General features: G+C 41.6%; 5 protein-coding genes, 1 long non-coding RNA gene, 2 other non-coding genes and 1 pseudogene across 11 annotated transcripts; 4 read left to right on the top strand and 5 right to left on the bottom strand.

Annotated features, from left to right (window-relative positions):
* Positions 1-39,637: 39,637 nt before the first annotated feature.
* On the bottom strand, positions 39,638-49,279 carry LOC131422357 (uncharacterized). The gene is made up of 4 exons (XR_009224074.1): positions 48,657-49,279; positions 40,287-40,402; positions 39,956-40,193; positions 39,638-39,821 (listed from the first exon to the last, which is right to left on the bottom strand). It is a non-coding gene; the product is annotated as an uncharacterized LOC131422357 (long non-coding RNA).
* A 213-nt stretch (positions 49,280-49,492) lies between these two features.
* On the top strand, positions 49,493-60,944 carry CCT6A (chaperonin containing TCP1 subunit 6A). The gene is made up of 14 exons (XM_058569506.1): positions 49,493-49,695; positions 50,141-50,204; positions 52,282-52,416; positions 53,283-53,456; positions 54,262-54,365; positions 54,946-55,056; positions 55,328-55,487; positions 55,574-55,656; positions 56,602-56,698; positions 57,014-57,161; positions 57,591-57,724; positions 58,268-58,370; positions 59,594-59,666; positions 59,926-60,944. Exons 1-14 carry the CDS (start codon positions 49,559-49,561, stop codon positions 59,996-59,998), a joined length of 1,596 nt encoding a protein of 531 aa, XP_058425489.1. The 5' UTR covers positions 49,493-49,558; the 3' UTR covers positions 59,999-60,944.
* Positions 53,010-53,143, top strand: LOC131422999 (small nucleolar RNA SNORA22). The gene has a single exon (XR_009224174.1). It is a non-coding gene; the product is annotated as a small nucleolar RNA SNORA22 (small nucleolar RNA).
* Positions 57,211-57,350, top strand: LOC131422998 (small nucleolar RNA SNORA15). The gene has a single exon (XR_009224173.1). It is a non-coding gene; the product is annotated as a small nucleolar RNA SNORA15 (small nucleolar RNA).
* Positions 60,945-61,263: 319 nt separating the features above from the next.
* On the top strand, positions 61,264-73,220 carry SUMF2 (sulfatase modifying factor 2). 3 transcript variants are annotated; one of them, XM_058569507.1, is made up of 9 exons: positions 61,264-61,364; positions 63,790-63,946; positions 66,383-66,497; positions 66,912-66,956; positions 67,302-67,452; positions 68,342-68,397; positions 70,331-70,415; positions 70,601-70,745; positions 72,247-73,213. In XM_058569507.1, the coding sequence occupies exons 1-9, from the start codon at positions 61,301-61,303 to the stop codon at positions 72,329-72,331; spliced, it is 903 nt and encodes a 300-aa protein (XP_058425490.1). In that variant the 5' UTR covers positions 61,264-61,300; the 3' UTR covers positions 72,332-73,213. The 3 variants fall into 3 exon arrangements, with proteins under 3 accessions (XP_058425490.1, XP_058425491.1, XP_058425492.1); XM_058569508.1 differs by lacking the exon at positions 70,331-70,415 and having other exon boundaries at positions 72,247-73,220; XM_058569509.1 differs by lacking the exons at positions 67,302-67,452; positions 68,342-68,397 and having other exon boundaries at positions 72,247-73,214.
* Positions 73,221-73,497: 277 nt separating this feature from the next.
* Positions 73,498-80,443, bottom strand: PHKG1 (phosphorylase kinase catalytic subunit gamma 1). The gene is made up of 9 exons (XM_058569520.1): positions 79,586-80,443; positions 78,866-79,044; positions 78,375-78,429; positions 75,508-75,573; positions 75,167-75,330; positions 74,670-74,760; positions 74,382-74,535; positions 74,080-74,205; positions 73,498-73,752 (listed from the first exon to the last, which is right to left on the bottom strand). The coding sequence occupies exons 1-9, from the start codon at positions 79,666-79,668 to the stop codon at positions 73,507-73,509; spliced, it is 1,164 nt and encodes a 387-aa protein (XP_058425503.1). The 5' UTR covers positions 79,669-80,443; the 3' UTR covers positions 73,498-73,506.
* Positions 80,444-84,493: 4,050 nt separating this feature from the next.
* On the bottom strand, positions 84,494-89,411 carry CHCHD2 (coiled-coil-helix-coiled-coil-helix domain containing 2). 2 transcript variants are annotated; one of them, XM_058569517.1, is made up of 4 exons: positions 89,281-89,411; positions 87,349-87,598; positions 85,651-85,807; positions 84,494-84,811 (listed from the first exon to the last, which is right to left on the bottom strand). In XM_058569517.1, exons 1-4 carry the CDS (start codon positions 89,328-89,330, stop codon positions 84,801-84,803), a joined length of 468 nt encoding a protein of 155 aa, XP_058425500.1. In that variant the 5' UTR covers positions 89,331-89,411; the 3' UTR covers positions 84,494-84,800. The 2 variants fall into 2 exon arrangements, with proteins under 2 accessions (XP_058425500.1, XP_058425501.1); XM_058569518.1 differs by lacking the exon at positions 89,281-89,411 and adding an exon at positions 88,983-89,067.
* A 3,753-nt stretch (positions 89,412-93,164) lies between these two features.
* NUPR2 (nuclear protein 2, transcriptional regulator) lies at positions 93,165-94,794 on the bottom strand. Its single transcript, XM_058569519.1, has 2 exons — positions 94,492-94,794; positions 93,165-94,157 (listed from the first exon to the last, which is right to left on the bottom strand). Exon 1 carries the CDS (start codon positions 94,792-94,794, stop codon positions 94,498-94,500), a length of 297 nt encoding a protein of 98 aa, XP_058425502.1. The 3' UTR covers positions 93,165-94,157; positions 94,492-94,497.
* Positions 94,795-106,442: 11,648 nt separating this feature from the next.
* Positions 106,443-141,634, bottom strand: LOC131422919 (calmodulin-like; annotated as a pseudogene).
* Positions 141,635-143,503: the final 1,869 nt, after the last annotated feature.

Below are 143,503 nucleotides of genomic sequence, written 5' to 3'. Positions count from 1 at the left end.
CGCCAGTTTGTAGAGGAGAAGCAAACAGCTCTCGACCTTCGGAAACGCTCCCCGCCTCCACCACCACTTAGGATAAGGGTACGTGAGAGCAGCGAGGTATCTCCGCACTGATTTTGCAATTAACGAAAGCCACTTAGGGGCCTTTTTTGAAATCCATGTTTGACATTATGCTCCTGTAGGAATGTAGATCCCAAGAGAACTTCAGGAAATACTTATATTCGCAGCTAGAAGTGCAAAAAACCATAAGTGACAAAATGAGTCTTTGCACCTTTTCGTTCTCTTTATTTCTTTTGTCATCTTGTTTTTTTCTAGGTGCCACTTGCCCAGCTACTTTGATGTTGACTACAATAAATAAGGGATGATTGTCCCCAAACATTTACCTTTGGGCGCAGCCGGCTGGAGCTGGGCAATGAGGTCCCACTCTGAAACACAGCCTGAAACCTCAGAGGCTGACAGTCCGCTTTGCAGGCTCCCTCCAAGCTGGTCACTCAGGCCGAGGGGATGCAGTTGCTGGAGGAGGACACTTGGTCACAGTGTCCCTACCCTTTGCTACAGAACTCCTCAAAAAACACAATTGTATCCAGGAACAAGAGTCCTGATGCTGTTTGGTCAGATGTGTGTTTGAAGTTCAACAGTCTCAGATTCCATTAATAAGAAAATGATTGCAGGTTTAGGGCACACCCGGTTTAATTTCTCCCGGTTCTGCCGGAGGTGGTTCTGATGAAGGATGGAGAGGAAGAATTTTGATGTTGTGAAATATGAAGTAAAAGATTATACAATTAATGAGGAAGGGCAAAATAAGGGGGTCAAAAATAATCTAGTCAAGAACCTATTTATATTTTGTAGTAATTTAGAAATAAGTATAATAAAGGCAACAAGATGTTAAACACCAAATATTTGTATATAAGTATAAACAGTAATTGAGAATTTATTTCAAGGGGAAAAGAAACTCAATATAATTAAAAAAAAAAAAAACAGAAAAAGAAGAGCAAAATAAATCCAAGGCATGCAGAAGGAAGAAAATAATGAATATTAGAGAAGAAATCAATGAAATTGAAAACAAAAAAATAGAGAAAATACATAAAACCAAAAGCTGGTTCTTTGAAAAGATCAATCAAACTGATAAACAATAATTACAATAATTATAAAGAAGAAGAGAGAAGACACAAATTTCCAATGTAGGAATAAGAGGAGATATCACTGTAGATCTCACAGACATTAAAAGGATAGTAAGGAAATACTCGGAACATACTATGCACATAAATTCAACCGAAATGGACCAATTCCTTTGAAAATCACAAACTACTAAACACACCCAATAGGAAAAATAGATAACATAGATAGTCCTATATTAATTAAAGAAATTTAATCTGCAGGGTTTTTTTTTTTTGAAAAGAACCTTTTGGGAAAAAATTTCTAGGCCAAGATGGTTTCACTGAAGAATTCTACCAAACGTTTAAGGAAGAATTACAATCTATTTTACATACTCTCCTAGAAAACAGAAAAGGAGGAAACACTTCCCAACTCATTTTATGAGGTCAGTATTACCCTGATACCAAAACTAGCCAAAGATATTATAAGAAAAGAAAACTATACATCAGTATCTCAGGAACTTAAGCACAAAAATCCTCAACAAAATATTAGCAAGTCACATACATCAATGTATAAGAAGAATTATACACCATGACCAAGTGGGATTTATTCCAGGTATGCAAGAAGGTTCAACACTAGAAAATCAATCAATGTAATCCACTATATTAACAGTCTAAAGAAGGAAAACCACATGATCTTATCAATCGGTGCAGAAAGAACATTTGACAAAATTCAACATCCATTCATGATAAAAGCTCTCAGCAAACTAGACATAGAAGGAAACTTCCTCATTCTGATAAAAGACATCTACATAAAACCTATAGATAGCATCATACTTAATGAAGAAAGTCTGGATGCTTTCTCCCTAAGATTGGGAATCGAGAAAGGATGTCCACTCTCACTGTTCCCAATCAACATTATTTTGGAAATCCTAGGCAGTGCAATAAGGCAAGAAAAAGAATAAAACTGTCCTTTTGGGCCGGCCTTGTGGCTTGGCAGTTAAGTGCGCGCGCTCCGCTGCTGGCGGCCCGGGTTCAGATCCTGGGCGCGCACCGACGCACCGCTTCTCTGGCCATGCTGAGGCCACGTCCCACATACAGCAACTAGAAGGATGTGCAGCTATGACATACAATTATCTACTGGGGCTTTGGGAGGAAAATAAATAAATAAAATCTTTAAAAAAAAAAAAACTGTCCTTTTTTTCAGATAACATAATTATCTACAGGGAAAATCCCAGGGGATCCGGGGGGAAAAAAACTCCTACAACTAATAAGTAAGTTTAGTAAGGTCACAGGATACATGGTCAACATACAAAAGTCAATCATATTTTTATATACACATGGTCCCTGACTTACAATGGTTCAACTTACAATTTTTTGACTTTACAATGGTGCAAAAGCAATACACATTCAGTAGAAATCATACTTTGAATTTTGAATTTTGACCTTTTCCCAGGCTAGCAATACATGGTATGATACTCTCTCTTGATGCTGAGCAGTGGCAGCAAGCTGCAGTTCCCAGCCAGCCACGTGATCACAGGGCTAAACAACCAATACATTTACAACCATTCTGTACCCATACAACCATTCTGTTTTTCACTTTTGGTACAGTATTCAATAAATTACATGAGATATTCAACACTTTATTATAAAATAGGCTTTTGTGTTAGAGGATTTTGCTCAACTGTAGGCTAATGTAAGTGTTCTGAGCACGTTTAAGGTATAGCCTACTGTGCACCTGGCCTATTGCTCCTAGGCTACAAACCCGTATAGCATGTTACTGTACTGAATACTGTAGGCAATTGTAACACAATGGTAAGAAGCTGTGTATCTGAACATAGCTAAACATAGAAAAGGTACAGTAAAAATATTGTATAAAAGATAAAAAATGATACACCTGTATAGGGCACGTACCATGAACGGAGCTTGCAAGACTGGAAGTTGCTCTGGGTGAGTCAGTGAGTGAGTGGTGCATGAATATGAAGGCCTAGGACATTACTGTCCACTACTGTAGACTCTGTAAATACTGTACACTTAGACTACACTAAATTTTTAAAAAAATATTTGTCTTCAATAAATTATTCTTAGCCTACTGTAACTTTTTTACTTTATCAACTTTAATTTTTAAATTTTTTGACTCATAATAACACTTAGCTTAAAATACACATTGTAAAGCTGTACAAAAATATTTTCTTTCTTTATATCCTTATTCTCTAAGATTTTCTCCTATTTTTAAAATTTTTAATTTTTTTTTACTTTTTAAACTTTTTTGTTAAAAACGGAGACAAACACACACATTAGCCTAGGCCTACACAGGGTGAGGTCATCAATATCACTGTCTTCCACCTCCACATCTTGTCCCACTGGAAGGTCTTCAGGAGCAATAACAGGCATGGACCTGTCATCTCCTACAATAACGATCCCTTCATCTGGAATACCTCCTGAAGGACCTGCCTGAAGCTCTTCCTAAGGAAGAGTCATTCTTTTCAGAAATATGTCCATGGTGGTTTGCTTGGTTTGTTTCTTTTTTTCATCATAGATTTCCTTGTAAGCAGATAATGCACTATGGACGTTCTTCTCTATTAATGAAAACCTTTCAGTGTTGGGCTCCATGTTTTCTAATTTGTTTAGGAGCTTGTTGAGGTCTTCAAAAGCTTATGCTAAACCCGTCACTGTGGATTTTCTTAGGGGTTCTTCTTTTTCTTCTCCTGCAGTTTCCTTTTCTCTTCCTCTTCTTCAGCTATGTGTTCCTGTTCCAGTTCCAACAACTCCACTTTAGTCAATTCCTCAAGAACCACCTCTAGGAGCTCCTCAATGTCATCCTCATCCACACCCAGGTTACAGTTTGCCATCTCAACCACAGCCTAGTTGATTTTTGCAACCTCCTCATCTTTGGCAAGTCCTTTGAAGTCATGGATGAACCTCTTGAGTGTCCTCTTCCAGATGCCATTCATTCACTCCTTGGTGACTTCACCCCAAGCAAGGTTCTTGATGCACTCATAGATGTTGTAATCCTTCCAGAATTGCATCACTGACTTCCTCAGTTGCAGCAATGGCCTGGGCAAAGGTCCTCCTCAGGCAGTAGGCCTTAAAAGCTGCTATAACTCCCTGTTCCATTGGTTGAATCAAAGAGATGGTGTTTGGAGGGAGAAATACAGCTTTGATATTGGAATAAAGATCACCAGTAAAAGGAGGATGTCCAGGAGCATTATCAATAATGAGCAACATCTTGAAAGACATGTTATTCTTCAAACAGTACTTCTCCATTTTGCTGGCACAGCAACTCAGGAGGGCATTTTAGAGGAGGAGTTGGGTCATCTGTGACTTCTTATTGGTCCTGTAGTACACTGGCAGTGTGTGCTTATTGATATACTTGAAAGCCCTGGGTTCTCACTGTGCCAGATCACAAAGGGTTTCATTTTGCAGCCTGCAACAGTGCCCCCAAGCAAGACTGTCATCCTGTCCTTAAAAGTCTTGAAACCTGGCATTGACTTGGCCTCCTTATGGATAAAAGTCCTTTCAGGCATCCATTTCCAGAATAGGGAATTTTCATCCATATTGAATATTTAGTCTGGAGAGTAATTTTCCTCCACAATCAGCTTATCTAGAGTTTCCAAAAATTCTTCAGCTACCTTCACATCAGCACTCACAGACTCACCACTCACTTTTGCATTATGTAATGAATAATGATTCTTGAATCAGTTAAACCACCCAGAGCTAGCAATGAATTGAACATCACAGTCGGGTTCAGCCTTTTCTTTCAACATCACAAACTTTTTACTTTGGCTGTTATTGTCATGGTGCTGAGAGGGATATGCTCCTGTGTCTGGTCTTCAATCCAAGTCATTAGAAGTTTCTCCCATGTCTAATATAGGCCCTTCTTGAATTTTTGTTAGTCTCATTGTCTTCAATAAATCAAATCCTTTAACAACTTCTGTCACTTTGTTCCTGCTCTTCAGGATCATAGCTATGGTGGGCTGGGACATGCCTGACTGGGGAGTGATAACCATCACTGATTTTCCACCTTTGTAGTCGTTAATCACTTTTAACTTTGTTTCCAGGTCAATCATTTAACATGGCCTCTTACTGGCAACATTAGCAGTGGATTTTGTACACTTAGGGGCCATGATGAACAAAACAACATGAGATTAAATCAAGCGCAAGAGAAAATGATGCAATCAAGAGATGCATCAGGATGTATGCAGCTGCAGCCAGCATAACACAGCATACTGTAAAATTTTTACAGTACATTTTTTTATAAACAGAAAGAGTACACCCTAAAATAATAATAAAAAGTATAGTAGAGTAAATACACAAACCGGTAACATAGCTGTGTATTATCACCAAGTATTATGTACTGTATATAATTGTATGTGCTATACTATTATATGACCAGCAGCACAGTCGGTTTGTTTACAGCAGCATCACCACAAACACCTGAGTAATGCTAGACCTTACAACAGCTACAATGTCACTACAAGATAGGAATTTTTCAGCTCCATTATAATTTTATGGGACCACCATCGTATATGCGGTCTGTCGTTGACTGAAATGTCATTACAAGGTGCGTGATTGTAAATAAAGAGACATACCATATTCATAAATGGGAATACTCAACATACTAAAGATGTCAAGCCTCTCCAAATTGATCTATAGATTTCTTGCAATCCCAATAAAATTCCCAGCATATTTTTATAGATATTGACAAGCTGATTCTAAAATTTAAATAAATGGGCAAAAAACCTAGTTAGCTATAAAAAATTTGAAAAAGAAGAATCAAGTTGGAGGAACCACAGTACCTGATTTTAAGACTTACTGTAAAGCTACAGTAATCAAGACAGTATTAGAAAAGGATAGACGTATACATCAGTGGAACAGAATCGAATCCAGAAACAGACCCAAATAAATATCACCAATTGATTTTTTACAAAGATGTTAAGGCAGTGCAATGGAAAAAGGATGTCTTTTTTAACAAATGGTATTGGAACAATTGGAATTTCATATAAAAAAAGCAAATGAACCTCAACGACCTACACTTCACACTTTCTAAAAAATTAACTGAGAATGGATCATAAATCTAAATAAAAACACTGAACTATAAAACTTTTAGAAAAAAAAAAATGTAGGAGAAAATCTTCATGACCTAGGGTTAGGCAAACAGTTCTTAGACATGACATTGAAAGTACAATCTAGAAAAGAAAAAAAATGACGATGGACTTCATCAATATTAAAAGCTTATGCTCTCAGTTGTTTAATGGTTATAGAGTTTCAGATTTATAAGCTGAAAAATTCTGGATATCTGTTACCCATAACGATGTGAATATACTTAGTACTACTGAACTGTATACTTAAAACTGGTTAAGATGGTAAACTTTATGTTATGTGCTTTTTGCCACAATAAAAAACTTATGCTCTGCAGGAGATACTGTTAAGAAAGTGAAAATAAAAGCTACATACTGGGTTAAAATATTTTAAAATCATATATCCAAAATGTGTAAAGAACTCTCAAAACTCAACAAGTAAAAAAATGAAGAAAAGATTTGAAAAGACTATTCACCAAAGAGAATATAGAGAAGACAAATAAGAACGTGAACAAATGTTCAACATCATTATTTTTTAGTGAAACACAAATTTAAAGCATGATGAGGTATAACTACACACCTATCAGATTGGCTAAAATAAAAAATTCTGATAATACCAAGTACAAGCAAAGATATGAAACAACTGGAACTGTCACATATTACTGCTCACAACACAAAATGGCACAGGCACTCTGGAAAACAGTTTGGCAATTTCTTATAAATTTAAATATACACTTACCATGTGACCAAACAATCTCATTGCAGGTTGTTACAGAGAAATGAAAACTTATATTCACACAAAAATTTATATACAAATATTTATAGCAGCTCTAGTTATACTCACCCCAAACTGGAAATATCTCAAATGTCCTTCAACAGGTGAATGGATAAACTGTATTATATATTTTTTTTAATTTTATTTATTTATTTATTTTTCCCCCAAAGCCCCAGTAGATAGTTGTATGTCATAGCTGCACATCCTTCTAGTTGCCATATGTGGGACACAGCCTCAGCATGGCCGGAGAAGCGGTGCATCACTGCACGCCCGGGATCCGAACCCGGGCCGCCAGCAGTGGAATGCGTGCACTTAACCGCTAAGCCACAGGGCCAGCCCTAAACTGTATTATATTGACACAATGGAATACTACTCAGCCAAGAAAAAAGGAACAAGCTATTGATATAGATGACAACTTGGCTCAATCTCAAGGCATTATGTTGAGTGAAAGAAGCCAGTCTCAAAAGGTTACGTATGATATGATTCCATTTTTAAGACATTGTTGAAAATACAAAACTATAGTAGCAAAGGACAGGGGTGAAGGGTAAGAGGAGGATGTGACTAAAAAGGGATAGCAGGAGGGAGTTTCTTGTGGTGATAGAAAAATTATCTTGATTATGGTGGTAGTTACACAAGTCTATATGTGTAATAAAATTCAGAGAACTGTGGAACAAGAAGTAGTCAATTTTACTCTATGTTAAATTATTTTTAATAAAACGACAATGAATTTCTAAAAAGTAAAGCAAAAAGGCAGAGATGAAAAGAAAAGACAAGAGATTTAGATGACAAAAATAAAATAATAGGAGTTCCAAAATAGAGGGCAAGAAAAAATCTACTAAATAATTTAAGAAAATTTCTGAGAACACAAGGAGATGTGTTTCTAGATTGATATGGGTCACCGAGAGCCCAATAAAATCAGTGAAAATATGCCCACACCGAGGCACAACACTGTAAAATTTCAGAATACTGAGAACAATAAAGATCCTACAAGCTGTCAGAGAGAGAGAGAGAAAGGAAAAATAGGTCATATATACCAAGGATTAGAAATTGAACGGTTTCTTATTTCTCAAAAGCAACACCAGCAGCTAAAAGACAGTAGAGTAATGCCTTTAAAATTCTGAAAGACGAGGCCTGCCTGGTGGCATAGCGGTGGTTCGTGTGCTCCACTTTGGCGGCCCCGGGTTCACAGGTTCGGATCCCAGGCACGGATCTATGCACTGCTCATCAAGCCATGCTGTGGCAGCATCCCATATACAAAAAATGGAGGAAGATGGGCATGGATGTTAGCTCAGGACCAATCTCCCTCACCAAAAAAAAAAAAAAAAAATCCTGAAAGAAAATTATTTTTAACCTAGAATTCTATGCACATCCAAGTTATCAACCAAGTGTCATGGTAAAATAAAGACATTTTCAGAAATTCGTGGTTTCAAAAAATGTGTCTCCCGTACTTACTTTTCTTGGGAGGCGGTCTACAAATGAGGGAGTAAAACAAAAAAGAAGGCATGAAATAATGTAAATAGGAGGTCCAACGCAGAAGAGAGGCTAAGGGAATCCTCAGTATGATGACGAAGGGAAATCCCATGATGACAGCCATGCCACAGGGACAAAGGACAACCAATCCAGACTGGAACAGAGGGTTTGGTAGCAACTTCTTCAGGAAAATGAAATCGATGTATCTGTCTTGATATATTTATACAATGGGCAAGGAGTCTGCCATTGAATTAATATTCACAAACAAACAAACAAAATCCAGAAAAAACAGTAAGTTATATAGAAAGAGAAAAGTAATCATAGATTGTTCTATGAGCCAGTGTGAATAGTATTTTCACAGTCATAATAATATAAACATTGAATATTGATTTAACCAAAATTATGATACAACCTCACTGCATTTGGAGGATGGAGGATAGGAAGTATGCTCAAATATAGTGCAAATGAGGGGAGAAAGAAAACCCACTAAAGCTTTATCTTCCACAGTAAAATAGATAATACCTAAAACTGAAAAATCAAGAAGTAGCAATACAAATAGAGATCCATATAGATGTCTGGAGGGAAATACCAAAATAATTAGCTAAAAGGGGTAAAAGTAGTTACCTCTGTAGCGAGGGAAATATAAGAGAAGAGGAAAAATCATTTACATTTGTATTAACAGTTCTTGCATAATTGTCTCTAAACTGTAGGTACAAATAATGTTGATAAAATTAAAACAGAGAAGATGGCATTCCTACTTATCCGCTGTCAGGAAAACAATGTACTTTTCTACTCTGAAATGTATTTTTTTTAATAAATGTCAAAACTTGGTCCCATTTGTTTTCTAATTAGGATGAGATTTATCTCCACCCCCTCTGCCCCAGCCCTAATCTAGGCTCTCTTTATTGGTTTTACTGGTCTCTCTGCCTCTAGTCCTGACTCGCTTGAACCCATCCTCCACAGTACTGGTAGAATGAACTTTCTACAAACAACTCTAGTCAAACCACTTGTAGGCTTAAATGTTTCTGTGGCTCTTGAAGGAACAAATTCAGATACTTTAGGATGGCATGCAAGGCCCTTTATGATGTGGCCTCTTAGCTGCCTATCCTTACCTCTTGCCACTTCTCTGAGTTGCTTCATCATTCCCAGAAATATCTAAGTGCTTCTGTGTTCCTGAGTCCATCATTTGTTTTCATGCTTTTGAGCCTAAGCATATGCTACTGTTCCTTTTGTTTCACTTTGACATGGCTTTCTTCTTCAAAATTCAAGCAAGATAATAATAACCTCCAACAAATGACATGAACAGGCAAGCCACAGAAGAAATGGGAATAGTCAACATGTACATGAAAAAAAGTCCACTTGGCATTAGTAAAAAGAATGCAAATTTAAACAAAATGGCATACTAATACCTACATAAGAAATGTAAATGAGGGGCCAGCCTGGTGGCACAGTGGTTAAGTTCATGCACTCCAATTTGGCAGCCCAGAGTTCCCAGGTTTGGATCCCAGGCATGGACCTACACACCACTCATCAAGCCGTACTGTGATGGCATCCCACATACAAAGTAGGGGAAGATTGGCACAGATGTTAGCTCAGGGACCATCTTCCTCAAGCAAAAAGAGGAATATTGGCAACAGATGTTAGCTCAGGGCCAATCTTCCCCACCAAAGAAAGGAAGGAAGGAAGGAAGGAAGAAATGTAATGAGAAATGTTGGGATAGAGTGGGGGCTAAATGGGCAGGAGTAAATTGGTACAATCTTTCTGGATAGAAATTTTAAAAATCATCAAGTCTCTAATATGTGTACATCTTTTGATCCAATTCTATTTCTAGGAATTTATTCTAAGGAAATTTTTTAAAAAGACTTATCTACAAGAATTTTTATCATAGCACTATTTATAATAACAGAAATTTGAAGACAAACTAAAGGTCCAAAAGATTTAGATTAAACAAATCGTATATTTCATTGAATATGAAATATTCAATGAAATATTATGCTTTCATTAATAATGCTGGAATAGAAATACACTGACTGATAACGATGTTCATGATATTTATTAAGTGAAAAAGTAAGTTATATAAGGACATAGTCAATAACACCATCAATCAACTGGATATAATTGACATCTATAGACTACTCCACTCAACAGCAAAATACACATTTTTCTTAAGCTCACATGGAAATTCACCAAGTAGACCACATTCTGCACCATAAAACACAGCTTAACGAATTTAAAACAATAGAAATCATACAATGTCTGCTCTCAAACCACAATGGAATTAAACTAGAAATCAATAACAGAAAGATAACTGGAAAATCCCAAAATACTTGGCAACTAAACAACATACTCCTAAACAACACATAGGTCAAAGAACTCTCAAGGTAAATTTTAAAATATTTTGAACTACATGAAAATGAAAACATAACTTATCAAAATATGTGGGATGCAGGGAAAGCAGTGCTTAGAGGGAAATTTACAGCATTAAATGCATATATTAAAAAAGAAGAAAGATTGAAAATCAATAATCTAAGTTTCCACCTTAGGAAACCAGAAAAAGAGGAGAAGATGAAATCCAAGGTAAGCAGAAGAAAAGAAAGAATAAAAAATTGGAGCAGAAATCAGTGATATTAAAAACAGAAAATCAATAGAGAAAATAAACAAAATGAAAAGCAGGTTCTTTGAAAAGATCAGTAAAATCATTAAGCCTCTAGCCAGGCTACCTAAAAAAAGAGAGAGGACACAAATTACAAATATAAGAAATGAAAGAGGGGACATCATTACTACAGATAGCGTGGATACTAAAAGAATAATATAGGAATATTATGAACAACTTTATACACACAATTTGATAACCTAGATGAAGTTGACAAATTCCTAGAAAAACACAATCTGCCAAAACTCACACAAGAAGAAATAGACAATCTGAATAGGCCTATATCTATTAAAGAAATTAAGTAAATAATTAATAACCTTCCAAAACAGAAAGCACCAGGCCCAGATGGGATGACTGGTGAATTCTACCAAACATTTAAGGAAGAAATTATACCAAGTCTCTACAATCTCTTTCAGAGGATAGAAAAAGAGGAACTACTTCCTAATTCATTACAACAGGCCAGCATTACCCTAATATCAAAACCAGACAAAGATGTTACAAAAAAACTATAGAGCAATATTTCTCATGAACATAGATGTAAAAATCCTCAATAAAATATTAGCAAATCTAATCTAACAATGTATAAAAAGAATTATACACCACAACCAAGTAGGATTTATCCAAGGTATGTAAGGCTAGTTCAACATTTGAAAATCAATTAACGTAATCATCACATCAACAGGTTAAAAAATAAAAATCACATGATCACACCAATGGATGCAGAAAAAGCATTTGATAAATTGTCCAACATTTGGACAAAAAGCATTTGTCCAACACTCATTCATGATAAAAACTCTCAGTAAACTAGGAATAGAAGAGAACTTCCTCAATTTCATAAAGAATATCTACAAAAAAACTACAGCCAACATCTCACTTGATGGTGTGAGAAAATAGAAGCTTTCCCACTAAGATTAGGAACAAGGTAAGGATGTTCCATCTCACCACTCCTTTTCAACATTGTACTAGAAGTCCAAGCTAATGCAGTGAGACAAGAAAAGGAAATAACAGATATACTGATTGGAAAGGAAGAAATAAAATTGTATTTGTTTACAGATGACATGTTCATCTAAGTAGAAAATCTGACAAAAATTGACCCAAAAAACCTCCTGGAACTAAGAAGCAATTATAGCAAGGTTGCAGGATACAAGCTTAATACAAAAGCCATCACTTTCTTATACATTAGCAATGAACAAGTAGAATTTGAAATTAAAAATGCAATACTAGCCTCCCCAAAAATGAAGTACTTAGGTATAAACCTAACAAAATATCTGTAAGATCTATATGAGGAAAACTACAAAACTCTGATGACTGAAATCAAAGAAGTACTAAATAAACAGAGAGGTATTCCATGTTCATGGGTAGGAAGACTTAATATTGTCAAGATGTCAGTCCTTCCCAATTTGATCCATAGATTCAGTGCAATCTCAATCAAAATCCCACCAAGTTATTTTTTGGGTATAGACAAACTGATTCTAAAGTTTATATGGAAAGGCAAAAGACCCAGAATAGCCAATACAATATTGAAAGAGAAGAAAAAAAGTTGTAGGACTGACACTACCCAACTTTAAGACTTACTATAAAACTACAGTCATCAAGACAGTATGGTATTGGTAAAAGAACAGACAAATAGATTAATGGAACAGAATAGAGAGCCCAGAAATACACTCACATAAATATAGTCAACTGATCCTTGACAAATGACGAAAGGCAATACAGTGAACAAAGATAGTCTTTTCAACAAATTGTGCTGGAACAACAATAACACTTCTAGAAGACGACATAAAAGAAAACCTAGATGACCTTGAGTACAGCAATGACTTTTTAGATACAACGCCAAGGCAGAATTCATGAAAGAAATAATTGATGAGCTGGACTTCATTAATTTTAAAAACTTCTGCTCTGAAAAAGACAATGTCAAGGGAATGAGCAGACAAGCCACAGACTAGGAGAAAATATTTGCAAAAGACATATCAGACAAAGGACTGTTATCCAAAATATACAAAGGACTCGTAAAAGTCTACAATAAGAAAACAAACAAGCCAATTAAAAAGTGGACCAAAGGTCTTAAGAGATATCTCACCAAAGAAGGTATGCAGATGGCAAAGAAGTATATGAAAAGACGCTCCACATCATATGTCATCAGGGAAATGCAAATTAAAACAGTGAGATGCCACTACAAACCTATTCAAATGGCCAAAATCCAAGAACACTAACAACACCAAAGGCTAGAGAGGATATGGAGCAACAGGAAGTCTCATTAATTGTTGGTAGAAATGCAAAATTGTACAGCTACCTTGGAAGAGATTTTGGAAGTTCCTTACAAAATGAAACATGTTCTTACCATACAATCTAGCAATTGCACTCTCTGGTATTTACCTAATATGAATTGAAAATTTATGTCCACACAAAAACCTGCACATGGATGTTTAGAGCAGCTTTGTTTATAGTTGCCAAAATTTAAAAGCAACCAAGATGTCCTTCAGTAGGTGAATGGATAAATAAACTGTGTGTGGTACATCCAGACAATGGAATGTTACTCAATGCTAAAAAGAAGTAAGCTATCAAGCCTGAAAAGACATAGAGGAACCTTAAATGCGTATTAATAAGTGAAAGAAGCCAATCTGAAAAGGTTATGTACTGTATGATTCCAACTATGTGACATTCTGGAAAAGGCAAAACTATGGAGACAATAGAATGATCAGTTGTTCCTTGGGGTTGTGGGGGGTGGATTGGGGTAGGAGGATGAATTGAATAGGCAGAGCACAGAGAACTTTTAGGGCAGTGAAAACACTCTGTATGATACTATAATGATGGCTACATGTCATTACACATTTGTCCAAACCCAAAGAATGTATAACACCAATAGTGAATTCTAATGTAAACTACGGACTTCAGTGATTAAGATGTGTAGGTTCATCAATTTTAACAAATGTACCATTCTGGTTGGAGATATTGATAATGGGTGTGGCTGTGCATCTGTGGTGGCAAAAGGTATATGAAAACTATGTGTACCTTCCTCTCAATTTTGCTATGAACCTATAGCTGCTCTAAAAATATAGTCTTTAAATATTAAAAAAACAAGTTATAGTAAAATGCATATAATTTCATTTTGTAAAAAGAAAAATATATATACAGATATATGCAAAAATATCTATAAAGATACAGTAAAATATTAAGAATGGTTAAAAATTTTCTCTTTACTGTTATGTATATTAAATGGAGGTTTGTTTTCTTTTTTCTTTATGCTTGTCTATATTTTTTGCTTTTTGTATTTTCAGCAAGCATGTATTGCTTGTATAACAAAATCAAGTTTAGAGTTTTTAAAGATAAAATATAAACTATGTACATGAATCTCTATAGATATATAAAGTAGATATATATTTAACTGAAAGAACAATGGCAGACTGGAAAAATACATTTGCAACATATATAACCAAGGATTATTACTGATGTCCAAGTCCATCCAGGAAAATTAAAACCATCCTGAGTATTTACAGTAAAGGTAAGTTAATACAGAGAAATGGTTACACATTTAATGGAAAAATTGAGAAGCCTAACAGGGTATGGTGAAGGAGCTCAGAGATTAACAATGGCAAGAAGACATTGCCAACTCTGGGGCGCTGATATTACCAGGCACAAGATCATCTGGTAGGAGCTGGAACCACAGTGACCTCCCCAATTGGAGCAGGAACCACAGAGGAGATATATTCATTGCCACTTGAAGCATGGGGAAGAAATACCCTGGTTTCTCATTTCTTCTCTTCAGGGCTTTCTCTGGGCCATCTAGCTAGAAGCCAGCTAACACAGGAACCTTAGGAAAAATGTGTTTTTCCTAGGTGTTAGATCCCTGTCATACAGAGCAGAGCAGAGCAAGAGCAAGGAATAGATATGAAAAAAGCAGGCCAAGAAGCAGCAGAGATTATTAAAACTCTTTTACAAATAAGTGACTACAAATAAGTAAGAAAAACTAATTCCAGTAGAAAAATGGGCAAAGAACATGAATATGCAATTCACTAAAGGCCAATAAACAAACAAATTATCTTAATTAACCTAGTAAAGAAATTCAAGGAAAAATTAGAAACAAATTTTTTTACAGATGGGCAAAGATGAAAAAAGTTGATAAGGATGGGGGATAATGGGCACTTACTGATGGTGTGAATGTAAATCCACACACCTTTCCTACTTCTAGGTTTTATCCCAAAGAGCTCAGTCAATGTACAAATATTACTCTTCTAAGATATTTGTTAGACAATAAGTTAAACAATTTATGGTATATACATATGTTGTACAATGGTATACAGCATAGCCATTAAAAAGGATGGTATATATGTATATTTATTAACAAAGAAGAACTTTTGGACATATTATTCAATTAAAAATGCAGAAAACAAAACAGTGTATACAGAATGAGCTTATTCATATAAATCTGTGTGTAACTGAGAGATGTTTGGAAGATTTACCAAAATGTTGAGTGGTTGCCTCTCAATGATTTTCACTCTTCCTTGTACTCTTTTGTATTACTTGAATTTTCTACATGATTATGTACTATCTTTGTCATTAGGGAAAATACTAAGCTATCTTTATAATGCAGAAAATGGGAAAATTTACATTACGAAGCAATATAATTATGATAAAAGTATTGCAGCAATGTATGCCTAAATCTTCCCCCCTCCTCCTCCTAGAAATTACACAAAACAATAGGGAGATACAGGGAAAAAAACTCTGAAAATCCCGTTTTAGCAATACTAGGAGACAAAAAGCAACTGGAGACTCCAAGACCTGAGTAAGAGCTACCAAGAGCAGCTGAAATTGGGCAGAGGTTACATGGGAAACAGCACTTGGAGTGTTTAAGGCAACCAGCTGCAGCAGCTCCCGGAAAACAACAGCAAAAATAGACTCCCTGAGGATGAGAAGTTCATGCCAAAGTGAAAAAATTTGTTGATCGAAACAGAGCAGAAGTAGAAATAAGATGAACAGAGGTTGGGTTGAAGCTACAGGGAGCATAGTAGAAAGAAGAGGCACAGAATGTCCAAAAGAATGTCTGGGAAACTCAGATATGGTAAATCTCAGAAAGTAGATGACGAGTTCATCTGAAATTCAGGGGCTATGTTCCCTTTACGTGATGAGCAGTGACGATGCTAGTGAGCACAGGTCTGCAAGCAAAAGCCCCACTGGGCCAGTTTAGAACAGAGAAGGAAAGAAGGCAGGGCTACACAAAAACTGGAAAGAAGAGCTCATTGAATGAGGCAGTCTGATTGTGGCAGCTGAAAACCTTTGTATTGTGAAGCCTGGAAAACTACCTTGGTCCCTCTTGCCCTTCTTTCACGGATCCTTGCAAATGGTTGGTCCAGGAAAACTCAACTCATTTAAAAATGGATTAAAAAAAGAAAGAAGAAGAAAGTGACAAACACCTTTGTTACCAATTGAGTTGTGTACCCCAAAATTCATACGTTGAAGTTCTAACCCCTAGTACCTCAGAATGTGACTGTAGTTGGAGATAGGGTCTTTAAAGAGATGATTAAGTTAAAATGAGGTCTTCTGATTGGGTTCTAATCCAATCTGAGTGGGGTCCTAATAAAAATAGAAAATTTGGATGCATGGAGAGACACCATAAATGTGAGTGTGCACGGAACAAAGACCATTTGAAGACACTGAGAAGGCAACCATCTGCAAGCCAAGGAGAGAGGCATCAGAAGAAAACAAACTTGCTGACACCTTGATCTTGGACTTCTAGCCTGCAGAACCATGAGAAAATAAATTTCGACTGTTGAAGCCACCCAGTCTGTGGTATTTTGTTATGCAAACTAACACAATTTTTCATACAAAATTACTATAAAAAAGGTAGAAAAGAGCAGCAAATCTTACCCATAGATTAAAAATACACACCAGAAAACTGCTGGCCACAGAAAGATGAAAACTGTAATTGATTATACATTCTGCCTTGATATTTAAAAACACAGTGATTGTCTGCATCAAGGATAAACAAAAATACAAATGTAGGAATTCAGGTAAGAGATGACAAAATAAGAGGAAAAGATAAGACAAAACACAAAATCCAGGAAAGAAGTAGAAGGAAAAAAAATCAGGAAAAGAGATGGTTACTAAATGAAATGAAACTAAAAAAATGATGAAACTAAAAAAATGAAGTAAATGATGAAACTAAATGAAACTGAAAAAACAAAATAAAAATAGATACTATGAAAAACACATTAACCAATATAGAGGATAAAAATGAGAAAAGCAAACAATATAAAATAAGGAAAGAGAATTAAAGACAAAATGATAGCTATAGAAGACAGGCAAAGGAGATCCAACATATATACAATTGAAATTCCCAAAGAAGGTAACCAAAACATTAGAGCAAAATAAGTATTTAAAGGTATATAAATAAAAGCTACTGGATTTAAAAATAAAGAAAGAATCATTTGGGCTGCCAGGAAAATAGATCAATTAACTTTTTCAGGGGAAAAACATAGGCTGACCTCACACTTCTCCACAGATGAATTTAATGTCAGAAGACAATGGAGCAATAGCTACAATAGTGTATCTCAAAGTGACATCCTTCAAACAGCATCAGCATTACCTGGGAACTTGTTAGAAAGACCAATTCTTGAGCCCCACCCTAGACTATTGAATCAGAAACTTTAGGTATGAGGCCCAGTCACCTGTGTGTTAACAAGCCCTCCAGATGATTCTGATACAGGGTAAAGTTGTAGAAGCCAAGCCATTATTTACATAAAGGCTATAAACAATAGTTTTGAACATACAAGAACTCCAGGAATATTTTTCCTATAGGAATATTATACTAATAAGGAAACTTCTACCAACCAATGGATGACAAAGGAAACCTCAGCAAAGTAACAAGCAGGAGCATTAAGTATATATAACTACAAAACTAAGCCTAAATAAACTTAGGCATTGGGGAGAAAAAAACAGAATTTAAACGTTATATACCATGACAATACGGAAATGATACTATAGAAAAATTAAGAGGGGAAAGATTATGGAAGAAATGAAGTAGGATAAGTTTCTGCTGGTTGCTTTATCTACAGTAGCTGAGAGTTAAAGGTATTATTTAAAACAAATTTAACAGTGTAAAGGTAATATTAAGGAAAATAATATTGTTAATGAAAATCAGAAGATAAAAATGAATAGACACAGTCTAAAAAATTTGAGGATTAAATAAAAGCATATTTATCAATATCACTACTAGAACAAAAATACAAAGTTTCCTAAATATCAGGAAAACTATAAATATACAGGCATGTGCACACACACAAACCAAAGCAAGCAGACAATACGGTAAAAGACAGAACACAAAACATGTCAGAATTGAGACTAAGTATTTCTGTCATCTTAATAAATGTAAATGGGCTTGATTCACCTTAAAATAAAAACATTGTCAGATTGGATCAAAAAGTAAAACCAACCTCTATACTGCATTATTGAGACTCAACTAAAAGTGATTCCAAAGGTTGAAAATAGGATGAGTAAAGATGTGCTAATCAAGGGTGAATAAAATAAAGCAGGAGTAATGATTTTTAATAGCAGGTGAAATGGAATAAAGGCCATAAAACCTTTAAATGAGAAAACATTGCTTAAGGTTAAGAATTCACAATGAAGATAAAACATGAATGTCAGCAATAATCATAAAGCAGAAATTACAAAAGATATAAGGAGAAATAAACTTCTTTTTGCTGTGAAAGAGGTATTTTTAACTAGGACTCAAAATTTCCTAAAAACATTGATAAATTTGACCACGTATAAATAAAAACTTTCCACAAACCAAAAAAAAGAAACTCGTAAACTTAAAAGACAAATCATGAAGTGAGAAAAAACATTGGCAGAACTAATTTCCCCAGTATAAAAAGAGCTCCCAGAAAAAAGAACAAGACCAACAATCCATAGAAAAATGAGTGAAGGATACGTACAGCTGATTCTCAGAAAAGAAAAACAAACGGCTTTATTTTTTTTTTTAACTTTATTTATTTATTTTTCCCCCCAAAGCCCCAGTAGATAGTTGTATGTCACAGCTGCACTGCACATCCCTCCACCTGCTGCATGTGGGACCCGGCCCCAGCATGGCCGGAGAAGCGGTGCGCGCCCGGGATCCGAACCCGGGCCGCCAGCAGCGGAGCACGCGCACCCAACCGCTAAGCCACAGGGCCGGCCCCAAATGGCTTTAAAATGTAGGAAAAGAAGCCCAACTTCACTCAAGAGAAATCCAAATTGAAACTATACTGAGTGATTTCTCACTGTCGTAGAAAGAAGTTACAAATAAGGAAAGGAGAAGACTAGAACGAACCCTATGGTATGGGATGGGAATTGAAATTATCAGCATAAACAGATGGTGTTTTGTATACATACAGATAGATATAGATGTGTGTGGATGTGTGTGTTCATACAAATATTCCCTAGCTCTCTCTGCTGAGAGGGTCTAGAGGCAATGATACTCTAGTGGTAATGAGCATATCCAGCATCCAGATATTACTTTTCAAATACCATTAGTCAATAAGAGGGCTCTTTGGAGAAATGAGTGGTTCCAGCACTGGGGCAGAGAAAGCACAAGATGAGTTTGGAATATTTGTACTGTGCTGCCAAAAAGTAAAGAAGTGCTCAGAAAATGATGGGGAAATGTCAAAAAACACAGGAGCCAATTTCAAGGGCTCCTAATTTGAGAAACAAAATAAAGACTATAATTGATTATAATCCATAGAGGAAGAATCCTTGAATCCATACTGATATAAATAAATGAACAAATTGATTAATTTATTCATTAGTGTGGGAGAAGAGAAAGATCTTCCTTAGAGCAGAATTCCAATTAATAAATGTATAAAGAATGATGAAAATAGAAAATAGCCATTTGGCAAACTCTCAGGTCTGGGATTTGATTTTACTTTACTTAAAAGCTAATAAATTAGCCTGATACTGTTTCATGGATGGTGGCTGAAGACACAGATTCTTGGGTCAGAGACAAAGGACTTTATTACTTACAGCACAGCAAACAGCATGAGCATCATTTTATTTCTATTATTTCCCTTGTTCCCAAGTTCCATGGGCACAACACAATATTGCCCAGATGGATGCCTCACACAGAGTGGGTTGGGATTACAGCTGAGGAACAGTGAACTCAGGAAATCTATTGCTCTCATAGCAAACAGTAGGCAAGTCTGCTCTTTGTCCAGGGGGAAACATTAACTAGTCTCTGAAGATTACAAGCTGCATAAACAAGCCTGAGAAAAGATCCAAGTAAAGAACAGTCAGGGCCTTGCATTCTTGGCACACGGAGCAAGATGTGTAGGAGCACAAGAGACCCATGGAGGACTGTCTCTCTCAACACAAATATCATAGTAATAATTGTTTCAGACAAAAATCATTGATGGATGATTTATCCAAGGATGGCTAAAATTAGTGGGCAATTAGGGTGGATATTATCAAAAAGACAAAAAACAACAAGAGTTGGCAAGGATGTGGAGAAAAGGGAACACTTGTACACTGTTGGAGGGAATATAAACTGGTACAGCCATTGTGCAAAACAATATGGAGATTCCTCAAAAAATTAAAAATTTAACTATCATACGATCCAGAAATCCCACTTCTGGGTGTATATCTGCTATGATCTGAATGTGTGTGTCCCCCCAAAATTCACATGTTGGAATCTTAATGCCCAATGTGATGGTGTTAGAATGTGGGACCTTTGGGAGATGACTAGGTCATGAGGGTGGAGCCCTCATGGATTAGGATTAGTTCTCTTATAAAAGAGATTCCACAGAGCTTCCTAGCTCTTTCCACCATATGATGACATGGAGAAAAGGCATCAGCAATGAACCAGAAAGAGGACCCTCAACCGACCATGCTGGCACCTTGATCTTGGACTTCCCAGCCTCCAGAACAGGAACAAGGTAAATATGCCCACTTTCATCACTTCTGTTCAACATAGTACTGGAAATTCTAGACAGAACAATTAGGCAGGAAAAGAAATAAAAGACATCCAAATTAGAAAGAAAGAAGTAAAATCATCTCTGTTTGCGGATGATATGATCTTATATGTAGAAAACCCTAAAGACTCCACAAAAAAAAAGCTGTTAGAACTAATAAATGAATTCAGCAAAGTAGCAGGATACAAAGTCAACATACAAAAATCAGTTGCATTTCTATACACTAACAATAAACAATCTGAAAAGAAATTCCAAAAACGATTCCATTTACAATAGCATCAAAAAGAACAAAACACCTAGGAATTAACTAAGGAGGTAAAAGATTTGTACAATGAAAACTTCAAAACATTGCTGAAAGAAATTAAAGAGGATATAAACAAATGGAAACACATCCCATGTTCATGGTTTGGAAGACAATGTTGTTAAACTGTCAATACTACCCAAAGCAATCTACAGATTCAATGCAATCCCTATCAAGATCCCAATGATGTTTTTGGCAGAAACAGAAAAACTCATCCTAAAATTCATATGGAACCTCAAGGGACCCTGAATATCTAAAACAACCATGAAAAAGAATAGCAAAACTGGAGGACTCACGCTTCCTGATTTCAAAACTTGCTACAAAACTACAGTAATCAAAACAGTATGGCGCTGGCATAAAACAGACATATAGACCAATGGAATAGAATAGAAAGCCCAGAAATAAACCCTCACATATATGATCAAATGACTTTTGACAAGGGTGCCAAGAACATTCAATGGGGAAAGGACAGTCTTTTCAACAAATAGTGCTGGGAAAACTGATATCCACATGCAAAAGAATGAAGTTGGACCCTTACCCACCACCACATACAAAAATTAACTCAAAATGGACCAAGGACATAAAACAATAAAACTAGAATAAAATGTAGGACAAAGGTTTCACAACATTGGATCTGGCAAGGATTTCTTGGATATGACACCAAAGGCACAGGTAACAAAAGGAAAAATAGACAAATTGGACTTCATAAAAATTTTAAAATGTTGTGCATCAAAAGACAGTACCCACAGAGTAAAAAGGCAACCCACAGAATGGGATAAAACATTTGCAAATCATATATCTGATAAGAGATTAATATCTAGAATATATAGAGAACTCCTAAAACTCAACAAAAAATTGAACAACCCAATTCAAAAACAGGCAACGAATAGAGTAGAATTTTTTTTTTTTTTTTTTGGTGAGGAAGAGTAGCCCTGAGCTGACATCTGTTGCCAATCCTCCTCTTTTTGCTGAGGAAGATTGGCCCTGGGCTAACATCCATGCCCATCGTCCTCTACTTTATATGTGGGACACCTTCCACAGCATGGCTTGATAAGCAGTGCATTGGTCCATGCCTGAGATCCAAACCTGTGAACTCTAGGCTGCCGAAGTGGAGCATGTGAACTTAACCACTACGCCACCAGGCAGGCCCCTTGAATAGATATTTCTTAAAAATATATATACAAATGGCCAACAGGCATATGAAAAGATGCTCAACACCGCTAATCATTAGGAGAATGCAAATCAAAACTAGAATACGATACTGTCTTATATCCATTAGGATGGTTACTATCAAAAAAACAGAAAATGACAAGTGTTGGTGAGGATGTAGAGAAATTGGAACACTTGTGCCCTGTTGGTGGGAATGTAAAATGGTACAGTCACTGTTGAAAACAGTATGGTAGTTCCTCAAAAAATTAAAATTGGAATTACTGTATGATCCAGTGAGAGAGAGAGAGAGAGAGAGAGAGAGATGTATTTTAAGGAATTGGCTCATGTGATTGCGGAGGCTTGGTAAGTTCAAAATCTGCAGGGTAGGCTGGCAGACTGGAGACCTAGGAAAGAATTGCAGTTTGAGCAGTCTGCTGCCAGAACTCCTTCTTGCTAGGGGGAGGTCAGTCTTTATTATGTTATTTGATAAAGGAATGAGAGAGAGAAGAAAACAAAGATATTTTCTTAATACACACATATACATATTCATAACAAAATAAGAAAGAAATACTCATGACAAATACAGTTCTCATTTCTGTAACTGGTCATGTGGTTGCAGATCAGCAAGCACCTCAGCTGATCACTGTTCTTTACCTGTTGGGGTGACCCAGATCTTCATTCCTGAAGGGTCCTGGGCCATTAGTAATCCTGCCTGAATTGGGTTGTTGTCATTTTCCGTTGACTTTAATCACAGGGAATGGTAATACTAAGAGACACACTATAGGATCCCCTATATTCCAGACATATCTCTGTTGTAAAGTAGTAGTAGTCCAGTTTCCCCTTGGTAGTCAGCATCAGTCACCCCAGCCAGCATAGCAAATCCTTTCTTTGCCCTGTTGATTCAGAGGCATGAGAACCCCAAAGTGGCAAGTGGCAGTCTTAATTTCAGTTCAGTAGAATTATTATTGTGTCTCCTAATAGGAGCATTTCTCCTTTTGGAATTAAGACCTATAGGCGAGCAGAGCATAAAGTTGTGAGGACAGTTAGCAAAAATTTTACTAGTGGGTCATTAGAGATGCCAATTCTATTTCCACCCCCTGATTCCTGGACCTGTGAGTCCTGGCTATGGGAGAAACAGCACCATATATTGGACGCTGATTCAGAGCATATAAGGCTCCTGGAGAACCTTGCTCCAGCCCTGCAAGGTATTGCCAACTAGCTGGCACTGTAACTGAGTCTTTGAAAGGCCATTCCACCATTCTATCAAGCCAGCTGCTTCAAGATGGTGGGGAACATGGTAAGGCCAGTGAATTCCATGAGCATAGGCCCGTTGCTGCACTTCATTTGCTATGAAGTGAGTTCCTCGACCAGAAGCAATGCTGTGTGGAATATCATGATAGTGAACAAGGCATTTTGTAAGTCCACGGATGATAGTTTTGGCAGAAGTATTGTGTCCAGGAAAGGCAAATCCATATCCAAAGTGTCTATTCCAATAACAACAAAATATTGCCCCTTCCATGACAGAAGTGGTCCAGTGTAATCAACCTGCCACCAGGTAGCTGGCTGATCACTCTGTGGAATAGTGCCATATCATGAACTCATTGTTGGTCTATGAGCTGGCAAACTGGGCATTCAGCAGTGGCTGTAGCCAGGTCAGCCTTGATGAATGGAAGTCCATGTTGCTGATCCCATGCATAACCTCCAACCCAGTCATCATGGCCACTTTGTTCATGAACTCTTTGGGCAATGACAGGAGCAGCCAGGGAAAGAGGCTGACTGGTATCCACAAAACAGGCTATCCTAGCCACTTGTTAAAACCCTCCTCTGCTGAAGTCACCCTTTGGTGGGCATTCACAAGAGACACAAATATCTTCATGTTTTCACCCATTCAGAGAAGTAGATCCACATATCTCTTTCCCAGATTTGTTACCAATTTTCTAGTCATGTTTATTCCAAGTTCCTGACCATCCAGCCAAACCACTGGCCACAGTCCATGAACTGGTATATAAAAACTTGTTGGGCCATTTCTCCTTCCAAGCAAAATGAATAACCAGATGCACTGCTTGAAGTTCTGCCCACTGGGAGGATTTCTCTTTACCATTGTCCTTCAGGGATGTCCCAGAAAGGGGCTATAGTACTGCAGATGTGCACTCTTGGGTCGTGCTTGAATATCTTGCAGAACCATCTGTAAATCAGGCCCAAGTTTTCTCTTCCTCTGTCAACTGATCACAGGGAACTTCCTATGAGGCCATAGGAGCAAGCTGGAAGAGAGAAGGTAGAATAGCAGGAGTTGGGACCATGGATATTTGGGCTACTTCTTCATGTAACTTACTTCTGCCTCCACAGCCTGCTGAGACTTTAGTCTAGTTATAGTTCCAGAAGCAAAAAGGGGTGGTGGGGGTGGGTCCTGAAGAGAATCAGCAGTGTCTTGCAAGGCAACCAACTCAGGAGAGGGTATTAGTTTTGTAGGGCAATGCAGGATAAATCTCAGACAGGGGTAGAGAGGCTGCTTCTACTGGCAAAGAAGATTCAACAGAATTTAGGGGCTCAATGTCCCCAACTTCATCAGGGTATTCTCACATGTCCCTTTCCAAATTTCAGGATCCCATTCCTTACTCATCAATGCCCTCACTTTTCAATTTGCATTGTAATTCAACCACTCACAGGATGAGATTCTGGGTTTGGTTTTCAACAATCTCAGCTCTGTGGCTACAGAAGTAAAAATCTCTTTCAGCATAGACATAGAATCTTTCAGGTCATTTATACAGCACCTGAGCTGGGAGTTTGAATTCCTGATCTCATCCTTTTCTTTCCCTGCTTTGTCCAGTGACATTAGGAGCAAGCAGCCAATCTCATTATATTCATTAGTTTGACAAAAATGTTCAAGATGTCATATACATGGTTACCCAGATCTTTGCCTCTAATAAGTGTATGATTAGGACTATCCAGTGGTGATATTTTGCATATTTCTATTTTCATATCATGTCATAGACTATATCGTTACTACTACCTTCTTTACCACTGGAAACAGAATCATTAGTGCCTTTAAATCTAATACATTAGAGAATCAATTCCAGAAACCCCAGAACCAATTCATAAAATTCATCCTTAAGATTCTGCTCCTTTACAACTACTCCTAGCATCAAAATCTGTATCAATCAGGATTCTCCAAAGAAACAGAACCAACAGGATGGGATATATCTATACATCTATATTTATATCTACATAGCTGTCTAGATCTAGATACATATAGATATACAGACTCACAGGGTATGTACTGTTAAAGTGAGGGCATTGAGAGCATTAGCTAATGTTAAAGTGAAAGGGAGAGAGAAAGAGAGAGATTGATTGATTTTAAGGAATTGGCTTATGTGATTGTGGAGGCTTGGTAAATCCAAAGTCTGCAGGGTAGGCTGGCAGTCTGGAGACCCCAGGAAGAGTTGCAGTTTGAGCCCAAAGGCAGTCTGCTGGCAGAACTCCTTCTTGCTGAGGGGAGGTCAGTCTTTATTCTATTAAGGCCTTCAACTGATTGGATGAGGTCCATCCTTATATGTAGGATAATCTGCTTTACTCAAAGTCCACTAATTTAAATGTTAATCTCACCAAAAAACACCTTCACAGAAATGTCCAGAACAACATTTGACCAAATATCTGGCCGCCACGGCCCAGCCAAGTTAACACATAAAATTAACCATCACAAATGGTTGTCTCTGAGTAGTGAGATTATGAATTTAAAATTTATTTTTGCTACTTTTTCTATGATGATTGTGTGTTATTTTTGCAATAATAAAATCAAATATATATATATGTACTTTTTTTTTTTTTGGCGAGGAAGATTGGCCCTGAGCTAACATCTGTGCCAATCTTCCTCTATTTTGTATGTGGGACACCGCCACAGCATGGCTTAATGAGTGGTGTGTAAGTCCGCACCCAGGATCTGAACCCACAAACTGCAGGCCACCAAAATGGAGTGCATAAAATTAACCACTATGCCACCAGGCCAGCCTCTTCAAATATATATTTTTAATAGTTAAAAAAAAGATTTGTTTTATGAAGTCTTCCTGGTAGCATGGCACTGAGAATATACCATTATAGCTCTTTAGTACAGTGTGTATGTTACATGTGTTATTGTATGTTTGCCTCTTTAACAGACTAGGAAGTCTTTGAAGGAAAGGACTTTCTCTTTTCCTGTGTATATGTTTACCCTAAGCACAGTACTCTGCCATTAAATAGACACTCAAAGAATGAATGGCCAACAACAGGAAAAATATTATTCAAAATGAATACTATTACTCCACCTCCCCATTCCAAACCTGCCCCATTTCTGGAATTTCCTTGACCTCTTTCCTTGACCTAGGCTATAAATGGTACATAAATGGTAACCACGTAACACACGCTTCAAAATTCTGTCAATTTTATGTCCGAAATGCCTCTAGCCCCCGGGCTTTTGCTGTCTCCATTTCGATTGCTTTACCTTGAATATCCCACTTATTAAAACATGTGTTTTACTAAAAAAATAGTACATGCTTAAACTATTTTTGAAAGCATCCTAAAATTAAAAAAAAAAAACAGATTTTTTTTAAAACTAGACAATTCCATCATCCATTTGGGAAAAAATCAAACATGTAGAATAGCCAGAAAATTTCTGAAAAAAAGACTGATGAAGAGGATCTAGCCCTACCAAATTTTGAAACACATTGTAAAACCACAGTAAGTAAAAACAATATGGTGTTGATACTTGAATAGATAGACAGAGCTATGGAGCAGAATATAGTCCAAAGTACATCCAGATACATCTGAGAATGTAGTATATGTTACTAATTGCATTACACATTAATGGTGGAAAAAGTGAATTATTCTGGAAAAATACAAAACTGAATTCTGTGTAAGTTTTTCCCAAATACCAATAACCAATTTTCCAGTTCTCAGACACCAATTCTCTGATTGTCCAACACCAGCTAGGTGTCTAATAACTTAACTCAATTCTCACACTATCTGGAGTTAGCACAGACCCCACAGTTAAGGGCTCAGTCCCACAAGACTGCCTCCACTTCAGACACCAGTTGCAAGTCCCAGGTCCCCGGGCTACCTGAACTTCTGTCCAATTTGGCTACAAATTTGGGAGTTCCTACAATCCCCTCCTCAGGTTTGAAATTTTTTGAGACTGACTCAGAACTCAGGAAATCACTTTACTTAGGTTGGGTGGTTTATTATAAAGGATACCACTCAGGAACAGCCAAATGGAAGAGATGCACAGAACAGGGTACTGGAGGAGTGATGCAGAGCTTCCACGCCCTCTGGATGCACCACCCTACCAGGACATCAATGTGTTCACCCACTCTGGTTGTTTGAGCATTTTTATAACCCATCTCTAGGTCCCCTCCACTCCCCAGAGGTTGGGGCTGTGGGGCTGAGGGTTTCCACCTCTAATCACGTGTTTGGTCTTTCTGGTGACCAGCCTCCATCCTGAGGCTATCTAGGGTCCCCACCTTGACTCACCTCATTAACACAGACTCAGGTGTACTCCAAAGAGGATTGTTACGGATAACAAAAGACACTCCTATCACTCGGAAAACCAACAGTTTGAGGAGTTCTGTACCAGGAACCAGGGACAAAGATTAAATATATACTTTTATTATATCACAGATTCTTGTCTCATTCCTTACCAAAATAAATTCCAAATGAATCAAAGATTAAAATAAAAAACAAAACCTTAAAAATACAAAAGAAAATATGGGAGGAACTGTTAAATGCTTTCTAAGGGTGTAAGGCCTGTTTTATACGATATAGCACAAAATTCAAAAGCCCATTTATAAAAAGGATACATCGGGGTCAGCCCTGCGGCGCAAGCGGTTAAGTGTGCGCTCTCCGCTGCGGTGGCCCAGGGTTGGCCGGTTTGAATCCCTGGCTCACACGGATGCACTGCTTGTTAAACCATGCTGTGGCGGCATCCCATATAAAGTAGAGGAAGGTGGGCACGGATGTTAGCCCAGGGCCAGTCTTCCTCAGCAAAAAAAAAAGAGGAGGATTGGCATTGGATGTTAGCTCAGGGTTGGTCCTCCTCACAAAAAAAAAAAAAAAAAACAGATACATCTGACTACATGAAAAAAATGTTTTAATGTTTAATTGAAAAAAAGTCATAAATACAAGATACAAACAATACTGGGGCAAGTTAATTGCAACACAGAAAACATAAAGAGTTCCTACAAATCCATAAGAAACCGAATAGGAAAACAGACAAAACACAAGAATAAACAGTTCACAGAAAAAGAACCATAAATGGCTCTTACATATAAGATATATACGCTCAACTTCACTGTCAATAAACAAAACTTTAAGATATCATTTTTCACCTACAAAATTGGCAAGGACAGACATGAAATGTTAAACACCTTAAGGTATACACTTCTCGTCCTTTAGCGATACATATATATATTTAGGGGATTTAATAAAAATAAGAAACTGTACATACTTTATATATTTTATAGTTTCATGTATATACTTCTGCTTCCCCTGTACATAAATCTAAGGAGGTTTGCAAAAATGAAAAGATTCTGAATTTTTTTGTATAGTTAATGTTAATATTTTGATGTATATCCTCTGTCCTTTTTTGTAGAGATGCATGAGGAGAGGTTACAAAAATGAGAATATATTATACATGCCATTTAAAACATATTTCTCCCCTCTTATCAAGAACACCTATTTATGTCATTAAATACACTTTCATCATCTTCCGCATGGACTTTTCAACACCCTTCATTCTGTCTGATTTTCCCATCCTTAGTCTTCTCCATTAGTTCATCCTCCATTCCGTCTCCTGGGTTATCTTCATCACTAGTTCTTTAGCTTCTCACTGCAGGTAGGCTTAGACCCAGACTTCTTAACTAGCAAACCAGGCCATAACAGTCAGGACAAACTACTTCTCTAGATCTGCCTCTTGCAAACTTCTTCCTTCCATCCTATATATCCACCTTTCACCAGGCATGCCAGTCCCTTCCACTGTCACTCTCTGTCTGGGATCACTCTCCTAATTCCTCTTCTGCTGCAAAGTATCTACGTACCTCTCTAAATCCCATTCAGAACTCACCTCCTCCAAGAAGCCTTCCCTGATGCCAGACAGAGTTAACACATTTGTGCTCAGAGTACTTCATTCATCTCTTAAATATAACATCCTATACTTTACTGCCATTTAGCTGTTTACAAGTTTATCTCCCTACTTAGGCTATGTGCTTCTTGAGGATTAAGGGTCATATTTATTTCTATACTCGCTGGATGGAGATTGGGATGGGGATGAGAATGAGGACAGGAGAGAAGAGGTCCTCAGAGAGTGTTTCAGGCTGAAGAAAAGCAGGCACAATGTTCCAAGAACTGAAAAGTTCAGAATGACCAGAACATAAAGTGAGAGGGGAAGAGAGAAGAGTTTTAAGCCTGGAGAGGTAGGCACAAGATGTAGTTGACTCTGGAAGCATATTAATGTGTTTAGATTTCAGTCTAAGGTCTTGGGGATAACTGAGGGACTATAAGCAGAGCTGTAGCTTATAGATTTACTTTTGATAGATTGTTCCAATAGTAACATGGGGAATAAAGGCAAAGCAACTACTTAGGGCACTATGGTAGTTATCCAAGTAAGAAATGATCATGTCCTAACCCTGAGTGGTATAAATGGGGATGGAGAAAAGTGGCTAGAGAAGTGTCAATGAATAATAACCAAGAAGCAAAAAGTTTATTTGGGGTCTCAAAAATTGCAATTTAGGGAGCATAGTTTCAAGTAGAAACGCAAGTAGTGTCCCACTAGGGCATAAAAGTCAGAGGCTTTTAAAGGCAAAGAAGAAAAGTTGGATTACAAAGAATTTTAAATAGAGTTGGAGGTAGAGATCTAGTCTTGGCTAAACATTGATTGACTATTGGTTCTATCTTCAGAAAGTCCACAATCCTCAGTCTTTGTGATCAGGATGTCCATACTCCTGCTGACTTCTCAAACAATTGCTTGTAAAATAATTGCCATTTTGGCCCAGTTCAAAGGTTTGGCCCAGTCAAGGGCCAAGGTTCAAGACAACAAAGCAGTTTCTCTGGAAAGGCAGCTTCAACTTCATTTTAAAATGGCTCAACTTAGTGTGGGGGACATTGGTGGAGTGTGTGGAGCCTCTGCCATGGGGCAACTGGGTCTGCTTCAGGGGATCAGGGTGTGCACAAGAGGCAGGACTGTATTGATGGTGTGTGTGGCCCTGTGTGCAGTGAGGCTTGTCGGCTGCAGAAGACTTGTGCTTCTCAAACAGCCACGTAGGAGATTGGCCCCACCTTCCAAAGCCTGAAACAATTGGGTGCTTCCATGCCTGCACCCAGCCCCACCTAGCTGCAATCCTGAGAGAGCTGACAAGAGCCTTATAGGCCAGAGGCCTACAGCAATTGTAAGCCCCTGAGCCTGACAACCAGCCACACTGCGGGACCTACTAACTTAACAGAAAAACTGCAACAGGAATGTGCTATTAGACCTTGCAGCCAACTGTGTTGGGGCTCCCCACACCCCATAAACAGACTGAAGCTTCCATAACAGCCACACACAGCTGAGCATTACAACCAGCTGGCCAGGGGGACAGCTCAGCCTCCCTGGGCATCTATAGCAAGAGCACCCTGCCACAACAGAAGGACACACAAAGCCCACCTGGGGGTCACTCCTGTAACATTTGGAACTGGTGACGAGAGGGAAGCACACTGCTGGGCCTCATAAGGCACCTCTTGCATAAGGTCACCTCTCCATGATCAGGAGACGTAGTTGACGTACCTAATACATAGATATGAGCACAGAAAAAGAGGCAAAATGAGGAGGCAAAGGAGTATGTTCCAAGAAGGAAATAGGACAAATCTCCAGAAAAAGAACTAAATGAAACAGACATGAGCAATCTACCTGACAAAGTGTTCAAACGAAGAGTCATAAGGGTGCTCACTTATCTTGGGAGAAGAATGGATGAACTGGGTGAGAACGTCAACAAAGAAATGGAAAATTAAAAAAAAAAAGAGCCAATCAGAGATGAAGAATACAATACTGGAAATGAAAAATTCACTAGAGGGACTCAAAAGCAGAGTAGATGATACAGAAGGATGGATCAGCGAGCTGGATGAAAGACTAGAGGAAATCACCCAAGATGAACAGATAAAAGAAAAAAGAATTAAAAAGAGTGAGAACAGTCTAAGGGACCTCTGGGACAACATCAAGTGCACTAACATCCGTGTTATAGGTGTCCCAAAAGGAGAAGAGAGAGACAAAGGGGCAGAGAAGCTATTTGAAGAAATAATAGCTGAAAACTTTCCTAACCTAAGGAAGGAAACAGACATTCAGGTACAGGAAGCACAGAGAGCACCAAGCAAGATGAACCCAAAGAGGCCCACACCAAGACACATCATAATTAAAATGTCCAGAATTAAAGATAAAGAGAGAATCCTAGAAGCAACAAGAGAAAGGCAACAAGTTACATACAAAGGAAACCACATAAGGCTATCAGCTGACTTCTCAGCAGAAGCCTTACAGGCTAGAAGAGACTAGCATGATATATTTAAAGTGCTAAAAGGAGAAAGCCTACAGCCAAGAATACTCTACCCAGCAAGGTTATCATTCAGAATGGAAGGAGAGGTAAAGAGTTGCCCAGACAAGCAAAAATTAAAGGAGTTAATCACCAAGAAAACAGTCCTACAAGAAATGTTAAAGGGACTTATTTAAGGGGAAAAGAGAAGACCACAAATGGGAAAAAATTATCTATTTCCATGATAAGAGGGTAATGGATACAAACACACAAAAAGGAGGTTAGATATGATAACAAAAACATAAAATGTGGGAGGAGGGGAGTAAAAGAGTAGAGCTTTTAGAAAGAGGTCAAACTAAAGAGACCATCAAGTTAATATAGATTGCTATATACATAGGTTATTATATATGAACCTCACGGTAATCACAAACCAGAAACCTATAATAAATACACAAAAAACAAAGAGAAAGGAACCCAAACATAATACTAAAGAAAGCCATCAAAGCACAAGGGAAGAGAGCAACACAAGAAGAAAGGAACAGAGAAGAACGACTAAAACACCCAGAAATAAAGTAACAAAATGGCAATAAGTACGTATTTATCAATAGCTACTTTAAATGTCAATGGAATAAATGTTCCAATCAAAAGGCGTAGGATGGGGACCAGCCCGGTGGTGTAGTGGTTAAGTGAGTACGCTCCACTGCGGTGGCCCAGGGTTCAGATCTCGGGCATGCACCAACACACCACTTGTGGAGTGGTGGAAGATGGGCACAGATGTTAGCCCAGGGCCAGTCTTCCTCAGCAACAAGAGGAGGATTGGCAACAGATGTTAGCTCAGGGCTAATCTTCCTCACACACACACACACACATAAAAGGCATAGGGTGGCTGACTGGATAAAAAAACAAGACCCATATATATGCCTCATACAAGAGACACACTTTAGACCTAAAGACACTCACAAACTGAAAGTGAAGGGATGGAAAAAGATATTCCATGCAAATGGCAATGAAAAGAAAGCTGGGGTAGCAATACTTATGTAAGACAAAATGGACTTTAAAACAAAAACTGTAACAAGAGACAAAGAAGGGCACTACATAATGATCAAGGGAACAAACCAACAAGAGGATATAACATTTGTAAATATTTATGCACTCAACATAGGAGCACCCTAAATATATAGAGCAATTATTAACAGACATAAAAGGAGAAATAGGCAGCAACACAATAATAGTAGGGGACTTTAACACTCCACTTACACCAATGGATAGATCATCCAAACAGAAGATCAATAAGGAAACACTGGCCTTAAATGACACACTAAACCAGATGGGCTTAGTAGATATATACAGAACATTCCATCCAAAAACCAAAAAATACACATTCTTTTCAAATGCACATGGAGTATTCTCCAGGATTGATCACATTTTTGGCCACGAAACAAGTCTCAATAAGTTTAAGAAGACTGAAATAATACCAAGCATCTTTTCTGACCACAACAGTATGAAACTAGAAATCAATTATACGGGGGCCGGCCCCGTGGCTTAGCGATTAAGTGCACACGCTCCGCCACTGGCGGCCCGGGTTCAGATCCCTGGCGTGCACCAACGCACAGCTTCTCCGGCCATGCTGAGGCCACGTCCCACATACAGCAACTAGAAGGATGTGCAACTATGACATACAACTATCTACTGGGGCTTTGGGGAAAAAAAAGAGGAGGATTGGCAATAGATGTTAGCTTAGAGCCGGTCTTCCTCAGCAAAAAGAGGAGGATTAGCATGGATGTTAGCTCAGGGCTGATCTTCCTCACAAGAAAAAAAAGAAAAAGAAATCAATTATAGGAAGAAAATCAGAAAAGTCACAACCATGTGGAGATTAAACAAAATGCTACTGAACAATGACTGGGTCAATGAAGAAATCAAAGGAGAAATTAAAAAATACCTGGAGACAAATGACAATGAAAATACAACATGCCAGAATTTATGGGATACAGCAAAAGTGGTTCTAAGAGGGAAGTTTATAGCAATACAGGCCTACCTCAACAAACAAGAAAAATATCAAATAAGTTATCTTAAACTACACCTAACAGAATTAGAAAAAGAAAAACAAGCAAAGCCCCAAGTCAGCAGAGAGGGAAATAATAAAAATTAGAGCAGAAATAAATGAATGAGAGACTAAAAAAACAGTAGAAAAAATCAAGGCCTGGTTCTTTGAAAAGATAAACAAAATTGACAAACCTTTAGTTAGACTCACCAAGAAAAAAAGAGAGAAGGCTCAAATAAATAAAACCAGAAGTGAAAGAGGAGAAATTAAAACAGACACCTCAGAAATACAAAAAAATTACAGGAGAGTACTATCAAACGCTATACTGCAATAAATTGGATAATCTAGAAGAAATGGATAAATTCTTAGAATCATACAACCTTCCAAAACTGAATCAAGAAGAAATATAGAATTTGAATAAACTAATCACCAGTAAGGAGATCGAAACAGTAATCAAAAACCTCACAAAAAATAAAATTCCAAGACAAGATGGCTTTCCTGGTGAATTCTACCAAACATTCAAAGAAGACTTAATACCTATCCTTCTCAAACTCTTCCCAAAAATTGAAGAGGAGGGGAAGTTTCCTAACTCATTCTATGAAGCCAACATTACCCTGATACCAAAACTGGACAAGGAAAACACAAAAAAAGAAAATTACAGGCCAATATCACTGATGAACATCGATGCAAAAATCCTCAACAAAATACTAGTAAATAGAATACAACAATACATTAAAATGATCATACAACATGATCAAGTGAGATTTATTCCAGGGATGCAGGAATGGTTCAACATCTGCAAATCAATCAACGTGATACACCAGATTAACAAACTGAAGAAGGAAAATCACATGATCATCTCAATGGATGCAGAGAAAGTATTTGACAAGATAGAGCATCCATTTATGATAGAAACTCTGAATAACATGGGTATAGAAGGAAAGTACCTCAGCATAACAACGGCCATATATGACAAACCCACAGCTAATATCATTCTCAATGGTGAAAAACTGAAAGCTATTCCTCTAAGAACAGGAACCATACAACCAACCAGTGGTGAACCAACCACTTTCACCACTCCTATTTAACATAGTATTGGAAGTCATAGAACAATCAGACAAGAAAAAGAAATAAAAGGGATCCAAATTGGAAAGGAAGAAGTGAAACTGTCACTTTTTACAGATGACATCATTTTATATATAGAAAACCCTAACGAATCCACCAAAAAACTTTTAGAAATAATAAATGGATACGGTAAAGTTGCAGGATACACAATCAATATACAAAAATCAGTTGTGTTTCGATACACTATCAACAAAGTAGCAGAAAGAGAAATTGAGAATACAATCCCATTTACAATCGCAACAGAAAGCATAAAATACCTAGGAACAAACTTAACCAAAGAGGTGAAAGATCTGTGCACTGAAAGCTATAAAACATTATTGAAAGAAATTGAAGAAGGCACAAAGAATTGGAAAGATATTCTGTGCTGTTGGATTGGAAGAATTAACATGGTTAAAATGTCCATACTTCCTAAAGCAATCCATAGATTCAATGCAATGCCAATCAAAGTGCCAACAACACTTTTCACAAAAATAGAACGAAGAATCCTAAAATTTATATGGAACAACAAAAGAGCCCAAATAGCCAAAGCAATCCTGAGAAAAAAGAACAAAGCTGGAGGTATCACACTCCGTGGTTTCAAAATACACTATAAAGCTATAGTAACCAAAACAGCATGGTACTGGCACAAAAAGAGACACACAGATCAATGGAACAGAATTGAGAGCCCAGAATAAACTCACACATGTATGAACAGCTTATTTTCAACAAGGGAGCCAAGAACAGACAATGGAAAAAGGAAAGTCTCTTCAACAAATGGTGTTGGGAAAACTTGACAGCCACATGTAAAAAAATGAAAATAGACCATTATCTTACACCATACACAAAAATTAACTCAAAATGGATTAAAGACTTGAATGAAAGACCTGAAACTTTGAAACTTCTAGAAGAAAACATAGGCAGTACGCTCTTCAACATCGGTCTTAGCAACATATTTTCAAGTACCATGTCTGACCAGGCAAGGGAAACAATAGAAAAAATAAACAAATGGGACTACATCGAACTAAAAACTTCTGCACAGCAAAGGAAACCATCAACAAAATGAAAAGACAATCTAACAATTGGGAGAAGATATTTGCAAATCATATATCTGATAACAGGTTAATATCCAAAATATATAAAGAACTCATACATCTCAACAACAAAAAAACTAAACCCAGTTAAAAAATGGGCAAAAGACCTGAACAGACATTTCTCCAAAGAAGATATACAGATGGCCAACAGGCACATGACAAGATGTTCAACATCATTAACTATCAGGGAAATGCAAATCAAAACTACAATGAGATATCACCTCATGGCCATCAGAATGGTTATAATTAACAAGACAGGAAACAACAAGTTTTGGAGAGGATGTGGAGAGAAAGGAACCCCCATACACTGCTGGTGGGAGTGCAAACTGGTGCAGCCGCTATGGAAAACAGTATGGAGATTCCTCAAAAAAATAAGAATAGAACTACCATATGATCCAGCTATTCCACTGCTGGGTATTTATCCAAAGAACTTGAAAACACCGATGCGTAAAGATACATGCACCCCTATGTTCATTGCAGCATTATTCACAATAGCCAAGACTTGGAAGCAACCTAGATGTCCATCAAGGGACAAATGGATAAAGAAGACGTGGTATCTATACACAACGGAATACTATTCAGCCATAAGAAACAATGAAATCCAACCATTTGTGACAACATGGATGGACCCTGAGGGTATTATGCTAAGCGAAATAAGTCAGAGGGAGAAAGTCAAATACTGTATGATCTCACTCATAAGTAGAGGATAAAAACAACAACAAACAATCACATAGAAACAGAGATTGGATTGGTGGTTACCACTGGGGAAGGGGGGAGGGAGAAGGGCAAAAGAGATGATTATGCACATGTGTGTGGTGATGGACTGTAATTAGTCTTTGGGTGGTGAACATGATGTAATCTACACAGAAATCGAAATATAATAATGTACACCTGAATTTATATAATGTTATAAACCAATGTTACTGCAATAAAAAAATAAAACAAAATAAAATGTGGCTCCACTACAGTCAATTTTGACATTTCCCCATTTTGATCAAGATCTTTCTTTGGAAGCATCACTGATCAACCATTTGAAAGCATTGCTGATCAACTATCAAGGCATCGTTGATCCCTCATCACCAGGAAGGCTCATTCCCAGTATGTCATGTCCTGGGTACAAGGGAAGGAGGTTTCCTTAGGAGCCTTAGACCACATTTTGAGCAACAAGGTGCCAGAGCAGAGAAAAGCCTTACAGTCAAGTTCCTTTAAGAGCAAACATTGTTTGAAGTTTCTCAGGTGAAGGCTCATAAGCCTTAGCAATCATTTCAAAACACCGAGTGACCATTATCTGAGTGGCTTTTGTTTTCGGTGGGGCAGATTAGCCCTGAGCTAACATCCGTTGCCAATCCTCCTCTTTTTGCTGAGGAAGATTGGCCCCAGGTTAACATCCGTGCCCATCTTCCTCTACTTTATATGTGGGATGCCTGCCACAGCATGGCTTGATAAGCGGTGTGTAGGTCTGCACCCAGGATCTGACCCTGCCAACCCCAGGCTGCTGAAGCGAAGCATGTGAACCTAACCACTATGCCACTGGGCTGGCCCCTCAAGTGGTGTTTTTATAACATCAAGCTATGCAGAAGAGACCAAGTTTTATGGCAGTGAGAATTCCTATAATAATAAACAAAGGCTAAGTCCAAATTGGAGAATAGATTTGAACCCAGAGGCAATTCCTGAGGGTAGCCAGCTAAAAACGTCAAAGAACTATGGGGTGTCAGTGGACACGACATTTAACCATTTAGCGTGTGCTCAGATTTTGTCTAGTTCAGTTTTTACTTCACCAGAGGTATATACAACAAGAGGTGTTTATTACAGGACAAACCTCACCTTGTTCAGCTAGGAGATAATCAAGAGCAATTCTATATCTAATATAATTCATGCAAGGAAATCCAAAGATTTACCTTTGACAGCTATTGCTTTAGTGGCAGATTTAGCAATATTCCCCAGAGTTTTAGATGAATTTTTTTTCCTTTTTTTTTGGTGAGAAAGATTGGCCCTGAGCTAACATCTGTTGCAGTCCTCCTCTTTTTGTTTGAGAAAGATTGACCCTGAGCTAACATCTGTGCCAATCCTCCTCTACCTTGTCACCACAGCATGGCTTGACAAGTGGTGTGTAGGTCCGTGCCTGGGATCCAAGCCAACGAAACCCAGGCCAACAAAGTGGAGTGTGTAAACTTAATCACTACGCCACTAGGCCAGCCCCTAGACCAATTTCTGGTCACATATTCATTCAAGGCAGTGCTTACCCAAGGAAAAAGTATTTTCCCAAAACTAGTAGCTTCACTGGGGTTGATACCACCAGGCATTAAACACCCTTGACTATGTGTGCAATTATTTTCACATTTTAGTCTGTGAAATAGATTCAAAGGTGATGCCCAATGCCGAGTTTCTGATTGAGCATATAACTAAACAAGTGTAACCAGTAACTCAATTGCATAATGACCTTTAGTTTGATAGTGATTTAAACAGTGTGTTCACCACGGGTCTCTCTGCCAAGTACAAATGAAAATATACTCTAAGGGGGACACAAATGATGGAGTCATTACAATGAAATCGAGTAAACCAAGGATTTGATTGGTTAGGCAAGGAGTTCTAAACACTTAGCAGAAGGAATTAGTGGTGGGATGGCAGAGAGATTGGTAATTAAATATACTAAAAGATCTCTAGATTCATGTACAGAACGAGGCTTCTGATGACAAACCCAACAGTCAGCAAGATTTCCCCATTTTAGATTGGGAGATACAGATAAGAGTATTGTCTTTCCAATAAAGAGAGGGAGATAATAAGGTAAGGAGCAATGGTGAGTAAAAGGTGTGCAGACACAGTCCAGCCATCTGGGGAAAGCTGTCTGCCTCAGAAGTTGGGTGCTTCTCTTCCTAGCCAATTTGATTTGGGAGCCTCTAGCATTTGTACAGGACCAGATGTCAGGTGGACACTTCTTCAGCTGTGAGATGTATCTCCAAGGTTAAATGCCTTACAGTTTTACAGCAGTGTCAGGGGTTAGGAGCACTTGGTAAAGTTTATGACATTTCATCAGAGAATAACACCCATAAGCAGCCATTTCTGACAGACTACACTGTCCCTAGAAATTGTTCAGACTTTATAGTAAAATGAAACTAAAAGAAAAATGGGAAATTGAGCTTCTAAAAGCTTACCAGTTCCCGAATGGGCAGCCTCCCCTCGAAGCTCCAGCTGGCTTCATGCTGAAACTTGCAAGTGCTTAACAAAACAGGGACAGCTGTAAACGGCTGGCAAGATAACCCAGGATAATTTAAAATCACAGCGGCCACTGTGGGGGTCCTTTTTAAGAGCCAGTAGTAGAGAAATTTTTAAAGTCAAGCTCGCCACCATCCTGCACAATTGCTCAAGACTAAATGTTACGGAAGCTGTAAATATTTACAAAGACCAGCAAAAACATCTTATCAAGCTTGTTTTTTGTCCTGGGGGTTGGCTTAATAATCATCAGGTCGGGTTCCCAAAATATGGTCAAACAAAATGTGGTTGCATCTCATTTTTCAGTCAGAGATGGTTGGACAGAAGTGTGGGTTGCACTCCAATGAAGGCTACAGGTCCCACCAAACTGCTGCCAGCCACAGGACAATTACACCGGCCCTTAGAAGGAACGTTCTGATTAGACAAGGTTATTTAAGAAGTGCACTTAAAAGCAAAAACTTCAAAATTCAAAAATAACTTTATTGAAGATGTTGTTGCAAAAAGCTAATAGAAAATTAAGTTAGAAAATGTACCTAAAGGGCCTGGCCCCATGGCCAAGTGATTAAAAAGTTCCACGCGTTCCACTTCAGCAGCCCAGGTTCGCGGGTTTGGATCCCAGGCATAGACCTTCTCTACTCGCCAGCCATGCTGTGGAGGTGTCCCACATATAAAGTAGAGGAAGATGGGCACAGATGTTAGCTCAGGGCTAATCTTCCTCAAGCGAAAAAAAGAGGAAGACTGGCAACGGATGTTAGCTCAGGGTGAATCTTCCTAAGGAACATAGATAGATAGATAGATAAATAAATAAATAAATAAATAAGTAAATAAAAAAATAAATAAATAAATAAATTTAAAAAAAGGTACCTAAAAGGGGCTGGCCCAGTGGCATAATGGTTAAGTTCACGCACTCCGCTTCGGCATCCTGGGGTTTGTGGGTTCGGATCCTGGGCACAGACCTACACATCGCTCATCAATCCATGCTGTGGTGGCAACCCACATACAGAAAATAGAGAAAGACTGACACACATATTAGCTCAGGGACAATCTTCTTCACCAAAAAAATAAAATAAAATAAATGTACCTAAAAGAAAAATATATTAGGTCATGGCTTTACAGATACCCCCATAATCTACTCCCAGAGTTAATGAAACTCTGAGAGATCTTCTGGGAAACTGCTATGTTAAAGATTAGCAGAATTGTTCAATACTGCCAGGTAGTTACTGTTTGTCCTGGCTGAAACCTGATGAGATATTTGAAAGGATTTAGCAACTTATGATCAGAAATTCAGCCAAACTGGAAGCTGATATTCAGAGTTTGATAAGAACTTTTAGGCCTTCTTCCCTAAGTTAAAATAAAACTAAATACCCAGAGAGAAAGAAGAAAATTAGGGTGACATAGTTGGAAGGTAGATTGATCTATAATGTCATTTAAGTTACAACCCAAAATTCTGAGAAATTAAGAGCAACTGTCCTCAACTTAAAAACCTTTACAAAACTGGAAAGCAGCTCCAGAGGCAGTTCAGATACTGCCCATTTCTTTTATCTCAAAAACGATTATCATCTTGCCTCTCTGGGAACTGTTATCTAGCCCATCACCAATTCCTAAGACTGAAGGAAGAAAGGCAAGAGAAATGGCCATAAGCGCACCCTCTCCCAAAATCTAGCATTTTGAGTGTACTCTCCACAAATATTAGTAGAAAAAGCTTAAAACTAAATCTGGATTCAATTATTCTTTCATAACTAGTGAGCCTTATATTGCTATACCTGATTCATGGTAGTCATTTTTTTTTTTGGGGGGGTGAGGAAAATCATCCCTGAGCTAATATCCATTGCCATTCTTCCTCTTTTAGTGGAGGAAGATTAGCCCTTAGCTAATGTCCATGCCCATCTTCCTCTATTTTGTATATGGGATGCTGCCACAGCATGGCTTGATGAGTGGTGCGTAAGTCCATGCCCGAGATCCAAACCCACGAACCCTGGGCTACTGAAGCAGAGCACATGAACTTAACCACTGCACCACTGGCCCAGCCCCTCATGACAGTAATTTTAAAACAATAGCTGTGGAGTTGTTGTGTATGTGTGTCTACATGTATGTCATATGTGTGATATTTTACCTCCGGATGGTATAATTTCTAAAGAGCTCTATTTAATTGGCTTAAAGTAAGCACTTATATAAATGTAATGGAAACTAACCCAAATGTCTTTCAAGCTAACATGATATAAAATAATCTTTGGTGAATAAAAGCTTATTTAAGATTGTTGGTTTGATTAAAATGAAAATGTTTTCAGAGTTATCGGCACGGAAACAAGTAAATGAAATAGATGTAAAAAAGATAAAAGCATTGGATAAAATTTTTAACAATAATTATGTGTTATGGTGTATGTACTTAAAATAATTTCGAAACTTTTTGGTAACTTAAAGCCTTAAAGTTTTGTTAATTGAGTTAAATGATAAACTTTATTGAGTATCTAGGTCATTTCCACATAAGATATAATATTAAATATTAATTACTGAACATAGATTTCTCTACCTCTGGCTTCATATTACAGAGAAATTGGAAAAATACTTGGGTTTTATTGATAAACATGTTTTGTGCCATGCTGAGAAATTTTCTATGAGAAAGCACGTTTCTAGACAGCATTTGTGGATCTGCCAAACCACAGGATGCCAAAAAAAAAAAAAAAAAAAAAAACAAGGAAAGTAAGATATATGTTTTTAGTAAAGAAGATTTAAAGAATGAAGATATTTTTGTTTGTTTTGTTAAGAAAGATAAATTTGTCCTAAAGTACTATGAAGGAAAGAAGGCATAGGATAAACTCTGAATGTAAAAAGAAAGTTATAGAAGGCTTGTGGAAAAGGAACCCTGAAGAAAGAATTTTGTGCATGATCAAGTTGGCTAAGATTAAAATGAATTTAATTAAGCGAATGAGTTTTGATATCAAAAGTAAGCTGGTACAAAAAATTAGAATTTGGTTTTCTCTTTCTTAAAAGGATAATTTTCCTGGACTTTTTGTCTGCTCTTGATAAAGAGTTTACAAAGGTTTTCATTACTTTTGAGTGAGTCCCACTCTGGTTAAATGGATAACTAAGCATTGTTTCACAACAACCATTGTTTCACAGTGACAAGATCAGCAAACACTTGATCTTGTTTGACCAAGTGTTTTAAAACCTTTTGATATTTTTGACAAGCTTCCCCAAAATTCACATCCTAAATGAAGTCTTTCTTTTAACTTGAAAATTTCTCTGAGAATTTTCAGAAGGCCCCTGGGACTTCTCAGAAATTTGTTCTCTCTTCCTATAAAGAGGGGGATACTAAAGTAATTAGGCTTGTTTTGTATGCTACACTGCATGGAAACATTGTCCAGTAAATGACGATAAACCTTAGGTTATATTTTCATAGGTAAATATTATTCACTATCTTAACCCTGCTACGTTACTTCCAGCACCACAGGAGGAAAACGACCCTGACCACATTCTATTATCTAATTTGGTTTACAGAGGGGTCTTACTTAAACAATAAGCAAGGACTTTATCAAGCTGTACGTGCCATCCAGCCTCAAGAATACCTGGTACTTTCTATTAATTCTGCTAATCCAGCAAAAGATTTCCTTCTACAGGCTCAAGAAATTGCCATGGAAGAAGAGAAACAAAGGTGGCATCAAAAGGGGGAATTTTTGACACCACCATGCAGATATAGTTTGGGCCTTAAAAAAAAAATAGTGCCCATTGGAGCACAATTGCCACTGCTCCAGCATGTATACCAATTAACCCATTGGGCACCTGAAAAAGATTATTTTATGGGGGAAACAATACTTTTGGAAACTCTCCCACAGTGGGCCATAAAGCCTATATTTGTTGTGCTATATGCCCAAAATATAATCTAGGAAAACCATTTAATGGGACACAAGGCCACTTTCACCTTCCTAAGGGACCCTTTGAGGTATGGCAATTGGACTTTGTTCAAATGCGACCATCTCAAGGATATAAATATATCTTGTAATGATCTGTATCTCACATTGGGTTGAGGCCTTTCCTTACAGAAGAGCAACAGCTTTAGGTAAATTATTATTGGAAAGGATAATTCCTGTTTGAGGAATTCCTACCAAGTTACACAGTGACTGGAGAACTCATTTCACTGGACAAATAGTTAAATCTATTTGGCCATATTTTAACTAATGGCACAATCAAAGCTCAATTGGCAAAGCGTTCAGAAGCATTTAATCTCTCACCACCAAAATCCCTCGTGCTAGTGCTCCTCAATCTTAGATCTATACCCTTTGGTAAACATCAGCTGACCCCTTTCGAGATATTAGCTGGATAGCCTATGCAATTAGACAAAGGAATGTATGGACCAACTTTGCTTAAAGGCGATATCTTACATTATTGTCAAGGTCTAATTGAGACACTTAAAGATACGAGAGGTTGGTAGCTGATTCTTTTCACAGTGAGCTCCCAGGAGATGAAGACCTTAAGGATCACGGACTTCAATCTGGAGATTTTGTCCATTGGAAAAGACTAGATAAAAGACTCTTTGCCACCTTATTGGAAAGGACCATACCAGGTACTTTTAACCAATTCATATGCTGCCGAATCCCAAGTCATAGACTCAATCAAAAAAGCCTTCTCCACCTGAGTGGGTTTCAGTTCCTATTTCTGATACCTGACTTCAACTGACCAATGAAAATATCTCCAAACCAGGAGAAGAAGATGGCATCTGTTGTAGACAGCTGTCCCAAAACTCTGGACTAGGCCTATATTCCCAACCTTATATCTCCTCATTTAAACCTTTGTAATGCTTAAGCCATATACCCATTTTATAATTGTTCCATTTAAGGTTTTCAGAATACTACCATACTTAAAGAAAGTGATTGATTTAGAACAGACTGGTCTCGAAGGCCAGGCATTTATCAGGTGGCTCCCAATGGAACTCAGTGGTTATGTTGAACAAACCTCTGGCATAGCCTCTGCCCAGATGGCTAAAACACTGCACCCTCAGCTTCCCTTTGATGCAGGCAAGGATTCACCCTGAGCTAACATCTGTTGCCAATGTTCCTCTCTTTAAGGCCAGATGGGCTCGTTCAGTGTTCCACTGGCATGGCCATCTAGCGGCTATATTTGTTCCTTCCTTGGGGTAAAAGATGTTATATCACATATGGAAGCTCTGACTAAATTTACTCAACAAACCATTAGCAATAGTCAAGCAGGAACAGACTTATTAAATACTAAAATGTCTTTAATGAGAAAGGCTGTCCTTCAAAATAAAATGGCCTTAGACATTTCAACTGCATCCCAAGGTGGTACATGTACAATCATTCAAACTGAATGCTGTGTTTTTTATACCTGATGAATCTTCCAATGGGTCATCTCTGCTAAAGCACATGAAGAAAAAAATAGGTGAATGCCTTAAGCGATTCTACATCCAGTCTTGCTTTGTTTGGTTGGTCCTCTTCAGGTATTGGTTCCCTTTTTTGATCCAGATTGCAATTCCTATTTCTATTACTCATTGGAATTCTTGTATTAGTCATAATACTCTAATTACTATTTTCTTTTTTTTTTTTGTGAGGAAGATCAGCCCTGAGCTAACATCCATGCTAATCCTCCTCTTTTTTGCTGAGGAAGATGGGCTCTGAGCCAACATCTATTGCCAATCCTCCTCCTTTTTTCCCCAAAGCCCCAGTAGATAGTTGTATGTCATAGGTGCACATCCTTCTAGTTGCTGTATGTGGGCCACGGCCTCAGCATGGCCGGAGAAGCGGTGCATCGGTGCATGCCCGGGATCCGAACCCAGGCCGCCAGCATCGGAGTGCAAGCACTTAACCGATAAGCCACAGGACTGGCCCTCTAATTACTATTTTCTTTACTCAGTGTTGTAAGACTGGCATGCAGGCTAGAGTAATGACTGCTGAGTGACTTGAGATGACTGAGGGATCTTACAACCCTGGGTGAATTTTCTTTTCTGATAAAGACTATGCCAAAGAACTCATTTCAAAACTAATCTTTTCAAATATTGAATTGTCATCATTGTTACTGTACCTGTTCTATAATTATAAACAATGTGAGCACAAGGAGTCAGGTAAAAGCACATGTACAATGCTTGTGCAATAAACTAAAATTAATTGAAAAATTATATAACCTATGAAATGTTTTCTCTGTTAATATATACATCTATGCTTGTCTCACTATTTTCCCCTAACGTGGATAACTGGGCAAATAAATGAGATGAAAGCCTAGCATCAAAGGACATGATGGATCCAGGGCAGGCAGCAACCACACTGGCACTGAGGGACAATATTTTGATCATCAATGCTTTCTATCAAGATTATAGATCAAAAGGGGGAAAATGATAAATAAATGAAAAGCAACAGGATATATTGGAGTATATGAGGAAGCCACTTGGTGTAAAACTAATTCGGCCTGACCTCGTTTTTCCAAAAAGGCCTGACAAGGCCTGTTGAGCATGCACTGTACATCTGCTTTAAACATTTACTATGTCCCAAAGACAAGAATGATGCCCTTAAAAATAAGGATGTAGGCCGGCCCCGTGGCATAGCAGTTAAGTGCTCGCACTCCGCTGCTGGTGACCCAGGTTCGGATCCCCGGCGTGCACCAATGCACCGCTTGTCAGGCCGTGCTGTGGTGGCATCCCATATAAAGTGGAGGAAGATGGGCACAGATGTTAACCCAGGGCCAGTCTTCCTCAGCAAAAAGAGGAGGACTGGCATGGATGTTAGCTCAGGGTTGATCTTCCTCACAAAAAAAAAAAAAAAAAGATAAGGATATAACTTCTCCCCATACCAGCTTTAAGGATAAGCATCTCTTCCTAGAAACTAAGGATTAATCACTGACCTGCTATGCTCACCTTGTGACCACTGATCTGCTGACCACTGCACTGCTGTGCCAGCTAAGCATCTCGTGACAGTAGTAAAAGAGATATTCCTGTCATATGTGATGTATGCTCTCTGTTCCAAGACAGTATATAACCCTCTGCACACCCCACTTCTTTGGTTCCCTTCCTTCCTTGGGAAGGAAGGCCCCAGGCTATAGTTCTCAGACCTGGCTCATAATAAACTCACCCCAATTTTGATTTATAGATTGATTACAGATTATTTGCATTGACAAAAGCAAAAAGTGTATTTGGGGTCTAAAGAATTGCAACTTAGGGAGCACACATTCAGGAAGAAACCCAAATAGTGTCCCACTTAGGTATAAGAGTCAGGGGCTTTTAAAGGCAAAGAAGGAAGGTTTTATTACAAAGAATTTTAATCGGAGTTGGAGGCAGAGAGCTAGTCTTGGCTAAACATTGACTGACTATTGATTTTCTCTTCAGAAAGTCCACAATCTTCAGTCTTTGAGATCAGAATGTCCGTTCTCCTGCTGACTTCTGAAACAATTATCTGTAAAATAATTGCCATTTTTGCCTAGTCCAAAGGATTGGCCCTGTTCAAGGTTCAAACAGCAAGGCAGTTTCTCTAGAAAGGCAGCTTGCACTTCATTTTAAAATGGCTCCACTATAGTCAATTTTGACAGTGAAGAGAGGCAATAGCTATCAAGTAAATGTGAAAACATTCAGGGAATATGTGAATAGGGGGACTGAGGCAAAGGGAGGAGCCAATGGTGAAATCTAGGTTTTTGGCTCTCCCCTAATACAACATAGTACGACCTGGACTTGGCCATTTAACCTCTCTTTGTGTTGATTTAATCATCTGTGAAGCTGGTTTAATAATACCTGACCTATCAACTTCAAAGCATTCGTATTAGGATCAAATGAGACAATGTTTGTAAAGGTGGTAAGAAAATTATATAGAGTTAACTACATTATATGAATGCAGTAGTAGCAATTGACTTAACACCTTCCATGTCTGGCAGAATACAAAGCATGTTACACATGCAATATCATTTAATTTTCTCTAGGACGTCACTTACCCCTACTTTATAGATTATAAAATTGACTCAAAAAAGTTAAGTAACATCCAAGGTGACATACTGGTAAACATCGAAAAATTAGAATTCAAACTCAAATTTTTTGACTCTAGGATTCTTTCTAATACACCACTCTGCCTCATTACAGTTCTTTCCTTAAAATTTTCTTCTATATTGAAATCCCTGCTGAATCAAATGGCTAAGCACCTGCTGCCACCTCAATTTCTTCAACCATGGACTGAAATGGATGTGCTCCCACAATGTGACTTTTTGTTTGAAATTCTCCAAAAGGCATATTAAAGTTCTTCCATTCTATACATACATTAGCATATAGGCAACACTCCCTTGCTATTCTATTTTGCATCAAATAATGAAAATTATTAATTTGCTTGAAAGTGTGATAACCAAGACCAATAGAATGATATCTGTAAACAGATTGCCTCTAGAGGGATCATGCGGATCCTTCTGTTTTGCTGAGACTTTGTCTAAGGCCTTGCATGATATTACTGCAGATGAATAATTTAAAATTCTGATACTTGTTCACTGTGGATGTTTTGCATCAATTTTTTTAAAATATTCCATTAAAGTATTATTTATCTCAATTACTGAGTTTTTGGTGTGCCCTTCATATCGCACCTCAGGAATGTGGAAGTCTCCAATCCCCCTTTCACTACCTGCAAGCAGATGCCTGAAATTCCACAATCTTCATCTCCATTCATGTCTCCCCACACATCCAACAGTAGTTAAATCTGCATGCACACCAAGTACCATCTGCAGAACTAATCACTAGTCTCCTTCTACCGTTTAATGCTATTACTCAAACATATATAGATGCTTTCATCATTCTCAAACATACATATTTATAGTAACAAATATACTTATGATAATTTTATAATTTTCCCCAGGATATTCATTGCAGCCTGAATAGCAGAAGACTGGGAACAACTTAAATGTCAACCAGTAGGTGACTGGCTAATCATGCCATTCTTACAAAAAATATCATGCAGCTGTTAATAGGAATGAGCAATCCTTATTTGCACTGATATGGTACATTCTCCAAGATACTTTAAGTATAATACACCCAACAGTGTGTATCATAAATTTCCACTTTGTGTGGGGGAAAATGCTTATATTTATTTATAAATTCAGAAAGCATCTGGGGAGTTCAGAGTATCTAAACGTAACTGTGCTTGTATGGAGGAAGTTGAACTAGAAGAGCAAGGAAGAGTTACTTTTCACCATACGCCCTTTGGCACCTTTTGAATTCTGAACAATTTTCATTATTAAAATAAAATACAAAAGATTACTAAATACCTGGTATTTGAAGGGGACTAAACACTACAGAACAATTGTGGACATCTTTCAGAATTTTTTTGTCTTAAAAAGGAGTCATCTCACAGGCCGGACACCACTGCTCAATCAAGTTTGAGTTTTCAAACCTGCCTTGAGGGTCTCAGACCTCAACAGTCTTCCTGAGCCCAAAGGGTGGACTGACTCGTGCTTCTCTCCAGCTGCCATGGCACCAATCCCGTAGCTTTCTAAAGGCATCCAGCACTTTCTACATTGTATTCTATCTCTTCATCTTCCCCAGGCTTAAAACACCTAGGACCCCGGGCGAGGGTCCTTATCAGATTCACTTCTGTATCCCCGCAGCACCTAGAACGTCGTCGAGCATGCAGTATACAGTCAAGAAAACTCTGGTGAAAGGAACAAAAGAAGCAAGGAGCGGAAACACGGCAAACCGCTCGAGTCGGGGAGGGAGGAGCTCACTCTACTCCGTGCGGCCAGAGACGCCCAGGAAACGGCGCTCATTCCCCCGTCACGCCCAGACGCGCGCAGCCGACGGGCCCTGCCTAGCGCTGAGCGGCCTGCGCGCCGCGCGCCGCCTACGTCCTCACGCCCCAGGTGCGGAGAGCAGGGCCCCGGCCCACTGAGGCACCAGGACCCGCTGAGCTCTTATTGCCGAGGAACAGGCTCCTCCCCTGCGCAATGGCGCCGTAGCCACGGCGCGAGGGGCGGGGCCGCAGGCGGCCGCGACCCAATGAGCTGCGCCGTCCGACCTGCGGGCCAATGGCGGCGGCGCGCGCGCACGCTGGGGGCGGGCCAGGCGTGCCCGACTTTTCCAGAAGACTCCGGATAGCGCCTCCCGGCCACGCTGAGCCGGCTTTGGGCGTTTCTGATTTCGGTTCTCTTACTCTTCCTCTGCTGGGTCAGCCATGGCGGCCGTGAAGACCCTGAACCCCAAGGCCGAGGTTGCCCGAGCCCAGGCGGCGTTGGCGGTGAACATCAGCGCGGCCCGGGGACTGCAGGACGTGCTCAGAACCAACTTGGGGCCTAAGGGCACCATGAAGATGTAAGGCGGGGCTGGCGGGAGGGCTGGGGCGCGCCGCGCACCTCGCGCCGCCGCGGGCCTGGCGCCGGGGACCGCGGCCTCGAGCCTGCCGCTCCCGGGACTCCGCGCTCGCCCTGCGGCCCTTACTCCTCGTGTTCTCCGGGTAGGACCTATTTCCTGCCCGGGCTGTTTCCTCTTGTAGTGGGTGCCGCCTCCGCGGAGAACAAAGCTGCCCGCGTGCGCTGCGCTCCCCCTTGCGCTGAGACTTAGCGACCCTGAGGACTCAGCACACTGTCTCTCTGAAGGGTGGGGGTGGGCGCTGCACCGTTCCTGTTACCGGGCGGAGAGAACCCACCCCACCTGCCCAGGCTCTCTGGGGTCTGGGTAAAGCTCGATTTTTATAGGACTCTTAATTTGATCTCTATTGAAAAAGTCATTCTGTGATTCATTTCTGCCCGTTGCACAGGCTTGTTTCTGGTGCTGGAGACATCAAGCTTACTAAAGATGGCAACGTGCTGCTTCATGAAATGGTGAGAAGCTGCTGTGCTAAGTCAGAAATGCCTCGGTTTTCCGTAGCACGTTTGATTTGTCGGAAGATTTTTAATGTTCATTCTCAAGGTAGCAGAAAATCATATCAGCTCTCAACAGCTAGTCCTTCAGACGATGGAGGGAGTAGAAAAGGAATGTAATCAGTAATAGTATCAGTGATAATACAGTGAGGAACCCTGGAGTCTGATAGACTTATTTTTGAATCCCTACTCTTGCCATTTAAGGGTTTGGTTAAAGGATTGTAATGATTAAAATCAATTCTAATAAAATTTGAAAAGCAGAAAAAGCTAACATCATCAAGTGGGCACTTTTGAAACAGCAGTACTCTATTACATCTCATCACTCCACCTCCATCTGAAAGGGAGATAAAACTCTGCCATTTTTCAAAGTCCGAGTGACCAAGAACATGAAATTATTGAGAGGAGCAATCATTTTATTCGTCCCTGAGTTCCTAAAACCTAGCAGTTCAAATTCAAGAAAAGGAAATGACTTGCTTGTGGTTTGAGTTCAATATAAAATTTAGGATTTTGGTAGTAGTGTACCCTGCATGCCTTCAACATCCAGACATTTGTAAGTATCTTCAGAAGGACTAGATAACCTAGTCCTTTTCTATTTGTTTTTAGTGGGCTAAGTGGTGGACTGTGCTAGCAGACAACAGTTGGAGTCATAGTTTAAATTTGATGTCAGAAAAGCCATATTGGGCCGGCCCGGTGGCTTAGCGGTTAAGTGCGCACGTTCTGCTGCTGGCAGCCCGGGTTCGGAGCTCGGGCGCGCACCGACGCACCGCTTCTCGGGCCATGCTGAGGCCGCGTCCCACATACAGCAACTACAAGGATGTGCAGCTATGACATACAAGCATCTACTGGGGCTTTGGGGGGGAAAAATAAATAAATAAAATCTTTGAAAAAAAAAAAAAAAGGAAAGCCATATCTATGTGATTTTTTTTGTTTTGCTTAATTTTTTATTGTGAAATAACACATAAATACAGAGAAGCACATTAAAAATTTATAGTTTAACAAAAAATTATACAGCAAAGACAGTGAGAAGTAATACAGTATCACTTATGTAGTAGTCGTGCCAAAAGTGGTTATCATCAGCAACTTTAGATAATGAGATAGTCTGTAAGATCACTGGCCTAGATTATTAAAACTGTCAATGTCCCCAAAGACATGAAAGGCTGGGGAACTGTTCTAGATTAAAGCAAAATAAGGAGACACCCAAAAGCAGGGTAGGAGCCTTGATTGGATTCTTTGTAATTAAGAATCGGTGGGTGACATAGGCGACATGAATATCCTGTTCTTCTAAAACCCTTCCACACAGTGATTTAGTATCCACTGATGATGTTTGCTGAGAGGGCTATGTTTTTGGGGGGGGAGGTGTCAATGCCAAGTAATACTGGAGGCTGTTGGGCTTTCATTTTAGAAGGTACCTGGTTTATTCTCACAAGAGCTCTAGATTTGTCATAAAGAGGCATGCATGTATTTGAAATTATTTGTTACTATTGCTTGTTAGCTCCATCACCTTGAGTAAACCTTAACTGAGCCTCAGATTTCCTCATCAGTAAAGTGGAGATAGTCTGAGAAGTAAGTTTATATATGAAAATGTTTTGGTCCTCATAAACTGATATGCAAAATAGCTAACGCTGAGCTTTTAGACAGTTCTTGGGTTTTTTTTTTTTTTTGTGAGGAAGGTCAGCCTTGAGCTAACATTCATGCCAAGTCTCCTCTTCTTGCTGAGGAACTGGCCCTGGGCAAACATCTGTGCCCGTCTTCCTCCACTTTATATGGGATGCCACCACAGCATGGCCTGGCAGGCGGTGCATAGGTGCACGCTTGGGATCCGAACCCCGGCCCGCCAGCAGCAGAGCGTCAGCACTTATCTGGTACACCACAGGGCTGGCCCCATAATGCTGAGTTTTTAAAAGTAATATGTAGCTGAACACTTGGGCAGTTTGTACAAATGGATAGCACTTAAGGAGGCCCTTCACACATTTTAAGGTATATTTGGACTGTTTCATTTTAAGTTGTTTAAGTAATTTTTTTCTTTTTCTACTTGCAGCAAATTCAACATCCAACAGCCTCCTTAATAGCTAAAGTAGCAACAGCGCAGGATGACATAACTGGTGATGGTACCACTTCCAATGTCCTAATCATTGGAGAGCTGCTGAAGCAGGCGGATCTCTACATTTCTGAAGTATACATGATTCTCATTTTTCTGTGATGTTTATTGTGTACAGGAAATAATATGAGTTTTATTTATGCAAATTGATGTGTTAATAGTAACTGAGGCCGTACAGTAGAATGTAACGAACAGGAAGGATTAAATATGGAAATCAGAGTCTTTATCCTGGTCTGACACAAATTTATTGTGATCATGGACAAGTTAAGGAACCTTCCTTGGCCTGAAAGGTTTTTTTATCAAGTTGCATGGCATATATGGTTTATATCTATGTGTAACGTAGGTTAATAATTGAGGTCTAGACATGAGATATTGAAGACTAGTCATGTTTATAAGAAAAAAATCAACCAAAAACTTAAATAAGAATTCCACAACTTTTTTAGCCCTGAGTAATTCCAAGGTTAAAGCTAACCTCCGTGAGTACTAATCCAATGTCAGGAAGAATTTCCTGGGAGGAGAGAGAAAGCAGACTCTTAGTCTCCCTGTTTATTTTTTATTAGTAAATGACGTAAATTAATTTCAGATTAGCTATAGAAAGGATATAATAGTCCTATGGACTGCAAGTTGTTATGACCTAGTCGTGACTTTCAGGCATTATTCCCTGTGGTTTGCACAGTGAACACCCAAGTGTGCTTTATAGTTCCCTTGGTTTTGATTCTGTGCTAGAGCAATGTCTGTTCTTTTCCTCTGCATTGAAAGGATTATTTATCCTTTTAAATGTATTCAGAAAGTCAGCACATTATATCAACTTAATTGTATTAAAGGGTATGAATGATCCAGAATAACCCTTCAAAAAGTTAGTTTTCCATCAATTACATAGTTGAATCTAATTGAAGAACTCCAGTGTTAGTGGTGATTTTGTAATTGTGTATTTATTATAGGGTCTTCATCCCAGAATAATAACAGAAGGATTTGAAGCTGCAAAGGAAAAGGCACTTCAGTTTTTGGAACAAGTCAAAGTAACCAAAGAGATGGACAGGGAAACACTTATAGATGTTGCCAGAACATCTCTACGTACCAAAGTTCACGCTGAACTTGCTGATGTCTTAACAGAGGTATGTGTTAAATTTGGAACATAGCTGGTACAATACACCTATACTGAAAACCCCTGATCTTAGAAACATCTAACCAATTCCAATTACAGGGTGCTATCTAGAGTCTTCACAGTATCATACTGTGTGAAAAAGGTAGGTTCATTTTTGTGGCAATGATAACCAGATCTGTGTACCCAACAAGTAAAATGAGAAAATCAAATAATGGTATACCTGACCAGGTTATAAAGCTTTAGCTTTATAATCAGCTTTCATTAAAAGGTTTATCAAATGGAGATTTAACAATATTTTTAATAAAATAATACGAGGGATGTCCATGATTCTTTTGTGTGTGTGTGAGGAAGACCAGCCTTGAGCTAACACCTGATGCCAATCCTCCTCTTCTTTTTTTTTTTTTTTTTCACTGAGGAAGATTGGCCCTGAGCTAACATCCGTGCCCATCTTTCCCCACTTTATATGGGACGCCGCCACAGCACGGCTTGACAAGCGGAGCACGTCGGTTTGTGCCCGGGATCCAAACCTGCAAATCCTGGGCCGCCGAAGCAGAGTGCGCACACTTAACTGCTTGTGCCGCCGGGCAGGCCCCTGTCCATGATTCTTGATAATTACAGATTGAGATTTCAGAAAAGTAAATGACTTCAGCCTTTTACAAATAATGTATTGTATGAGCTCATAAAAAAGACTTAGATCAATTCAGAGATTTTAAAGTCAAGAAACCGTCTGCTTTAAACTTATCTGAAGAACAAGCAACATAAGTGTCTCGACTTCTGCAAATCAAATTCATTTAATGGTTATACTCCTATTGTAGGCTGTAGTGGACTCCATTTTGGCCATTAAAAAACAAGATGAACCTATTGACCTCTTCATGGTTGAGATCATGGAGATGAAACATAAATCTGAAACTGATACAAGGTAGGTGGTAGAATGCTATGAAATACTTAAAAAGTGTTTATAAATTTACAGGCATTTTATACAATACATATCTTTTGGCTGATTTTTTTTTTTTGTCTTCGAATTAATGTATATTGCCTAGATGAGTATTTAACTTAGTAATATTTCCCCTGCAGTGAAGTTAGTAGTATGGTGTGTTTATGTCAGAATGATTCTGAAAAGTGAGCTACATCAGTCAGTTGGCATTTATTGAACTGTTGGATACAAAGCATAATGGGAGGCTGTTGGGGAATTAAAAATGTATATGTTATTTCAAAGACCTAGTTTGAAAACAATTTTCAAAGGAGATGATCGCAATTTGATAGCCTACCAGTTGAGATTGTGTTGGAATGGCTTGTTTTAGTCGTGTTCTGAAATATTGCCTCTTCACAATTGAACCTACAAAAGTTTCACCCAAAAGTCTTGTTCAAATAACTCAAAAAAATAAAGCTGATTGTGTGAAAATTATCAACAGTCTCAATTCAGTGTTTGTAATTTGGTAGCATGTGTTACACTCCATCTGGAAGTCAATAACAATATAATTTTTTATGTGTTTTAACAGCTTAATCAGAGGTCTTGTTTTGGACCACGGGGCACGGCATCCTGATATGAGAAAAAGAGTAGAAGATGCATACATCCTCACATGCAATGTGTCATTAGAATATGAAAAAACGTGAGTTTATGGCCCCTAACAGTAGAGGAGCTTCGTATTTTGGGCAAGTCACTTTGTGAGACTCAGTTTCCCTATTGTAAGGATAATACTTTCTCAGTTGGGTTTGGGAGAATTATAGGAAACATATACCTGAAAATGTACCAGGGACAGGATTGGAGCTCAGTGACTATTTGTTCAATTTCAAGACTAACCCAGTTTCTGAGGCTGCTGGCTTATCTTCTACTCAAAAAATAACCATTTCCCTCCCTTTCTGTAACTTTTTTTAAAATAGAGAAGTGAATTCTGGCTTTTTTTACAAGAGTGCAGAAGAAAGAGAGAAACTAGTAAAAGCTGAAAGAAAATTCATTGAAGATAGAGTTAAAAAAATAATAGAACTGAAAAGGAAAGTCTGTGGTGATTCAGATAAAGGATTTGTTGTTATTAATCAAAAGGTGAGAATAAAATTTTGCTTTATAAACTAGTTATCCATTTTATTTTTAAAGTGAAATATGTTGAAACTAATTTTTTGTTGTTATAGGGAATTGACCCCTTTTCCTTAGATGCTCTTGCAAAAGAAGGCATAGTAGCTCTGCGCAGAGCTAAAAGAAGAAATATGGAAAGGTATGGCTAGCAGATGATCTGTGTAATGCAAATTTTACTTATTTTGCAAGTTAATTGGGATTCTTTCTTTTTTCCCTCTGCTTATTTTTGCATTTTTTTATTATGATAAGGTATACATAATATAAAATTTATGATTTTACCCATTTTTTTAAAGTGTACAATTCAGAGGCATTAAGTTACATTCACGTTGTGAATCACCATTTTGCATTTCCCGAACTTTTTCTTCTTTGCAAACTGAAATTCTGTACCCATGAAAAAATAACTCGCCATTTCTCTTCCCCTTCTCCACCCGTGGTAAACTCTGTTCTACTTTCTCTCTCTCTGAATTTGGTACCTCATTTAAGGGAGTCATACAATATTTGTCCTTTTGTGTCTGGCTTATCTCACTTAGCATAATGTTTTCCAAGTTCATCCATATGTACCTTGTGTCAGAACCTCATTCCTTTTTAAGGGTGAATAATATTCCATTGTGTGGATATACCACATCTTGTTTATTCATTTGTCTGTCAGTGGACGTTTATTTGGATTTCTACTTTTTGGCTATTGTGAATAATGCTGCTATGAGCATTGGTATATACTTGTTTTATTTTGAAACCATGACATATACTGTATGTATTTTTCTATGTCAGAGACAGCATCAAGGGGTTTCAGAGAAGTACTTTCTCCCAAAGAGCTCACCACAATGAAGAGCTCTTGCCACCTTTAGATTTCATATCAGAAGAGTATTTGCTGACTTGAGGGGAGGATGTTTTAAATGGAGAGTTGGGAGAAAAGACCAGTTTTTGTTTGGTTGGTGGTGAATGGAAAGGCTTAAAATACATTTTACAATATAATTTTAGTATGTAATTCTGAAAGATTGCTTTCTAAAAATTATTAATCTTCTCTTTAAATCTGTAAGTAATAAAATCACTTATACGTCTCCCTTAAAACACTTCAATATTTCAGGCTGACACTTGCTTGTGGTGGGGTAGCTCTAAATTCTTTTGATGACCTAAATCCTGATTGTCTGGGACATGCAGGACTTGTCTATGAGTATACATTGGTAAGTGTATTTTCTTTCTGAAGGTAATAATACTTTTGGTTAATTAATTTCTCAGTAGTAAAAATTCATTCAAACTCAGGATCAGATTTTTGCTTTGTTTATATACGTTTTGATGGTTTATGTGTAGTAATGATAAGCCATTGATGGAAGAATCACATTTCTTATATATGTGATTTTTTTTAAGAAATAATTTGCTTTAATGTGATCAGTGTTCCCTATTAATTTGCTACTTAGCATTCCTCCATAAGCCCCTCCCCTCTGTTTAGTCTTTGTGCAACCATATTCTGTTTTTGAAAATATTATCTCTTCACACAGGGAGAAGAGAAGTTCACCTTTATTGAGAAGTGTAACAATCCTCGCTCTGTCACATTATTGGTCAAAGGACCAAATAAGCACACACTCACACAAATCAAAGATGCAATAAGAGATGGCTTGAGGGCTGTTAAAAATGCTATTGATGATGGTAAGATCCTCACTGTGTTTAAATTATATTCTTTTTGCTAGTCTAAAAGGCATGGCTGAATACTGTGTTCTTTTTATCAGTAGTTTACACAGCCAGACACCATGCAAAAGTAAAAAGTCTTTCTTTTAACATGGCTATGATGGTATGCTAAGTATTCATAGCATATCATTATTAAAAGTGGATACAAATAAATGAACTAGTACTAAGAGCTTGTAAGAGCTTTGAAGTGCTAGTTAAATTGAATCATTCTGCTATTTGATATGTTGTTTGTATTGCTTTCAAATGCAATATTAAAATTGCTGCGGTTATACTGAATTCTCAAGAAATTAATGGCTTTTCATCTATGTGTGTTTTAATTTATATATTTTCTTCTAATTGATTTTACAGTTTTTTTGTAGCTTAGCATCTCTCTCTTCCCCCACCCAATAGGCTGTGTAGTTCCAGGTGCTGGTGCAGTGGAAGTGGCAATGGCAGAAGCCCTGATTAAATATAAGCCCAGTGTAAAGGGCAGGGCCCAACTTGGAGTTCAAGCATTTGCCGATGCGTTGCTCATTATTCCCAAGGTATGCGCACTTTAACAGACGATTTTCTAAACTATACTAAAATGATTCAACTAATGAAAGCTTTTTGATAATGTAGGTTTTTTCATAATGTGGATTTTGTAAAAACAAGTTTGAGCATTAACACCAGAACAGGTCTCTCTCATCCAAATGTATTTGGTTCCTCTGGAAGGGAGAGTTTGGTTTATCTGGAAGTTTCAGATGGCAAGAGAACTATTTTAAGAGGGTTTGTGGTGTAGGGATTATATTCGAGTACAAGATTGCTTTTTGTTTTTATTTGTTTTAGTTAAACTATGTTCAGAATCATGATTTTTCTATGGTATGCTCATTTGGGGTTATAGTTTATGACCAGTGTATTGCTCAGCTTGGGGTGGGTTAGTGAGTTGGTTAGTAACATGTTATTCTCTGAAGTGAGCATAAATACTGGTCTGTTTTCATTAATAAAGGGTTTTTCAATTATTAATTGGAAATACTGTTCATTTATTGTACATTTGACTGTCAGTTTTTAGGTCCTGTCTTTTAAAGGATTAAATTTGTTTGCTTTAGGTTCTTGCTCAGAACTCTGGTTTTGACCTTCAGGAAACACTAGTTAAAGTTCAAGCAGAACATTCAGAATCAGGTCAACTTGTGGGTGTGGACTTGAACACAGGTAAGAGAAGGCAATTATTTGTAGGGGGAGAACTAGATAATATATGTGAGGTAAAGCCAGGAAGGATCAAAACTGCAGATGAAAGAATCTTGCGGAGTTGTTTTGCAGTTTGATACCAGTGCCATCAGGGAACTCTGGGTTCTAAAATATGATAGAAAAATACAATGACTAGATATAGTAATTAAGGGAATAGAGTAGATATTTGAATAATTTCAAAGAGTATGGATTTGTTGATGTTGCTGAGTAGTGGTAGGTGGTTCAGGTTAATATTGAAGGATTTCATATTTGGCTTGCTTTACTCAGTTTTTTATCAGGGACTTTGATAAGAAAATACATTAGGGGCTGGCCCCATGGCTTAGCCGTTAAGTGCACGCGCTCCACTACTGGCGGCCCAGGTTCGGATCCCAGGCGTGCACCGCCACACCACTTCTCCAGCCATGCTGAGGCGGCGTCGCACATAGAGCAACTAGAAGGATGTGCAACTATGACGTGCAACTATCTACTGGGGCTTTGGGGAAAAAAAGGAGGAGGATTGGCAATAGATGTTAGCTCAGAGCTAACATCTCAGCAAAAACAGGAGGATTGGCATGAGTGTTAGCTCAGGGCTGATCTTCCTCACAAAAAATAAAAATAAAAGAAAGTATATTAGATGACCATATTCACGGGTGAAAACAGACTGAGGATAGCAAATAATTGCTGAACGAGGGGACCAAATCTAATGAAAAGATTAAAGCCCTGGTCTTAGAACAGTATAACAACACAAATTTTACAAGTAACAAAGTGGGAGAGAGAGAACTAAGATACATCCATGCGATATGTGTAAGATCTGTTGTTAACAGCATCGTTTACATTCCAGTTAATAGAAAAGGTTTCTGGAATAAGGGAAATGGTGAGCCCATTTTGGCCAGATTATAGTTCAAGTGCTGTACTTCAATATGGATAAATAAGAATGTGTCCAGAAAAACAAATATTCAAACATTTGGTAACTAATAGAGCATTCCTATCGCTGGAAGTCTTCTAAGTAGAGATCAGCCACTCATCAAAGATAGTGTGCACCGGAGTCATGGTTTGTACCAAATTGGACTAATTGAGGATCTTGGGGTTCTCATAGATAATACTGGAGGAAATGAGTTACCAGTGATTAGCAAAGCAACACAAAATACTGTTAGCATTCTGATCTTAGGACTTGCTATATGTGATTTTAATGCTGGGTTACTTTTCAGGTGAGCCAATGGTAGCAGCAGAAGCAGGCATATGGGATAACTATTGTGTAAAGAAACAGCTACTTCACTCCTGGTAAGTTTGGGAAAGCCAAAATTAAAATAACCTTTAGGGAATCATCATACTCTAAATTTGGTATGTTGTGTTTAGTTACTTTTTTTCCCCCCATAAAAATGTAATCAACTGAATAGTATAGAGACTAAACTAGCCTGCTATGTATGGAGGGGAAAGGGGAAACTTAATTGGATGTAATATGCACAGTTTAGTTGGAAATTAAGTTGAATTAGGATTTATATCTCAAATCTGAGCCATCTGATTTTTTTTCCCTTTTCAGCACTGTGATCGCCACCAACATTCTCCTGGTTGATGAGATCATGCGAGCTGGAATGTCATCTCTAAAAGGTTGAGTTGAAGCTTCCTTTATATCATCTGAATCATGAAGACGCTACAGTGAACCTAAGACTATAGCTATGGAATTTTTATCCAAGCTTCAAATGATTTTCAAAGAAATTTTTTTTCCCTTATGGAAAAAGGAGAGAACATTGGCACCTATTCAAATTCTGAAGTTCTGAAATGATAATTACAGGTTTTTTTAAATTGCACTGCAGTATAAACATAAAGCAGGCCGTTTTTACCCAATCAACAGGATGTTTTCCTTTAGCTTTAGTGATAAAAATACGTGTTAGATAAGCATATGTTAATCCACCTTGTTATTAAATATTCCTTGAAAAGCAAATTTTAATGGTTTAATAATTTCTTCTAATGGATGTAATTTAATTTATCCAATAGTTTCCTATTGTTAAGCATTTAAGTTTAAAATTTTTATGCTAATATAAATAACACTTAAGTAACTTAAGGTTTTGAAAGCATCCCTGTTTCCTTAGTATAAATTCCTCTGAGTAAATATTGGATCAGTTGGATTTTTCATGCTTTTGAAGTAGCTTTGCTAAAATGCTACCCATAAAAGTTGTAGTGGGTAGAAAGATGAGTGAACTAAAGGCAAGGGTGTTGAAAACGCTGCAAGTATGAAGTGGCAGAAATAGAAATAGAGGAGGCAGAGGTAAAAAGATGGCTGAAGGCATGAAGACGAAGGGCTAAGTGAGATATAGTTTTCAGGCGGACCATATTTTCACACTTCTGAACCTTTGCTTATGCTGAAACATCCATCTCAAAACCCTCAATTTTGTTTTTCTCACCCAAATGCTATTCTCTCCTACACGTTTCCACAAAATTGTTTTTATACAGTTGGTATATATCTCTGCAGTCCTTTAAGGTGAAGTTTTGTGTTGCTAAGCTTTGTATTTTAAGAACTTGGCAGTTGTGAGTGTGCAATAAATGTTAAGTTGAAACCTTTTCTGTGATCTTGTTAATGGTGCTCCAGGGCACAAAGGAATCTGAATATAAAAGGGAAGGAAATCAGTCCAAATGTTCAAAAGATAATGAAGGCTTCTGGACTGGCAGGGCCCCTCAACGCTAACCCGAATTGCTTTTTCTTAATTACATGGCCTCCCGCGCTAAACTCAGGCCCTAGGCGCCACCTTGGCCTCTGGCCTAAGCATGCCTTGCAATTTCAAGACTGGAGGATCCTTTAGGGGCAGCGCGCCTGCGCGCAGGAGCTGCCGGCAGACGTGGTGCGTGCGTGGCGCATGCGTAGCAGAGCCGGAGAGGGTGCGTACGCTGCTCGTGCTCTCAGGGCTCGTGTTGCCGGCATGGGCTTCTCGCTGCGACTGCTGACCCTGCTGCCGCTCTTGTCCGGCCCATGGCTCGAGCTAGGTCAGTGTGCTGGCCTGCGCGCCTCCCCCTGACGCTGTTTGTCCCAGGAGGTATCAGGAAAGGGGTGGGGCTTTCTACCCTGGGCGGGAAAGAGTGGCATCTCTGCCCGCTTCCTGGACGGGCTTGGAGCGGCCCGAGGCGCCTCCCAGAGGCGGCCAAATTGGCGAGATGGTTAACAGCCCCTATCATTTGTATCTCACTTCTTTTTTACTTTTATAATTTGGGGATGTTTGGAACATAAAGAGAATATAACGAGCCGCCGCCGCCCCCCCCCCCCCCCCGCCCAGCTTAACAGTTGCAAATGGGCAACTAATGGCTAATCTTGCTTCTTTGGTGTCCGTCCCACTTTCCCCTTCGCCTCAGAACATTTTGAAGTGAATCCAGGCATTGTACAATTTTATTCGTAAATATTCAGCTTGAATAGCCAAAGAGAGAAGTCACAAAAAAAATACCATACCATTTTCCCACCTAAAAAATTTAACTGTCCTCCTTAATATCATTAAACATCCAGTTAGTGTTCAAATTCACTTACTGTAGGTGTTTTTTGTTCTTATTTTTGTGAGGAAGATCAGCCCTGAGCTAATATCTGCCAATCCTCCTCTTTTTGCTGAGGAAGACTGGCCCTGGGCTAACATCCATGCCCATCTTCCTCCACTTTATGTGTGACGCTGCCACAGCATGGCCCAACAAGCGGGGCGTGGGTGCGCGCCCGGGATCCAAACCGAGGAACCTCGGCCCGCTGCAGCAGAGCGTGCGCACTTAACCGCTTGCGCCACCGGGCCAGCCCGCCCCACTGTAAATGTTTTTAAATTATAGTTTACTTGTTGAATTAGCATCAAAATAAAGTTCATACATTGCAATTGTATGTTGTTTCTTAATTCCCTTTTAATCTGAGATTTCCCTGCTTGCTCCATTTTTTTTTTTTTGAAATGGATGAAATCATCAGTGTGAGTGTGTCAGAATGAGAATGAGAAGAGGGCCAAAGATAGGATCCTGAGGAACATGAAAAGAAGTGGACTCTGCCTTTGAGGAACTTACGGTACTTAGACATCCTTACCTAGAAACAACACCAAAGTAGTACATCAAGCCAGAGAAGTGTGGCCTGTTGGAAATAGCACTGACCTAGAAGTAAAGAAACCTGGATCTAGTTCCAGCTCCTGCTTACAGCTCTTTAAGTCATTTTCCTTTTTGGGTCTTGGTTTCGTCCTGTTAAATAAAGGGGTTGAATTAAAGATCCTTTTTTTTTTTTTTTGGGGGGGGAACATCAGCCCTGAGCTAACATCCGTGCTAATCCTCCTCTTTTTTTTTGCTGAGGAAGTCCGGCTCTGAGCTAACGTCTATTGCCAATCCTCCTCCTTTTTTGTTTTTTCCCCAAAGCCCCAGTAGATAGTTGTACGTCATAGTTGCACATCCTTCTAGTTGCTGTATGTGGGACGCGGCCTCAGCATGGCTGGAGATGCGGTACGTCGGTGCACGCCCGGGATCTGAACCCAGGCCGCCAGCAGCAGAGCGCGCGCACTTAACCGCTAAGCCACAGGGCCGGCCCTAAAGATCCTTTTAATTCTATGATTTTCTGAGGCATTCAAATAGCAAATATGAAGGAGATCATTCAATTATTTGATGGTAATTATTGTGCACTTTTGCTAGGTGCCAGGGATATACTGGCAAAATAGATGTAGTCCTTTCTGGAGCATATAATATAATGGTGAAAAGCATTAAGAATTGAGGGCTGGCCCCCGTGGCGTAGCAGTTAAGTGTGTGTGCTCCACTGCTGGCGGTCCGGGTTTGGATCCCGGGTGTGCACCAAGGCACTGCATGTCAGGCCATGCTGTGGCAGTGTCCCATATGAAGTGGAAGAAGATAGGCACAGATGTTAGCCCAGGGCCAGTCTTCCTCAGCACAAAAAGGAGGATTGGCATGGATGTTAGCTCAGGGCTGATCTTCCTCCCAAAAAAAAAAAAGAATTGATAAGTTCAGCGAGTGGAGAGGAAGAGGCAGCGAAACAGTATGAGCAGAAGTATGGGTAGAAAGGTGCTAGATGTATTTCGGGGTGTACTGTCTACATTACCTACCTGGAACAAAGGATTGTTGTGTAAAGGAATAGAGAGGTAAGGAAAGGAAATAAACATTTATTGAAAACCTACCAGATGCTCAGTATTTCACATGTTATTTTAAATCATACAGCCACACCTATGAGATAGTTAGATATTATCCCGATTTTATAGATGAAGAAATTGAAACTCAGATTAAGTTATTTGCCTAAGGTTACCCAGCAAATTAAATGGCAGAACAAGAATTTAAAGCCAAATTTTTAAGCCTCCATTTTTTATCATTGTACTGTTATGAGTATTGTATATGATCCAAATATTGCCACTTGTTTTATATATACTTGTGTATTACTGATGACTCTCCTTTTTCTCTGCAGGAAATGGGCAGGCTACTAACATGGTCCAGCTACCAGGTGGGAGATTCCAGATGGGAACAAATTCACCAGATGGCAGAGATGGTGAAGGGCCTGTCCGGGAGGTGACAGTAAAACCCTTTGCCATCGACATATTTCCTGTCACCAACAAAGATTTCAGGTACATCCGATGTTCTTCCAGGAGGAGTCAAGTCTCTAATTGTCATTTCTAATATCTAAAAGGAAACTAGCTTGTTCACTGTCACATATCGTCTTTGCAATAGTACTGCGGGATAAGTGTTATCTACATTTTTCAGATGGAAGAATCTGAAATCCAAAGAGGTTTACCTCACTGTCTGTTAGTGGCAGAGCTGGGCCTGGAACTCAAATCCCCTGACTCATGAGCCAGTGGATTTTCCATTACACTGGACAAAGCACTGAGAAATATGAGCAAGAGTCAAACATTCAACAGAAACCTCTTCAACGGGGAGAAAAGATTGGGAGAAGGGTCATACTAGCTGAGAGTCCCTTAAATTCCACTTAGGGAAATGGCCTTGTTAGGAGTCAGACATTATGGTTCTAGTTCAATCTAAGAAGCCATGTTAAGCTGCCTCATTTTCCACAAGGTGATGTGTTTTGGGTAAGCTAAAGTAGAAAATGATCCAGAAGATATCCGTAAGTTACCTTCAGATGGTACAGGGGGGAATAGAGAGAGAGGAGGGGGAAAGAATGGGGAGGGAACAGAAAAACAAGAAAGCAAATGTAACAAATGACTTAAATGTTACATTTGTGGACTTGAAACTTTTCAAAATAAAAAATTATGGGGAAAAATTGATTCAGGAGACAGACTAAAATAAGCATAAGGATTGTTCATATATTCCTCAGGCCCTTAGATTTAGTGATTTCACCTCTAGGGATTTATCTTAAGGAAAGAATTAAGGTTATACAAAAACATTTAGCTAAAAAGATGACATTGTAAAAAAATATTAACAATTTAAGGATCACTTAAACATATTGTATCAACATAGCATAATACTTAGCAGCCATTAAAAATCCTGTTGTGAAAAAGAGAGTTATGAGATGTTAAGTGAAGAAAGTAGTTTACAAAACAATATGTAGGGTATGATCCCATTTTTTAGAACTATGTATATAGAATGTATATGCATTAAAAAAGAACTGAAAGATGCAACATTGCATTAGTTGACGGATTTTGCCCGTGTTTTTTTGACTTCCAAATGAAATAATTCCAGAGAAGCACCTTATTAAAGCTATTTAAAAATCCTTGGTGGTGCGAAGGGGAGTAGAATATGGAAGGATATTAGTTGGTGTGATAATTATTTTCTTTTTTTTTTTTTTTTTACCTTTTCTCATTTTTCTACAATACAATGTGCATTGCACATATTGCTTTTTAAAAGTATTTTTAAACAGGAAAGTTATTAAAATTGAAGGAGAAATCACTTCTGATCAGGCTTGCACCATATCATGACAACCAGAAATAGCTAGATAGATAGATGCACAGTACGCATTCTTTTGTATCAAATTATGACCTATTATGTGATAGAAATATGTCACCTCCAGCAAGCCCCTAAACTTTGCTTAGAACCCATAATTTGTCTCTGCCTCTCTGGTAAAAGATTCTCAGACTGTTTAGACACTCTGAGATTGGTAAATGGCTATTGCTACCAAATCTGATCACTTCCTCCATTCTGAATGCCCCTTTGATGGGTGAACAATGTCTTCTCATATCAGAGGACTCGCACAGATAGGGTACTGTTAGCCCAATGAAAACAATCCATCTTACCCTGGCAGTCTGCTTGCTGAAATTTGCTAAGCCATACCAAACTATATGAAAATCCATTCTAAAATCTCGGTAAGTCTTCTTTATTTGACTCAGTTTCTTTCATCTGTTAGATGGAGATAATAACACCTCTTCTGCCTTCCTCCCATGATGGTTGTGAGATTAGGTATATGAAGACCTTTCAGAAAAAGAGGCCCATTCCCCACCCTTAAATCTTCTCAGCAGCTTTATTCTTAATCTCCAAAAATGGAGATAACCCAAATGACCTGTAACTGGTGAAAGGATAAACAAAATGTGGTACATCCATACAGTGGAACCCTACTCAGCATTAAAAAGGAACAAACTACTGTGACTGGCAACAACCTGGATGAATCTCAGAAGCGTTATGCTAAGTGAAAGAAACCAGACCCAAAAGCTACATACTGTATGATTCAATTTATGTGAATTTATATTCTGGGAAAGGCAAAACTATAAGGACAAAAAACAGATCAGTGGTGGCAGGGGCACCGGGGAATTTTTGGGGGTGGTTGATGGAACAGCTCTGTATCTTGATTGTGATAGTGACTGTATGCTTTGTCCAAACTCACAAAACTATACACTGAAAAGAGTGAAATTTATTGTATGTGGATTACACATGAAGCAACAGATTTTAAAAGAAAATCTCTTGCTCAGGCTTTTAGGTTAATTCCTTGGAGTTCAGGGAAACTCTGTGATGTGTGACTTATAGGGTAAGGATATATGTGGTTTTCTGGAGCAGGAGAAGGTGAAGGTGAGGCATGGAACCCTATCAGCTGAACCAAGTGGAATATCTCTTTTCAGGGAGTTTGTCAGGGAGAGAAAGTACCGGACAGAGGCTGAGATGTTTGGGTGGAGCTTTGTCTTTGAGGACTTGGTCTCCGATGAGCTTAGAAACAAAGCGACCCAGCAAATGGAGGTGAGAGAACCTGGGCTTGCAGCTGAGGGAATGGGAGTGGGACCTGGACAGAGAATCCTGTGGGATAGGGGGTCACTTGGGTCACAGTAGAGAATCAAACCTGAGAGCTGGAGGCAGGAAGGAAGCAAAACCTTCCCTGGAAGAGTCGAATGAACACACACTTGCAGGAAGTTAACCCTGAGCTGGTTTCTGCATAGGGAGACTCTGTAAAGATCCAGATACATATAGGGTTCAAATACTCCCTGAACTGGCAAGAGCACATCTTGACAAGACTCCCTCTATTAAGGTGGTGAGATATCACACTTTAACAGACATAGCCTCACCCAAGTCTCTGCTCTGCCTTCGGTGTGTCAGTCAGGAAGGAGCCCTTGCTGGGTCAGAGCATCTTGCAGTCATGCTCCTTCTTTTTTGCAGTCTGTTCTTTGGTGGCTTCCAGTGGAAAGGGCATTCTGGAGGCAGGTAAGAGTTGGTTTCTCTACTCCTGTTGACTCTCATTCTGGAGGCCTGGCTTCCCTAGACCCCTTGCCCATCTACGAATACTGAGTTAAAGATGACAGAGAGATTTCAGGGAAACAGCCAAGCAACCCTGTTTCCTCTGCCCCAATCCTTTTTCCCATCCCATTTCTCCCTTTAGTCTTATGTTTAGTGTATTCTTTCTGACTCTGGACCTCTCCTCACTCACCAGGCTCTCTTCCAACTTCCTTGCTCCATCTAGTGGTAAAAGATGAGCTCAGGCACCCTAATCCTGGCCTTCCTCAGACCATGAGCTCCCAGAAGCCTGTCTCACTTCATCCTGGCTGTCAGCCTGCAGGTCCTGGCTCTGGCATCCGAGAGAGACTGGAGCTCCCGGTGGTACACGTGAGCTGGAATGATGCTCGTGCCTACTGTGCTTGGCGGGGGAAACGGCTGCCCACTGAGGAAGAGTGGGAGTTTGCTGCCCGAGGAGGCTTGAAGGGTATAGAGATGCCAAGGAGATTTCCCTTTATTCTTCTCCCCATCCTGCCCTGCATTGGAGGCTTTAAAGGGGTGAAGGGCCCATGCTCCCTAGAGCAGTGCTTCTTAAACTGTATGGTGAAGGACTAATTGTTGTTGTTTTCATTTCTAATCCATCTCAGACTAATATTTGTGTAAAATACCATAAAAATTAATAACTGGAAAAATGGAATGAAAAACCAGACATAAAATTTTTCATTGTTGGAAATTTCGCAGACATGTTACATTTCAATAAATATAATCAGAACAACATAGCTTAGAAAAAGAAAAGAATTAGCCAAACTACATATGTTTTCAGTAGCTGTATGGGGATCAATATAAAGAATGACTATTTGCTCATGACTTTGTTGTTCTGCAATCCTAACTGAACAAAAAGTTATGAGAGTGAAATAGCCATTCTCCATAGTCAACACCTCTACACACTCTTTGAATGAACACTGGGTATACCAACAGTCAAAGTTATTGATGTGATGAATGAGGTTGCTTGTTCATTTATCCAGTCTAAGTCCAATTAGCAAGTTTCTCAATGCTTACTCTCAACTTCTGTACTTATCTCATGAGTACATGAGATGGACTGGTAACATGAACTGGTAACACATAGTTTACAGACTGGCATTAGTCAGAACCACACCTAGGACTGCACTGCCCTGGAGCGAATCAGGAGGTCAGGGCTCGGAAAGCAGTACGATGAGCAGAAGGGACAGGCATGCGAAAGAGAGAAGTAATTAATCTTACTCTTCTTTTCTCATCACCTTCTGACTTCCTTTTGGTTCCCTCCCTCTTTCTATCTTTCCCTTCTTCCCTGACTCTTCACCTCTCCCTCTCCTGCTGTCTCCTTGCTGTCCTGGCAGGTCAGGTTTACCCATGGGGAAACCGGTTTCAGCCAAACCGCACCAACCTGTGGCAGGTAAGACATACGTTCCTCGCTCCTGTCCTTTCTCAGAGCATTGAATGAGACCTGCTGTAGGCTAGGCATTGTGTTAGGCTGTGGGATTCAGAGGGCTTCATGTTCTACTGGAACTGAAAACTGGTAAACTGGTAAAGCAGAAGAGTGTGGTGGTGCTGCATATTAAAGATTTGCAGAGTGTGCTTGGGTGTAAATCCCTGCCTGAGAGTGCTGAGGGTGACTTTACAGAGAAGATGACATTTGAGCTGATTGAGTAAGAGTTTGCCAAGTGAAAAGTGGAGGAAAGGGCATTCCAAGCAGAAGAAACAACATGAGCATCAGCATTGTATTAGGAAAGAGTACTGTGTGTTCTGTGACATGACAGATTCAGAGAGGCTGGAGCACAGGGAAACGGGAGGTGTGGGAGATGAAGTAGACCGTGGGTTGGAGGCAGGTTATGAAGGACCAGATGTGCCAAGATATGGTTTTAGATTTTACCTACCAAGCAATTGGGAGCCGACAGAGGTTTTTAAACAGGGGAGTAACAACATCATTTAATTTGGGGGGATGCTAACATTGCTAATTCGTGCAGGATCAGATGAAGTAGAGCTGTGGTGGTGGCAGGGGGGGTCTCTGAATTTGAGGCTGTGGCAGTGGCCCAGGGGATTATGAACATTTGAATTAAGCAGGAGTGGAATCAAGAGGAAGCCAAATGAGAGAGGCATGCCTGAGAAGTTAGACAGGGTTTGGTAATTAATCAAAAGTGGAGGGATGGAAGAGAGTTGGATTGAAGCGTGAATCCAAACTTGGGAAGCAGGGTGATGGTGCTACCATTATCCAGAATAGATAATATACATGTTGGGGGTCAGAGGGATAGAACTTGATCACTCTAGGATCATCTTAGCTGAAGACACCTTTGGGTCATTTATATGCTCAGTCAGAGGCTGAAAATATGAGTCTGGAGCTTAGGACAGAGGTCTGGGTCAGAGCAAGTGGTTTGGGGGTCATCCGCGTATACCTTCGACAAGAATGATATCCCCCAGGAAGACTCTGTAGAGTGAGGGGAGCACAGCACCAGCCTTTCAGGGGGAAGCATTGAAAAGGGCCTCAGGGGTGGACTGACCTTTTAGATGATCTTGGGTTCAGAGTTTGCAGAAAGACAGATCTGACTTATTCACTGTGTGATCTTTGATAAGTTAACCATTTTGAGCTTCAGTTGCTAGTTTTTTAAAGGGAGAAAATACTTGCCTCATACCCTTGCAAGGATTCAATTAAAAGAGAGAAATGTAGCAGCCCTACCACATAGTAGGTGTTGAGTAAATTATAGCCCCTTCATCTTCCCTTTCATAAGAGCCGCTTCCATTGAGTGGTGGCAGCTGAACCCCAATTTTAACAAGAAGAAGAATGAGTAAGTTGAACAAATCGCATCAGCAAATAGAGGTTACTTTTTCAAGAATTTTGGTGGTAAAGAACAGGAGATGAGGAAGGTGGAGTCAGGGTGATGAGGGAGAGTTAAACCTGTTGGTGGAAGAAGGGAAAAAGATGGTACAAGAGAGAAGAGGATGGGCATCAGTGGTTCCTGAGAAGACGGGTGCATGGCACAGAGAAGAGGGAGGAGCCTTTCTTCCTAAACCTCTTAGCACATGGGGTTCAAGGCAGAGGGGAGGAAGTCACTGAGAGTGGAGAAAGTAGGAGTGGGATGGGCTTGGCAAGGACCACTGTGGGCGCGGAGGAAATCACACACTTCCTAATCCAGCCAGAAGGTGATGGTGGAGGACATGAGGCAACTGGTTTGGGAACTCAGGATGGAAACCTCAGGTCACTGCCCCGTGACCTTCCCCCTCCCCCAGATGGTACAACAAGATGACCTTAGTTTCCTTCTCGGCAGGCAGGAACACGTCTTGGGACAGGATGGTAAATCTTTTGATTTACTATCTTAAATTCCCCCCCTCAGGGAAAGTTCCCCAAAGGTGACAAGGCTGAGGACGGCTTCCATGGCGTCTCCCCAGTGAACGCTTTCCCCCCACAGAATAACTATGGTAAGATTTCTCATGGAGTTGCTGTCAGCATTCACAGATTGGTTGGTGGGAGCATTCTGCATGATAGATGAGGCAGAGAGAAACACCCCTGGGGAAGCTTTTGCCCCCCTAGAGCCCCTGATGGCTAGGAGGGGTGGATTTATGGTGCTTCCCACCCTGAGACTGACCCGCCTGCCGTGCTGCAGGCCTCTATGACCTCGTGGGCAACGTGTGGGAGTGGACTGCTTCACCATACCAGGCTGCTGACCAAGACATGCGTGTCCTCCGAGGGGCATCCTGGATTGACACAGCTGATGGCTCTGCCAATCACCGGGCCCGGGTCACCACCAGGTGAGGGGCTTGGTAGCTGGGGGCTCAGGGTCTGGGTCCTGGTCTCCCGGAGCACAGGCGGCACCAGAGCTGGTGTTGGCGCTGCTCTGCCTCCACTGGGAGTTGTGGGTATGGGAAAGAAAGCAAGCAGCGTTTGCTGTGAAAAGCAAGACAGACTAGGACAGCTTGTGCCTCTTCTTGCCAGCTCTCAGCACAAGGGAGAGTTGGTGTCCAACACCTTGGTTATGTGGGTTTTTCCTTTTGTCCTTATAACTAGGTGTGCAGAGGGAGAGAAATGGAATGGCCACATCAATAGGTCATGGCCAGGGGTCATGGAAATATTGACTCTTTAAACTGGTGGGCACTTGAAAAATCATTTTCTACAATCATTTTGTTTTACAATCAAGAAAAAATAGGCTCAGGGAGGTCCTGGGACCTGCTCATTTCACACAGATGGTTAGTGGTGGCAGCTGAATGGTAGAGTCCCAGGCTCCCAAGTCCCCTTCTAGGACTCTTTCTACTTTGTTCATCTGTAGAATTATTTTGGTTGATTTCCTTGCAACTCCTACTCCTGGGTTCCATAAGGACTGTAGACAGGCCACTGTTTCTGTGGCCTCATGGTATCAGGTTTGCAGACGTTTCCTTGATCCGTTGAGGCCCCTGGATTTTCCTCACCTCCTTTTTTTTAGGACAAAGTAGTAGAGAAAGTACTGGCCCGGGAACCAGGAAACTGGGGTTGCCACTGATTCTGTTGTGCCACTGAAGCAGTGGTTGGCCTTGGGAAAGACATTTAAATCTTTCTATTATCAGGGGCCGGCCTGGTGGCACAGCGGTTAAGTGTGCGCGCTCTGCTTCGTCAGCCCGGGGATCGCAGGTTCGCATCTCAGGCACGCACCGACGCACCACTTGTCAAGCCATGCTGTGGCAGCGTCCCATATAAAGTAGAGGAAGATGGGCACGGATGTTAGCCCAGGGCCAATCTTCCTCAGCAAAAAGAGGAGGATTGGCATCGGATGTTAGCTCAGGGCTGATCTTCCTCACAAAATAATAATAATAAGAATAATCTTTCTAGTATTTGATTCTGGGTCTGTAAAATGGTGAACAAATCCTGCCTTCCAGAGCAGTTGGGAAATGACAAATGAAGAAATATATGTGAAAGTTCTTTGACAAGTATGAAGTACTGATTGGCACTATGATATTCTCTCGCTTCTTGCCAACAGGTATTTTTCGGCTGAGTTATTTATTCTAAACTACCGACAGTCCAAGTTATTTCATTGCCTTTCCTGCCTTCCAGTGCATTCTCTCAGGACCTCTCTCACTTCCTCCACCCAGTCCCAAGGTCCATTCTTACTCCTTTCCCCCAGGAATGCCCTCAAATCAGGCTTCTTTCCAGACCATGCCCTCCCCAGTCCTCAGGCCCCCAGACACAGCAGGCTTTGAGAGGTTCAGCAGGAAAGTTAGGTAAGGTACCAGGCCCCTTTCTCAACAAATGTCCATTCTCTCTTCTCTTCTCTGGTGGCAGGATGGGCAACACTCCAGATTCAGCCTCAGACAACCTAGGCTTCCGCTGTGCTTCCAATGCAGGCCGACCGCGTGGGGAGCTATGAGCAGCCATGCAGAGCCAAGGGGAAGAGTCCACCATGGTATCCATGTCACTCCCTGGCCACATTCCAAACACAGCCAAACTCCAGGCTTCTCAACTTCAGCCTCAGGAATGTCCTCCTTCCCTTTCCCGCATCCCTCTATGGCAGGCACCTCTCACCAGGGCAGGAGAGGACTCTGACATCAGAGGAGGGGTGCCACTATCTCTTGGAGAAGGGGCCCAACTTATTGATTGTGGCCAGGAGCTGGGTATTTCTCTTAGAGGACAAATATTAACCACATAGGGGCCAAATACTCAAACAGTTGGGGCAGAGTGCTCTTAAAGGCAGTTTGTTAAAAAATTCTGTTTTCTCCTTGTCTGATTCAGGGATCTGACATTGTTTTCTCAAGGCAAAATTTCCCAGGTTCTCTTTGTTTTCCCAGCAAACTGCTGTAGAAGGAAAATGCTTCCTTCATTTACCTCATTTGTGGTGTTTCGTGTGCTTCTGAAAGAACCTAATTTCCACTATCTGTATGTAAAATGCAGTAACTAGGCTCTTTAAAGCACAATGTCAGTTGGAAAGGGTCTGGGAGAACAGAATGATGTACCAGGCAAAACTCTGCATCATGGAAGTCACAAAGTAAATAATAGTCCAGAAAGACAAATATCAGAAGCTTCCCTTTCTATTGTTAATTATGTAAGGGCTTCCATATGCCTCTAAAAACACGTCCCCAAGAGAAAAACCTGCTCCCATGGTGTCACTGGATGTTGTGAGGTCAGTAAAATCTCCTGTGATTGTGTATCTCAAATTGTTCTCTTTTATTCTCACCCTGGAACCCTAAGGGAGATGCATCCAAGTGTCAGAAACTCTGGGCCTCCCGTGAGATGATGGTACATCTGGGATGGTGGTACAAGTGGGGAGTGGAGAAGCAGGAGGGCTTCTGGCTCTCGGACCCCATCTAATACCCACCTTGGTGGGGCCTAGCCCTGACTGCACTTCCCATCATGTGATGGGAACGCCTGCTCTTCTTGTGCAGAGCCTCTGAGAGGGTGTAGGGGCCTCAGTTTCAGGGGTCCTGGCCAGGGCCAAGTGCCCCCTCTGGACACAGGCCTGTACACAGTCTTCACTCCTTTGACTTATATTTCTGTGGCTTTCCCTCCCTGCCTGCCCCCAACCCCACCTACCCCACCGCCAGTCCCTCAGTAGTCCTCCTCAGCCAGGGAGAGGAGCACGGCCTTGGGTGTGTTCTCAAAGAGGGCAGCCCGGTTCTGCTGCTGCCCCTTCTTCACCCAGTGGCCGTAGATTCGGAAAGCATAGGCGTCAATGAGGCGGCGCAGAGGCCGGAGGGCATAGGGGTCTCGGATGACGATCTCCCGAGTCACAGGCTTCACCCGGCGGTACTGGTAGTAGATCCGCACTGAGGCCAGCACTGTTAGACCGATCACCTGTGGAGGGCCAGGACTGAGAACCTGGACCCGGCCCCTGCAGTCCTGTCTCCTTCCCCCTGCGGTGCAGGGAGGCCCTGAGCTTGTTTGCCATGAAGTCTTGCGTGGCTTCTGCTGGGCCCCTCCCAGTGTGCCCCCCATTCCACCCCACCAGCATCCGCAGGGATTTAGGCTGTCAAAGAGGTGGGCGGGAGGGGAAGGGCAGGTGCTCTGGAAACCCTGTGGGTGTAAGGAGTCCCTGGGGGGAGGAAGGGGACGTGGAGGATTGGACTACAGGGGCCAGCAGCGACTGCCCCAGGGCCCTGGGTGGGAGAGGAGCTCCAGTACCTTGAACTTCCCCCGGGGGCTGAAGTGACGTACTTCTTCCACCACATACTGCTGGAAGAAGGGATGCGCTAAGGCCTCTTCTGCTGAATAGCGGCCCTGGGGGTTCACCACCAAGAAGTGGGAAACCTGAGAGAACAAGAAGGGAGAACTGAAAACATCAAGGCAGGGGACCCTCCAGCATTTCAGAAGAAATGGGGTCACTCCTGGCAGGTTCCTCCATCCTGTGGCATGCTACTTCCCTCCCCCTATCGTGGACTTTTCCCCTTGCCTGAGCCCAGAAGCCAGCAGGCCTGGCCTCTCACCAAGTCCTTCACGGTGTCAGAGTAATCATCCCATTCAGGTGAGCCAAACTGGTAGTTGCCACTCATGATCATCCTCAGCATCAGCATCTGCTTCCGGTGCCAGAAGGGTGGGGAGCCAGCCAGCAGGGTGTACATGATGACCCCTGTGCTCCACCTGGCACCAGGTGGATGGGGAGGAAGGTGGGAGGGCCAGCTGTAGCTCCCGCTGTTTCCTCCCCTCCCAAGCCAGGTGCTCCTGGCCATGGGGGCATCCCTGTCACAGATCACCTCCTTCCCCCACACACTCACATGTCCACCTCCTTCCCATAGCCTGGGTGGTCATCATTCATGGAGCACTCAATGATCTCAGGGGCCAGGTAACTGGGGGTCCCACAGACCTCTGCAGGAATAGTTAGTATCAGGATAGGTCAGCAGGGGGCACTTGGAAGAGGACGGTCCAAAGAAACAGTTGAGATGGAACCAAAATGGTGCTTGGGCTGGGACTGTCCTAACCCTGGCCAACTTCAGGGCCAAGGCCAGGGGCCAGATGGCTCATCGGGCCACCTACTTGGGGCCTGTTGGTTCCCTGGTCACATCTAGCCATCCTGGCCTGGAACTCAGGCAGTGGGAACCTGACTCAGCTCAGTCTTGGGAAGAGGCCCTAGCTGAAGAGACACCTAGACTGAAACAGTAGGATTTTTACTCGGGGGAAAAAAAAATAGGGGAGAAACCCAGGCAATCTCTTCCTGGGAGAGTTGATGAAAGAGCCTGGGACCCTGACATGAGCCAAGGCCACATTACCAGACCTCGCAGCTTCTCTCCTGGCTCCAGCTGGCAGGAAAAGCCAAAGTCTGTAAGCTTGATGTTCATGTTATCATCCAAGAGGATGTTCTCGGGCTTCAGATCCCGATGCACGATGTTGAGTTTGTGCAAGGTGCAGATCACCTCCAGCAGGGCTCTCATGATCTTTCTGGGGCAGGACAGGCACATGTTACTCTTATCTCCTACTCTGCAGGGTCAGGTAACAGGCAGGGAGACCAAAGCCCACAAAACAGCCAGACTGTAAGTGAGGCCCCCTCCAAGACCTCAGGGCCTGTAGCACCAGGGCTAGGGCAGGGAGTGGGGAGAGGAGCAAATGGACCCTCACCTGGTTTCCTTCTCACTTAGGGTGACCTTCTCAGTGAGGTAATCAAAGAGCTCCCCTCTCTTCATCCTGTGGGGACAGAGGGTTTGTAGCTGGATTGGTCCCAAGTCCACTCCCTCCTTACCCTGCTCCCAGAGAGCTGTTTCCCACCCACATACCTGCATAGGCAAAGTGGGCCACTCTCCACAAAGGACCAAGGTCTGTGGGGAGGAGCTGGAGAAGTGAGTGGAGAGGTTGTCTGGGAAGATTGGAAGAAGAGCAAGGGAGGCTGGAGGGGTGGGATGGCACCAGTGTGAGGGCCCTCCTCCCCCATCTCTGGAAGTAACAGCATTGACGGGGATCCGTCAGAGCCAAAATCATGGCTGGGAGGGGAAAGGGACCCTGAGCTGCTGGCCCAAGGCCCTAGACCCAGATCAGAAGCACAGGAATATCCTGATTTTTTCCGGAAACAAATGGAAGAAGCGCCAGTGCCCATGTTGGAGGAGAAGTTTTGCCTATTTTAGGATTAAGAATTGAGGTTCAGTCTTATCACTTCTTGAGATGCTCTAGAAAGAGGTCTCTGTTAGAACAATCCGCTTATACCCTGAAGGACAACTCAGGGCAGCATTAAAAATAGCTTCCCCAAGCAACTTCTTCAAAGGTTAGAGACATTTGAGCTTCCCCCAAGGGCTCTACAGGACAGTGCCACTGAGCAGAGTTGGGACAGCTGCAGCTGGTCAAGTCTGAAGGGGTCCTGAGAAAGTCTCCCTTGCTTAAATAGGAAAAGTGGGGGGCCGGCCCGGTGGCACAAGCAGTTAAGTGCAAGCGCTCCGCTGCGGTGGCCCGGGGTTCACCGGTTCGGATCCCAGGCGCACACCGACGCACTGCTTGGCAAGCCATGCTGTGGCGGCATCCCATATAAAGTGGAGGAAGATGGGCGCGGATGTTAGCCCAGGGCCAGTCTTCCTCAGCAAAAAAAGAGGAGGATTGGCAGACGTTAGCTCAGGGCTGATCTCACCAAAAAAAAAAAAAAAAAAAAACACATAAATAGGAAAAGTGCATCCTGCACCCTCCCACCCACCCCTCCAGGGAAAGCAGTGGGATTTCTAGGGCATGAGGGATTTGGCCAGTGTCAGAGAGAGGCAAGAAAACCCTTGGGCTTAGCTAGTAAGGCAGGGACGGGGGTTCTGTTTGAGGAGACAACCTAGGAATTACAGAGGTGAGCTTTGTTTTATACAATATCAGTACTATGTTCCTAAGAGGCAGTGTGTGAATCCAATTTTTATCATTTTAATTCCATTTTAAAGACAGTAGGAGAACTTGCTATTAGCAGCAGCAGCAGAAAGATGTACCAGTAAACACTGGGGACTGTACACGGTGCATCAGCAGGCTCCTGCCTTCCTGGAGCGGGCGGTTTAATTGTGCACACATGCCAAGTTAAACTGTGTCTCCAAGTCAAATAACACTGCACATATGCAGTATGGCTACACTATGAAATGTTCCAACAATACAAAATCTACTTGAATAATCTTCTCAAGTAAATCGAGTCCCTAAATCAGCTGTTAGGTATGGAGAAATCAAGACACCTTTACAACAATGATTCGTGCAGCAAAGACTTATGTTCTTTAGTGAGGACTCAGTGGAGTCGGGGGACCAAGGAGCTGGAGAGGTCCCTTCCCTGGGAACATTTTCTAATAAAAATGATAATAAGTCTGAATGCACCATTCCCAGGGTACTTTGTGTTGTTCACATTTAATGCGTAGAGCCTGGTGAGATGGGTAGAGTGGTTGGTATCATTTTTCCTTTCTTGGGAAAACAGGCTCTCAGAACTAAAAGGCCCTCTGGTCCCTGAGGGGAGTGGGTCCTGTGATGAGTTCATCTCAATAGCCCTGTTGGTGCAGAAGTAGGGGCACAGTGACATTGATAATGACAATGATGATGTCAATCTTTGAACCACACCCCAAATACAACCTCTACCTGGTGGGCCTCTTGCCTCAATACTACTGGCCTTCTTCATTCCACTCTTGCCTCCTTTATAGTCAGCAAGAATCCTTTTCAACAATAAATCAGATCCCATCACCCTCCTGCTCTCTGCCCTCCAAAGTCCTTACCATGGCTAAAATGCCTGCAGAATCTGCCCTTTGGTACTGACCGGCCTTGCATTCTGCCATCTCTACGAGCTTGCTCCACTCCCCCACCCTGGCTTCCTTGCCAACCCTGGAACATGCCAGTCCATCCAGCAGGGCCCTTGCTCTGGCTCTTCCCTCTGCTGGAAGGCTCCTTCTCCAGGTCTTGGCTCTGAACCCTCCCTCACTTCATCCAGATCTCTGCTCAGGTCACCTCCTAGAGAGCGGTCCCTGACCACTCCATCTAAAGAAGCCGCACCTCTCTCTAGCCTCTGTTCTGCTTTATGTATATGTGCATGTACATAACTACATGTATATATTATGACTTATTTTGATTGCTTTCTGTTCACTCCCTGTGAAAATCATTACATGAAGTTGGGGACATTACCTGTCTTATTGATTGCTGTGTCCTCAGTGTCTAAAATAAGTTTGACCACCGCCATCAACATCATTGTAGTTAATAATTGTTAGCATTTACATTGTAGTTAATAATTATTAACATTATGGCTGTAATTACACCTGTAATACTGATGAGAAAACCAATACTTAAAGAACTCATCCAGCCCCTAAGTGGTGGACCCAGGATTCAAAACATGGCAGGCTGACCCCAGGAGCTGATCTGCCTAAAAGAGCATTGTGATCTTATTTGGCATCCACAGTGTAGGGGCTGGCTGCTGGTCTCAAGGAAGCACTGGGTGGGGGACCACAATAGGAGGTTCTCCGATAGGCCCCAAGGTGTGACTGGCTCCAGGGCTGGGTACTTACAGATCAAACACCAAGAAGAAGAAAGTGTTGGTCTCATAAGTGTCCTTCAGCTGTACTGAAATGGAAAAGGCTAACTCGTCTCACGTTGCAAAGGAGCCTGGGCAGGGGCAGCGAGGGCACAGGGGCAAGGGGATTAAAGCTGCTGTGGGCTGACTTCAAAAGCTGGAGGGGGATGAGGATGGTGCACAAAGGAGGCCCACCAGGGGAGGGGCAGGCCTAGAGACTTCACATTCCCATTCCCCCACCCACACCAAGCCCCTGCCCTGCCTGTAACCCCTTCTTTCTGGCTGGAAGAGAAGGCTTAGACAGAGCTGAATCACCAGAGCAGTGAAAGTAGAGCCAGGAACCTCAAGCCTCAGGGCATTGGGCTGGCGGGGTCTCAGGGTGCAGGAGACCCGCTGGATGGTTCTAGTGGGGCCATACTCCCTGACCCGGGTATCAGGGCAGAATCATGGCAGAGCACCCTGCTGTGGCTCGGGGCCATCACTCACTGATGTTGGGGTGCCCGGAAACCTTGCGCAGGATGTCCACCTCCTTCAGCGTGGCTTCTCGCAGCTCCTGCACCTCCTCGGAGCTGAAGCTGCCCCCGCCGGTGATGTCAATGATCTTCACGGCATACTCCTGGCATGTGGGCTTGTGGATGCAGCGCCTGACAACACTGCTAACTCCCCTAGGGGTGCAGAGGACAGATGGTCCCGGGGGCCTCTCACCCCAGCGAAAGTCCCAGGTCCAGGCCACAGCAGAGATGTCTTGCCTTGTCCCTCAACTCCCCATGATCTTTTGGGGACAATAGGATGAAGAAGGCACAGAGAGGGTGATTTGCCTGGAGCTGATGAGTAACAAGCCTCAGGCCTCTTGAGTCCTAGTTTAGTGCTCTTTCTCAGCACATAGGAAGAAGCCATACACTCTTAGAGCCATGATCTTCCCTCTGACCTCTGATCCCTGACCCTGGCCTAAAACTGGGTTTAGATATGCTTGTCAGCAGCAGTGGGGGAGCTCTTTGCTGAGAGAGGTCTCTGAAATGGGTACTCTTATACCCACTTATCTGTCCTGGGTCAGGAGGGCAGGACCCAAACTGAGGGATTCTCCATGTGGACAGTGCTTTGGGGATGGAAATGGGGTCAGTGCTCAGGGTCAAGCAGAGATTGCTCCAGCCCACAGAGCCAGCTGGAGCCTAGGACAGCACTTCATGGGCAAGGTCTGGGCCTTACCTGCCCAGGATCTCCTTGGGCTCATAATTCTCATAGAAACCCTGTGCAGAATACGAGTCCGGCAGTGCCTCGTCCCGGGTCATGCTCAGCTCCTTGGGGGTGATTCTGAGGGGCTCTGAGAGGGGAACAGAAAGAAGCTGTCAGCCTCCCTGACCTAAGGGATATGCTCTTTGAGGGCTGGAACCGTTTCTCACTCATCTTTGTGTCTCCTGGCACAGGGCTGGCCTATTGTGAATGTTCAAAATAAATGTTTGTGAGTTGAAAAAATGCTTTGGAAAGAGCCCAGCTTGCTTCTTCCCACTGGCTATAAACTCTTGTGACCCCCAGGTGACCATGTGGTTCCCTGTGTGTTCTCACTGTAAGCTGCTGCTCCCATGGTAGGAGGGGCAGATGGTCAGCCAGGCCCAGGCCCAGGCCCAGGCCCAGGGCAGGAAATTCAGCCATCGGGTCCCAAGGTTATCTCTGACGAGGCCGGCACACCCTTGACTTTAGAAAGAACCACAGAGAAACTCCACAGAGGACAAATTAAAGTGCTATTTTCTTTCCTCTCCAAGATGAGGCTGGTCCTGCTTTTCCTCTGCCTGCTCTCTGCACTTGTGGAAAAGGTGAGAAGCTTCACGATTTCATCTTCTTAATATGCTGCTCCTATAGCCTCTCCTTATCTCCCCCAGTCATAACTGTCTTACCCTGAAAACACCCTTCTTCCAGGACATGCTTCCTGTGCTTCCCACTGCTCCTCTCTCACTCATTCTTCCTTAACCAGGACTGTCACAATCACTCTCTCATTCATTCATTCTTTCATACTCTTTGCAAAGCACTGTGCCAGGTGCTCTGAGGGATGCAGAGCTTGATGGGTAAGTCCTGGCCCCAGCCTCTGGTATCACTTGTAAGCGTGTGTTGTCATCTCCCCGATTAGACTGTGATCTTCTCTAGGATGTCCCAGCCATCCCTCTCCTCTGCAGGCATGTAGCAGGTGTTGCTCCCTAGATGTGAGTCGATGGTTGGATTCCAGGGTCCTGCCAATAGAATGCCCCATGTCCTACCTAATGATGGCTAGTTAGCCCTGAGTGGTCTTGCTACAATGTGGGGCAGTACAGAGCCAGGACACTCAGGCCTGGACACAGAGGAGCTGAGCTCGCCAGCTTTGCTTCAGCTTTGTAGAGGCCACCAGGGTACTGAACAGGATTTGAGGAATGGAGAAAACCATCTACTGAAAGGAGAGGCAGATAGAAAACGGGGCACAAGCTGCCACTCAGCAGGGCCAAAGCTGCCTCTAGCCCTACTTCCACCGCCCCTTCTGGGCCCAAGAAGGCCTGGCCTGTCAAAGGGGCCAATTTGCTGATCGGCCAAGTGGCAGCCCTGGCTGCCTCAGGACTGGGGCTGGCTGTTCCAGGAAGCCTGATGTCCCCACTGCCTGGTGCCTGGTCACCAGAGGAAGGATTAGAATAACAACAGTCTCCTCTGCCAGCAGCAGGCCCCTGGGCTGCTCATAGGCTGCATTCACCCCGTCAGCAATGCTAACTGAGCACAGAAGTGTCTGTTCCCCATAAAAACAAGCTCATTTCCTGGCAAGTCCTTTTAAGTTCCCAAGATGGGCATCTGTGCCCCCCACCTCCCAAAGCTGGGTAGCACCAGGCCTCTCCCTTCCCCTAGCCCTCCAGGGACAGAGGTGTATCTAGACCCACCCCAGGATGCCTTCCTGGCTGGAGGCTCCATTCCCTGGCACAACGAGCTTCCCCCGAGTTCTGGCTGCACTCACCTCTCCTGGGGTGGGGCGGGGGAGGTTTACCGTGCCCCATCCCCTTGCTCTAGGCCTAACTTGGGGCCAATTTTGTGCCTCTGTCCACTGCCCTCAACCACATTCCCCATGCCTTTTCCAAGACTGCTTTAGAAACGGTCCCCAAATGGGAGAAGGTACCCTGATCCTTTTTGGAGCATAACATCCCTCCCCCAAACTCAGCAAGTTCAAAAACACAGTCACAGAGACCCACTTTCTGTAGAGAAATACCCTGGAGGGGGGCTTCAAGAGTCAGTGCTGCCACTCTGGTGGGTCCATCTGCCTTTAGAAGGGAGAACTGGGTCTAAGGGATTTGGGGGTCTCTGTCTTCTCTACCCCACAGCCTCTCCCTCTCCCCGCCTGCTGCCTGGCTCTTTTCCACCGTTGGCCCGGCTACTCACCGTTAGGTCCTCACAGGCCCTTGAGTGACCTGGACAGGAATCCCAAAGGTCCCAGAGCCTCTGGGGGAGAGAGGACAACAGAGGGCTGAAGTGTGTCCCGAGCAGACACTCGTGGCCGGGGCAGGATATCTTGCTGCTCTTCCTTCGGGCTTTGCTACTTGATGACGGGAGGCTGACATGCCAAAAATAAATCACAACTGCAAACCTGGGATGCAGGCCAAGGCCCAGCAGGGACAGAGCATGTGGCCAAGTCTCACTAGGGGTGACCTCTGGCGGAGGGTGAGGGAAGCTCAGGTGGCGTGGGAGCAGGCAGGACAGCATGAGGTGACCAATCTTCCCTCTGAAGCTCACTTGGCCTCCAGGCCCAGAGGAGATAAAGCCAGCGTTGCAGGGGATGCACTCACTTCTCTGGGAGCCATGTCTGTGCACAGAGAGCAGGGCTGTGGGGACACCTCAGCATGCTGGTGCACTCACACTGCAGCCCTGCCTGCCACAGGGACCCGGATGTCTGGACCCCCTCAAAACAGTTTGTGTGGCTGCCCTACAAAATGCAGACGTTAAAGGTTAGGGAACATCTCCTTCAGGAATCTGTGATCTGCCTCCATGATTTCATTCTTAACCCATTTTGTTTTCAGCCTGCAGTTTCCACTGGGAGGAGTTCCATGTGCCAAGAAAAGCATATGGGCTCTAACCATGTTCGACTTTGGGCTCTTTGGGTGAGTGTTCTTATCAGTATGATTCTACCTTAAGAGGTTGACAGAATTGGAAATCATGTTAAGTAACATGCTGGCACACAATAGACACTTACTGCTCTCTCTTATTCTAAAGCTACCTTTTTCCAAACCCCTAATTCTAATATACCAAATGAAGTGGGGGTAATACAGTGCTTCACACAGATGCTGAGCCCCCAAACACCCATTTGATTAGCATTTTACAAAGCACTTCATACACACTATCGCATGGACCCCAAAACTCTGGTATTAAGCCAATTTTAGAGAGAATGTAACTTGCTCAAGGTCACCAAGTAGGTGAGTAGGAGAGCCTAAATTAAGCCCAGATGTGGGCCCAAGAGCTCTTTCCATTTTATCATGCTGACCATTTCTTCTACTCTGGGGAAATATTTTACTGAATTGCTATATAGAAATGAGTTGAAACAACTTAGCTCTATGAATAAAGGCCTCCAGCTTATTGAGATGCAACATCTGGCTACAAGGATGAAAACACCTCAATCTCCTTTTACTTATAGTCAAAAGCCTATTTTTTTTCTGATTCTAAACTGTAGATTTGACTCGTGCTGGTTTATACTTTCAATGAATGACAAAATCCCTTCTGACCTTAGGGCAAAAGGCCAGGGCATCTGGTGGATTATTCCCTGTGCCCTTCTGTGTAGCCATGGCTCCTACCAGGGAGAGGCCAGGCGAGCCAGACTCTTGCATTTTATTGATGTCAGTGGTTCATCTTCCTTTGATTCATTCATATTTGGGTACCCACCATACACCATCACATCTTGGACATAAGGGGTGTTAACATTATAAACTCAGAGGTCCTAAGCCTCCAGGGAAATGGGCAAAGGAGCCCACTGATGAACCCAGGAGGGAATATGCTGAGGGACTGGCCAGGAGTGAATTGTCTGTGGTCATTCAGGTCCTCGAGGAAATGTATTCTTGGCCCCTTTCAGGAACTGAATGATGACGTAGAGTGGGTGCTCCAAGAACACAGCTGAGGACAGCAGGCAACAACTGAATAATTCACTCACTCAAGAGCACTTTAGTCACCTTGCAGTAATAGAGGTGTCTGAAAATTAAAGGGGAAAAAATCAGGTAACGGAACCTCTGAAAGTAGGAAGACTGCAGAGCATAACGTAGCCTGGAGGACAACTCCCAGAACTGAAGGTGGTTTTGAGTTGTGAGGGATGGACCTGGGTTCATTTAAAAAAAATGATGCACCCAAACTGTGTCCATCTCCTTAAGACAACATGGAGTGGGGTGACTGCAGTTAGCTTCAGTTTTTCAGGAAGAGGAAGCTACAGTGCCTTAAGTAGAAGAAAAACATTTGCAAGGGAACTGCCTAAATATTAAGAGAACAGTTTTCATCTCCAACCAATTAATTAGCCATACTAGGGGAATAGTGATATGTAGTGCTGACCTGGCCAGAGGGAACCCACCCATGTAATGGGTCTATTCTCACATTTCCTTTATCATTCACCTGATTAGAACAGTTTTTTTTTTAAATTTTATTTATTTATTTATTTTCCCCCCAAAGCCCCAGTAGATAGTTGCATGTCATAGCTGCACGTCCTTCCAGCTGCTGTACGTGGGACGCAGCCTCAGCATGGCCAGAGAAGCGGTGCGTCGGCGCACGCCCGGGATCCGAACCCGGGCCGCCAGCAGCGGAGCGCACGCACTTCACCACTAAGCCACGGGGCTGGCCCCAACAGTTAGTTTTTTAAACAAAGCTTACTGTTACTGCTTAGGTTACTGAACACTGGCTCCCAAGGCGTGGAGCAACTGGAACCTTTTTAATGAACAGCATGTTTGCTAGTGAGCTACTCCTCACATTTCTCTACAAAAGCTCTCCAGGAAGCTCTGCCAGATCCTCCTGGTGGATGCTAATTTAACACCCAGAGACTGTAAACTAGATAAAAGACATGCTGAGACAATGTGTTCTTTTGCAAAATGCCTATGTTCAGCATGGGTATACTATATCTAATTTATGAGCTTACACTTAAAATACACCACATTTTGGAAGAAAATCACTTTATTCTAATTAATTCACAAACAATAACATCAAAGAAGCTGGTTTAAGGAGGCCACACAAACATCGGCCCAGCCCCAAACTCAATACCATCTCAATGAACTTCTATACAGGAAGAACACCCTCTTCCACTGCAATTCCGATGCAAGGAAACTATTAATCATAGAGGAGAGATTTAACTGATGGTTTTACACTTTATATCTTCACTATTAATTATATTTTTATGCTAAACTAACTTGGTCATGAGAGACGATTTTCCATGTCTTCAATCTGAACTTCTTGATTAGGCTAATCCTGCAAACAGAAAAGTAAGTTAGCAGAGCATCAGCTGTATATTTAACAAAACAGAAGCCCTCCAAATTATGAAAGGAGGGATGACAGCTCAAGGTTCTTAGTGTCTTTCATAAGCTACTGAAGGCATCCCGTCATCAACAAAACTTTAACTCTACCCTTGTCATAACTGAGAAAAGACAGGGCATATGGGCTTCTAGGGACAGAACCCTGAAGAAGAAATACAGCCACTGTGGTACTAGCTTCATCAAAGACTTCTGATAATCTTAGACATGCAATCTCTTCATTTCACAGTTCAACCACCTGAAAGAATTAACTTCTCCCTTATTTCCTACCTAAATAAAGGTGGGCAAATGAAAATTAACATTTAAATAGATGGTGAATTCTTAGGGTGACAGGAGGAAGTTACATAGAAACAATTTGACTACTAATATTTCAGAGAGCCTAAATCTCAGAGTTCCACTGAGAGATTTAATGAACTTTTCTCTCGTGTAAGATGCGTAGAATGCCAATAATACACCAGACTTCAGTGAAAATGGAATGTAATTTTACATTCATAGCCTTAAAGCTAGATCATTCACATGCAGTAACCACAAAAGATTTGGCACACTAATCTATACCTGCTAAGGAAGAATCAAATTCTGAATATAAATGGTAAAAGCTTAAGATAATGACTAGAAATCTCTGGAATAGCTCCTTTTTAGAGTAATTTAAACAAAATCTGCTCTAACTTGTCAGTTTAATTTATTAAACGCAGACTCTCTAAGCTCCACAGGGTTCAGGAGTACCATTCAGTGAACTGAGCAGATCCAAGTTCAATCATGGATTGATGTATCACCTACCATTTGCAAATCTGCACTGTTTCAGAACCTCGCTGAAACCCTCACAAAGCTTAAGGTCACTCTGGTTCTGGGCACACTCCAAAAACTGTTTCATTTCGTAGTGGCACGGGCCAAACTGCTGCTGCTGCTGGTATGCCGGCTGGGTTCCCTGAGGTTCCTGCCAAGGCATAACATTCAGGACCACTGAGAAAGGAAATCAGATTTACACCCGAACAAAGAGCAGTATCCACTGTCTTGGAGGGTAACTGGGGAAACAGAACTAAGTCCAGATGCAAATGTAAGTTTCCATCTAATAACATGGAAAGTGAAAAATTTTTCAAGGCAGAAAGCAAATGAGCTTTAACAAAATTTCAGTTGTAATCAGAAAGATTCAAGAACAAAAATGCAATCAAGTGAAATGGCTATATGGGTATCTAAAGACGAGTGGTTCAGTGAAGTTTCATGGAAAAAATGGGACTATGAGGGGACAGCCCAGTGGCGTAGTGGTTAAGTTCACGTGCTCTGCTTCGGCGGCCCAAGGTTCGCAGGTTTGAATCCTGGGTGCGGACCTACGTGCTGCTCATCAAGCCATGTGTGACAGCATCTCATACACAAAATAGAGGAAGATGGGTGCAGATGTTAGTTCAGAGTTAATCTTCCTCAAGCAAGAGGAGGAGGACTGGCAACAGATGTTAGCTCAGGGCGAATGTTCCTCAGCAAAAAAAGAAAAAAAAAAAAAGATGGGCAAGTTTCAAGTACACCAGAAATACAACAGAGTAAACACTCATGCTCGTTAGAGGAGAAAATTCACATACCTCAGAAAGAGGGGCAGTGGCAAATGTCAGGTAAGAGATCAGAGAGCACAGAGCTACCAAAGAGATTTTTGGATAGTCACGCACCACATAAAGTCATTTCAGACAACCAAAGACCGAACATACAACAGTGGTCCCATAAGATTAGTACTACGAAGCCTAGGTATGTAGCAGGCTATACCATCTAGGTTTGTATAAGTATACTCTATGATGTTTGCACAATGACAAAATCGCCTGAGGGTGCATTTCTCAGAATGTATGCCCTGCGTTAAGTGACTCATGACTGTACTTAACTAAGATGAGAATGAATTAAAGAGTCACCAAGACAAAATATTTAAAATAAGGGGAAAATATCAGATTGAATTGCTACAATTCTACTCCTTGGGAAGAAATACAATTTGTATAGTACCTAGTGATGCTGGTCTGAGGCACTAACTCAACTGCCAAATGTGGCTTTTGATAAACCATTTTATTTTTTTATTTATTTTTTATTTTTTTATTGATTGACTGATTGATTGTGAGGAAGATCAACCCTGAGCTAACATCCATGCTAATCCTCTTCTTTTTGCTGAGGAAGACCGGCTCTGAGCTAACATCCATTGCCAATCTTCCTCCTCTTTTTTTGTTTCCCCAAAGCCCCAGTAGATAGTTGTATGTCATAGTTGAACATCCTTCTAGTTGCTGTATGTGGGATGCCGCCTCAGCATGGCCGGACAAGTGGTGCGTCGGTGCGCGCCCGGGATCCAAACCTGGGCCGCCAGTAGCTGCGTGCGTGCACTCAACTGCTAAGCCACGGGGCCGGCCCTGATAAACATTTTCTGTTAACAGCATTGTGGATTCTAAAATTACAGAAAGTTATGTTTTTTTCATAAAATACACCCGTTTAAGGAAATGCCCAAAATCTTACCTGGTAAGTGATGTCAGGCCTTGTGGGCTCAGCATTACTTCCTCCACTGAAGCCCCCAGTGATGGCATGACCTAGCGTGTGGCCGACAGCAGAGCCCACAGCCACGCCAGCAGCAGTGGTTGCCATCTGGGCCATCAGACCTGGCTGCCGGGGTGCAGCAGCAGGTGAGCCAACAGCCGATGGTGGAGCCGCTGCTGGTGGCTGAGGTGCTGGTGCTGGCCTGGGCACAGCTCTCATCTGAGGTGCCCGGCTATGAAAGAAAAGAACAAAAAGTATGAAGTTCCCACTTCCAACCAGGTTTGGAAATCGTCAACTTAAAAAAACTTGTATATTAAAATAAATCTCAGGATTTTCATCTTAAATTATTAAACACAAATTATAAACATACAAGAAAACTTTACAGAACACGATTCACCAAACTGTTTACATCATTTTCTCTCTTTAATCTTTTGTTAAGGTTGTAATCAAGTATAAACTGTCTTTTCCTGGTTTTTTTTCAACTACTTCCATGTATTCACATGGCCCACAGTATCTTTAAAGAACGGTTATTCCAATATTTCATAAAAATTATAAAATATTAAGAGTTTAAAAGATCCTTGGAGAATGCCTCCTTATGCATTCTCCAAATATTAGGGATAAATATCATCGTAGGTGCTGGGAATATAACTGTTAACAAGAGACAAAAACCTCTGCCTTCATGGAGCTGACATTCTATTGAAGGATCAAATAAGGAAAATACGTCATAAGGAACATACGTCATGTGGTAGTGTTAAGGACAAAATATCAAGAGAGGAGAGCACGTTGTGGGACGTCACAATTTTAGGACAGTCAAGGGGTCTCACGGAGCTAGTAACATTTGAACGAAGCCCTGCCGACAGTCATCTGGGGATATAATCCAGTCCAATTCCTTCATGTTACAGATTAAAAAACTGAAGCCCAGTAAGTCCAAGTGACTTGCCTGAACTGTTATACCAAAATTAATTTCAACTAGTTCTCATCTATAGGACATTTGGATGCTTTCAACCATTTCACTAATATATCCAGGGCTGCTTTAAAAATCTTCATATTAAACTCCCTCTGCCCATTTTTAGACTGGTCCCTTGGGTGCTCTTTTCTCAACTAAGGGTAGGTCAAAGGTGTATGACTTCACTTCCTATCAGGCGGCATCTGGCATAACTTTATAAAAATGCGGTTTCCCGTCCTTTGTATACAAGCTTCTTTCCATAAATGAACCCCTGCCCTACAATACTAGCATACTGTTTGAACACAATCCACCTTGGTCCAGAGAAACAATGTGGTACTGTGCTAAGTGTCCTGAATCTGCCACCGGAAGGCTCGGTCTCAGACCTGGCTTTCCTACTTACTGGCAGCATGACCTTGGACAAGTCACCTACTCTGAGTGTCCTTATTTCTGTAAAACAGGAATAACATCTATCTGTTAGATGTTAGATGTTAGATGTTATGAGATGTAATGGGCAGAGTATTTTTGAAGTATTTTATGAACTAGAAGACGTCATGTACACGTGAGGCTTTAGTGACTGTGTCCCCTACTGAGCCGAACGCTCATGACTCATGGCAGGTGCTCAAACATTATTCACTGAACTGAAACGCACTCATTTCCCCGATTACCTTACCTTTCTTCTACATTTTTTTTTTTTTTTGCTATTTTTGACGTTTACACTTACAAAGTCCACTTCTTTCTAGAACTTCCCTGTTTTAACTTAAAATGAGCTTTTAAGTAATTTAAGTAATAATTCATGAACATTCGAAATTAGGAAGTTTGCCACTAACGGGAAATCCAGACAAAGCCACCGCCTCCGGCCGCCCCCGCCCGCGGCCTCCGCCAGCCGACCCGAGCCGCACCGAGGCCTCAGCGCGGCCTCCCTCTGCGTCACGGCGCCCGCAGGGCCCCAAACCCCGCGAAGGCCTCACCTGGCCGGAGGGGCCACCCGGGAGGTGCGGCTTCGGCTTCCACGCGGCATCGTAACTGTGCGGCGGCCCGGCGGCTGGACAACGTGTGAGACTCCGAGGGGACCCCCACGGCTTTGCGGAGCAGAAGAACGGAAGGCGGGAGGCGGGGCTGGCCTCAGCGCGCGACCAATCAGCGCACGGGCAGAGGCCTTCCGTTCGCCGACGGCTCCGCGGGCCCTGAAGGTCACTGGAAGAGCCGGACGTCACGGCGGCGCCTCGTGGTACGCGGCTGACGTCAGGAGCTCGGCGCAAGGGCTGCTTAGGAAACCCGGAACTTCCGGTGGTTGCTCTGCAAACGGTGTCCTCCGAGCCTAGTGGAGTCGGGGCCGCTAGCTGTTTGCTGCCTAGAGTGCAAGCACCATCGCTGCTTCCTTCAAACTGTTGTGTTAACAGGGTAGGTCAAATCCACCTTGAGAGTGAGTCCGATTTCTGGCGTGACTGCCGCTGGACCTTGGGCAAGTTACTTAAACCTTTCTCAGCCTTAAGTTACCTATTTGGGTAAGTATTTTAGGACCCGGGATCGATAGAGCTGAGTCGGTTCTATTTTGTATTTCTCGTCTGTGGATCCAGTCAACAGAAGTTAAATCCAGACAGAAATAATCTCTCACATTTATGTTATTACCATACATTTTCAACCCCTTTTCATATATATTATAGAACTTGTGCCCATAATTGGGATAGTATTCGTTCACTGACGAATGTTTTGAATAATCTCCCAAGTGTTAGCTAGGTTCCGGAGATGACAGCACCGAATAAAACAAAACTCGGCCTTCATGGAGTTTAAATTCAGGGAGGGGAGACACAAACGCTTACATAAATCAGGTGGTGACGACACGAGGCAAACGCAGAGTAAGGGAGACAGGGAGTTAGAGGTCGGAGAGGGCAGGACTCTTTCCAGAGGCAGCATTTGAACGGAGTCCCTCAGGAAGCGGGGAAGCCAGCCGTGTTTATCATGGGTAAGAGCCTTCCAGGCAGACGGGACAGCAATTGCAAAGGCCCCAAGGCTCCGTGCTTTAGGGGTACTTGGTGTGAAATGCTTTTAACAGTAACATTTTAGAGCCTCTGCGATAGGGGAAAAGTTGACTAGAGGCATTTCATAGGGGGCTTCATGGGAACATTCTTGGGGGTGGGGTGGGATTTATGGAGGAGAGAAAGCAGAGGTGGAACCTCCATTTCTGCTTGAATGTCAGTCAGAAATTTCCCCCTTCCACCAAAGGTAGCAGAGTTTAACACGGCCTTTCTTGCAACAGCAGAATGTTTGTGGAACCGAGGGGTAAACAATGCAAAAACCTTTTGTGAAAAACAAAGTTTTATTTTCACAGAACTTTTTAAAGAAATGAAAGCTTTACAGATGATAAGCGTTTGTACTTGCCTTTGGAAAATTCATAAGCAGAGATGGAGAAAAGGAACCTTATAAAGGACATCCTGGCACAAGAAGCACTCAGTGAGCAGAACTTTAGACAATCAAGACAGACCGACCAGAACAGATACAATTTTAATCATACTTGGTTAATTCATTAATTCCTAAATTGAAGAGAGAATATTAGATGTTTGTACAAGGTTATTTTGTGAGAGTAAAAGATTAGAAACCTAAATTCCTGTCAGTAGAATACTGGTAAAAAAATATAATTATGGCACATTAACACAATATGCAGCTATAAAAAAGAATAAAGAAGCTTCTCTATATTGATATGAAATGGTTTCCAAAATAAAGAACTTCTCATTCCATAGTGATTTTGGTCATTCTCAACAAATTCACTTACAATGATCAAAATTTGAACAAAGAACTCTTGCAGATATGTTACAGATATTTGATACAGATATTTGGCTGAATGGACTTTTGATGATTGCAATAAAAATTCTACTTAAATTAGGTGGTAGATATCAGAGGTTTTAAAATTGTGCAAACCCTGTTCCAAAAATTCCATGTCTAGGAATTTAAGAAACAGTCGTGAATGTGGAAAGAAATTGGCTATAAGGATGTTCATTTAACAAAATGTATAAAATAGGCAAAACCTGTAAATAACCTAAGTGTTATACAATATAGAATTAAATAAGTTATAATACAAATGATGAAATACTATGCAGCCATTTACAATGTTATGAAAGAATACCTGACATGAAAAGTATTTTCACAATATATTAAGTGAAAGAGCAGGTTACAAAATAGTATACATAGAATGTTTATATTTTGAAAAAGTTCATATATATTTTAAAGACTAGAATTATATACACCCAAATAGTGATGTTATCCTTTGGATAGTGATCTCTTTCTTCTCTTTTTTTTTTTCACTTGTTCATATTTTCCAATTTGTCTACAATGAACACGCTTATAATAACTAAACACACCATGGTGGTGTAAAATATATCCACAAATTCTTTGACACTCCCTTCAAATGGAGAGACCCTGAGCTAGAACCACCCAGCTAAGCCACTCCCAAATTCTTGACCCACAGAAACTAAGATAAGTAATTGTTTTTAAGCCACTAGGTTTTGGAGTAATTTGTTACACAGCAAAAGATAACCAATACATATAATTTCTACAGTGACCATATTTAAATTTTAAAAGTTCTAGTATCTAAAATGAGCAAAATCTAGTTAGAACACCTTATAGAATGTTGCTTTAACATGATTTATGCCTGTCTGGGTATGCTGTACTTTACAGCAGGAATTGTGTAGGAACTGAGATGTTTAAGACATTAAGGTCCTTACACTCTAAATGTATTTTCTTTGGATAACTAAGACATACTTATATGACTATACTGCCTTGCACATATCAGACAAAAAAGTATTAAAGAATGAATTTAACTGTTGACTTAAAAGTACAAAATACTATATAAACAAGTGGTTAAGTGGTGTTTACATTAAGTTCTATAGGATTTCAAAGGAATGGATATTAAATGTGGATGAAGGCTTGAGAGAGAAAGTGGCACTTAAATCAGTATAGGTGGAATTAGTTTCAGAAAGATTACAGTTGTAAAGGGGGAAAGGGCATGCTAGTAAGACATCACAGATTCAAATGAAGAAGTAGAATTGAATATGGTGAGTTTAGAGGACAGAAGACCTGTGTCAAGAACCAGAGTGTGTTTTTGAAAGTTGTGGGAAACAAACTTAAGAAAATTCAATAGATGATTTCCAGCACAATATAAGGAATCAAGGCTCCCCTCCCCCCCCAAAGCCCCAGTAGATAGTTGTATGTCATAGCTGCACATCCTTCTAGTTGCTGTATGTGGGACACGGCTTCAGCATGGCTGGAGAATCGGTGCGTCGCTGCACACCCAGGATCCGAACCCCAGGCTGCCAGCAGCGGAGCGCATGCACTTAACTGCTAAGCCACGGGGCCGGCCTGGAATCAAGGCTTTTTATCCTACAAGGTTAGAGCAGTCATTGAGGGTTTTTATATGATTAAAATGGTCTTCAGGAAGATTAATCTGGACATGGTGTCTGAGACATAGCAGAGGGAGACCAGGGGTAAGGGAAAAAATCCTGGAAAAAATCCTGAAGTCTAAAACAGTGGCACAGGGAACATTATTACAAATTATTTGAGTGCCTGTTATATACTAGGCACAAAGAGTGTTACATGCATTATTTCATTTACACCTCACAAGAACTCTTGAAATAGGTACTGTATTAAGCCCATTTTACAAGTAAGGAAACAGATGCTTAGAGTTTAAGCAACTTGCCCAAGTCCATACAGGTGTTTGACTCCAAAGCCAGGACTCCTACTGTACCACACTGCCTGGACGTTGGAGACATTTTAAAAGAATTAATGTAGTGAAAGAATTTAAGACTTGGTGACTAGAAAGGAGGGATTGTGTTCTGTAAACTTAAAAACTGTTACCATTTATGTGCCAGGTCCTTAATTGTGTCAGATGTTTTATATATTTTTTTCTCTAATCCACCGTTCAGCAAGGTAATTCAATATCATTCCCTTTTTACAAATAAGAAACCTGAAGCTTGGTGGAACTTGAAACTCAGAAGTTTGCTGAATGCCAGAGCGATGAACAGTCATAGCTAGGATTAATATTCAGGTTGCTCCTCCCAGTACACCACCCTTCTCTCCTAACCAAGGACTCACCGCTGGGCACGGAGGCCTGACTGAATGCAGACTGAAGAGAAAAGGAAGCTACCCTGCCATGATCTGCATAATTTTTAAACGATAACTCAACTCTTGTCCTTGGACATGGAGTTTGTGGGTGGTTCTGAACCACAGAACTTGTCTACAGTTGAGGAGACTGTGATGCTGGAAAGAGTGAATGCGTTTGAGTATCTGTTATGCCTGGTCTTCCTAAACAGCTGTATGACCTCTGGAAAGTTACTTGAACTCTCTGTGCTGCAGAATCCCCCCTGTAAAATGGACATAGAAATGTCTACCTCAAAGGATTGTTGTGGGATCAATAGTGCAGAGAACCTAGCAACTGTTCCAATATACACAATTACAACTTAAAATATTCCTACTCTGGAAAACAAATATTAAACCTGCCCAGTAATCTATGACAGCTGGGTTGAAATCTTGTACAAATTCCTTTGTTCTCCCCCTATTCCTTTGTGACCTCTTCTTCACACATAAGAACTCAAATATTTGTGGACTTGGGGTTACCATAGCAACTGAAAAAAAAAGTTAAAATGCCATTCTTACTGCTCTCTTTTAATTCAAAACCCTAAAAAGGTATACCCACTTGGATGTTACTTAATTAATAATCAGTAAGGAAAAGATACTGAAGCAGTAAACTTAAGCGATGTCGGAAAGTTCTGTTGACCAACATGGATTCTCTCCCCCTTAGGACCAGTTACAGCTGGAGTCAGAGAAAATACTTTTATCAGGTCCTTCGGGTATCCTGCAGAAAATCAGAAACAAAAATCAATTATTCTCCTTAGTGCCTGCATAAGTACTGGAAGTAAATCCCTCACTTGTATTTTTAAAAAGACGTTTTCTAGCCAGTTCTACCCAACTACAAAATTCCAAAAGATAGAGTTTTTACTATTCCACCCGCAGCAGGGAGATAAATTGGGGGTGTAGGGGGTTCAGGTGTGACTCGCTAACGCGGGGCAGCCTCAGGAGGGGGCGACTCTGCCCGGGTCGAGTCGCAGGGGGCGGACGGGAGCGGGGTCGGGGTGGCCGGGCGCTCGCGGGGCTTCCCTGGGCCCCGGCCGGTCGCAGCGCGCACGCACCGGCGCTCAGGCGAGGCGAGTGCGCGGCCGGGGCTGCAGCTGGCGCTGGCGACGCTTGCGCTGGCCGTTGACGAGCTTCTGCGCGATCTTGCGCTCGTGACCGCCGGGCACCGGCCGGTTGGTGCGCCGTTCCCGCTCGCGCCGCGTCCGGCCCTTGCTGCGCCCGGCCCCGGAGGCCGGGAAGTCGCGCAGGTAGTAGTAATCCAGGCAGTCGTAGAGCTCCTCCTCGGAGTTGACGGCCGGCCACGCCTCAGGTGGCGGCGGCTGGGCCTGAGCCTGGGCGCTGGGACCCGCAGGGTCCATCGCGCCGGGCCGCCCGCCCGCGCGTGCGCGCGCTTCCGAAGGACACCGCCCCGCGTTTCGATTGGCTCCGCCGGCGGGGGCGGGGCCTATGGTCGACGTCACAGAGCCGGATGGTGCCCCGCGTGAGGCCTCTGCTCTCCAGGCCCGGGAACCGTGACCCCTTTGGCCGCCGGGGCTTGTGCGCCACTGATGCGAGAGGGACATTTGGCAGAATCCGATCGAGCGCTTTGTTTATGTCGCTCAAAAATGAAAAACTATCCAAGTGTCAACAGTGAGGGACTGCTTAAAATGCGGGGCTGTGCATTCCTCCGGAGGACTTTTATCAGCAAAAAACATTTTGTTAGGCTGTTTAACGACATGAGTATGTAAAGTGAAAAATTAGCTTCTGAAGACATATCTCGGGTATCCCAGTAACGTGTTTTTAACACATCTGTCTATATAAAAAACTGAAAAGAAATTCATCAAAATGGTAAAAGTATTTCTGGCTGGTAGGGCCATACATACATTAGTTCTTTTTCCTTTCCACAATCCATGTTTTTTATGAGGAGTGTGAATTAATTGTATTAGCGAGCGATTCAGAAGGAAAAGGCACCCTGCCTGCTGCAAGACCCGGAGCCGCGCGCAATTTCGGATTATCCGCGGGTGCCCAAGTCCTCGAGTCGGGAGACGTTAAGCGCGATAACTTCAAGCGCCGGCAATTTGGGGCGACGGCCAAAAGTTGGGAGTGGCCGCGCCGAAGGGTGAGACGATCGACCAGCGCAAGCCAAGCGTCCCGCCCGCCGGTGCCGGCTGCGCCCGGCCCCTGGGCGTGGGGGGCAGGCTGCTCGACGAGAGCGGCGGAGGCGCGAGGAATCCGGCCGAGTGAACCGCGCTCAGAAAAGGCGGTCTACCTTCTCCCCGGGGGCGGCGCCACCGCGGAGCGGGAGTATTTACCCCCCGCGGCAGCCCAGGCTCTGCGGCGACTCCCAGGTCTAATTACCTAATTACCGCCTCCCTAGACGCTCTCAGGGAGCTATTGCGAAGAAGGCCTCTGTTTTGGTTTGGTTTAACTAGCACAGATAATTCTCTTCCCAGAAAAATTGCAGCTACTCCCTCGGGTATTTTCTTTTTAATGATCAAAATAATTCCCTATTTTAAAAAAACAAGAGGCCTTCTCAGATATTTGATCTTGCTTAGTTTCCGTCTGGGACCAGGTTGCCGATTTGAGTTATTTCTTCAGCACTCGGAAGCTGTATCCCTGGTGGGGCGAGGCCTACATACCACGCTCTGAGGGCAATTTTGATGGTTCCTTAAATGAACAAGTCCCAGGAGAGTGTTTTTAATAAAATACTGAGGGGATTTTCTCTTCCACTCGCATGTCTTACATCTGCTGTTGGGAAAGAGAAACTAGTATTTATTCCTATACCACTCTCCCATGCATTAACTCTTTTTAAAAAATCGCTTTAGGGGCCAGCCCCTGGTGTGGTGGTTAAATTCAGCACACTTCACTTTCGCAGCTCAGGTTCGGATCCTGGGCCTGGACCTACACCACTCCGTCAGCCATGCAGTGGCAGTGACCCACATACAAAATAGAGGAAGATTGGCACAGATGTTAGCTCAGGGCTAATCTTCCTCAAGCGAAAAAAAAAAGCGGGGTGGGGGGGGGGAGATTGGCAACAGATGTTAGCACAGGGTGAATCTTCCAGAAAAAAAAAATCTCTTTAGAGTTTGTCTTTATGAAAATATTCAGACATTCTCAGAAGTGAAAATAACAGAACAATGAACTCCCAAGTCCCATCCTCCAATTCAATAACAAGATCCTGTCACATTTGCTTTATGTATCCCTGTTTCCTTTACTGCAGCGTTTTAGATCAAATCACAGACCTTATGTCATTTTATCCCTATGTATCTCAAAATACAGCTCTAAAAAACTAGACATTTCTTATATAACCACAATGCCCAGATAAAAGCTGAAGGGGGAGGTCATTACCTCTAGATCTATCCTACAAGAAATGCTTCAGATTGAAATGACGCTAGACAGTAGCTTGAAGCCATATGAAGATATAAAGATCTCTGTTAAAGGTAAATGCATGGCCAAACCAGTATTGTTATAATTTTGGTTTATAACCCCACTTTTTATTTTCTTCAGGATTTAAGAGACAAATGCATGAGAATAATTATAAATCTATGTTAATGGGTACACAACACATAAAGATATAATTTGTGATATCAGTAACAAAGTGTGGGGGAGGGGACTGAGCTGTATAGGAGTGTTTTTTTGTGTGTGATTGAAGTCAAGTTGGTATCAATTCAAAATAGATTGTCAGGATGTTATATGCAATCCCCATGGTAACCACAAGGAAATAACTACAAGAAAATATCTATAGAACACACACAAAGGAAAGGAGAAGGGTATCGGAAGTATCATTCAAAAAAATCAACTGAACATAAAGGAAAGCAGTAATAAAGGAGACGAGGGACAAAAAAACTATAAGATATACAGAAAACAAATAACAAATAGCAAAAGTAAGTCCTTCCTTTCAGTAATTACTTTAAACATGAATGGATAAAACTCCCCAATCAAAAGGCATAGATTGGCAGAATGGATTTTTAAAAATGATTCAATTGTATCCTGTCTACAAGAGACTCATTTTAGATATAAGGACACAAATAGGTTGAAAATGAAAGGATGGAAAAAGAGATTCCATGTAAATGGTAACCAGAAGAGAGCTAGGGTGGCTATACTAATATGAGACAAGATAGACTTTAAGTCAATAACTGTTGCAAGAGACAAAGAAGGACATTATATTGATAAAAGGGTCAATTCATCAAGAAGATATAATAATTATATGTAGCAAATACCAGAGATCCAAAGAATACAAAGCAAACATATGATAGAATTAAACAGCTCTACAATAATAGTCAGAGGCATCAATACCCCACGATGGGTATTGATGGATAGAACAACCAGTCAGAAGATCAGTAAGAAAGTAGAAGACTTGAACAACACTGTAAACTGATTGAACCTAACAGCGTGTATAGAACACTTGAACCAACAACAGCATAATACACATTTTTCTCAAGTGCACATGGAACTTTCTCCAGGATAACCATATGTTAGGCCACAAAACAAGTCTTAATAAATTTAGAGATATTGAAATCAAACATAGTATCTTTTCTGATTACAGTGGAATAAAACTAGAAATCAATAACAGAAGGAAGACTGGAAAATCCACAAATATGTGGAAGTTAACTTACACACTCTTAAACAAATAATGGATCAAAGAAGAAATCACAAGAGAAATTAGAAAACACCTTGAGAAAAGCAAAAACATAAAGACAATATACCAAAACTTATGAGATGCAGCAAAAGCAGTGTTAAGAGGGAAATTTATAGCTGTAAATTGTTTACGTTAAAAAAAGATCTCAAATCAACAACCTAACTTTACACTTTAAGGAACTAGAAAAGGAAAAGCAAACTAACCCCAAAGCTAGCAGAAGGAAGGAAATATTAGAGATTAGAGTGGAGATAAACAAAAAAGAGAAATAGAAAAACAATTGGAAAAATAAAACCGGAAGTTTGTTCTTGGGAAAACATCAACAAAGTTAAGAAATATTTAGTTAAAATAAGTTAAGAAATATTTAGTTAAATTGACTACGAAAAGAAGAGAGGATTCAAACTACTAAAATCAGAAATTAAAATGGGGACATTACTACCAATCTTACAGAAATTAAAAAGATTATAAGAGAGTGCTATGAACAATTTTACACCACCAAATTGGGTAACCTAGATGAAACAGAAAAAATCGCTAGAAATACATGCCAACCAAGACTGAATCATGAAGAAATAAAAAGCTGAATAGATTTATAACTAGTAAGGAGAGTGAATCAGTAATCAAACTCCTCCCATCAAAGAAAAGCCCTTGACCAGATGGCTTCACTAGTGAATTCTATTAACCATTTAGGAAGAATCAACATCAATCCTTCTCAAACTCTTCCAAAAAACTGAAGAGGAAGGAACACATTTTAATTCATTCTATGAAGTCAGCATTACCCTCATACCAAAGAAAAAGGCACTGCAAGAAAAGAAAACTCCAGATCGATATCCCTTATGAACATTGATGCAAAAATCCTCAACAGAATACTGGCAAATGAAATTTAGTAGCATATTAACAGGATTATACACCAAGACCAAGTGGGATTTATTCTCAGAATGCAAGAATGGTTCAACATAAGAAAATCAATAAACTCCAGTTATAAAATAAATAAGTTATGGGGATATAATGTACAGCATGGTGACTATAGTTAATAATACCGTGTTGCATACTCACAAGTTGCTAAGATAGTAGATCTAAAAGTTCTCATCACAAGAAAAAAATTTTTTGTAATCGTGTATGGTGATGGATATTAATTAGACTTATTGTGGTGATCATTGCATTAGTATAAAATATCGAATAATTATGTTATACACCTGAAACTAATATAATGTTATATGTCAATTATACTTTAATAAAAGAAAACATGAGCAAAGCAATCAATTTAATACACCACGTTAACAGAATGGAGGGAAATAAGCCACATGATCATCTCAACTGATGCAGAAAAAGTGTTTGACAAGATTCACCACCCTTTCATGATAAAACACTCAACAAAGTAGGAATGGAAGGAAACTTCATCAACATAATAAAGGCCATAGGTGAAAAGCACACAGCTAATATCAATAATATCATACTCAATGCTAAAAGACCAAAACCTTCCCCCTAAGATCACCAACAAGACAAGCATGCCTCTTTTCACCACTTTTATTTAATAAAGTATTGGAAGTTCTAGCCAGGGCAATTAGTCAAGAAAAAGAAATAAAAGGCATATATATTGGAAAGGAAGAAGTAAAATTATCCCTGCTTACAGATGACATGATCCTATATGTAGAAAAGCCTGAAGATTCCACATATACACAAAAAACTGTTTAATAAGCAAATTCAGCAAAGTTACAGAATACAAAATCAATATTGAAAAATCAGTTGCATTCCTATATACAAACAATGAACAATCTGAAAAGAAAATTAAGAAAATTACCTTTACAATAGCATCAAAAAGAATAAAATACTTAGGAATAAACTTAGCCAAGGAGGGGAAAGGCTTGTACACTGACAACTACAAAACATTGCTGAAAAGATGAAAATGTAAATAAATGAAAGACAAGTTCATGGAGTGGAAGACTTAATATTGTTAAGATTTCCATACTACCTAACATGATCTATAGATTCAATGCAATTCCTATCAAAACCCACTGACTTTTTTTTTTTTTTCAGAAATAGAAAAAGCCCACCTTAAAATTCATATGGAATCTCAAGGGACCCCAAATAGCCAAAACAGTCTTGAAAAAGAATGAAGTTGGAGGACTCACACTTTCTGATTTCAAAACAAATTACAAAGCTATAGTAATCAAAACAGTGTGGTACCAGAATAAGGCAGACATATATTCCAATGGAATAGAATAGAGAGCCCAGAGAAAGCCCTTGCATGTATGGTCAAATGCTTTTCAATAGATGGTGCTGGGCCAACTGGATATCCACATGGGAAAGAATGAAGTTGGACCCTTGCCGTACATCATATACAAAAATTAACTCAAAGTGAATCAAAGACCTAAACATAAGAACTAAATCTATAAAACTCTTAGAGGCAAACCTAGGAGAAAAGCTTCACGATGTTGAATTTGGCAGTGATTTCTTGGATATGACACCCAAAGCACAGGCAACAAAAGAAAAAATAGATAAATTGGGCTTCATCAAATTGAAAACTTTTGTGCATCAAAGGATGCTATCAAGAGAGTGAAAAAGCAACCTACATAATGGGAGAAAATACTTGCAAATCATATATCTGATAAGGGATTAATATCCGGAATATATAAAGAACTCCTACTAGTCAACAACCAAAAAAATGAAAAACCCTAATTTTAAAATGGGCAGAGGACTTGAGTATACATTTCTCCATTCTGAACCTTTTTTGCCATGTTGATTTCTAGCCCCCTGTGGTACTTCAGCAGCTATGATAAACAGGATAGGGTCTGTGCCAGTTACCAATTTATTGTCTCTTGGCTCCAAATTCACCCTTCATTGCTTGCTGTGCAAAAATGGAGATGGACCATTTAAATATTTTTTTCTTTGCCAGCTGACGCAATGTTAAGCATTGTCAGCAGAGGACTAGGCAGAGTGACTGCAGGAGGAAGGGATTTTCCTTCTCATTCTGGTGAACTCTGTTAGCAGGCTTCTGCAGAGTGCATGGATTCCTCAGTGCCCAGCTCCTACAGTGCAGATGGCTTCTCCAGCACAAGGTTTCTGCAGCTGATATAGCTCCTCTAGAGCCCCACTCCTGCAGTGACAGTGGCCAGCAGCACCCAGCAGTTTCTCCCCTGAATGCCCCCCCTCCCCGACATTGATTGGCTTTGTAGTAGGGTGCTTCCAGTGAGATATGTCTCTATGAATGGCTTACCTTGGCACCCCCGAAGGTAGGTAGGTTTCCAGCAAATTTTGGAGGGCAAATTTCCAGCAAATACCATTAGCACAGCACCAGGTGACTTCTGTGCCATTCAATTACCCATCACCATGTCCTCTCCAACAAAGTCTAGATCTCAGCCCTGGTGCTCTACTTCAGCCTTCGAGGTGGTGGATGCAACTTGTATCTGCTGAGCCTATACTCTTTAGAGTTCTCTTTACTTTTTGTTAGCCAATCCCTCATTACTCAAATCCCCTCTTATTAAAATTAAAATTAAACTGTTAAAATTACTATGTGGCTTCCATCTCCCAATTTGACCCTGACTGATACAGGGTCCCTGCCCAACACCAACAAGGAAGAAGGACATCCAACCTCTCACCATCATACGATATAGTGTGCTAAACCAGCAGTGAGACAGAGTGCTGGTGGCAGTGGGTAAGAAGGTGCCTGGAGGGTCCGTGAGGATTAATGAGAGAATTAAGCTAAAAGGATGAGTAGGGGATCGAGGCGCTCCAAGTTCATCCTTAACGCCTCCTCTTGTCTTTCTCCCCACAATCACTTAATCTCTGAGCTATATCAGTTCTATCTCTCAAGTACGGTCCATGCTTTCCACCCCACTGCCACTTCTCAGGCCAGGCCACCGTCCTCTCTGGCTGGTTGATTACGAGGGCCTCTTTACTTCCAGGCTTGCTCACTTCAGCCTGTTCTCCACACTGAAGCCAGAGGGTTTCTTCTAAAAGGCAAATTTGGGTCAAAATGGTCCTCTATTAAAAATTGTTGGTGGCTGCCCTTTGCTGTTAGGACAAAATCTAAATTCCTTATTTGGACACAAAGCTTGGAAAGATCTATTCTCTGCTCACCTTCCCAGTTCTGTCTTGTGCCACCCCTCCCCATGTTCTTAGTCTCCAGCCACATGGAATGTCAGTTTCCTTAGGGACCTTCACAAGTACTGTTCCCTCTTCCAGGAAACCCTCTCCCTACCCCCACCCTTATCCTTTCCCTCTCATCTTTGCTTCCTTAGCTCATCCTTAGCCTCAACTAAGATATCTACTCCTCTAAGAAGCCTTCACACACCCCGCTTTCTGTGATCTGGCAAGGTGGTCCTTGTGTATGTCTCAGTCGCACCATGTACTTTTCCTCTCATAATGCTTATCACAGTCTGGTAATTGTCTGTTAACATATATGTCTCCTCTCTACGCTATAAGCTCCAGAAAGACAGAAACTCTTGTTCACCATTGTTTTCTCACCACCTGTTATAGTGCCTGGTATATATTAGGTGCTGAATAAATGTTTGTTGGGGGAAAAAAAGAATGAAAAAGCAAAGGTGACAGGGAGAATATGTGTGAAAGTGTGCCTTGTAAGCAGAGTATAGGGATATGGGTAGAAGTGGCTGGACTTGAGGGCAGGCTGTTGGAGGCCAGGTAGGGAAGGGCCCTGTTGTTCATGCTAAGCAGTTTGTACTGTAGAACGTAGGTTGAACATCCCACGTTGGCTGCTGTGACTGAACTGGCTTCCTGTTCATGCGTTTGGTTTGACCAGCACAGTTTTAAGAACCCTCAAATGCGAATGCCTTTCATTTTGCTCTACAGTTTGTAGGGAACACCAGTCCCTGCATTGCACAAGCCTCCTTCCCTCATTTAAGCTGGCTGCTTGCCCCACTGAGATCTGTGTTTGCTATCCTTGCAGATGGGTAGGAGGTAATTTAAGGAGGGAGAGGACTTAAAGAGGAGGATTTAAGATAGGAGTTCTAGAAAGATAGATAGATCCACCCTCGGTGGGGAGTGTGCTTTTGAGGGTTCCTTGGGAGAAGCGAATTTGTTTTATCGAAAGAGCCCTGGGAGCAAAGAGCCCTCAGAAACTCAGAGACATTGCCCGCATTTTGAACATCTTATACCTTCAGACTGCTAAGCTGGCCTGTGCTGGGCTGGGTCCACCCTTTCCTGTTTGCTTTCTGAAACATGAACTGCCCTGATGGAATCTGAAGTTAGAGCAGCAGTAGACCAACATTGACTCAGCAGCCTGCCATGTTGCAAGGCCTTGTGCCAGGAGCTGTGCGGGATGCAAAATGTAAGGGAAAGCTAGAGTATAGCATCTCCTGGGGGAAATGAAAGCCACAGACACACACAGTGTCCCATAGAGACAGTGGGCTGGTGCTTTGGCAGTGCTTTGTGGGAGAGGCTGTATCTCAATGAGGTCTCCACAATACAGAATGTGGCGTACAGTGTTGTAGGTCAAGAAACTCGAGTTTTTCATGTTTCCATCATAGGGCAGGGTCTTAGGGAAAGATTCTAACAGAACTCCTTGGTTTTTAAGCCATGTGTTCCATTTCTTAATTTACAAAGGGGAATTACCCCTGTATTAACCTCAAAATTCAGCTCTACTCTCCAAGGACTCCTTTTCCAGTGTAAAGGTTCTTGGGAAACTAAGCTGATGATCAGAAAGAGGCCATAAACAAGCTCGATGATTGACTCCTATCCCACAAAAGAACACACCTGTTCAATGACCAGAAGACCCTCTCCATTAGTCAAAGCTGTACAGGCTGGGATGAGTTTTTAACAATTTAATTCCCCTTTTACAAAACCCCACCTAGGCCCAAGATTCCCTTAAGAGCAAGTACTATCCTGTGCTTTCATGGCCATTCTTGCATTTCTGGGTTTTGCCAAGTGAAAGCTAAATGATATCCTATCAAGCCAGATGAACCAAGTTTCCCAGTAGCTGGAATAGAGAAAAATGATGGACAAATGTGTTCCATTCAGCACCCATAGCCCAGGCATGCTGACGTCCACGCCTGTGCCCCAGACACCACCCTGCACTGCGGGTAGCTCTGAGAAAAGGCTTTTGCTTTGTAAGTACCAACTGGCAGTAGTTCATGACAGTAAGTGAAGCAGGAAACACTTTATGAACAAACTCTCTGTTCCCAATTCCAGCATAAATTGGACTGGATAATCATTTTCATGCAGATTTCAATATGCCACAATCCTAACCACGTCTTCAAGTGAACAGAACAATTGCAGATAAAGAGTTGATCCTTTCAAATGGGCTTTCAAAAATTGCCTGTGGGCAGTGTTGGTAAAGTATGAGTTCTGATAATAGTGAACGAACAAAGCCTCACTTGAATTTATTAATTTCACTTTGTAATACTTGTTGATTTTGTAGTAGTTTTGGAGGTAATTGTAATTTTAAAAAAATTAATAGACTTTATTTTTAGTGCAGTTTTAGGTTTACAGAAAAATTGATTGGAAAGTACGGAGAGTTCCCACATACTGCCTTCTCTCACTGTTTCCCCTACATTTACATCTTGTATTAGTGTGGTACATTTGTTACAATTGATGAACCAATATCAATACATTATTATTAACTAAAGTCCAATAGTTTACATTAGAGGTCACTCTTTGTGTAGCACATTATATGTGTTTTGACAAATGTATAATGACATGTGTCCATCATTACTGTTTCATAGGGAATAGTTTCATTGCCCTAAAAATCCCCTGTACTCCTCCTATTTGTCCTTCTCTTCACCCCAACCTCTGGCAAAACTATAAAACTCGTGCAAGATAACATAGGTGAAAAATCTAGGTAAGCTTGGGCTTAATGACGACTTTTTAGATATAACACCAAAAGCATGATCCATGAAAGAAAAAATTGATGTTAGACTTCATTAAAATTAAAAACTTGTGCTCTGTGAAAGACGTTGCTAAAAGAATGAACAAAAAAGCCACAGACTGGGAGAAAATCTTTGCAAAACACATATTTGATAAACAACTGGTATCCAAAATATACAAAGAACTTTTTAAATTCAGCAGTAAGAAAACTAACAACCTGATTAAAAATGGGCAAAAGATCTGAACAGACATCTCACCAAAGAAGATATACAAATGGCAACTATGCATATGAATATATGCTCAACATCATAGGGAACTTCAAATTAAAGCAAAGAGATACCACTACACACCTATTAGAATGGCTGAATTTCAAAACGCTGATAACACCAAATGTTCGCAAGGATGTGGAGCAAAGGAACTCTCATTCATTGCTGGTGGAAGGTGAAATGGTACATAATGACATAATGAAATGTCATTATGGAAGACAGTATGGTGGTTTCTTACAAAACTAATTGTAATTTTTAAATTGGAAGTCAAATATATAACTTGTTTGAGGTAAATAGTGCCATAAGCAGATTTTCTTTAAAAGCCAATGCTTAAAAAGCAAGTAACAATAGAAGACAAAGTTTCTGGTATAAAACCAGCAGTATGAAATAATGCTGCATGAGTACCTGGATAATAAACCCATTTTGCAATAGCACAACTTTAAGTATATATTGTAGGTTCTCCATAGTTCAGGCAGAATTCAAACTCTACATTTCAACAACAGGCTGACTGTTCCTAAAGAAAACTATTTTTATAAAGACATAACCTAGGTGTTCTTTTATTTGACCAACTCCATCTAAGTTTAGACGTGTCGAAGGGCTTAGGTCAGTGATTTTCCAAGTGTGAGCAAAGGGAACCTACAAGGTGAAAACTTATTTGATAATGATATTAAAGATGTTATCTGCCCCTCACTCTTGTTCTCTCACTAGTGTAGAGTGGAATTTTCCAGAGGCTACATGAAGTGTGATATCACAACAAATTGAATGCTGATATGAGAATCCAGCTGTCTTTTGTTAAGCCAGACATTAAAGAGATAAGCAAAAATATAAAATGAGTCCACTTTTCTCACTAATTTTTTTTGTTTGGGAAAATATAGTTATTTTAAAAATATATTATTTATTTAAAAATATATTATTTATGTCAACATGTAATGGTTTTATTATTATTTTGTAAGGAATAAATAAATATTTTAAAATTCTATTTTAATTTTTAATATGGTAAATTTTAACAAATATAATTCATATAAACAAAAAGTCTTGGAGATCTTCAATAAAATTTAAAAATGTAAAGGGATGCTGAACCCAAAAACTTTGAGAACCATTAATTTAGTAAGCCACGTGCAACTTGCTACTTGATGTGTTTTCTAAAATAAGGTATTGGACAATGATAGTAAGAAAAAACATAGAGGAATAAGTCTTAATGACTATTCATGCATATTCATTTGACAGCAAGAACCTTTTACAAAGGAAAAAAAGGCAAATAAACATTTTTGTGTAAGAACTTCAACACATTTTGTACAACGTTCTCTCACTTTGCTGACATCATTTACATAAATTCTTCATAGTTTACTTGACTATCACTGTCAATATCTGCTTCTCTGATCAAGCTGCTTCTCTGATCTGCTTCTCTTCATCAATCCTCCTCATCTGTTAACTTTTCTCCGAGGTGTTTTATCATGTGATGTACTTCTGGTGCACTAAGATAGCCAGGTTATCCTTATTAAATACAGAAAATGCTTCTCCAGGGACCAGCCTGGTGGCGCAAGTGGTTAAGTGCACGTGCTCCGCTGTGGTGGCCCAGGGATCACTGGTTCAGATCCCGGGTGCGCACCGACCCCCTGCTTGGCAGGCCATGCTGTGGTGGCATCCCATATAAAGTGGAGGAAGATGGGCACGGATGTTAGCCCAGGGCCAGTCTTCCTCAGCAAAGAAAAAAAAAAAAGAGGACGATGGGCAGGTGTTAGCACAGGGCTGATCTCCTCACACACACAAAAAAAGAAAATGCTTCTCTAACTTCTTTACTCTGTGTCTTTCATTTTTCTTGCCGTCATTGTCAGAAAGTCCAGAAAGTCAATTGTACTATCTTCATCACCATTTGCTTCATTAATTTATCCTGAAACTTTGCTTCTATGGAATTTTGCCCGAGACCTCATCAGAGTTTCCAACATTTTGGTGTCCATTGTTGTCCTTGTGAAATAGTGGAAAGCTGCTTTGAGTTCTGCGATCCATTTTCCCTCCAGTTGGTCAACCATGCTGCCAGCGCTACTTGTCTTCAAGTGACAAATCATACAAACATTCAGCTCATTAGCTTCATTCAGACTTTCTGTAGCGCTATTTCTTTCTTTTTTGTGTGTGTGTGGTAAGGAAGATTGGCCCTGAGCTAACATCTCTTGCCAATCTTCCTCTTTTTTCTTGAGGAAGATTGTCCCTGAGCTAAGATCTGTGCCAATCCTCCTCCTCTTTGTATATGGGACGCCACCACAGCATGGCTTGATGAGTGGTGTGCAGGTCCATGCCCAGGATCCAAACCTGTGAACCCTGGGCCGCCAAAGCAGACCATGCATGCATTAACCACTACATAACCCGGCCGGCCCTGTAACGCTATTTTTTCTTTTTGTTTTTTTTGTGGTGAGGAAGATTAGCCCTGTGCTAACATCTGTCACCAATCCTCCTCTTTTTGCTGAGGAAGATTGGCCCTGGGCTAATATCCATGCCCATCTTTCTCTGTTTTGTATGTGGGACGCCTGCCACAGCATGGCTTGATAAGTGGTGCACAGGTCTGTGCCCGGGATCCGAACCTGTGAACCCCAGTCCACCAAAGCGGAGCACGTGAACTCAATCACTATGCCACCAGGCTGGCCCCCCTGTAACGCAATGTCTTAATATTTATATTTACATATATTTTAAGGTAAAATTTATATACAATAACATACAAAAAGCTTATGTATGCATTCATTGGGTTGTGACAAATACATTGGCGTATTTGACAGATGCATTGGTGCGCTGGTGACCACACCCATGAGAAAAAAGACGTCATTCTGGACAGTCAGGAACTGGCTCTGCACTATCAGGCTTTGGTATTCTCCTGTTTTTCATTGCTGAGTACACGTCTGCTGTATGAATATGCCATGCTTGTTTTATTCACTCACCTGTTGATGGACATTGGGTTATTTCCAATCTTTGGCTATTAAGAATAAAGATGGTATGAATAAAAAGACTTTGTACAAGTCTTTTTGTGGACATATATTTTCATTTTTCTCCTAGAAAATATCTAGGCGTGAAATTGCTGAGTCATATGGTGGGTGATATTTAACTCTACGATAAACTACCAAATTTTTCAAAAAGCGTTTTACCATTTTACAGTTTCCAACAATGTGTAAATGTTTCAGTTGCTCCACTTCCTTGCCAACAATTGGTAGGTGTTGTCATTGTTTCTAATGTTAGCCATTCTAGTGGGTAGGAAATGGTATCTCATGGGTTTAATTGGAATTTCCTTTTCAGAAAACATCATCCGTCATATGAAATTAATGCTGTTCATTTGAATTTTACTGGTTTTGTATAATTATATTTAATTTTAAAATTTGTTTTGGTTTTATACTTGTATGAAGAGCTATAATAATAAGGCATTTATATCTAGTTTTCCATTTGTACACATTTAAGTAGTATCATAATAAAAAATAATATAAGTCTACATTTGAAGGTCATAATTTTTCCTTTACAAGCTGTAAGTGCATCACTCAGGTTTAAACCACTAACCTAGCCCACATATGTCTGCTATTCTAGTCTTTGTCCAAATTTCAATAAGTTAATTCAGCTACAACTTTTTTTGCCCACATTTATGACTTGTTTCTAGTTACCTTATTTGGATTCATGTGTTTCTCAAGCCACCAATAAAATTTCAAAGAGTCTCCTAGGCTAGGTTTTTTTAATAGATATCTTTCATTGTGTTAACATTTACTGGTGTAATTCTTAGAATTTAACTTTATTCTTCATATTATGAGTGCCACAATTGAGTGTGTGACAAACTCAGTATAGCTCTAAACATCTCTTTACTAGGTTCTGAACATTTTGATAATATTAACTTTGGGAGATATATGTGACTTTTTAAATTTGGGCTTGAGGCTAGGTGAATATTGAGCTGAAATATTTTTTAAATTTATTTTTAAATTATAGATGGATATAGCAATATTATTGTTTCGAAAATACAAGAAAATATAAAGAATCACCCCTACTCTGATATCCTAACATGTCCATGATCATTTTGTATTTTCATTTTCAATATTTTAATACTATATATGTTTTATGTAGTTATACTCTAGGACACATTGTTGTCCATAGACTTGACAGTGATAATTTTTACTGATAATATATTTGTGTGTGTGTGTGTGTGAGGAAGATCAGCCCTGAGCTAACATCTATTGCCAATCTTCCTCCTATTTTTTTCCCCCAAAGCCCCAGTAGATAGTTGTATGTCATAGTTGCACATCCTGCTAGTTGCTGTATGTGGGACGCGGCCTCAGCACGGCTGGAGAAGCTGTGCGCCGCTGCGCCCGGATCCGAATCCGGGCTGCCAGTAGCAGAGCGCGCGCACTTAACCGCTAAGCCACGGGGCCAGCCCTGATAAATATTTTTAATTGAGTAGAATTACCATAATAATAATAATAAAAGCGATGGCTAACATGTACTGAGCTTTTACTGGGTGCCTGTAAATACCACAGATTGTTTAAATCCCCACAACAACTGTCCCTTATTTTACTTCACCACTCTATCTCAAATTGCTTCCAGATTTTCACTGTCTTTGTGCATATGACCTTTACTTTAGATTGAATTATCTCCAAAAATTATATTTCCAGAAGCGAAATTACTGTGTCATAGGACATGAAAATATACACAAATTGCCAAGCTTTATTCCTAAAGGCTTATATCAAATTTAAATTAATTAAAAATTAAATTAAAATTAATTAAAAATTAAAATTTGAACTATAGTACAAGTTATAGTAAAAGTGTCCATTTCAGTGCACCTTTGCCAGCATGGAGTGTTATAATTAAGGAGGTTATTTTTAGTTTGACTTTTTAATAGATAGAAGACCTCATCATTATTTTTACTTGTTTGTCAAAATTCAATATTTTTCCTTATGTTAGTTTATTAGCTCAATTTTTTCTAAATCATCTGTCCATGTTTTTCTCCATTTATTTATACAATTAATATATCTTTTGCCAGTTTGATGATCTATTTATTTATTAAATATTTTTTAAATTATAAAAATCGTAAATGCTTACTTTTAAATAAAGATGTGAAAATTTTCCTCCACTCCTTAGCTCCATACTCTTATTTTAAGAAATAATTACTGTTAACAATTTGGAGCATATTCTCCCAGATACACACTCACAAAGTGGATCTCACTTCATATTTTCACACTTTAATACATCATGGACATCTACGCTAATACCTACTGATCTACTTTAATCTTTTTCATGGTCATATAGTGTTTCATAATATGAATGTATCACAGTTTACTAACCAGCCCTTGTAGACATTTAGGCTCTTCTCAAATTTGCTATGAACTTTTTACGTAATTAAAAAGTAAACTTTTATCACATTTCCTGGTAACATTTTCCTCCCTAAGTTTTCCCCACAAGCCTTTCAATTTTGGTAACTTTTCACATACCATTAAAAACTTTTGTGTGTGTGTGTGAGAAAGATCAGCCCTGAGCTAACATCCATGCCAATCCTCCTCTGTTTTTGCTGAGGAGGACCGGCCCTGAGCTAACATCTATTGCCAATCCTCCTCCTTTTTTTCCCTTTTTCTCCCCAAAGCCCCAGTAGATAGTTGTATGTCATAGTTGCACATCCTTCTAGTTGCTGTATGTGGAACGCCGGCTCAGCATGGCCAGAGAAGTGGTGCGTCCATGCGCGCCCGGGATCCGAACCCGGGCCGCCAGTAGTGGAGCGCAAGCACTTAACCACTAAGCCATGGGGCCAGCCCCTAAAAACTTTTAAGTATTTATTTGTCTGTGTACTCCCTCTTTGTCTTCTTTTATCACTGAGCCGGCTCTATCCTGGGCTTCACAGTCTGGAAAGAAAGATTGACAAGGCAATATGCCATTCATGGGAGTAACTCAAGAATGATCAAATAACAGTGCATAAATCAAGTGCTATTGGAAACTGACTGGGAGAGTGAGAGAAAGCCCCACAGAGAAGATGACATTTAAACTGGCTCTTGAAAGGCAAGGAAAATATATATGGAGGCAGAGAGGAAATGGAATGGGGGGTGGAGGGAGCCAACCAGGCAGGGAAAACAGCACTGGAAAGGCCTAGACAATTAAGATGGCACAATTTGTTCAGGGAATGGTGGGTTAAGTGTGCCTGGAATGCTTTGGAAAGAGAGTAATGATAATAATTACAATAACATCAAGCATAATATTTCGTTAATCCTCACAAAAACCACAGCTAGGTGCCACAGTTATCCCTATTTTACAGATGAGGTGATTAACACTTAGGGATAATGTGTGATTTGCCCCAGTTCATACAGCTATTAAGACTGAGTCAAATTTAGGGTCTGGTCTGACTTTAGAGCTTGCTTTGCACCAGGCACTGCCTCTCTTGTGCAGTCAAGGGGTAGATAGGTCAGATGGAGGAGGGATTTGTATGCAATATTGAGATTGGACTTTTTCTTAGAGACCACAGGGATCCATCAAAGATTTTGAAGGGGTAGAGGGGCAACCAAATCTGCTGTTTAGAAAGATAACTTTGGTGGCAGCATGGACAATGGATTGGAGGGGAAGAGAAAGAAGCAGGAAGGAGGGAGAGAGAGAAACAGAGAGGAAGGGAGGAAAATGGATGGTTACTATTTACTAAGTTTTTAATTTTTTATTTATTTATTGATTTTTCCCCCAAAGCCCCAGTAGATAGTTGTATGTCGTAGCTGTACATCCTTCTAGTTGCTGTATGTGGGACGCGGCCTCAGCATGGCCGGAGAAGCGGTGCGTCGGTGCACGCCCGGGATCCGAACCCAGGCCGCCAGCAGCAGAGCGCGCGCACTTAACTGCTAAGCCACGGGGTCGGCCCTGTTTACTAAGTTTTTAATAATTGTCACATACTGGACCCCACAATTTCAGTTGCGATAGCCCAGATGTTGAAAGTGGAATGGAAGAGAAAGCATCCAGAGAGTCTTAGAAGGTAAAATCAATAAGGCTTGTGATGACTGGTTTGATGTGGATGATGAAAGAGTAGGAGGTCTTGATGAGAAAAAAGGAATCTGTTTCATATGTGCATATAATGAGTCTAGCTGGGGAGCTGTTGTCTTGGAGGTACATGGCATCTGTCTGGTTAAGATTAGAAAGCATCTGGAAATGAGTGTGGTGCTCCAGAAGGAGTGCAGCCCTGCTGACACTTTGATTTTAGTCCTATAAGACCTAGTTTGGATTTGTGACCACCAGAACTGTAAGATAATTTGTGTTGCTTTAAGCCACTAAGTTTATGTTAATGTGTTACAGCAGCAATTGGAAATTAATGGTGGGAACAGGCACAGGTAGCAATATAAAATAGAGTGGTCAGAGTTTGCCTCATTAATGTGAAAATTAAGCAAAGGCTTGAAGGAGATGAAGGAGTCTGCCAAGTGGCTAACTGGGGGAAAAGCATTTCAGGCAGAAGGAACAGAATAAAGGCCCTAAGAGGGAGCTGTCTGGTGTGTCTGAGGCTCAGGAAGGAGGCCAGTAGAGCAGAGAGAGAAGTAGGGGAGGAGGCCAGAGAGTTGTCCAGCTGGGGTCACTGCAGATTACGTGAGCCCTTGGTGGTCATTGCCAGGACTTTGGCTTTTACTCTGACTGAGATGGAAATCACGAGAGGGTTCTGAGCAGGAGGTGATAAGATCTGTGTCCTGATTTAAAAAGATCCTCTGGCTGCTGAGTTGAAAAGAGACTGCAGGAAGATTTGAGTAGCAGCAGAGAGACCAAGGTGTAGCAACGTCTGGGTGGGAGATGACAGTGGTTTTGACCAGGGCCATAGCAGTGGTGAGAAGTGGTCAGATCCTAGAAACATTTTGAAGATCATCAACAGGATTTCCTGACAGACTGGACGTGGGATGTGAGGAAAGACAGAGGTCAAGGTTGAGTTTTATTCTTGTGGAATTCTTAAATGATTTTTAAAAATAACACTGCCTTGGGGCCAGCCTGGTGGTGTAGCGGTTAAGTGCGCTTGCTCCACTGCTGACGGCCCAGATTCGGATCCCGGGCGCGCACTGACACACCGCTTCTCCGGCCCATGCATCCCACATAAAGTGGAGGAAGATGGGCACAGATGTTAGCTCTGGGCCAGTCTTCCTCAGCAAAAAGAGGAGGATTGGCCTGGGTGTTAGCTCAGGGCTGATCTTCCTCACAAAAAAATAAATAAATAAATAAAAATAAAAATAACACTGCTTTACCAATCCTACCAAATATGGGAAGCTAGATTAAAGACATTTCAAGTCAGACCAGTCCATCTTTGGTTATACAGCTCTTGCAACACCCCAGCCATGCAATCGAGTTTGTGTTGCTAGGATAAGGGACCCATGCACAAACATTGCCCATCTAATCAGTTTTTTTCCATCTATTAATCAAGTTGATTTCATCATTCTTGATAGTCTTATATACACGTTGGGGCTGGCCCCGTGGCTTAGCAGTTAAGTGCACGCGCTCCGCTGCCGGCGGCCCGGGTTGGGATCCCCGCGCGCACCGACGCACCGCTTCTGTGGCCATGCTGAGGCCGCGTCCCACAAGCAGCAGCTAGAAGGATGTGCAGCTATGACATACAACTATCTACTGGGGCTTTGGGGGAAAAATAAATAAATAAAAATTAAAAAAAAATTTTATATACACGTGGTTTTTTCTAATTCTTTTAATAGCTTGTAACATCTTATTGGTTTCTTCATTAATTAATTTTTTCCCTAATCAGTTTTGATTAATGAGGAAATGAAATTATGTTGTTTGCACACTTTATCCAAGATTGGTGTCATACTGGCTAAATCAAATCAGTACTTGAGCAAATGTGAAATTAGAGCTTCTTTAGCATGGAACATTCTGCGTGTCTTTGAAGAAGATGCCATTTTTTAAAATAGTCTTTAATAAACAGCTGCTATCATTTCAGACTACTTGCTATCTAGGCACTTTGAATTTTTTTCATTAGAAGACACATAAAAAAAGTAGACTACTGGAATTTGTAATGGATTTAGCATTCATAGTTTGACTCTACGTGACTGTGCTCCAGAGTTGTAATTTTACTGGTGAAGTTTCAGAAGCCACTTAGCTAGTGATTGAGCCTAACCAGCCACCCAGCATCACATCTCAGTACTCTTTTGTTCTCTACTCCTCCTCAAACCTGCTCACACTCACAAAGTGATAAAAACTTACTTTGCTTTTTTTTTTTTCTTGGTGAGGAAGATTAGCCCTGAGCTAACATCCGTTGCCAATCCTCCTCTTTTTGCTGAGGAGGATTGGCCCTGGGCTAACATCTGTGCCCATCTTCCTCTACTTTATATGGGATGCCGCCGCAGCGTGGCTTGACAAGTGGTGCGTCGGTTCACGCCCAGGATCCGAACCTGCGAACCCCAGGCCCCCGAAGTGGAGCGTGTGAACTTAACTGCTACACCACCGGGCCAGCCCTGGCTTTGCTTTTTTATAACAGCTTTATTGAGAGGTAATTCACATACCATACAATTCACTTATTCAAAGTGTACAATTCAGTAGTTTTTAGAATATTCCTAGTTGTGCATCCACCCACAATCAATTTTAGGACCTTTTCATCACTCTATAAAGCAACCCGCACCCCTGGGCCATTGTCTCCTTTTTCCCGCACTCACCTGCGCCCTACCTTAGGCAACCACTAACTTACTTTCTGTCTCCATAGATCTGCCCAATCTGGATGTTTTAAATAAATGGAATTGTACAGTATGTGGTCTTTTGTGATTGGCTACTTTCACTTAGCATAATGTTTTCAGGGTTCATCCATGTTATATAGCATGTATCACTATTTCATTCCTTTTATGGCTGAATAATATTCTGTTGTATGTTTATTTATTCATCAGTTGATGGACATTTGGTTTCTTTCCACTTTTTAGCTACTACGAAAAATGCTGCTATGAATATTCACATGCAAGTTTTTGTGCGGATGTATATTTTCCTTTCTCTTGGGTATGTACCTAGGAGTGGAATTGTTGCATCATATGATGACTGTATATTTAACCTTTGGAAAAACTGCCAGACTGTTTTCCAAAGCAGCGGCACCATTTTGTGTCCCCACCAGCAATGTATGAGGGTTCCAATTCCTCCACATCCTCACCAAAGTTTGTTATTATCTGTCTTTTTTATTATAGTAATCCTAGTGATGTGAAGTGATAAAACATAATTCTCAATGAAAAATGGCCTGAAATGAAAGTCAGTGCTAGATCTGGTGACTGAAGTTAAGGAAAAGCTAAGAAGCATCTAATCATCTTTAGCCAGAAGGCTATTTTATAATTGACTTTCCAGTCCTGTATGGATAGGAATCATTAAGAGTCTGAAGGCTAACTTAAAATTTTCTACTAAACTGTACACTAAAGTGGTATTCATGAATTTGGGAATCTGTGAAGGTCACAGGACTAGACTTGTGAATGTCAAGAGGCTATTCTAGGTTACAATACCAAATTTGCCTTGTCACAGAGACAGTATTCTAAAAATCTCGCCATTAACTATCACCTCGCTTCAGTGGCGGGGTAATCACTGAGCTATCCATGTGTGCTTTGGTCTCACTGCCATAGGAGACTCAAATGAAGGTGAGATATGTTTACATTCTTTGCTTCGCCATCCAAGAAGCCTCTGTGTTCTGAGTCTAGGCTCCCCTTCCTTAGAGGGTTCCTGATGGCTTTTATGTTGCAAAGCTGGGGAAAGCGGGAGTGCTGGTAGGGTTCCCACACAAAATACAGGATGCCGAGTAAAATTTGTATTTTAGGAGCCAGCCTGGTGGCATAGTGGTTAAGTTCGCTCACTCTGTTTCGGCAGCCTGGGGTTCGCAGGTTTGGGACCTACGCACTGCTCATCAAGCCATGCTGTGGTGGCATCCCACATACAAAGTAGAGGAGGATGGGCACAGATGTTAGCTTAGAGCTAATCTTCCTCAGCAAAAAGAGGAGGATTGGCAATGGATGTTAGCTCAGAGCCAGTCTTCCTCACACATACACAAATTGTATTTTAGATAAATAACCAATAATTTTTTAGTGTAAGGACTCCCTCCACGCCCAATTACTTGTAATTTATCTGACATTCAGATTTAGCTGGGCATCCTATATTTAGATTTGCTCAATTTGACAACCCTAGGTGGAGGGTAAAAGTTTTAGAGCCGGGAGCCCTTACCCTATTTCCCCACCAATAAGGCTTTTATTTGGGGGAGTTCAGATCAGTTCAAAGAGACTGTACCGACGATGAAGGAAATGCAGCTGGCAACCTCCAGAGGGGGAGTATTGGAGATGGCCTCTGGGGTTGGATTTAGTGAGGGTCTGGGGCCTGTGCTTTACTGCCATGTGGCTCCTGAGAAAGTCCAGTCCACGCCTGGAGCTGGCAGTGGGGTGGGTGTTGTGGAAACTGAACACGGTGTGGTGGCTGGGGAGTCACACTGCCCAAACCCCTGCCGGATAATCCTAGACTGCTGTATGACCCAAGAGAGGGAGCAACAGGGGCAAATGGGATTTATCTGATGCATTTAAAGAGCTTAGGTCATGTCAGTGATTGGCTTAAAATAAGTGCTCTACAAGTGGTAGCTCCCTTTCAGGACAAGCGGAGTAATGAGATGTTTCTTGAATTTCCATGGCATGCATCAAAATAATACTCAATGTACTTCTATCAAAGAGGTTTCTTTAGGTCTCTCCTTTTCTGAGCCTCCATAGGTTTTCCTCTCTTAGACCGTATCTACTTTGCATCAGGCATAGCAGACACAAAATCTCTGTAGTATCAATTTCACTGTCCAGATTACAGAAAAATACATGTTATTTGAGCACCACAGGAATATCATAGTACTGTCCACAGATGGTTTCAGCCCAAGTTTTTTAAGCATTGTTCAGTACAATACTTTAGTACAGCTGAGATGTTTGGAGAGTCCCTTGGAGGTTTGTGATAAAGGAATGTGACCTGTATCTTTCAGGTTACTAAACCTAATCACTAAATGATTATTAATTCAAGTCATTTCTAAACCTCTAGGTATATGTGTGATTTCAAACATGGCAGATCTTTAAGGTAGAATGTGAAGAGTGGAGACAGAATGCTTTTTCTCTGCCACGAATGAACCTGCCAAACACATGACCTAGAGAACTTCATTTAGCCTCTCTGAGCTACAGTTTCTCATTTGGGCTCAGAGTTAAATATTACCTTAGTAATATTTAACCTTAACTTAGGTAATATTTAACCTTAACTAAGGTAATATTTAACCTTTCCAGTGTAAAGAGAATGGTATTTGCTATCCAAAGACCTGGATTTGCCATTTATTAGCTGTGCGACCTTGGGCAAATTACAAAACCTCTTTGAACCTCTGACTTCTCGCCTGTAAAATGGGGATAATAATACTTCGCAGGTTGTTCTAAGGGCCAAATAAACCAATATGTAAGATAATATTTTCCAATAAACCATAAAGTAATAAATTAATGCAGAGGTATCAATTTTTTTTTAAAAAGTAGCTAATCATAAAACAAAACAAAATAAAACACAGTTTTGATTTGTGTTTTTGGTTTCTTCAGAATTCACAAAAACAGGAAAACTATAAATGTACTTACTTGGCCTTTATAGCAACAAGCACAGGGCTTAAAATATTAATGATTTTGTAATATATAGAGCAGTGCACTCTGGGGATGCTTGGCCATGATGTTTAGAGCTCATCAGCTCTGATATGGAGGAGCATTGAGCCAACACCAGGGAGCAGCTGCGTTATTGGTTTCCAGCAGGGCACAAAACACAGCACATCAGGTGGTTATGAAACACTTTGATTCTTTGGACCTAAAAAAATCATACTTCTCATTGGGGACAATCCCTAAAGACTCAAATCACATATGACAATTTTGATGGACTCTATTGGGAAGGGGGAAAATTTTAGGTAAAAAGAAGACTCCACTCAACTGTTCCATGACCTGACCCTAGGATTCTTTAAAAGCTGCAGTGGGACCAGGGGGCGAGTCCCAAGGGTCATTAGACTGTGTGTGTTTGTGCTGGGTGTGATTACGTGATATTGTATCTGTTTGGGATATATCATCATTAGTTAATTTATTGACTTCTTTGTGCCAGAAGCTGGAAACACAGTTAAGCAGGATTGATCTTGACCTCAACTAGCTCACAGTATGGTGGAGGAGAAGGATACAAAAACAAATACTATACTTACAACTCAAGGTGTTAACAGCATAAATCTGGATTTTGCCACTTTCATTTACTCTTTATGAGCCCCGATTTTCTCATCTATGAAATGGGGGTAATAACACCTCCCTTGCAGTATATGCACTGCAGTATATGCCTGGCTCCTAATACGTCCTTGTGCGCCTCCCCAATACAGACAATGGCTTGGTGATTGACGAAGGTGGTGCCCTCTCTCTGAGGGACCGATTCTATGTGGTCCTTTCAGGTTGCAAAGAAGAGCTGGGCAACCTGAAGACCTGGGAGGCTTTCTGTAAGGAATTCTAGTCTCCAGCCAGCTACTCTTTTGTTCTTGGGGTCTTTACCTCTCTTTCTACTTTCCATCATTAATCTTTCTTTGGGTTTTGACTGGATTCATTAGTCACCATCCAATATGGAAGACCCACAGTTGGGAAGACTCAGTTGGATGGAGGAGGACCCACTCTCCAATACAGAAGTCTCACCCATAGGTGAGGTACTAGCCCAATGAAGTCTGTCCAGGGTAGCCAGACTAATTATTTTCAAAGCCCAAAATGAACCAAGGCTGCTATTTTTCAAAAAGTGCAATAGGGGACAGTGTAAATGGATTGTAAGCTTCTGGCTGTAAGACACAGACATGAGAACTGATCAGTTTGTAGTTTTGGGGACACTCACAATAGCTACCAGGAATTGCTCCCATACAATGTGCTTTACACATTCCCTCATGTTATCCTCACAGCAGCCCAAGGAGGGTGGGAATTATTACACTTAACAGAAGAGATAATTGAGGCTTACAGAGCTTAATGAAGTTGTGTCAATGCTAGAACCAGGATGTGATGAAGTAAGCCCTGTTGGACTCTCAAGCCCCTGCGATGTCATGGGGGCTTTCCCCTCCAGGACCAACACAGGAAACTTTTTCTGAAGTCAGGACCAGCACTGGATATATTTCTCATTTCTTGCTGGTATATTTTATCTTTAGGACACTCAGGGAACTGCTTATTTTGTTCCCTTCTTCACAATGGCTAATGGAAAGCTTCGAGTCAAAACTGTGGTCCTCCATACAGAGTGTAAAGGAATTTGTGGCATGGATTTTGTGTGCTAACTTCACTCCTAGTCTCCTTTGTACTCGCTTACCCTTATTTTCTCCTTTTAGCATCACCTCACCCCACCTTAGCTTGTTGTATCCTGACATGTTGTGTATCTTCATGAGCCACCTTAAGTCCTTTCTGATTCAAAGCTGCGCATAAGCAAATAAATAATTCCTAATAGGTACTTATTACATCATGATGACGATTATGATCTCAACAGCTTCCACGTGTAGTTCTCTGAGCAACCCATTTCCGTGCCACACCCTGAGTCATGCCTTCCAATGGAACTGCCCCTCCACCCCAGCCTTGAACTCTAATATCTTATTTTCTAGCTCTCCCTTCCTCTCTGACTCCTTTATCCTACCTACCCTTCAACCTCCTTGACTTGGCCCATTAGACCCCTTTTGGTTTCCCTTTCCTAACCAAACCTCACCTCATGAGCCACCACTCTTCCCTTCCTTGGTCTTCCTGAGTCCCCTGCTCTGGAGATTCCCAATCCTGGATCAGATCACCTACATGCCTTCCTTGGGCAACCTACGGTGGCTGAGAAAAACACAGACAGGAGCATCAGCCAACCTTCCAGCCTCTGTGCTTCCCTGGCCTGTTCAGAGAGCCTTCCCTGGGTCCCTGGTCAGCTATCTCTCCCATTACTCATATGGCCTATATTGAACGGCCTCCATTTCTCTCGAGTTCCCCTGCAGTGGGCATTTTTCCATTGGCATATCTTATCCCTTTGGCCACAATGATGGGTTCAAGAATGAGCATGGGCCCGGCTTGGTCCAGTGAGAGAGCTTGGCTCCTGAACCAGACTCTCTTCCTAGACAGCTCGTATGAGGTCCAGCTGCTGCAGCTGTGGAGGTTTGGCTGGCTGTGTGTATGTGGGGCGTGGCAGGGGTCATCACCATGAGGGGCCTGAGGATGAACGAAGCCAGCATTGTAGAAGGCAGAGTGGAGAGATGGAGACAAAAGGCACTTTGAACCACTGAGCAGTCCTTGCTTCTTGGTTGCTAGGCCAATTCATCCTCGTTTTGTAAATTGGGTTTTCTGCCATTGCAATTGTACAACTCCTAACTGAGGAATCACTCTCCAGTCGATGCCCTTGTGTCCTGTTTCGTAGAGTAGGAACTGCTCAAGTTAACTCTTTGCTTCTAGCCTAAAGAAAAAAATTGGTACTGTTCTATTCTGCCCAAGAATAATCTTTGTATCTATACTGGTAGAACCTGCCCAATCCCTCCTCCATTCAGTTCAATGAACTCTACAAGTCTATCAGTAGAATGTGAGCCTGTTTTGTTCTTTGCTAATGCCAATGCCTAAACAGTACCTGACACAGAGTAGGAGTTCTATACATATTTGTTGAATGAGTGAGTAACTGCATTAGTTTCTTATTTGGCAGTGTAAAACAACACAGATTTATTATGTTACAGTTCTGGAGATCAGCAGTCCAAAAAGGATCTTGCTGGGTTAAAAGCAAGGTGTTGGCTGGGCTGCATTCTTTTCTGGAAGCTCTAGGAAAGAATCTGTTTTCTCTCCTTTTGCGCTTCCAAAGGCTGCCAGCATTCTTGGCTTGTGGCCCACTTCCATCTTTAAAGCGAGCAATACTAATCGAGTTTTTCTTATGTCGCCATCTCTCTGGTTCTGCCTCTTCTGCCTCTCCCTTCCACATTTAAAGGACCCTTGTAATTACTTCGGGCCCACCTGGATAAGATTATCCACTAGGATAATCTTATTTTAAGGACAGCTGATTAGCAACCTTAATTCCAGCTGCACACTTAATTCCCCTTTCCTGTGTAACATAACATAGTTACATGGGGATTAGGACATGATATCTTTGGTGGGGGGCCATTATTCTGTCTACCACAGTGACTGTTTTTGTTGCTGACAAGGCCAAGTGCTGAGCTCAGCACTGGGAAATTAAGCATGAATAATATGTGCTCCCTAATCTCCATTCATTCATGGGAGGAGCACCTCACCTAAGTTTGGGGAATCAGGGTGGGCTTCCAGGAGGAGGTGATGTCAAAGCTGACAAGTGTCAGATGAGCAGAAGCTAGCCCAGTTGAGACTAGGGATTTAAGGAGAATGTTCCAAGCAGAGGGGATAACACACTCCAGAGGCTCCCTGAAGAGAGAGCTTGGGGCATTTAGGGGAAGAAGAGATTCCATAGGGCTAGACAGGAGATAAAATGGAGAGGGGAAAACAGTGATGCTACTTTGTGAGGTAGGACAGAGCAAGGACTATTATCCAGAAGGCAAGGAGAAGCTATTTAAACGGGGCAGTGACATGATCAGATTCATGGAGTGGAGACATCACTCAGGCTGCTGTGCAGAGAAGGCACCGATGGGAGAGACAGCTTGGTGGAAGTGCTGGGGACCCAAAGCAGCTGAGAGGCAGTGGAGACGGAGAGGATGAGTGAGTGTAGGAGATCCTGAGGAGACAGAACCATGAGGGTTAGTGAATGCAGTTAAAGGTAATGCCTGGGTTTCTGTTTGGGCAACAGGTGCTTCTGTGTGTGCTTTTCACAGACACAGAAATGCAGAAACAGGGTCATGTTTAGGAGAGAGTTGTAATAAGAGACTTTTTGGACATGTTAAATTTGAAACACTGTGGTCATTCTAGTGTGGATTCTAGCAGACTGATAAATATGCAAGTTTAGAGGCTCAGAAGCGTATAAGATGGAGATGCGTGTTTTGGTGTGATCATCAAATTAATGAAAGCCATGTGAGGGGATGACTTCACCCAGGGAGAGGGCGTGGAGTGAAAAGAAGTCATAGGGTAAGGAGCACAAACACTGGAGGGGCTGGAAAGGCAGGGGAGGCCTCCTGTAGCTGGGGAAGCCTTCTTTGCTTCTTCCTTTTCCACTTCCTTGCTTCCTTCCGCTTCCTCCTTTCCTTTCTTCCATTCGAATTCAGTCCCAAATTAGACTTGACAAGCCCAAATGAGGTGGGAATGGTGGCTTATGTGAGGACAGCACAGGAGTGGGGTGGCAGGAGCAGCGATTGGCCACTTACAAGGGATTGAGCAGATAGAGACATATATATATATGTCCAAAAGATCCTTGAGAAATGACTAATTTCAGACAAGGCTTGGGCAGAGAATGTATAAAATGGACCCGGAAAATTTTGTTGTGAAGAAAATATTCAAATAATGATGGGAACATGTCAAAAGACACAGAAGGACAGGGCCGGGCCGGTGGCGCAAGCTCCGCTGTGACAGCCCGGAGTTCGCCAGTTCGGATCCTGGGGGCGCGCCAACGCATCGCTTGTTAAGCCATGCTGTGGCAGTGTCCCATATAAAGTGGAGGAAGATGGGCACAGATGTTAGCCCAGGGCCAGTCTTCCTCAGCAAAAAAGGAGAGGACTGGCATTGGATGTTAGCTCAGTGCTGGTCTTCCTCACAAAATAAATAAATAAATAAAAGACACAGAAGGTAAGTTGAAGGAGCTTCCACTTGCCAAATCTGTGACAGTTTGACCATCAGATTAAATCACGGTAATAATTGGTTAAAATCAATTGAAAAATATAGGAATTCGTGAGTCCACACAGATCTAAATAATGAACAAAAATGGGGAGAAGAGAAACTCTTCTTTATGTAATAGAATGTAAATTAACAAATGCAAAAATAACCAAGAGGGGCTGGAGATAGGAGGGAGTTGAAGAAATAGAGTGGAAACCAAAAGAAAGAAATGTGTGAGGAGGGTGTGGTCAACAATGTTGACTGGTATTGACGGGACAAGCAAGGTAAATTCTAGAAAGGGTCTGATGGATTCAAGCCCTTGGAGGTCATTGGTGAGAATCAGACTGAGCAGGTTGAGGAGGGAACGGGAAGTGAGAAGGTGAAAACAGGGAGCACAGACAACTCGCTGAAGAAATCTGGCTATGAAGGAGTGGAAAGAAAGGGGTAGCCGCAGGGGAACACATTGAGTTTAGCGAGGGCTTTTTAAAATGGAATAAATGTGAGTAGTTTAAATGCTAATGGGAAGGAACTAAAAAAAGAAGGACGGGTTCAAGATACAGGAAAGCGGGAAGAAAGTTGATAAGTGAGGTTCCAGAGGAGGCTGGAGGAGAGGCATCCCCCAGGTGGGGGATTAGCACTTTCTTTATAACCTGAGGGAAAGAGGAAAAGTGGACTACAGGATGGTATGTAGAGCAGGGACAAAACATTGAGGGAGTTTCTGTAATGGTTTCTGAGTTTTTGTGAAATAGGAGATGGGGTTATTGTCCGCAAGTGAGGGGCAGATGCCTGGGGTTAGGGACGTGAAGAACACAGAGAAGCATCCGGGGAACATAGGAGATAAAAAGCTGGCTCAAGACACGCAGACAACTCCTTGGAAGCAGCAAGGGTTCAGTGGAGGGTGGCAGTCATGAAGTTACAGTTGACCCTAACCTGTGGTCACAGGGCCCTTTCTCCTGTCCCTCTCAGATTGGGTCTGCAAACCTGGAGGGGCCAGCTTCCTTTTCTTTCTTTCCACTCTCCCTTTCTTCTTTCTTCCCTTCTTTCCTTGGCAGGTGGAAATGATGTATCATATACCAGTTATCAATTGATTGCCTCTGAGCTCCAAATCCACCCTTCATGGCCTGCTCTGCAAACGTGGAGATGGGTCCTTTAAATGTTTCCTTTGCCAGCTGACACAATATGAAACATTGTCAGTAGAGGGCACTGGAGAGACATTGCAAGAGGAAGGAGCTTTTCTTGCTGGTTCTGGTGTACTCATCTCCACAGGCACATAGCTTCTCAGCACCAGGCTCCTGCAGTGCGTGATGGTTAGCAGCACCTAGTGGCCAGCAGCTTTCCCCATCGCCTCTCCTGGGTGTTTTGTAGTAGAGTGCCTCCAGTGAGTCATCTCTTCATTAACAGCTTAATCTAGGACCTTGAAAGGTAGACTTCCAGCAAGTTCCAGAGGGGAGATTTCTAGCATGTTCCACCTGTGCTGCACCACAACGATTTCTCTGCCTTTCAATTTCTCCTGACTGTGCCCCCTCCAAGGAGGTCTGGATCTCAGCCCTGGAGAGGGGGAGGAGTCCCTTCCTTGGGCACTCTATCTCAACCTAGGGATACCCTTTATATCTGCTAATCTTATATTCTTTTGAGTTCTCTCTACTTTTCAGTCTCCTGTTACTCTGATCCTCTCCTATAATAATTCTTTATATTAAACTTTACCTGTTCAACTTCTGTGTGGTTTATATCTTCTGATTGGACCTTGACAGATACAGAATTGGTACCAGGAGATAGACCCACAAAGGTGGGATTTGGGGATGGGTTTGGTCATGCTTTTGGCCTTGAGTGCAGTGCTGAGCTCCTTGTCAATGGAAAATGGGATGCTGGTAATTTATGACATGAAGTCACATCACAATTAATCAAACTACCACTTGTTTATTGTGATGAAATGCCAACTGAAGCATGTGCCTTGGAGACTAAGTGGCTACTGCACTTGACAGTTACGACAGTAATGATGACTATGAAGACTGTGGTGTGAGATGGATTCTTCTGAGTGCACTTGAGCACTTACAGAGAGGAAAACAACAAGCTCAGGTCTTTACCTCTCAGCTTAAGTCATGGTTGAAGAACCTGTGAGTTGCTGTGATAGGCCTAAAAGAAGCTCTTACTTCTTATATCCATAGGGCTGACGTTGTTGAAAATCAAACACAAATTTGACTATGTGGGTTGCTAAATTACAACAAGAGTGGAATTCACAGTCTCACCAGTTTCTCATGTGAAAGTTAGGGCATTAATTGGTAAAGAATGGGATCCTAAAACTTGGAATGGGAACATATATTAGAGCCCGGGTGAAACTGACAATTTCTCATGGAAGGTGAGAGGCCAAAGGGGTGGATTATGCCAGTTATTAGTTAATTGTTTCTCAGCTCCAAATCCATCCTTCATTGCCTGCTCTGCAAAAATAAAGATGGGTCCTTTAAATATGTTTTCTTTGCCAGCTAGTATGATGTCCAGCTTTGCCAGTAGAGGGTAACTGGGGGGACATTGCAGGAGGAAGAAGTTTTCCTTCCTGCTTCTGATGTGCTTCTGTCAGCAGACTTCTATGACACGGGCAGCTTCTCCAGTACCCAGCTCTTGCTTCGTGGGTAGCTTCCTTTTCCTGGATGTTGGATCTACTCAGTCACATAGGCTAGAAACCTGCCTATGTGAGTCATACGAAACTTCTCTGTTTCCCCTGATCTCCTATATGTTGATCACCAGGTCAAGTCAATTCTGTCTGCTGCATATTTCTCATCCTCCCTTCCTGCCGCCCCCCCACCCCTACCCCACTCTCCATTCCCACCCCACTGCTTCAGTTAAAACCCTTGGTTAGAGGGTTCAGATAGCTCCTAGCCTACAGCCTCTGCCTGTATTTTCACCTCAAATTAATTCATTCTCCACGCTTCAGACAAGGTGATTTTACTGAAATAAAATCTGATCTTGTTCCCCAGCTTAAATTCTTCAAATGGGTTCCCATTGTTTATAACAGAGGTCTCCAAAATTTGTTCCTACACCCCCATCAGTAAAACACTTTTGAGTGTGCAACCACAATACATGTGCATTAAGTTATGTACACGTTCTACTCTACTCAAAATTATGAATATAATAAAATATATACAAAAAGAGGAATGAAAATGAGCAAGGTAAAAATAAATAGAAATTCAAGTATTTTCTTTCCACATCCCAAGAGTTATTTTTGGAATCTCCTGGGGAGTATTTGCCCACTTTGGATACAACTAATTCATTGGACAAAAGAACTGCTTATCTTGGCAATACAAAGCCCTCACGATGACTTTTATTTGATATTGACAGTTGGCTTAAAAACTACCTTGCCTGTGCCACCTTCTCTTACTTTTCCAGTTGAAGTTGGAGATTTCTGTCTAAGAATCCCATAATCCTTTTTTCATATTTTTATCATAGCAGTTTTCCTTAGGAGCAGCTCCAGAATCTCCACCTAGAAGACTTAGAGGCAAAAATTTGGTTAGAGTAATTGGGTTTGGAGGGGGTTGCAGCTACCTGACTTGTCTTACTGCCAAACACACCCTATTTATTTATTTATATTATTATTTTTTTTGTGAGGAAGATCAGCCCTGAGCTAACATCCGTGCTAATCCTCCTCTTTTTTTTTGCTGAGGAAGACCAGCTCTGAGCTAACATCTATTGCCAATCCTCCTCCTTTTTTTTTTCCCCCAAGCCCCAGTAGATAGTTGTATGTCGTAGTTGCACATCCTTCTAGTTGCTGTATGTGGGACGTGGCCTCAGCATGGCCGGAGAAGCGGTGCGTCCGTGCACGCCCGGGATTCGAACCCGGGCCGCCAGCAGCGGAGTGTGCGCACTTAACCGCTAAGCCACGGGGCGGCCCAACACACTCTTTTTATTTAGATTGTAGGGACTTATTTGGTGTGACTTTAGTAGGGGTGTTGATGGGGATATTGAAGCCTCCTGGCACCCACCCTGTGGCACGTTTGGGGGATTGGTGTGGGGCCTGTCAGGATCTGTTTATAGGGGACTCATCGGGAGGAAAGAGCACCAAGGCACACATGTCTGGCTCAAGAGTGACGGGTCACGGTCAAGAGAAAAGTGGATCTGAGAGGCCCACTCAGCCTGTTCCTCTCATCAACCTCCAGCCCACAGCCATGTTAGAGAGGCCAACGGCGTCAGACCCTACATGGGCCATGGTGAGCCATTTAGGATGTGTGGTGGCATGCCGCTGTGGGGTTTGGAGCCAGGGAATTATATAGTATGGTTCACCTTTTACATACACCACTCTGGCTGTCTTGTGGAAACTAGATTGTAAAGAGACAAGTGGAAGTAGGGTCAGCTTTGTGTGGGTTCTGTGGTAACAATGGGGCCTCAGGTGGGCCATGGCTCTGGCAGTCATTGCTACACTGGGCCCCAGCAATGCCAGGAGACATGATTAAGAGCATGCCACATTAGAGGAAGATCAAACGGGGTAGCCAAGAGCACAAGTGACGTACACCCTAGGCAGCTCAGGAATTTACAGGAGACGGAGTTCCCAGAGAGCAAGTAGGGTAGGAGCAAAGCCAATGACATTCTTCCATGACTATGATGGTGGCCTAATTTTTCATCTCCAGGCTGGCATTAGCATGGCCTGGGAAACATGGATTATACCTTTTTTGCCATTTGCTTTTTATCTATCATTAAGAATTTACTTTTTGATTCATAAAGTGTGAACATATATAAACATTCATTGTGAAAGAGATATTTGAATACCTAAAAATTGATAAGCTTCCTCGGGCTTTTGAAACCACCCTTAGAACAAACACTAGAGAAGTACAAAGTATCATTATTAGTGAAAGTGAACAGAGATGACCACAAGTCAAAAGTACTTTGCACTTCAACCACCTTCCAGCAGAACATCTCAAAGGGCTGGATATATCTGAACATCAGACTCTTCCACATACATCAGGAGGCTCTGTAATTATTACTTCTCTTAAGCCCTAAGTATGACCCTTGTCAGGGTGAAATCAGTAGCTATTTCCCAAATCATAGAGATATTGGATAACAGCTTTGGTCATGAGGTGGGTATTTCATTTGTCATAACAAGTTCCTGGACTGGGCAGATAGAGTATTGCAGAAATGTGTGTGCGAACACTCACGTGCACACAAGTGGGAGTGGTGGTGGGGGGTTGAACTTGATAAAACCAGCAGGACGCAAGCTGGTAGGAGGGACATTGGCTTTGGCATCAGGCAAAGTTCTGACCCTGCCCTTACTAGCTGTGTGACTCTAGAAAATTAACAAATACCCATTAGCCTCAGTTTCCCCTTCTGGAAAATGAAGATTATAATTCCTACCTTGATGAGTTATATGTGGATTAGATGATCCAATATGTGCAAAATATCTAGCACATAATAGGTGCTGAATAACTATTATTTCCAGTAGCTCATTCTTAAGGACTGTTTAATTTAAAAAATTTTAGAATGACTATTGTTTTTGTAAAAATAATTTGTAATTATGTAAAATTCAAATCATAGACAAAAATACAAAGAAGAAAGTAACAAATCATGAAATTTCCTACCACCAAGAAATAGCTATTTTAACATTAGGTGATAATCATTTCATACCTCTTTCTGTGCAAATAGGTAGTTTAATAGGTAGTTGGATAAATGAATGGATTAAAAATAACTTTATACATTTTGTATGTATTTTAGTATAAATACATATTTTAACTTTAATTTTGCTTGATATAACAGAAGCTAATGAAACTAAAGTAAGATGAAAGATTTTCTTTTTTTGTTTAATAATTTTATTTATTTATTTTTCCCCCAAAGCCCCAGTAGACAGTTGTATGTCATAGCTGCACATCCTTCTAGTTGCTGTATGTGGGACGTGGCCTCAGCATGGCCGGAGAAGCGGTGCGTCAGTGCGCGCCCGGGATCCAAACCCCGGCCGCCAGCAGCGGAGCGCGCGCACTTAACTGCTAAGCCACCAGGCCGGCCCGAAGATGAAAGATTTTCTGAACTTCAGATAAATGCTTATGTACAAGCAATATTTGTTTCTTCAAGATTCACTGAGATTATGAAAAAAGATCATAAAAATATAATGCTTCTTTTTAATCTGAAGTTTCCATTTTAACTCATATGTGCTTTATCTCCTGAAGTGGTGCGTGTTTGAGAGTTTCTGCATAATGCGTTTATACTTGGATGACATCTTTCTGGGTGGAATATTCTTGATTCACTTTCCTTTTCTTTAGCCCTTCCTTTGAGCTATGACTCTGGCATCGCCAGGTGCTAGCTGTGGCTATGGGTAGTTCTGAGGCTAGCTGAAGGTTCTTCTCACGTGTAAGTCGTGTTTTCCTGCCCAAAGGCCTGTGGAATGCTTTCTTTATCCTTGCAGTTCAATAGCTTAGCCAGGATTGGCTCTGGACCAGTCATTCTATATTAATTTTTCCAGGTAGTTGGCGTGCCCTTTGACTACTGATTACATTCTTCTATATCTCTGCATACTTTTCCTGGTCCATTTTTAGGTTCTCTGCCTCAAGGTCACCAATTGACAACCTGGTATTGGATTGTCTCTTTCTAATGCCCATAATTATTCATTCTTTTCAGATGCTTTAATCTAATTATTTTTATCTAATTATTTTAATCTAATTATTTTATTTTTATCCTCTGGATTCACTATGATTATCTCAAGCATTTCCTCTGTTGATAATTTAAATTTTTGATCATGTCGGTTCTCTTCCTTGTGTCTAATTGATTAGATTTTAATGGTGGTGTTTTGGTCCTCTCTTTGCTTCCTTAGTTCTATCATCTCCCTTTTCATCTCATTCTGTGTGTCATTTTCTTATGCTTGTGCTCTTACTTCCTGATTCATCTATAGCGCAAAGCTCTTGTAGGGGCATTTTCTTCTAATTTGGGGCTACATTTTCTTCCAAACAGGCTTCTAAATGTTGTAGCATCTCTAGGACTGGTCCTCTTCTCTTCTTTGTCTACATCCTCTGGCTAGGTGATCTCTTCTATCCTATGACTAAATGCCATGTATATGCTAACAACTGGCAAATTTATGTCTTTAGCCTACACCTATCTCTTAAACTCAAGTTAAATTTCAATTGATTTCTTGACATTTCCACTTGTATATCTAATATGCATCTCAAAATCCAAATGTCCTATCTGAAACTCTTGGTTTTCATCTCCTGCCTCTCAGTCACCTGTTCCTCCTTTATTTTTCTCCATCAGAGTAAATTGCATCAATACTACACTGTTCCTCAAGCCAAATGCCTCAGAGTCATCCTTCTCCCCACATCCAATCCACTATCAAGACCTGTTATTTCTACCTTCCAAGTGTGTCCTAGCATTCTGCGCATCTTTCATCTCCATTCCATTGTCATTTCTTGCCTGGATACTGCACTGACTTCTAGTTGGCCTCCCTTCTTCGACTGTTGCCCCCCAATAATTTATTTGCCCCTCAGGAACGAGGATGTGGTAGTTTAAAACATGTCTGCAAATTCTTTGACACTTCTGTCATCAAGAGAGGGAATCTAGTTCCCCTTCTCCTGAATATGGACTTAGTTACATACTTCTAAAAATAGGATGCCCATGACTTCCAAGGCTAGGTCATAAAAGATGATACAGCTTCCACCTGCCTCTGTCTCCTGGGATGGTTGCTCTTGGAACCCATTTGCCATTCCTTAAGAGAGCCAGGCCACGTGAAGAGGTTACATGTAGGTGTCCCACTGGACAGCCTCAGCTGAGGTCCTAGCCAACAGCCCACATTAACCACCAGATATTTAAGTGAGGAAACCTTGAGATGACTCCAGGCCCAGCCATTGTTTAAAGGCAGCCACATAAGAGACTTTGAGCAAGAACCACCTAGTTGAGTACAGTCAGCCTCCAGAACTGTGAGAATAATAATGAGTGTTGATGTTATTTTACACCACAAAGCTTGAGGTAGTTTGTTGCACAGTGATAGATAACTAATACACAGACTGATTTTCAAACATAAATGATATTATGTTACTCTCCCACTTGACAGCATTTAATATTTTAGATTTGAGTTGAAAATAAAATCAAGACCAAATCCTAGCATGATCCGGCCCTGCCTGCCATCTTCTATCTCTTCCCTTTTGCTCATTGTGCTCCAGCCACATGGGCTTCCTTTTCTTTGCTCCTGTAAGCACCAAGTGTTTTCTCTCCTCAGGACCTTTGCACGTGCTCTTCCCCTACATGAAATGGACTTCACATGTCTCTTGCCATGGGTGGATCTTTCTCATCTCTCAGGCCTCAGCTCAAGCATCACCTCTGTGGAAGATTTCTCTCCCGCCCTGTCTAAAGAAGGAACTCATCCTCCGCTCCATCACATCACTCTGCTTAGTTCCCTCAGAGCAGACATCACACTCAAAAATTAGCTTGTTATTTGTTATTTTTTTAAGTTGTATGTCCTTCTTCCCAAATTAGAACATAAGCTGCATATGGCAGGAGTCTCATCTTGTTCATTCTCAGAACCTAGTTAGCACTTGGCACCTAGTGTGCACACAATAAATGTCTTTAGAATGAATGAGTATCAAGGGAGGGAGATTTTGAGATTTGCCACTCTCATATGGAAATCCTACCTAACATTGAAATGTTCCATCTGATGGCGTTTCCTATTATTGAATCCGAACTAATTAAAAAAGAATAACCTTTTGTTGGTTGTCGTCACTCTTTTTTTCATTCGTTCATCAAGTACAAGATTCCTTCTCCCAGAAGGTGGGGGTAAACAAACACTAAGCATTAAAGATATAATGTAATGTGAGGATGTGATAAATCTATAAAGAAAAATAAAGCAGGGCAAAGGGTTAGAGAGTGATGGGGGACTGTTTTAGATGGAATGGTCAGGAAAGGCCTCTTCAAGGAGGTGACTTGAGCAAAGACCTGAACGAAGTGAGATACGGAGCCACGTGAAGATTCAAGATCTGAGAGTCTTCCAGCAGAGAGATCAGCAAGTGCAAAGTCCCTGAAAAAGGAGTAGCCTGGTGTGTTTGAGGAACAGCAGGGAGGCCACTGCGGCAAGAGCAGGGAAAAGAGGCAGAAGATGAGGTCAGAGGGGTCACGGGGGCCAGTCAGGAAGGGTTTCAAGGGACAATAATGAGGAGCTACCACTTCAGCTTCCTTTAATCACTTCAGGCCAAGTTCTGAGCAGGGCCCCTGAGAAAATGTGGCCCGGCTCCGGATCCCTTCATCCTCACATGCAGCGTCTGTGGAGGGCCAGCGGGGTCACACTGAGGAGGCTTCTTGGGAAATTGTTGGCTCCTCAAAATCAACATCTTGATCCATTCCTTCCATACCGGAGAATGGCCTCTCTCTCCTCATACATTGGCTCCATCCAATTGGAACCAGAGTGGAGTGTGTCTTAGTTCAGGAGTGTGTGTTGTTAAAGAGTTCACGCAAACAGAAATCCTTGTCACAGGCTCCCAGTCAATGTGTCTTAGTGATGACTCAAACCAGCCCTTCGGCAACAGTGGGCTTCTAAATGATCAAAGTTCCCCGAATATCTCTTTTCCCAGGTTTGAAAATGAAACCCACGCTTTGAGAGGGAGAAAGAAATGGGGAAGAAAAAAGGCCGAGAAACCAACCAAGATTGCCCGTATAAACACAAAGCCCCTTAAAAATGGTGTTACTTCCACTAATACCTCTGATTGACCTTTTTTTTCAGTTTCTTTGAATTACCTATGTTTTTAAATGTTTCCAAATGGTATTTAAACTGTTTTCCTTCTCAGTAAATTCGAATGTTGAGTGTCTATCTGTCATTGAATGAAGCAAATATTTTATACTTGGGAAACCATTTTTAAAATGATTGGATTATAGAAAGGAACGGACAAGACTGGCAGCAAGGCAGAGGAGGGTGTCACCGTGGCTGTGTCCCTCTGCTCCTCACCACCTCCTCAGTCCCCTGCCCCCCCCCCCCCACGCAACCCAGGACCGCTCTCTCAGCATGCTTAAGTGGCATAGTGTGCAGAAGGAGGGATTACCAACTGGAATGTCCAAAAGTCATAACTCTTGGCTTCATGGAGTTAACTTTAATTTATTTACTCAGAAAATTCATTAAATGAGCACATTATCTGAGGGCTTCTGAATATCAACACCAACTGTGATCTACACCAATAACGTTATTGGATTCTTAAAACAAGCTTCATTTTGTAATGGTGAAGACAGGCAGCCAGGGTGGGTGAGTTGTCCACAATCTGGCAGCAAGCCAGAGACCCTGTGGCCCTCTGCAGGCACTTGGGGTCAGAGTATGTTGTCTGGCTGCATGGTGGCATGCATTCTTCCTCCTCTATCCTCAGTGACTGGCACTGCCGTGTGTCATACCCGGCCATCTAACCTGGGGACCTGGGAACCTTCTTTGGTTCCTCTTTACCCTTGCCACTAGATCTACCTGCTGTCCAAGTCTTACGTGGTTGTACCTCTGGACCACCTCTCCTGTCTGCCTCCCCTGCCCTTCATCCCCACCGTTGTCGTTTCAGTCTAGCTATAATCATTTCTGGCCTAGAGCTCTGCAGTAGCTCCTAGTTAGAGTCTTTCAATCAAAGATAGAGCTCTTACAAAATAGCTAAATTTAAACACTTACCAGTATTATCACGCACTGCCTTTTAAATGATCCAGGTAGCATTTCTGTATTTCTAAAATGTTTAAGCATTCTAATTTCCATATGATCCTAAAAAGGACACAATTTGACCCCCGAACTCATCAAGTTGTATGCATTAAATACGTACAGCTTTTTATGTGTTAATCATACCTCAATAAAGTGTGGGGAGGGGGAGACACAACTTTAAAGAAACCAAGTGTAGGTACCTTTTTCATTAACTTTAATCGTTATTAACTTACTTCAAGTAATCTCATTAGGCCATAACGAAAATGATCTTTGTAACTCATTGGATTTTCTGAGACCCCAAAGTTATTGCTAATGTATTTTACTATTACTAGAAGTGGAAAATCATTTTCCATTTCCACTTTGCTTAAGTATTTAGTTAAGCTTTATTCTGGTTCACCAGAACAAAGGCATCCCTGGCTGCCCTGGAGTGAATGCTTGCATTGTCTGACTTTATTGTGTCCTATTTTCATGGGGAAAATTCCAGAGGTGGTGGGGAGCCGATTGTACTAGCTCACGGCTTTCTTGCCTAACTAAATGCTTGAAGAACAGGCATGGACTTGGGACTATGAGAGATAAGCCAAAGTAGGGCTTGGAATACTTTCTTGTGCTAAATATAGAATTGGAGGGGAGAGCAGTGAAGCAAGAGCTTGAACCCGCCCCCAACTTTCTTGGGGATTTCCCTAGTTCTCGCTCAAGTCCTCCTTCTTTTTCTCCCTCCTCCTCTATCTTTCTCTCTTCTCCTTTTTTTCTGGTATTCTGGAAACCACAGGGAATAAATAAATACTAATCTCGTTTCCATGGGCAATATTTTAATGGAGGACAGTCCAATAAACACTATTTCTGATAAAAATACCTGCTTAACTCTCAAAATGTTGTTCTTTTCACCCTTCATTTTCTCCTTTCCTTACCTCTTAGCATCCAATTTCTTTTTTTTTTTTTTTAATTTTTATTTTATTTTTTCCCCCGAAGCCCCAGTAGATAGTTGTATGTCATAGTCGCACTTCCTTCTAGTTGCTGTATGTGGGACGTGGCCTCAGCATGGCTGGAGAAGTGGTGTGTCGGTGCGCGCCCGGGATCCGAACCCCGGCCGCCAGCAGTGGAGTGCGCACACTTAACCGCTAAGCCACGGGGCCAGCCCCTCCAATTTCATTGAATGCCTCTGGATACAACTTTCCTCCTTTGACTCTTTGGTCTTTTCGATGTGCTGTCTTGCATTTCTATGTTTTTTATCTGGAACTAAAACTTAAATTTTATTTGGGCTGAGGGAAAACATACAGAAAAGCAGACAAATTATTTCAGTCTCCATTAGCATTAACATCAAATATCTTTTTGGGTTTATCCTCTTTCCCATCTGGTCCCTGCCAATTGGCCAGTTGTAAAGTCTTATACAGAGTAGTAACAGTCAATGCTGTCCTCAGGTTTGAATGCTTTCCTTTTACTTCAAGAGGAAAGTAACTTTTACCCCTGTTTGATAAGCCTGGTTTCTACTCACCTAACTAGGAAAAATAAATGTGTTTTTTCTGTCACCTCAGGCATCTGGGAAGGAGTTTGAAGAGGGGCCAAACCTTCCCGGCCTTTGCCCTCAATTGCAAACAGAGTGGAATGTCTTTTAGTTCAAGAGTTTGCGCTGCTCAAGGGTTTTCACAAACACCAAGTTGAGAAATACTGCTTGCTGGATGGGGTGCAAAAGGCGAAGGACGAACTGGTTGTCCCCTGAGGTGAAGACGTTGCTGTGTTGGCTTTAGCTGTTCCATACTGGACCCCTTGTGGGAATGGCTGACCTAAGTGTCACTCTTCTCTGTCTACTTGGTGAGTTACTCAGCCTCTTTGGAACCCAATTTCCTCAACTTTAGGGGTGAGACTAGAAGTTCCCTAAGATCCTTTCATCCTGGCCATTCTCTGAGTTAATTAATGAGATTTGTTTTTCAATAAGCATACTCCCAAAACAGTGCTGTGGTCCTCAAGGTAGGCCTTACATGTATCCCTATAATCTTGTAATAACCCAAAATGAGGGGGGAGTATTTGAGGGAAGGGACCTTTCTTCCCTCCTCCCCACTCTCCCTCCCTCCTTCCTTCCTTCTTCCCTTCCTTCCTGGCTTCATTGCTTTATATGTATATATATTTTGTTGTTGTTGTTGAGGAAGATTTGTCTGAGCTAACATTCATACCAATCTTCCTCTATTTTTTAGTATGTGGGTTGCCAGCACAGTGTGGCTGCTAACAGAGTGGTGTAGGTCTGTGCCCAGGAACTGAACCCAGGCCGCCAAAGCAGACCGAGCTGAACTTAACCACTAGGCCACTGGGGCCAGCCCCTTCATTGCTTTGTCTTTTTTTTTTTTTTTTAGTGAGAAAGATTAGCCCTGAGCTAACATCTGTTGCCAATCCTCCTCTTTTTTTGCTGAGGAAGATTGGCCCTGGGCTAACATCTGTGCCCATCTTCCTCTACTTTATATGTGGGACGCCTGCCACAGCGTGGCTTGATAAGCGGTGCATATGTCCACGCCCAGGACACGAACCTGTGAACCCCAGGCCACCAAAGTGGAGTGTGTGAACTTAAACACTACGCCACCAGGCCGGCCCCTCTTCATTGCTTTTTTATAGTCTTATTTACCTTCTACAGTCTTTTGTCTTTTGAGGCTAGAGTTGAGATTTATAAACAGCCATTTGAGCCAGATCTTGTGAATAAGTGAGTGGTTAAGCATGATGCCACATCTTCTGCTATAACAGTTTCCCAGAGTGCCTGCTGTGAACTCTGAAGTGCTGTCTGCCAGTCACTGGGCCACAGTTCACAATTGCCAAATTCAGTATTGCATATGAAAAATATCCTTAATGTGAAAGGAGTAAAGCACTAGGGCCTTCCCTTTCTTTTGATCTGTTTATTTTCTTGGTTCAGAATTTTTGTTTATTTATTTATTTATTTTTAAGAATTCTTTCTTTTTTTTTTTTTAATTTTATTTATTTATTTATTTTTTCCCCCAAAGCCCCAGTAGATAGTTGTATGTCATGGTTGCACATCCTCCTAGTTGCTGTATGTGGGACACGGCCTCAGCATGGCCGGAGAAGCGGTGCGTCGGTGCAAGCCCGGGATCCGAACCCGGGCCGCCAGCAGCAGAGCACGCGCACTTAACCGCTAAGCCACGGGGCCAGCCCTGGTTCAGAATTTTTAACTGCTGATTTTGATGTCTGGTTTTGGTTGTACTAGACACTTCCACTACTTTTTTCTTTAAAACTCGCTGATTTGTCCAGCTCCTTAGAGAGATTTTTGGTGTTTTACATGTCAAAATATGTGAACTAATAATTGCAGAAACATTCTACATGTTCCAGGTTACTTTAAAAATTAGACCAAGTCTTTATTTACCATTTACTTTTCAGCTTTCATCAAAGCAGTTAACCATCATTTAAAGAGAATAGAATCTTCTGACCTTTCCACCATTTTCACAGGTTATAGGGTGCCTGCATGGGCATTGGTGAATGTTACAGGCAGATGGTTTCTAGCCCAGTATAACTAGGATACCATTTCTAACCATGTCATTGTGCATATGTAGAATGAAAAGCTACTTGGCAGGGGGCTATATCAGGAATTCAGGCATCATGTGGGTGACTGGATTTACAAGGCCTTTTCTTTTCAGCCAGAAAATTCTACATTTCTGTCATTCTGACCCCTTCCCTACCTTCCATACACCATCTGTGGTAGGCAGCTTCTGACATGCCTCCCAATAATCCTGCCTCCTGGTATTCACTCCCTTCTATAATACTTTCCTCTTAAGTGTGGGTTGGACCTGGTGACTTGCTTCTAAGGAATAGAATACACAAAGGTCATGGGATGTCACTTCCATGATTAGGTTACAAAAAATTGGGACTTCCATCTTACTAGCACTCTCTCTTGCTGGCACTCTTTCTTGCTCTCTCTGCTTGCTCTCTCTGATGAAGCAAGCTGCCATATGGAGAGGCTCAGATGACAAGGAACTGAGAGTGGCCTCTGGGCAAGAGTCATCAGGGAACTGAGGGCCCCCAGCCCAACAACCAGTGAGGAAGTGATTCCTGCCACAACCATGTGAGGGAGCTTTGAAGCAGATTCTTTCTGCAGTCGAACCTTCAAATAAGACTGCAGCCTTGGCTGACACCTTGATGCAGCCTTGTGAGAAATCCAGAGACAGAGGACCCAACTAGGCTGAGGATTCCTGGGAGCCTGGCTTCCTGACTGAGAGAAACTGTGAGATAATAAATTGCTGTTTTAATCTACTAAAGGTTTTAGGGTATGGGGATAATTTGTTATGTAGCAATAAGTAACCAATACATCATCCAAGACTGTCAAGAACTCTTACTCTCTTAACATTGTTCTATCTACCAGAACTCCTTTTAACGTGTTAAGTATTTTGTTTACAGATTTAATTTTATCGAAATTTGCTAGCAAAGGGGTTCAACTTGCTCATCTTGAAACTTCCCTTTAGCTGTAAATTTCAGAGTCAAATTCTTTGCTCCAAAAAACAATCATTCATTTTTTCATCTTCATGAAATAAGAAGGCTTAATTAGCTTGCTGTGCAGAGGGCTGCTGGTGTGAGTGGATTCAGGGGCAGGGTGTGCTGCCACGACCCCGATAAGCTCCTCTGCACCTCCACCCTCTGGAGAAGCTCAGGGTCCTCACTGCCAGCCACCTGTCTCCCACTATGGGTGGGCTCTGACTCAAACAATTACAGTTTCTTCTTATTGTGGTTTCTGTCACATAGCATTATTAAAGATACTTCTGGGATTCCTTTTTTGTTTCTTTTTCAAGAACATTTGAATTTATAGTAAAAAAGTGCCAGAGTCTCTTCTCTTCTATTTTTCCTTCAAGGGTGTTGAGGCAAAGACAGGTTAAGTGGCCCACCCCTGGGCAGACCCTGGACTCCTTCCTCCATGTGGTGGGGCGTCCCTAACCTTGAAGTACTTTCATTGAGAAATGAACTTTAGGTCCCCTTTAGAATGGTGACAATGCTACTAGCACATCCTGAATCTCCTGCCTTGGACATTTCATGCTACTGCCTAAATTCTCTAGAGTTGTATGAAAGTGCCACTGTCAGCTTTAAACTATTTTCCCTCTTTCCTTTTCTTTCTATTTTCCCTATTTTCTGCCCCTTTCTCTCTCTCTTCATACCACCTTCCTATATCACTTGCTATAGGTAAAGACATTAAAAGAGGTTTTTTTTTTTTTTTAAAAAAAAAACAACAGATTGATATACTTCAATTAAAAATTGAAACAAATAACAAATTCCAGAATTCTTTCCCTCTCAGCCCAGACATTCTAACAAGCCTCGACGGCCTCCATTTTGAGACTACAGTCTGTGGCCAGGGCCTGACCAACAGGTTCTCTGGTGTACAGTGGAGGTTGTTGTGGAGTAACAGGTTTCCTGGGGCGGCATCCGTCTGAGTAAATGGAAGGTCACGTCAACAGCCATGAATATTCCAAATGTCTCTGGGTTTTACCCTCACTGCTATTGTAGGGTCTTCCTCCTGCCCTTGAAGGGAGTTTTCTAGGATATCTTACCGATGCTCCTGAGAACTGGCAGGTTTGCTACCCCAGGACATCTGCCATGTTTTTCTCCCCTGCTCTGGCCTCCTTGGTTGATGCCCACAGCCCCTTGGCAGGCCTTCCCCCTGCTGGGCCAGTGGCATCCTTGTAGACACTGGTGTCCCTGCTGAGGACACTGTGCTCTGAAGCTTCTGGAGTTAAATAATGCTTAAAGTGCCAGTATTGATCAAGGCCCTATGGGCAAGCATCACAATCAACTCTGGCTAATTTAAAAAGAAAAGGAATTTATTAAAAGAATATTGGATAGTTTACAAAATCCCTGGATGGTCAGGGAAACATAATGAGAAGCACTATAGACAGCAAGAAAGGCTGAGATTCCTTCTGGGAGCCGCTCTGGTGAAGACATTTCTCCCTGATGTCTTGGCTGGACACCTGGCATGCTCCCACCCACTGGCACCAGAACCCTGTCACTGTCACCTCCAGAAATTAGATGTAAATGCTGTCACTACATCTACCCTCCCTGACACAAGGCCCATGGGTCTCTCCACACCCTACCACCAGCAGAACTTGGAAAAGTGAGCCTCTGGTGTTTCCAGCTCTTTCAGTGGGGAGGGGGGCTCTGCCTCCTTAGGTGGGAGATTGCCCAAATGTAGGAGAGGTTTAGATCCTGGTACCTAGGAGAGACCAGATGTCTACTGTAGTGGGGCTAGATCCCTTGATGCCCTTGATACTCGGAGTCTCCCAGACCTCTCTGAGCCACACTGACATTTGTGCACCAAAGTGCATGGTGTGGGCCCCAGTGGCCATGGGATCACTTGTGAGAACTACTCCTTCAGCCTCCAGCTGTGGCCCCTCCTTCCCCACAGTCAAGTCTGACTCCTGGTGATCTCTTCATGCCCCTCCTTGCCTCCTCCAAAACACCTATGAAATCTGTTCTTGGTGGGGCCATCTCACCTGTCCAGGGTGATAGTTCTCCCACTACAGCAGAAGTCAGAAATCATGAAAATTCTCTCCCAAATACATGACCACCTCCTGAATAGGGAAGTGGTTGAGGGGGTCCTGGTAGGTGTGACAGGGTATTCTGGTAGGCAGGAGCTGAGACTTACATGTGTTCAGTGTCTGGGCCTAAATGGCTCCCTTCCTCCCAAGTTTCCATATGCATCTACTGACTTATACAAGGGACCCTGGGGGAAAATTGACTTCAATCCTGTCCACAATTTAGAACTATATGAGTTTGTCAGAGGGACTTGTTGAGACCAGTGGAAGCAGACTATGGAGTGTACCATATTCCTAATGGCATCTGGTAGGATAGCCAGATGTTTAAACCGGGCCAGGGTGAAGAGGGAGGAGCAGGTTTACAGAGGGAACGGCACCAAGTCTGAGGTCAGAACCCATCCTGGGAGTGTCTTTGCTCCAGGAAGAAGAACAACCTTGTGTGTCAGTCGAGAAAATGGTTTTACCCCAATCCATCAGTTTGGGGTCCAGATAATAGTCTCCCAGCCTCCACAACTGAGCATAGTACTGAGGGAGGGAGTTGTTTATTTGTTTTACTTGCTTTTTATGGACGTTTGTGGCTGGGGAATCAGCAGGCTTCTGCCCCTCAGTAGTGGGGTGACAGCAGGATATGGCGGCAGGTCAGCTCAGAGGTGGTTCCTCTGGGGAAATGTTGGGCTGCCTGCCTGAGTTTGGGATTGGTGGCAATAATTAGGCTGAGGCAGTGGCAGCAGCGGGTTGCAGCCAGTCGGTGTGCGGTCCACTCACTGGCATCTTTGAGAAGCTGTGGGGACCAGTAGCTGCAGGGTCTTGGCTCAGTCAGCAGGGACACTAGCAATGGTGGAAGATTTACAGGCAGTGACGATGAAGCAGGGAAATAGAGGACAGAGGCAGTGTTGTACTTGGGCTCAGAGAGGCACTTCTAAGAACCTGTGCGGGCCATGACTGCACAGTCCTGGTTCAGTGAGTAATGAAAAGATTGATGATGGTAATGGTGATAAAAATAGCTAGTATTCAGGCTGGCCTGGTGGCGTAGTGGTTGGGTTCGCTTGCTCTGCTTCCGTGGCCCAGGCTTCACACGTTCGGATCCCAGACGCGGACCTACGCACTGCTTATCAAGCCACGCTATGGCAGGTGTCCCAAATATACAGTGGAGGAAGATAGGCACGGTTGTTAGCCCAGGGCCAACCTTCCTCAGCAAAAAGAGGAGGATTGGTAACAGATGTTAGCTCAGGGCTAATCCTCCTCACCAAAAAAAAAAAAAAAAAAAAGCAAACTAGTATTTATGTAGCATGTCATGTACTATTCTAAGTGCTTTCCAGGTATTTATTCGCTTAGTCCTCAAACAACCTTATTAGGTGGATATTATTATTATCCTCCTTTTACAGATGAGAATCTTAGGCTTGAGAGGTTCTTACGGGGCAGATTGCATTTTCCAAAGACGGCTGCCACAATATCTCCTAACCCATATGTTACTCTCCAATGTGACCTTGATCCTCCTATCATTGAGAGATGGGATCTATTCCCCGCCACTTGAATCCCGGCAGGCTTCTGACTCTTGTCACCTATAGAATGCAGTGGAAATGAGGAATGTGACTTCCAAAGCTAGGTCCAAAAAGGAGATGAGCTTTTCACCTTGTTTACTGGAATACTTACCCTGGATCCCTGAGCTGCCATAGAAGCAGACTGACTGCCCCGAGACCACCATGCCATGAGGAAGCTCAAACTAACTCACATGGAGTGACCACATAGAGAGGTCCTGAAACTACATGAAAAGGGAGAGAGAGACTCAGCCAGCCCCAGCTGCTCCACCCGCCTGCTATTCGTTCCAACCTCTGATTTCAGCCACATGAGAAACACTGAGCTGGCCAAGCCCTTCCTGAACTCCCACCCCACAGAAACAATGAGAAATAATAAAATGATGGTTGCTGTTTTAGCCCACTAAGTTTTAGGATAATTTGTAATGCAGCAAGGAGATACGTGACAAGTAACTTACCCGCAGCTTGTAAGTGGTCGAGCTGAGATTTGAACCAGCAATCTGGTGAACAAAAAAGACAGTACATGCACACATGAAGACATTTATTTTTTTAATAATTTTATTTATTTATTTATTTTCCCCCAAAGCCCCAGTAGATAGTTGTATGTCATAGTTGCACATCCTTCTAGTTGCTGTATGTGGGACGCGGCCTCAGCATGGCCGGAGAAGCAGTGCGTCAGTGCGCGCCCGGGATCCGAACCCGGGGCACCAGCAGCAGAGCACGCGCACTTAACCACTAAGCCACCGGGCCGGCCCGAAGACATTTTTTTGAGACCTCCAGATATACCTGGGAAGGGGAACTGATTCTTGCATAATCATCTGGTGTTCAAGATTCATAAGATTCAGTTATAATTTTAAAGTGACCTTGTTTGTACCGACAAGTTGATGAGGTCTGGGATACTCAAATTACACAGCAAAGTCAGACTTTTTCTTTTAAAAAATATGTCTGGCTTCTTTCTCGCATGTGAATGACAAGAGTTAAAAGTGCTTCTCAAAGACTCACCCTGGAGGGGAGACGCTGGTTAAAAAACACAGATTCCTGGGCCGGCCTGTGGCTTAGCAGTTAAGTGCGTGCGCTCTGCTGCTGGCGGCCCGGGTTCAGATCCCGGGCACGCACGGTCGCATCACGTGTGAGGCCATGCTGTGGCGGCGTCCCACGTAAAGTGGAGGAAGATCGGCTGGATGTTAGCACAGGGCCAGTCTTCCTCAGCAAAAGAGGAGGATTGGTAGATGTTAGCTCAGGGCCTATCTTCCTCAAAAAAAATAAAAACAGATTCCCGAGTGCCACCTGGATCTCTGAATCTGAATCTCTTGGAGGTAGGACTAGGAATCTGAATTTTTAACTCCAGCTGATGCTTAAGGACATTAGAATTTGAAAACAGCTGCTCTATAGCCAACATCATTTAACCTGGAGAATATTCGAGGTAGGGCTTACTGATAACCCTCCCCAGGAAAATCATACACTCACCAACCCTTCAATTAATGTTACCACCTGAACTTCCCTGATCATACAGATCACTTAGAGGGCTTGACAAAATACACATTCCTAGGCCTCTCCTCTGGTGGGAATCAGATATGAAGCAAAGCCCAGGAATCTGCATTTTAAATTCGTTAGTAAGTGTTCTTCTAAGTAACTACACAAATCGAGGTGTTTCATGGAGTTATTGGAATATAGATCAGTTAAATTTTGGATAGCATTTACCCAATATGATAATTTTAGTTTTCAAATAGCAGTTTATTTTAAGCCATCGCTTCTGGAAGAATTTAATTTCACCAAATGCTGCATTTTTCTTTTACCCAGAGAGACAAGGATTAAGACAACAAGAGTTAGCATTTATTGAGCACTTACTATGTACCAGGCACCATGCATTTAATCCTTCTCAAACTCTCTGAGGTAGGTACTGTTTCCATCCCCATTTTGTGGATGAAGATACTGAGGCAGAGGGAAGTTAAGCACTTTTTTTTTTTTTTTTAATTTTATTTATTTATTTTTCCCCCAAAGCCCCGGTAGACAGTTGTATGTCGTAGTTGCACATCCAT

Source organism: Diceros bicornis, chromosome 26 (assembly GCF_020826845.1).
Source record: "Diceros bicornis minor isolate mBicDic1 chromosome 26, mDicBic1.mat.cur, whole genome shotgun sequence".
Lineage (NCBI taxonomy): Eukaryota > Metazoa > Chordata > Mammalia > Perissodactyla > Rhinocerotidae > Diceros > Diceros bicornis.
The sequence above is the reverse complement of the archived record's forward strand: the minus strand, read 5'-3'. Positions and strand labels throughout refer to the sequence as shown.

Excerpts from the sequence above, each read along its gene's own strand:
- CCT6A (XM_058569506.1), top strand. The coding sequence starts at position 49,559 with ATGGCGGCCGTGAAGACCCTGAACCCCAAGGCCGAGGTTGCCCGAGCC. Across the intron at positions 54,366-54,945 it reads AAATCTGAAACTGATACAAG|CTTAATCAGAGGTCTTGTTT; the intron begins GTAGGTGGTAGA and ends GTGTTTTAACAG. Across the intron at positions 57,162-57,590 it reads TAAAAATGCTATTGATGATG|GCTGTGTAGTTCCAGGTGCT; the intron begins GTAAGATCCTCA and ends CCCACCCAATAG.
- NUPR2 (XM_058569519.1), bottom strand. The coding sequence starts at position 94,794 with ATGGACCCTGCGGGTCCCAGCGCCCAGGCTCAGGCCCAGCCGCCGCCA.
- CHCHD2 (XM_058569517.1), bottom strand. The coding sequence starts at position 89,330 with ATGCCGCGTGGAAGCCGAAGCCGCACCTCCCGGGTGGCCCCTCCGGCC. Across the intron at positions 87,599-89,280 it reads CGGGTGGCCCCTCCGGCCAG|CCGGGCACCTCAGATGAGAG; the intron begins GTGAGGCCTTCG and ends TTTCTTTCATAG. Across the intron at positions 85,808-87,348 it reads GGCCTGACATCACTTACCAG|GAACCTCAGGGAACCCAGCC; the intron begins GTAAGATTTTGG and ends ATGCCTTGGCAG.
- PHKG1 (XM_058569520.1), bottom strand. The coding sequence starts at position 79,668 with ATGACCCGGGACGAGGCACTGCCGGACTCGTATTCTGCACAGGGTTTC. Across the intron at positions 78,430-78,865 it reads TTCCGGGCACCCCAACATCA|TACAGCTGAAGGACACTTAT; the intron begins GTGAGTGATGGC and ends TTTCCATTTCAG. Across the intron at positions 74,761-75,166 it reads GCCAGGAGAGAAGCTGCGAG|AGGTCTGTGGGACCCCCAGT; the intron begins GTCTGGTAATGT and ends CTATTCCTGCAG.
- SUMF2 (XM_058569507.1), top strand. The coding sequence starts at position 61,301 with ATGGGCTTCTCGCTGCGACTGCTGACCCTGCTGCCGCTCTTGTCCGGC. Across the intron at positions 63,947-66,382 it reads GTCACCAACAAAGATTTCAG|GGAGTTTGTCAGGGAGAGAA; the intron begins GTACATCCGATG and ends ATCTCTTTTCAG. Across the intron at positions 66,957-67,301 it reads AAAGGGCATTCTGGAGGCAG|CCTGCAGGTCCTGGCTCTGG; the intron begins GTAAGAGTTGGT and ends CCTGGCTGTCAG.